The 121,896-nt window shown below is 39.7% G+C and overlaps 3 protein-coding genes and 1 long non-coding RNA gene across 20 annotated transcripts in view; 1 reads left to right on the forward strand and 3 right to left on the reverse strand.

Annotated features, from left to right (window-relative positions):
* afdna (afadin, adherens junction formation factor a) overlaps positions 1–9,302 on the reverse strand; it is a 113,700-nt gene extending 104,398 nt beyond the window's left edge. For 12 of the 13 annotated variants that reach the window (XM_047387852.1, XM_047387850.1, XM_047387844.1 and 9 more), the window contains exon 1: positions 8,974–9,301. In XM_047387852.1, the coding sequence (XP_047243808.1) occupies positions 8,974–9,075 (102 nt within the window). In that variant the 5' untranslated portion in view covers positions 9,076–9,301. Of the gene's footprint in view, positions 1–8,973 lie in introns of all 13 variants that reach the window. The other variant, XM_047387849.1, reaches the window with a different exon arrangement.
* A 10,914-nt stretch (positions 9,303–20,216) lies between these two features.
* On the reverse strand, positions 20,217–26,309 carry LOC124882227. The gene is made up of 3 exons (XR_007041840.1): positions 26,054–26,309; positions 22,626–22,785; positions 20,217–21,155 (listed from the first exon to the last, which is right to left on the reverse strand). It is a non-coding gene; the product is annotated as an uncharacterized LOC124882227 (long non-coding RNA).
* Positions 26,310–47,077: 20,768 nt separating this feature from the next.
* Positions 47,078–58,142, forward strand: unc93a (unc-93 homolog A). The gene is made up of 8 exons (XM_047388885.1): positions 47,078–47,303; positions 49,712–49,893; positions 51,040–51,269; positions 51,735–51,860; positions 51,987–52,198; positions 54,674–54,809; positions 54,905–55,036; positions 57,275–58,142. Exons 1-8 carry the CDS (start codon positions 47,214–47,216, stop codon positions 57,553–57,555), a joined length of 1,389 nt encoding a protein of 462 aa, XP_047244841.1. The 5' UTR covers positions 47,078–47,213; the 3' UTR covers positions 57,556–58,142.
* A 475-nt stretch (positions 58,143–58,617) lies between these two features.
* On the reverse strand, positions 58,618–121,263 carry ncoa1 (nuclear receptor coactivator 1). 5 transcript variants are annotated; one of them, XM_047388882.1, is made up of 22 exons: positions 120,635–121,260; positions 98,177–98,400; positions 89,349–89,454; positions 86,394–86,560; positions 86,196–86,302; positions 85,944–86,121; positions 82,324–82,503; positions 81,562–81,639; positions 79,725–79,865; positions 78,553–78,700; positions 77,164–78,115; positions 76,864–77,079; positions 74,563–74,890; positions 73,802–73,978; positions 73,477–73,591; positions 71,824–71,992; positions 70,459–70,776; positions 69,914–70,015; positions 68,730–69,129; positions 67,602–67,764; positions 67,325–67,514; positions 58,618–65,645 (listed from the first exon to the last, which is right to left on the reverse strand). In XM_047388882.1, exons 3-22 carry the CDS (start codon positions 89,435–89,437, stop codon positions 65,466–65,468), a joined length of 4,398 nt encoding a protein of 1,465 aa, XP_047244838.1. In that variant the 5' UTR covers positions 89,438–89,454; positions 98,177–98,400; positions 120,635–121,260; the 3' UTR covers positions 58,618–65,465. The 5 variants fall into 5 exon arrangements, with proteins under 5 accessions (XP_047244838.1, XP_047244835.1, XP_047244836.1 ...); XM_047388879.1 differs by having other exon boundaries at positions 68,730–69,132; positions 120,635–121,259; XM_047388883.1 differs by lacking the exon at positions 58,618–65,645 and adding an exon at positions 65,707–67,178 and having other exon boundaries at positions 68,730–69,132; positions 120,635–121,261.
* Between the last annotated feature and the right edge of the window lie 633 nt (positions 121,264–121,896).

Here is a 121,896-nt window from a genome sequence, read left to right on the forward strand (position 1 = left end):
TTCTGCAACAAAGCCTTTTCACTTAGACGACAGGAAACACACTATCTCCACAATCCACACACTTCCTGGTAAGTTTCCTGCTTCCTGAGCAGCAGGGAAACTGAGGGAGCGGCCACTGATGTCATGGGGAGTCTGCTTACACTGTATTTCACATCTAATTGGGAAGAAGGTGGACACGAACTTCCTGCTAGTAAACATGCATTCAACTCAAATTCAACTGGTATGCACCAACAATCAATAACAGCTACAGATTTTTTTAAGGAACATCTTATTTTGTGATATAGGAAATTATTTCATATTAGGGGTCTAAGCTACTATAAGCTATAGATGGCTCCTGTAACTAACCAACTAGAGAAAACAATACTGTCCTCTACAACCACCAATCTTCTCCAGTCTTTCTAGGCCTCTGGACAACGATAAAAATGTGACATTGGCAATATCAGAACATAGTGTGCTAATAACAGTGAGAAATGTTTAATGTTGAACATCTTTATTTCTACAGGGTTTTCCTTAAATGTAAACAAGTCTGCTGGATTCGTTCCTTGTTATGTTAGCTCTATTTTGTAAATGTTGCTGATAAAACCACAACTATGTCAATTTCTAGCTTCCTTGCAACTTAAAAGTTCTCCAACATTTATTTAGGGTGTATTCACACTTGCCACTTTTGGTCCGCTTTAAACAGACCAGAGTTCGTTTCCCCCCTTGGTCCGGACTTTTTGTGCAGGTGTGAATACACTCAAGCGAACCCTGGTCCAGACCAAACAACCGAACAGAGACCACCTCAAAAAGTTGGTGCGGTTCGCTTATAGTCTGAATACAAACCGGCCCCGACCCGAACCAACTACAAAAAGCGTACGTCTCTTTGGACATAAAAACCCACCGTAGCCGGTAGCAAAGGAGTGTGTTGTAAGGTAATCATACCTGATAAGCTGTGTGTTGCTTAGCAACGGTACTGGCTTGTTGTGGGACAAGGCACGTCGGCGTTCAGCACGCATTCTCTGACAGGTTCCAAAATTATAAATGGAACGTCTCAAAGTCTGTGTTGAATGAGCTGCTCTTCACCCTCACAATAATATTGCAGCTGTAATAACGGCATAAATATGCAGAACAGAGGAGCTGCACGCAGAACAGAGGAGCTGCACGCAGCACGTCTACAGTTGTTTTCCTAAATGTCCGGGTCTGTGCTCTGTCCCGCCCCCGTCATTTCTATCCAATGGGAACAATGATCGTCACCCAAGTGGCTTTGTTTACAAGTAATAGTTCACTTGCAAAAAGTACAATGTGAAAGGAAACTGCACCAAACAAAAAAAATAAAGTTCGCTTTTGGTCCGGACCAAACAAGCGGACCAAAGGACTTTCCTGGTGTGAAAACACCCCTAGACTTTGCTGAAATCAGCACTCAGGTCCAACGGCTGGGCATTAAAAATGTCCCATATCTTCATCACATGAATAAAACAGCCATTTTCATACAGATGCAACACAGTACAGAGGATTCAGAGGATTTTTATCTGTAAAAAAATACCCCAGGAGTTATTAAACCAACATTTACATCATGTAAATTTCAAGCTTCTTACTCTTCAGCTGATTTTAAAAGAAATGAGGTGTGAGATACTCAGCCTTTATCACCTATACACTCTGCAGGAGATGTGCTTTTGGAGACTGAACGTATGAACTGAGCTCCAAATAGTTGAAGAAAAGCCTTCAGTGTTCAGTCTGACTGATCAGATCAACATCAGCTGCTAATCAAGAGGAAACTGGCTCTCAGCAAGTATCTCCTGAGTGTGCGACTGTACCATTGATAATAATCAATATTTGAGCAGTTATGAATTGACCCAGCTCAGCTTATTAAAGCACCGCTGCAGAAAATATAACTGGAAGGCAGGTCGGGTCATTTCTGTAACAGCAGCTTCATAAACACAAAGAGCTTCACCGTGGTTCTTTTTTGGTTTGGATTGTGTTTCTCATGACTGACTACTTTTATACAGTAACAGTTTAGGCCGCATTTAATCAGGACTTGCATTCCCAAGGAAGAAAATAAAGCATAAAATATTGAATTTAAAAAAAACTGTTAAAATACAGAAATTATTACTATTCAGTCCGATTTAAAAGGAACCAACAGTTTCTGCATAGCTCGGGTTTTCAGGGTGTTTGTTCCAGAGCTGAAGAGCATACTGCCTCAGCTTGTTTAGTTCTGGTCCTGGAAACACTGAGTAAGCGGGTCTCTGCAGACCTGAGGGGTCTACATGGTTCATATTTGAGAAGCAACTCAGAAAGATATTCTGGGCAAAGACCATTTAGTGCTTTTTAGATCAATAGCTGAAATTTTAAATCTATTCTTTGATAAACATGAAGTCACTGCTGTGATTGAAGAGCTGTTATGTGATATGATCTATTTTCCTGGTGTTGGTCAGGACTCTGACAGCAGCATTTTGGATGAGCTGCAGTTGCTTGATTGATTTGTTCAGAGAGCAGTAAAGACGGTTGCAGCATCTAACCTACTGAAAATAACGGCACGTACCAGTTTTTCTGTGTCCTGTTTGGACAGAAAACCCTTTAATCTGGAAATTACTCTAAAATGACAGTAAGCTGGACCCAGGTTCCTTGCATAGTCTGTGGTCTTTAGCCCCATTGAGTCAAGTTGACTCAATGGGGCAACTTTCAGCTAATCATGGAAGCAGATACAAGCAGGGAGGTAAAATTCTTCATCTTTAAGCATAAGAAGCGACATTGCTTAAAATCGCTGCTAAATTTACTGAAAAGGATATTTTCAAACCGAAAACACAGGAGTAGATTGTGTTTTTCTCTAGGTTTATCAGACCATATTGAGGTTCTTAGATGTATTGAGAACCCTCCACTGCATGCTCCCTTGTGATTTTTTTAAAGACACATTTTTATTGCCCCACCAAAAAGTAGGGTATACGTGTCTGCCAACAGTAATTTAAATGAAAAAGGAAAACTATATAACCTCTAACTGCTAACGGTTAGCCGCCACTCTTCATAAGGCTATGCTACACACCTTGACTCTGCTGCCATCACACAGCGAGGCGATCAGCAATTAGACTGCCAACAAACAGCAGTCACAAGCACCAGCATCTCAACTGTCGTTTCTGCTCACTAGCCTAGAGCAATGCTTTTTCAGCACCCCAACTTCTTCTTTAAAGAGCCTCCGCCACAGAATAGTGAACCAAGCTAGCCTCTCGCTGCGTAACCCAATGCTTTCAGCAGCTATGCCCGCCTGTAGCTATGCTGATGTGGCTACTCCGGGCATCAGCTTTTATACACCAACAGTATTCTCAACAGGTGCTGTAACAATATTAATAAAAAATAGCAACAATCTACGTCTAAAGATTTCCAAGAGATACCATGTAAATATTTATAAATATTATATTACACTTCCTGTAAGTCCCTCAGTAATCATATCCATTTATTTTTGAAGTTGAAGTATTTTAAGAGTTTATGGAAATTATTAAAAATGCTTAGATGTCACATATAATTCAATTGTATATTATTTATTAAAGATTTTAAATTACACTACTTCCATGACTGTGGTTCTTACCCCTGCTCAGTCAAGCCATATGATTATAAAAAAATATAATCCCTGATTAAATCAAAATAACTCTGAATAACCTCCATTTAGTAGATACATAAAATATATTGTTGTCATACTGTACATTTCATTACAGTGCAATGGAGTAATTTATATTAATTTAAATTTATTGTGAATTACTGGTTGTCAAAGCAGAAAACATCCCCAAGACAGATATGAAATGCTGCATGGTCAGCAGGACACATCCGGTGACTGATGGTTCCTTCCCAGAACCAAAAAATGGCAGCGCCAAAATGATGTAAACTGTATTAATGCAAAATAGCAAAGGGTCATCATTTCCAGCACAAAGCTGCGTGGTATTTGAAAATCAAATATTAATACTTTTAGCAAATGTTGTGATGAGTGAAGCATAGAGGCGCTGTTGGTAGAACTGCTGGCTTGCTGCAAGAAGGTCATGGGTTTGAATCCTGGCCTGGGGTCCTTCTATAATAAAAGGGTATTTCTATTCTATTCTGCATGGACTCTCCCTGTGCATGCCTGGGATCTCTCTAGATACTCTGGCTTCTCCCCCATAGTCCAAATACATTCATGTTAGGTTAATTGGTCTCACTAAATCGCTTTTAGGAGGGATACGTGCGTGGGTGGTTGTCCTGTGTGTGTGGGTTGTGCTGTGATGGACAGGCGACCTGTCCACGGTGTTCTTTGCCTTTCGTCCATTGACCACTGTAGAAAGGCAGCAGCCACCCCCTGACCGTGCAAGGATAAGCTGGTGTAGACAACGAATGGCTGTTGATGATGATGTCAGTTGTGATGAATCATCTTTCTCATCAGTGCTTCCAACTGTCATGCATGATTTTTTGCATCTCAGACACAGACATCTGTGTCAGGTTTGGGTCTCTGCTGCAGCGAGACTGAACATTACATTGGCAAACAAAGTGTGAGCTCATGACACTTGGATTACAATTACAGCATTCCAAACAGTCCTTTGCTCAGCTATATCGGGCTGATGATATATTTGTGGTATATTGTTGTGCAGCCATAACCAGCACCCACATAAAACATCCAAAAATTGTAATAACTCCTACATTTTTGTTCTCTTTTTCTAAACTGGATGCCAAGATGTTAATGCAAATAAAGGAGGCACAACTAGTGAGTTATTTACCAGTAATCAGACAGTACTGCTCACATGAATTGCTGCACAATTCTACTGGTTCCCAATTTCTGTACAAACTTTGCCTTAAAAGTAGAACTGCACAATCTATGGAATTAAAATCATTAATACAGTTTCAATGGATGCAATATCACAACCCTCCAAGACTGCATGGATTTGGTAGGCAGCTATTGCATGCTCCTGCATGCCAGTTACATGAACATTCAGTGCCCGTTATGTCAACAATTAAAATATATCTTTGTGATCAAGAAGCTAAAGCTCAAGTAAAGTGCTGGGAACATCCTGACAACCAAAAGAAAGAGTGACAAAATGCGTGTTAATATCAACCTATACCATTGCCGCGATTTTCAACAACATTCCAATTACATGCATTCCTACCACCACCCCAGCCTACTAGAAAACCACAAAATTAACTCAATATAATCCATCACAAACCAAACAAACTGTTGCTATGATTGTGTCTGAGTCTTCCATACATTTCAAGCTGAGTCTGCAGAATTAGGCTTTCTATTACTGTAAGTCCACATGTGACAGAGGAACCTGTTGTGTTATAATGAGCCCAGCAGTTCCCAAACAGGATTTATTCAGTTTGGGTTTGCAAGATTAAAAAGTTTGAGAACCTTTGTTCCAGACTAATCAGCCAACCATGGTTAATCTAATCACACGACTGATCTCACCGCTCTCAGCAGCAGGTCACAGGCAAATTCAGGATTTTTTTTGTTTTATTGTTTGACATTTCCTTCTGTAATTAATCAGATCTAAAAGAAGTGCCAAAAATCATACTCGAAACGTTCTTAGCATTGCACGTTTCAGTCACAGCTGCGCTCAGAAGCAGTCGTGATGACTTGAAGGACACATATGAGGCTTAGGGGCTCCACCAGCTGACACATAGGCTAGAGGGTGGGATGTAGCAAGAGCGGCTATGCATCTGCTTTACATTTAGTCACCTTCTGCTGGACAGGACGTTGAGCTTGCTTCAGCAGCAACCCTTGAAGCAATGCTACAAACAGTAACAAACCAAAGAAGTGAAACATGGTTAATCGTTCCTTACAAAACAAGGGGGTAGTTGTGTACAGTACACAACTCTGGCAAACGGCTGGCCTGCTTTGACCCTGATGAATTAATCGGCTCAAGGAGGAGAGGGGACCTTGTGACCCCCCCACACACACACACCCAAGGCGAGGTGGGGGTTGGACACCAGCCTAAAAACTGCTACCAACGCAACTTAAGATTTAATGAAAACTAACAGATCACACGCAACAGTCAGAGGGAAGGTTGATGTAATGGACTAACTTGCACAAAAATGACTAAGCTCTCATTGGTTTGTGCTTCATTGTAGATACGTTACATTCAGCGAGTTTGAGCTCCAAGCTTAACTTGCTAAACTATCCCCTCAAAGCAGCTTTCATTTCCATTCCAGGTTGAAGATTTCCCAAATTCCCATTGATAACATCAAATAAACACCCAGAGTATCATTAGATTTCCATTTTCTTTCTATTCCTCCTAACAACATATCCAGGGCTTACTGTTCAAGTTTTGTTTGGACATAAACCGTGCCCGATTTACCTATAGGAAAGTTAAACATTTTAATCACCTAGGCAACCTGTTAATTCATGTTTATAAGCACAGATTTTCTAGAGAAGCAAAGAACAAATTTTCCTGAGGAATACTGATTATTTTCAGGTCTGACAAGCTAATTCTGACACATTCTGACATCTTTTCCTGAACTATAACACAAAACAAAAAATGTGCAGCAGGTTCTTATATTGAAAGACAAGTGATAAATCTAACAGAAAAATAAAGAACAAGATCATCCCCATTTATGCATGAGAGCCTTTTGATCCTAACCTAAACTAAAATAAATGGTCAATAAAATATTGGTACATCTAGATAATGATAATCACGTTATTTGAGCAAATGCTTAATTTTAGCCATGCAAGGTCATAAAGTCCTTAAAAAATTGGAAATAATGTATCTTCATCTGAGAATTTAAACATAAGCTATTTTAAAAATGGAATGAGAGCATGGTGCCTGTTTGTTTTAAGGCAGAATATTCTGTTGTCATATTTCAAATGGTGAAAATAAATTTTACAGAAGTGAACATGAGGTTTATGCTGAGCAAGAGGACTTTTAAGTTCATTAAGACATGCATTCTAATGACTAAATGTATATTTTATTCATCATTGTTTGTTGAACATTTCCCAGAAATATTTACAACAAATTAGGAATCAAGCCATTTTCTGGGATTTTGGGTCATAACATTAGACAAGTTTTTAATGAAATTGAGGGACAAACTACCATAACATTTTAGCTAAACACTGTAAATGTCTAAATCTTCATCCTACACAGATTGCTCCATTTGCCACTTTGTACATTTGTTTGGTTTTAATTGATTTTTGCACAATTCTATTCCACATATAGTCTAGTTCCTTCGTGGTGTGGCAGGATGAGTCTGCGTCTTTGATACAGGACCCAGGTTGGATTCCCGGTTGCAGGAGGAAGGGCATTCGCCGTAAAAAGCCTCTGTGCAAATTGTGCTGATTTGCTGTGGCGACCCCTGAATAAGAGAGCAGCTGAAAAGACTCCTCCTCCATTCCACTTATAGTCTGCTGTAAGGAAATGTGTTTATGTTACTCCAGTACAAATGATCCATCAACAGAAGATCTGCAGGATATCAGGAAGATATTTAACTGCTAAGGTATTGTTGAAAATTGTGATATCAATTTCAATTACCACCATTTTCCTGCCACTTTACTATAAAACAATGTCCCTTGGTGATAAACAGCTGATGAGGACATTAAAGACAATCAGAGTCCATCCAACTGCCAAAATGTATTATCAATATGAATATTCCTATTGTCTGATACTTGAAATGTAACATCCAATACAATATGTACAGGATGACCTTTGTAATTGCGATATTGTACACTAAACAAAATACTGAATGACAACTGCAGATCAGTATGTTGTGCAGCTGTAATTTAAAGTTATTAGAATATGTTCAGGGGTAATAATCTACAATATTTTATGAAAATCAAGTAACAAAACAGGAGTAAGAACCAAAATCAGAAGGAACAGAGTATGATACGTTACACAAAGGACTAATGGCAATGTGTAGGTATGAAATGGAGTAAAGGGGAATGGGCAAAGGGGAAAACTGTACCAGAGCCAACCTGAAAACATGATCTTCCCATAGTGATGAAGTTTAAATTATTTGTTTTGACCTTTAAATCTTCTGCATGTACATACCTATTTCCAATGCCTCATCCTGTAATTCACTGATATACAAGTCCAGTAACAATTTCATTCCAGCTCTAGTTGTAAGATGTTACAGGATCATATTTTTTGCTGGTCAAACAGGCAGCTAATGTAGTTTATGGATAATGCAGGACATGACCTGGACATATAAAGCACTGACAGCAAGACTCCAGTCTAATCTTCCACAATTTGTCCTTTGAGCCGTCCCTACCCAGGTGTTAGCATTTATACACTAGGCATTTGATAAAACCTTAAGCTTTTATTTATTTACACAACGCGTCCTAAAACCCTCTGTTGGTTTGTCAGCCATTGCGGCCCCATCGCTGCTACACGGTGCTTACACTGACATAGATTAATGTATTACAAATCTGACCTTAAATACAACTACTGTAATGAGTACAAGGACAATTCATACCAACAAAGATTCGTAGTATCCCGGTAAACGCAGTTATGTACCTGCTAACTAGCTAGCTGGTAAAAATCTGATAAATCAGTGGCGATTTTTACTTGACGCGTCTGCAAGCATTTTTAAACAATAAAAACCCAAATGCCAAATAGATCACAAATTTACATACAAATCCGGTATTATTATGTACACAAGTGTCAACTTTGGAGAATATCGCTGTTAGCTAGTACTTCACAGATACAGTTGGAGGCGGTATGTAGCTAGCAGCTAGCTATATGTATTTATTTCAATAAAACACAAGAAGCTGAATGGTAGATAATTAATTGTGTTTGTAAGCCATTTCAGCAGCGCAGACACTGAGTTAATATTCAAGGCCTCATGATGAATAGAGTAAATCCGCCGGTTTTTCAATGCTTCGCTTCACTCACGTACGGAGGACTTTACCACTGAGTTAACCACGCTGCCCACAAACACCACCTGACTTCATCTATCCCCTTCAGTGTCCGCCACTGGCAGCTTTATTTCACCCCCACCTCCCCACCCCACAGCAGAGGCCCCACAGGGCCGCGGCCTCCCCTACAGATCTCCTACCTCTGTGGGCTGGCTGATCTCGAACAGGTCGAGCCGGTTAGCGTTCCAATGGTTGATGATGTCGGCCAGTTTCCTCCTCTCCTCCTCCCTGCTCCCCGACATTGTGGACAGTGTTTCGGAGCGTCAGTCCGCGCCCGTTCAGCTGGATGAAAACTTTCCGAAACGCTAGTCCACGGAAGACGAGACCGCCAGCGAAACCAACCGTTCACGTCGACTTTTTCCAATTTTTAGTTTGTTTTTTCACAGCCGGTACTTTCTGCGGTCCGTATTCCAGCTCATCGACCGACCTGCTGTCTGATCTGTTTCTGCTTCGCGTTCGCGGTGCACCTCTGCGCGCTCACGCGGACTATGAGAACGCGCATAGGCTGTTAACCATATAATGTCCAGTATTAGATACATCTTTTTTTTTTTTTTTTTTTATCAGATCTATCAAACTACAGTAGAAATATAGTTGGTGACCCACAGAACAGTTTTTATTTGTTTTTCTGATATGTTGTAAATCAACAAATTCACTTCAAATTTCAAGCTTCCACACCGATATGCCTCTAGTGACATCACGTAAGGCAAAAAGCACCAGAGAATTATCAAATACATTTATCTAAATGTTTCTTCTTTTTTTTTTCAGCCTTCTTGGATGTTTTTAATTAAATCCCATCACTTAAAAACAGATACATTGTTCAAGTAAGGTAGTACAAGTTCAAACTATGTTGAGTGCCATTGTACAGGCAAACCATGTAACTTCTTAAGTGGATCAAGCATTTACTGAATACAGCATTTACACATTTTAAAAGTGGTTAATATGAACAGTAAGATAAATGAGATGGAAAAATTCTAACAGAATATTTACAAATTTATATTAGTCAAAGTTCTGAACAAAACCATTTAAATTAATCATTGTCTATACAGCAGCAGAAAGGCACGATGAGTGGTTTTTGTCATCATATTACATCCTCTCTATAATTTGTGCTAGCTTGCAGGTGCTAAATGCCACAGACAGCTGCCAAACCCAAAAGCCTTGGAGTAAGAAGTATTCTTACATATTTTAACTGTATGTCAGTCTGAACAGGAAATAAAATTTGATATTTCTTGACATTTGTTTGTGGAAAAAATCCCTGCAGGAATTCTTTCAGTAGTCACTCACCTTATAAAAAAAAAACGCTTGTTTTTTCTGAGTGTATTTGTAAATGGGAGAGTTGCATTATTATGTGTGACAGTGTGTTGCATTCATGCAAACAGCAGCTCTTTATTACCACACCAGTGTCAGTGTCTCTGAAAGGTCACCAAATATCAGGCAGATCCCTATGAAATGTCAGAAACACAGAGCTGATCACATCTATAAGAATAGCTGTGATACAGCTGAGAGGTTAGTCATGTTTGCCACCCACCTTCTTCCCAAATGGGGAGTAGAACAGCAGCAGCTTCCTATAAATACATTAGTCACCGAGCCAGAATTTGAGGATCTGTGGGTGTTGGTGGTATGATGGAGTGCTGCTGTTGACATCATGTATGAGTAATGAATGAGAATGACTTATCAAAACATTTGATAATGGTAAATACCAAAATGAAACCAGGAAAATAATCTATTTTTATCTCTTATCTTAGCACCATGTTGCAGGCTTCTTACAAACAAAACTGAGAATAAAATGGTGGGTGAATTTCAGTAATAAGCATATTTACTTTGCTCAAGTACAACTAATCTGCTTCTTATTGTGTCAATGTGATATTTCCATATTGAGAGCAAATGCGCCATTATCTTTATTATAGGAAATTTGCATTTATTTTGTTTGGTTTGTGAGCTTTTCATTAAACCACATCTGAAAGCAGTTTGCAATACATTATTGCTTTGATGATATGAAGCGCAGTATTTGAGAAACTCATGGTCTCACCTTTTCTTCTTGCAATTGGTGTTCTGTTGGCGTCTTCAACCTATGTTGTTCAGCTGTGAATCGAGAGGTTCTCAGCCAAGAGAGTTCGCTCCTTTCAGCATGAAACTATGGTTCCTGAACTGAAAAAAAGGTTTAATGTTCTTCTGGAGGAATTTCAGTCTCTTGGTGTCTTTTCTCTGACTGACATTAGGATGAAGCAGGAGATGGATAGACGGATCAGGACACTGTATGAAGGAATTGATCCTTGTGAAAAAAGGGATGGGCCAAAAGGCAAATCTCTCGATTTTCTCATCCACTGACAATTGAACCTTTATCTAGGAATGAATGAACTGGTTGATGGATTGATGAACCTCTTAGCATGTGTAGGGTAGGGCCTGATCCTCATTTACAGACTATAATCAGAGGACCAAAGCCAGATATCCCACCCCCCAAAAAAACAGATTATCATTAACATCGGTTTGTGTTTTTCTTGTAATAGAGAATAATTTCATGTTTTATGGGTTATTTTGCTTTCAAAAGTAGGTCATTTCTTAATCTACTGATGCTAAGAAGATGTGCACCGAACTTATGTGACATCAGGAGCAGAAGTGAAAAACCACAACGGGAAACCAACTTTACCAGATTGACTTCACCACTTCCTGTATTTGTGATGTTATCCTCGTCTCTGTTAACACACACACCCAAGCACCAATGTGACATAGAAGTTGCATTGATTGTTTAAAATGCACAAATAAACTAGTTCTTGTTCACTTGAAAGAATCTGGTGGGATGACTTCATCTGTCAAGGTCTGATATATGCTGAGAGATTGCCTGTTCTGATCTCGCTCTGTTTTGAATTTCAGACAGAGATAAGCAACGCACCCTGCTTTGCTTTCATGCTCTAATCCTCCCAAACAGATATCAAATATTGTGTCTCCGACTGTGAACATAACCTTCTGTTATCTGTCGTTAATGTAAATAATGATTTCTCACTTATAATCACCACTCTAAACGTAAAAAGTTCCACCAAAACTTTTATAAAGATTACACCCAAAACAGAGTTAATGATGAAGGCAAACAACTGATAATAATTAAAGAAGAGGTCCAGAATGAATAGTTAATTAACAAGTGGTTTTAGGATATATTGTGTGCAAAAAAAATAAAAACGTACAAAGAGGAAGTCGGGAAATATAAGGAGGAATTTACCTGAGCCAGAGGTTTTTGATTGGATGATAATTTACAATCTAACAGGAAAGAATGTTTAAAGAACAGGTACATTTACACAGCATATTCATTAATGAAAAATGTCAGCACAAAATTAACCACATTTTTTGAAAAGCCTTATATTAGTGAATGTTAACCATACTATTTAGACTACCTCGAGATTTGTCTTTACACAGTTTTAAAGCCTTTTTTAAGTTTAAATCACAAAAAAAAAACACTTCTTATTGTCGTTATTTAAGATTACTTTTCTCCATTTTCTCATCTGAGATTACTGCCTGCAAGAAATCTTGGTATTTCTGAAGATTAAAAACAAAATCAGAATCAGCTTTATTGCCAAGTTCGTGCATACAAACAAGAAATTTGGTGACCGCAGTTTAAATATGATACGTTTAATCATAATGTATGAAGGTGTTTCATTTTAAAAGGAAATATTAAAAAGAGTGTGTTTTTCCTGCTTCATGTGTTTTTTCAACAAAAACAGTATAGGCTACAGAAATTTAGCATTAGAAATGCAGGTCTTCTGGGATAAATGAAGCATTTTTAGTGAATGAAATAAAGTAGGAAGTTAAGATAAAATAAAGAAAAATCAGTGAATTAGAACAGTGTTTTTTTTTTATCAATTCTGGTCTACTTTAACAGTTACAGGATAAATGTCTGCAAAGGGAAAAGGGTGAATGGTTGTAAAGTCTTTAAAGATTCTCAGATATTCTATAATAATTTTCAACAAATAATCACAATTGAATGATTAGTCTGGAAGTCCTGGTACTTCAGGGGGAAAACAAAGGAAGAAAAGAAAACATGTTCCACAGAAAAAAAACAACAACAATATTTTCAGAACAAACAAGAAAATATTACAAAATTCAAAGAAAAGCTGAGAGTTTACAAAAAACTAAAACAAAAACCAGAGAAGAAAAGAAACTACAGAAAATCAGCAAATATCGGCTGAGAGAAAAACAGCAAAAATCAAATAAAATTCACCATTTATAAAAAAAAAAAAGAACAGTAGTTTTTCAAGCTTAAAGGTCTGAGTTTAGGTTTCTTTCAATTTTGGAAATTTTGGAAACTCTTGAAAGAATCCTGTTCTGAGTAACAGTTAGCTTTGCTCTTGGCTTAGCTCTAAGTGGCTGGCATGATGCAGACTAGCTGTTATTTTAGCTCTAAACAGTTGTTAACTTAACTCTGAGTAGCTGTTAAGCATAGCTCTAAGTACATGTTAGCATGACCCAGAATAGCTGTTAGCTGAACTCAAAATGACCATAAGCTTAGCTCTGAGTAGCTGTTAGCTTAGCTCTAATGGTGCGTTCTATTTGTACTCAGAAGTCGGACTTTCCGACTTCAGAGTAGGAAATTTCAGCTGGAATGCCCCTTAAAGTCGGAATTACAAGTCAGAATATTGGGGCAACATGACCATACCTGACCTCCGCATTCAAGATGGCTGCTACTCGCATCAACAGCAGCAAAGCGTTCTTACTTTGACTGTTTTTAGCAGTTTTTTATTATTTATGTAACATTTAATCAGTAGTACACGTACTACTTTTCAGTGTTTATAAGACGAGATGTTTCAGTGCTGTTTATATGCATGAAATAGAGCGTAGAACATAGTTATTGTTCTTGTTGTAACAGTGGCCATGTACGAGTACTTAACGAAGAATACGAGCGTCCATGTTTTGTTCGACTTTCAGACAAGCAGGAAATGGAACTTCTATCACTTCAGAGCTGAACTCTGAGTAGCTATTAGCTTGACTCCTCCATGGAAATTTCTCTCCATTTGTCCAGACTTGGACTGCTCTGAGTGATCCTTTCAAATTCTAATTAGTTCTATTTAAATTATTGACATTCACATTACAACAGTATTTTCCCAAATTAAACACCTCCATGTTGATTGGATTATTATGAGTCTGCTATTATGATCATTTGCTGCCCTGGTTTTAAACCTCTACAGGGGATAAACAACCTTTGTTGTTTAGTATTAGGTGGTTTAGTTTCTGGTTTTTTGCTATAAAGAAACTGTCTAGTGACACGTTATTTATGTCGTGAGCACCTTAGAGAGACACCTGAACTCTTACCTCAGTATTTTATCACAGACACATAAGCAAGAGGGCTTCTCCATACCCTTTTTGTGTGATTTATCACATTTATGTATAACTGTGTACTATTGTCTGTAGTGGGTTGAATTTATTGTCTTCACAGTGAATGGTGACCTTTTCAATCTTTATAGCTATGCCCTGCTGAGGGCCTGATACTGTTTTCTAGGAGCAGAATAATGAATATTTAAGGGGATAAAGTGGAAGTATAACAGGGAGAATATTATATATTATAGCCTAAAAGGTCAGGTGTTAAAAAAAAACAAAAGCCTACACTTTACTGCCAGTTACAGACTGAAATTCGGATTTATAGAACCAGAGGGGGCTCCCCCATACACAGAGGCTATAGTCCTTGACGCAGCTACTTACTTGGTGATTCAAGAGTAACAATATTCAAGTAACATTGGATTATATCAGGGGTTGGTATCAAAATCACAATTTTGGGATAAAACAAAAGTCTAGCTCAAGTCAAAAATATTAATACTCTGTGCAAGTGTAAATGTTAACCTGAAAATCTGAACAGGTCTGAATGTTGATAAATAAAGTTTAGAAAATGTCCAAATAAGAATAGTGAGACAAAAACTGATTAGAAATGAATGTGATGGAATATCATCACAGTACTATATCAATATAAAATTCAATTAAAATAGATATCCATCCATGCACCCATGATTAGCAGTTAGCAGTAGCAATAGATTCAGCAAGACTCTCCAGTTCAATTTGGGGGACCTCAGACCCCAGAATGAACTGACCTCGAGGTGTTCCCAGGACAGAAGGGACACAGTCCCTCCAGCTGGGCTCTCCTCCCAGTAAGATGTTCCTGGAAACCCTCCAAAATGAGGGACAAAGAAAGCATCCTGATTAGAATACCAAACCACGTCAGCTAAGTTTTGATGAAGAGGAGCAGTGGCTCTAATCTCAGCTCTCTTCGGTTGAAAAAGTCTCACCTCATCTCTAAGGCTGCACCCAGCCATCCCAAAGAGCAAGCTCATTTTAGCCACTTGTAGCTAGAATATTATATTACACCCATTTTTAATAACCAGGGTCAAAGACTTAGATGGACCAGTACTTTGAGAGCTTTGCTTTTAAGTTTAGCTCTTTCTTCACCCGTAGAGACTGAAGCAGCATCCACAAGACTTAAGACGAGGCCCCAACCTGTCTTTTTATCTGCTGCTCTATTTTGCCATCACTTATTACCAAGACATCAGAGAAGTTTAAAATCTTGCACTTGAGGTTGAGAAAAATAGGTATTCGTTCTTTGGAAAACAAAAACTGGGAAAATTACAAAAGAAACAGCAAAACATCCATTTTAATACATCCGTGAATTAATTTATCAAGTGTGATGGGGGTGGAAGGATTTGAGAATGCACAAAACTTCAGGAGTGAGTTTTTTGTAATCTGTTACTGTGGTGACAACTTATTGGGTTCCTGAGTTTAGAGCAGTGACAGCAGTTGCAGAGTATCCATAATATGGAGCATTCCAAACCTGAGTAGGTTGGATATTGGATATTTAAAGCTGCTCTGGTCACACTGTGCATTTGGCCTTAGGCTGTAACACATGTAGTGGTAACACATATAGTGGTTTGCAAGTGGTGGGGTCATAGATGTAGAGGGTAGAAGCATCATGAAATGTGCTGCCTATGTATGAATGTGTAAGAGTGTGACATCATCATTACTGCCTTGATAGTAGACAAGATAATACTGCCAACCTAGTGACTTTGTCACTGTACATAACAACAAACAAATCTAGCAATTTCACTGGTATCATAAAAGACTCTTGGAGACTGAAGTGGGTGTTGGCCTAAGCCCCTTCCCCAGTCCCACGCACACACAGGCAGTCCTGTCTTCATGAACAATCCCTCCCAGCTAAAGTTCAACTGATCAAATCGAATGACCAGCTCTTTAACAAAAACTAGAGGAACAGAATTACAGTTGCTAGCTATTCTATTTTTTTAGCCTTGTCTTTTACACACAAAAACCCTTTTGTTACACCAATGGGTGAAACAAGTGGGTTTTCTAGTTCTGATGAATAGATGAGTTAGTATTGTAAGTGTTAAAGAATTTCATAATAGGTTTTTGTAAATATTATTATAATGGAGGATCATTGATAAAAAACAAATGGTCAGCTTTTTTAGAACCTCACTTTAACGTATTTCCTCTGAGGAGCTGTATCCTTTTTAAGTATCAAAGACATGGGATCAGCCAAGCAGCTCAGGAATGCATCTCTCTCAGCACGTCAGTATGATTCAATTTGTTATCTATCAACACACCTTTCTGTTTTTCCTGTCCTGCTCTCGCCATCTGTGGCTCATACTCCAAAAGAAATATAGATTTCTCCCACACAGCTCAACAGGAAACATCTGCTGCACTGTGAAATGTGGCCACACAGGATACGTGCAGAGCTGGAGAGGCGATTGTACGAATTCAGAGGTGTGAACAAATATATTCTTAAGAGCAGTGTGAAAAAATTACCCTCATGTCGATGATTCTGAGTATTTTAGTTTAATTTTCAGATATTTTAAACTTAAAACAGCATCTGATTCAAAGTTACCTGATCTACTAACTTATAAGACCATATTTTGTTATTTGGTTGTCAGAATTTTACCATAATATATAAAGTCCCCTTTCGTTGCGATTTTTTGTAAATGCTTTTGTAAAGTGGCTTTTGTGACAGTCCTATTATCAGACTTGGACAAATTACCTTAACTTTGAATGACACAGAAGCTGAAGGTTTGCCCTACTGAAGTTTTAGATTAAAAAAAAGGTCCAAGGTATATATGAATTAAAGAAATGCAGAGTGCAAGATATAGATTTTTACCCTGTGAGATGCCATGTTATGTTTATGAAATATGTCCATGAAACATACTGAAATATCAATATGACTCTACTTTGCAAACTTGCTTTACAAAGCTCCACCCTTAAGGTTCATCCATAAAGTGCTACCTCCCTGCCAGTGCTTTCTGTCTGGGGTAGATTTTTACCATGTTAATCTGTTGTTACCCTTTTTAGATGCAGTGCAAATGCAACAGGTTAGATGATGACCCCAGAAAACTAGTCTAGTTCCTGAAAAAAGTTCCTGCTTTGGAACATTGGAACCTTTCCTGTCTGTGTTTTTTTTTAGTTAACATCATGAAAATGTCTTTCCTGAGTGAGCACATTTTTTTTTTTTTTTGTGGAAAGCATATCAATTCACACACAATGTGCTTTTGTTAATTATTTTTGTCACTTTAAACACATTGTGCTGATTTTGTTCTATTTTTGATTTTGTTCTATTTTTTCTGCATGAAGAACATGAAGAAAATCCTTCACATTTACATTATTAACAGTTGGTTGTGAAGAAAGGCTGTGCTACAAGCAGCAGGAAAAGGTGTAGAACAATTATATAGTAGAAATTATAACAAAATCTTTGCACTCTATGAATTTTGCTTAACATTATTTAAAAAAACCTTTAAGCCAAACAAAGACCAAAACATATACCATATTTAATATAAAAAAATAAGTTGGATTGTTCTTGTAGCTTCTTTTAGACAGAGAAAAATAAGTCATCAGATGTTGTCTAATATAACAGAATCATATGCTTCAGTAGATATAAAAGTAATGGGCTAAGCATCATCTGCTGATCTGTCCTGTTGACTGCACATGTGTTATTAAATAGAAATCCACCACACCCACATATAGATTCCCTCTCATGTTTTACTGATGCTCATGCAGAAAACTCATCTCTGAACTCCCCCATTCATGTGACTGAAGTTAGCAGATGTTGTTACAACTCATAATCATCTAAGCCCTTCAATTTTGTTTTACTTGCAGATTTAAAGCCCTAATTTCTGCAAAGGCATAAAATGTCGTTTTTACAACCAAACCTGTGATACGGTTAGATTTGAAATTTATTTCACAAAAGGTTATCTGGCATTTGAGTCTGTTGAGTCTACAACCATTCAGAGTTAATAAGACGCTTCAGTTTTGAAGAATAAAGAATAGAAATAGACACGTTAATGTAGCATTAAACATTTTTAACAAAGAAAAAGAAAGTTCTGTAAACAGGAAGGTCAAAGTACACCGTCAAATAAAGCTGACTCCAGCTGTTTATAATATGAAGCTAAGAAATTTCCATTTGGTTCTTATTTTTAAAAGAAAACTATATTTAAGACATAATGCAAAAGACAAAGCAGTGAGGTTTGGTTATAAAATGGCAGTTAAACTGGGAATATGTTGTTTTTACGAGTGGAAAAGGGGATTTTAAAGGATTATGGTGGGACATACCCTTCAGAGCACTGCCAGGAAAAATGTTAAGAGGGCACACGCCTTAGGCTGTCCACTAAATTGTACCTCGACACATCCATGTGTCCTTAGAGGACAAAACACAAACCTGGCCGCTGATGCTTTTTGAGTTTTTTCTCTTGTCTTGATCAATAGTTCATGAGGATTATTAAATATATTTTATAGTTTATCTTGTGTGGCTGCTTTTTACACTCATTTTCATCCGAGTGATTGTTTTTACTATCAGGGGCCATTTCACTGTGGACCCACCACACTATCTATGATCTATTAGAACATGGATGGACGGATGAATTCCTCCTACTGTGTGAAGATAATCATGACACTAAAACACTTTTAGCACCTGCCAAATAAGATACCTGCATACCTGAGAGACTCTTCTGCACCCTCACCATGTTTTATACATGAACGGCACATTTCTACAATGATCCAGACATGTTTGCTAATGGCCTGGCATTACTCTTTAAGACTCCATCAAGATCCAGCTATGTGCTACACACTAAGCTATTATGACACTACAGCCATGTGGGCTGTACAACCTGGTACCAATCAGAAGAATTTCCTTAAAAATATAGGAGGTTTCTGTGCCTTTATCATCAGTTTCATTCAGGCTTTCAGGGAGGAATCACCATCCCATATTTTCACATGTTTTTAGCAGCCTGAGAGGATGCAGGTAAAGGGGTTTTCTGTACAAAGCACAGTGCACCTCCGAGCAAACTATCCTTCACACAATGCAAGAATACTTCAGTACATCCAGCCAGAGGGAATCATGGCAACAACATTTAAAACCTGTATTTTTATGCATGGATCTGTTCTGATGCATGATATTGGTTTATACTGTTAGGTTGTCAAATTAAACTCCACACACTTTGGAAGAAATATGAAAGTGGCTTTTATTCAGGCGACTCAGGTGAATGAGACCTCCAGTGATACTATACAGACCAATAGGCTGCTGCTCGTACCTTCTCGTGCTTCCTCTCAACAGTGAATCTGAATTCAGGGCTTCTTCTTGACACCTTGATGCATGCTACATTTGAACTGGAGTCTGATACAACACTTCTTTGGGTCTCTGATCCACAAGCGTTACCAAGCTGGAGAAGAATTTTAAGGTGTGCGCCCTCCTCAGCCGAGTGGTCTTTTCCAGCCCATATTGGTTCTTTGTGCAATGAGCCTAAGCTTGGTGGAGCATTTGTTGATAGCATCATCCTTTCGGCTGCAGGCAGAGCAATGGCAAGTGTATTGCAATTACCAAACTCGAAGACCTGCCAGCGTGGTGCGACCTTATCAGGTCATAGCCTAAGAATGAGGCCACTGTACACACAGGTAGCACCATCATCGATACAGTGCAGCTGCCAGGACCCCACAAAGTCCACATTCTGGCTGATTTTTGACATTGGCACCATCTTATGGTGTGTCTGCCTTGCCCTTAAGAAAAATATCTAATATTACGTCACACCAGAGTGTAGCTAAATGTAGCTGCAAATTGAAAAAAATAATTGATTTGCTCATTATTGTGGAGCTAATTCATCCATTCATCCATCTATTTTCTATGCCCGCTTCTTCCGTACAGCGTCACGTGGGAGCTGGTGCCTTTCTCTAGCAGTCTACAGGCGAGAGACAGGGTACACCCTGGACACCTCACCAGTCCATCGTAGGGCAACACAGAGACACACAGGACAAACAACCACGCACACACCCATTCACACCTAAGGGCAATTGAAAGAGACCAATTAACCTAACCGTCATGTTTTTGGACTGTAGAAGGAAGCCGGTGTACACTAACAAGCAGATGTGCAAATAAACAGTTTATTCCTGCAACTTTCAAGCGCTGCTCAAGGACCTAGACTTGCAAGTCAGAGGTCTGACATCAGTAAAAATTCTAGATAAATTCAGAAATCCTTGACTAATGGAAATCAAGATTTTAGTGGCAGCACAGTTATTTCCTTTCCTTCAATTAGATAAAACTTGGCCTACTATAAATTGTCAACTGAAGGATGATGCATCTCTTTATTTTTCTTAAGAAGTTGACCTATAGATACTGTTCATTTGCCATAAGTAGCTTTTTCAGGCTGGAGACTTATTTTATTTGAAACTTGTTGATTTCATGTTTTAGGGCATTACGCTCTCATGGTCTGACTGGAAGCTTGGAGGAGTTTTGATCAAGATCACCTAAAAAGATTGCAAACACCACCTTAAAACAAAACAAACCCTGGCTTCCTGGAAGCAGAACAAAGAAGCTGGTTTTAACCTTTTATACAATACTCACAATATTTACCTCTTTTAACTGTCTTGGTTTTTGTTTAATTCTGTCTTTATGTGAAAAACCTTGAGAAAAACATGACCATCCAGATGTCCCAACATTAAAATGGGAGCATCTTAGTTTCACTGACTGATTTTCAATCCACCGAGACTTATTAACTTTCCACTGCTCTCCCCACATCGACTCAGAGCGGCTAGAAAAAAGAAAGAGATGGAGGTTGGACAGAAACATTTAGAAAAGTGAGGGAGGAGTGGAGGGTGACGCCCCACAGGGAAGAGCTGAGTTTTACAGATGTTCTGGGAGCTCATGTTGGGCTCAGGGGTTATTCACACACATCTGGAAAAGGCGTCATTGGCTGCGGTGACAAGTACGGAGAATTCCTGTCTGAGTGTGGTTTCTTAAAACATCTGCAGGGTGTTTGGAGGCGATGCATGTTAAAGCTGAAAAAAACTGGTAGGGGAAATGTGAATCCTGCAAACAGAAAGGAAAAAGGGTAATTTTAGGTTTTTTGCCTCAGAGAAACATGGTTAGAATGAGGGGGAAAATCCCCAAACATCCTAATCAGTTTTATTGCAAATTAATTTCAGATTTTATCACAGTCTAAACAAGGCCTTCACTTTGCCTTTTTATTGCATGGTACCCATAGGAGAAAACGAGAATGACATCTTTCTCAAATGGTACGTGTTTTGGTTTACTGTCAACTGTCAACCATGCACTGACAGCCTGCAGCCCAACATTAGTTGCAGTTCATTTAAGTTTGCAAAGGGAGACTAAAACTAAAACACCCCAGGCATGATGATTAAAATCAACTGGCCCCTAAGAGTCTGCAGGAAAATACTATATCCCTCTCCAACTCCTGTACAGCCAAACATCTATAGGAAACACTAACTTATATGATCCATAAAACTATTTTTTTTATTTAAGGAATAAAATCCTGTTAGAATATTTTACTTACATGTAAATAAACATGCAAAAGAGGAGGATAACATGCAGATGACTCTCCTTATAAACTCTGAAGCTGCTGATATAACTGCTTTAGAAAGATGTTCAGACTGTTTTCTTCATGTAAATCTTTCCATACCCCTTAGAAACTAAATTACTTGCATGGTTGACTGACATGAAGACTTTTTGAATCTTTTCATTTAGAAAAACACTAAAATAACATGGCATATGCAAACTCTTGAATTCTTCTGCCAATAAGTCTTCTCAGCTGGGGTTTTTATCCAGAGGAGCATCTTTCACTGACGGGCAGCAGCGTGGAGAGTCCTTGTTTTAACCATGCATGTGCAGCTGTCTCAACAACCAACAGCACGCTGCAGCTCCTTGTTGGCTCTCACGACAGCGAGAAGTACTTCTTTTATATAAATACTTGTGGTATTCTTTCTTTAATCCTGTAGTTGCAGTAGATTCTCATTAAAACAACACTATTTAGAAAGTGAAACTCATACATATATAAATTCATTATAAATAGAGTGAAATATTTCAAGCTTTGATTTGTTTTTATTTTGATGATCAACATGACTTACAGATAATAAAAATCCCAAATTTGATTGACCAAATATTAATAGTTGAACTAAAACTGCAAGAAAAAAACTTTGTAATCAAGAATAATTTATAATTAATTTACCAAACTGAGATCTATTTCATGATTTACTGAGCACACAAACAAACAAAAGAAATTTTACTCTTCAACTGCAACAGGCAAAGAGCATAAACATTATGCTAGGGAAAATGAATCCTCAAAACAGTAATTAGATTGATTAAAGTCTAACTTTTATCAGCAGTTTATTAGTCTCTCAGGAGTCTGAAGAAAGGGGTTTGGTGGACTAATTTAGCTAATCTCTGTTAATCTGAGAAGGAAAAAAATTAGCAGAAATCTAGGTCTCAGAGACAGTGGGACCTCTTGTCTGTAGTCCAAAATAAGGTTGATGTTTCACTTACAGAACTAGCTGGACTTCTCTGCTCCTGCATTTTCCACATTCATGTCTCTTGGCTTGGCTGATAAGGAAATCTTGGCACAAACAGCAGCTGTTTCAGCTGGAAGGTCGTGCCGACTTGTTGGCTGCTTGCTGTGGCCAAGGTCTTTGGATTTGAAATCAGGCTGGACACAAAAGAAAGGGCCCTTAGAAGAATATTGTGACTAACATCAACCACAAGTCAAATAATCTTGCAGGAACTTCACACAAAAAATGCATGCAAGAACTGAATCCAATCGTTTGACTAGGTCTAGCTCTGACCCTGCTAAACAATGATTCTTGGGGAGGGGTGGAGGTTAGTTGGTTGTTTCTGAATCAGAGATGGAAGCCAACTCACTGGAAGCAATGCGGCTCCTGGTGTGGAGTCGTCAGGATGGCTGATCAGCCAATCAAGGCCAACTTGGGATAATGTGAGAGGTAGACAACGAATGATAGACTGCTTGTAGTTTTTTAAAACACTTTAAGCTAAGGATAAATAAAGAGACTGATTTACAATCATGGTTTAACACAAATCGCTATTTAAAGATAGGACTAATTATGGATTAATTAAAAACGTTTTGTTCTTTGATTGTAATATTTACTTTAAACAAACCAGTGACTGAATTACAAAGAAGTTATGCATCCCTTTTAAAATACCAGGTTTTTGTCACATAAAAAAAATAAGATCATGATAAATCACCTTCAGACTTTTTCAACATTTAATGTGACAAATATGCTATAAAACACACAAATCTGTGAGGGGGCAAATTATAAAAAATTTAAAAGATGTGAAAACTTGGTTGCATAATAGTGAAAACCCTTAAACCAGGTGGTTGATGAAGATAGACACTTTTTAAAAACATGTTTAGAGCACAATTATTTTTCTTCTTTATAACACAATGTATTTTTCTTTTATTAACAATGATTCTTGCTTTCACTTTAATTTAATAGTAAATAGGACTACAAGCAGAGAGGCAGATTGTCTCTGTACCCAAAGCTAAGCTGACCAGTTAATTCTGCACAAACCGGTTTCTAGTTTCTGCTGCTTACTCACACATTAAGGTTTACTCAGCTCAGTTCACACAGAGCAGACCTGAAAGGCAAGGTGGTTTCTACAATGTATGAGCAATCTTTTGGTTTAAATATTTGAAACTGGTCTAACTGGTGGTGCAGCCCTCTATTAGCTCACCTTTAATACATTCAGCTGACCTAGCACTGCCACCACAGCTGTTTCCTTATCACACACATCGCATAAGATGTTTAGAGTCAGTGAATATTAGCTTCGTCAAATAGGGTTAAATTTTCACTGCAGGTCCCAGTGGTTTTGCATGGAGAAAAACATAAATATTATTCTGTGTAAGGTTTTTTGCATTTTGTCAACAATATAGCCTATTTTTTGCTGGAGGTTTCTACATTATCTTCTATTAGGTGTTTTGAAAACAGCAGTTTTTAAGTCTTAAAAATAAATTGGACAGGAGAAAAATAAACCAGGGCAGGAAGATTTATTTTTACTGTCGAGTTTACTGCAAAAAGACAACAAGGTGTTCAATGCCTTGGTCAAACAAGTGACCAGTCATTAAATGTGGGGTAAATTCACCAAATCTGCTCTATTGTAACCCTCAACAGCTGTATAAATATAATAAAATGGAACAATAGCTAGAACATAACACAGAAAGCATATACACTGATGGGACGTTTCCTCATTAGGAAACATGAATGAGTCGGTACAGTCAGATCCTCACTCTAGTGCTATTGTATTCCTTCTGGACACATTGTTTGAAATCACTATTATGGGGAGTTAATTTTTGAGGAAAGAAATCCTGATTATGTACTCAAAAATGTGTTTTGTTTCAGGTTTGGTTTAAAGTTACGGTCAATTCAAGTGAATGAAATAAAGGGACTGGGAAGTAAATATAACATCCTGTAAAACCATGCAGGCCAGACTGGGTTTCAGCTCTGTTTCTATAGGGGTCCTTTGTGTCACAGTCAGTTGTTGCCTTAATAAAGTTGTGCTGGAGACTGGTTGCTGACGCACACATGTTGCACATACACTCTTACATGGACTTATATGTTTATTTCTTGGTGGCATACCCTAGCTGGAAATTGGATAACAATTATTTTGTCTAAGTTACGTTAACAGTCATTAGTTCATTTTTAAATGTCAACATATAGAGGTTTTTTTTCAGCATCTAACAAAGTAGTTAAATGAGTTGTTTTGTCAAATGATGTAACTATGCTAAAAACAAATCGGCAAACATTTTGTAATTTATCTATTCTCTCGTGCCTGCTAAGTTCTGCATTTGCATCCATCTTCATATCAAACATGACGTTCCCTCTGACCCTATCCAGCGTTTCTTTCCCCCCTACAGTTCTCTCAACACTTAGACGAATCTCCACACTGATAATCTCTCCAAGTCTTTTTCTTTCTTGTCTGCCTTTAGAAACCCCAAAAACACTCCTGGTCCCCTGCCACAGTGGCAATAAAGGAAGCACTTAAGCTGCCTACGTTTCCCACAGTCCTCAGCTGCATGGAGCCTGAAAGGACTGTAATTTGCCTGTCTAATTAGCAGGGTATTTAAAGCGGCATCCGTGTGTGTGGGGGTGGACACAAGCACACAGTACATGCTCATCACAAAACGCCTTTAGTTTCACACACACCGAGTGTCTCCCAGTAGCTACAATAAACTGTCAGAGTGTAGCGGCTCTGCGACGAGAGAAGAAAAAGAAAGGATTGAGAGATAAATGGAGAGCAGACAAAGAGAGAGTTGAATTATTCATGCAAGGATTTGTTTTTCTTTTGAGGCTTTCTCTGTCATCTTGCTGGATATCTCAACCCCACAGCAAGGAGAGGATTTTCTTGAACTTTTTTTACACACCAAACTTTGATAACAGAGTGTCTATTGACTCAAATGAGGCTGTTCGTACTGTATGTTCTGTGAGCAAGAATGATATGCATCTCCTGTATCTTTTATAATTTGAAGTAGCATCTGAAGAAGATTTTTCTTTCACTTCCTAAAAACTAAGCTGAGAGGCAGTGAATATTTAGAGGATTTAATTGCGTCCCATTAAGCTAGTGGTGTGGGAGGCAGAGCTTTGAGTTATCGGGCTCCTCTCCTATAGAGCCAGGTTTTTGTCTACTGGGCTTACAAGCAGACTTTCCTTTTAGATTCACTTACAGTGACAGTCATTTAATGTTGCTCTGTTCTAGGGTGAAGGAAAGATTTACGTTGTTTTTTTAGTAGCAATCTTTAGAAATTTTATAGAGAAAAAGCTACATTTCTGCCACATATGTTTTTTTAACCTTATTTCAGACAAATTAAAATAAATTAATGAGAAATAGTTCAAGTTGGAGCTTTGAACTTAGATCCAAATATTTAGGTGGTGAACTATGAACATGAATCAATTCATTTTAACCTGGCTAAACAGAGTGCAGAACATGCTCCAGTCTTCATGGGGTGGTGTCCGGTGCCAGATGTCTCTGCTCCAATGTCCTTCTCAGCATGTCACACAGTTCTGCAGAGGCCTGCTAATGAACCATCATTTGATTCAGGTGTGCTGAACCAGGGAAAGAACTAACAGATGCAGGATACCAGCCCTCGAGGACTGACTTTAGTCAGCACTGGTTTAGAACTAGTTCATATAAAGCAGTGTTTACCCTCCCTGGTCCTCAAGGCACAATGCCCTGCAGGTTTTGATGTTTCCCTGCTTTAACACACCTGATCCAGATGATTGCAGTTCAGCAAACGTCTGTTAGTTAGCCATTAATTTAAATCAGGTGTGCTGAAGCATGAAAACATCTAAAACATGCAGGGCAGTGTGCCTTGAGTAGCAGGGTTGAAAAACACTGATCTAAAGGATGAACTGCCACAACACTGGCTTTATGTAAATAAATTCAACTGAATTCAATTGAAATAACAACTAGAAATGTTTTGTCCAAATCTCCGTTTTGTGATGCTTAGATTATAATATTTCAGCCATTTCACAGTAAGACTTTGTACTAGGCTGTCGAGGCAACACTTGATAAGGCTGGGTGCCTAATCCTACGGAGATACTATCCTTCAGCTTTTAGATGCATCCCTTTTCCAACACACCTGAATCTAATGGATGATTTCCCTCCTCAGCATTCAGCCATTCAGGTCTCCAGAGACCTGGTAATGAGCCATTAATTGGATTCAGGTGTGTTGGAGCAGGGATGCATCTAAAAAGTTGCAGGATAGTAGCTCTCCAGGAATGGACTTGTGTGCCCCTGAGTCAAGGGCCAAAGTGAGGAAATAGGATTCATCCATAGGGGTAATCGGTTGTTCCTCTCCAAACGCCTGGCTCCAGCTCCTGACAAAAGCAGCCCATCCACTTAGGACCTACAAAGAGTTAGAACCTAGATTGAACCTGTATTTTGTTCCACAGTTCAAGCTGGAGCTGGTAAGAAACATATCTCCAGCAGTTTTCATCAAAGAAGATAGGATTTCTGCTGCTGGAAAAACTTTTAAATCTGTATTTTTTCCATCACTTTTGAGATGTCAACACAAACACATCTCCGTTTTCAGTCACCCCGCTGTGAGTGAGTGAGTGTGTGTCATTCATTTGAATAAAGTCGAGCAGTGTTGGCCTCGGCATCTCTGCGCTGCCTGCCTCTTTGTGCTGCTGGGAAAGCAACAGTAGAACCCCTACAGATGATGCACCGTGTCAGCAAACACAGAACAATAGATTGTCTGGTGTCTCTCTCCAGGCTGTTACTTGTGTAACACATTAAGCCTGTTTGCAATTTGTAGTTGGCTTTGAATAAAATGACTGCATACGCATGGTATTGATGTTGCCTGGATTTAAGTGAGCCAATGACATGACACTCCACAAAAAACCTATTTTTAAAGAAGATATAGATAATAAATGGAGAAATAATAACCAGCATTCCTGACATTTGAAAAATTTCAGGACCTATTCAAGTATTTTTTTTCAAATATTTGTTTTGTCGCACTAGTGGCCTTTATTTTGTCGTTTGTTCTTCGCAAGCAAGCATACAGGAAACAGGATGAAGAGTGGAGAAGACATGCAGCACAGATCGCAGTGGCCGGCTACTTGAACATGGGGACAGCCGCGTCGAGGGCTATAGGCCGCGCGCTCTACCGCTGCGCCACGAGCATATTCGGGGATTTTGTTTTTAGAAATTTGCCTGACATTTTCCCTCTTATCAAAAATGTCATTCTGTGGCCTCCTGTTTACTGATGACATCATGTTCAATTTACATCTCCTAGTTTGCATAAGTTATTTAAGGCTTCATCATCATCTTTGCTTTCATTTTCACCTTTTGTGGTTTCTGATCCAGTTTACTTCCTTTCAGATTTTGTTTAACGTGTTCTACTTGTTTAATTAAAAGACACATATAATTATGCTCATAACTTTTTCTTTCCAGTAGTGTTCAGGCTTGTAACTCACTCTAGTTCGATTCATTTCCATGATCTAAACTGAATATGTAAAACTCAAAAGCAAGCAAGGCAGCCGAGAACACAGCCGAAAAGTTGACGAAGAGCGATGATGCCACGTCTGAACCGTTTAACTCTGGAATGAATTTATAACGCTGTGTCTAATCAGACGCAAGTACTGAGAACAAAATGTGCAGCTTGAATTTGAGTTCATAAAGTGAAGATTTTTATGTTGATTTTCCAGTGAAGAAGAGGTAGTCAGGGCGTGTTGATTGAGGACCATAGCTCGGACACCTAACAAACAGGCACCCAACAGCGGGACCTAAAAGAACTTTGTGATGAGCCTAGTTTGACTTTAATTTGACAGAGTGGAGATGACCACAAAAACTGTTATTTGACACACAAAGTTAAGGTGGTATTAGGTTACACTTTGAACTTTCTGTCCCGGTTCTAACCAGCATTGTTTTTCAAGGCGCATCTTGACTATGAGACCTGGAATGTTTCTTCTCCAGTACTTGCATTTGCCTGGGATGTTTTTTTGTGAGCGTTTTCACCATGAAACAGTGCTATTATTTCAGCAGACTGTGAGAAGTAATTCCTCCCATCGCAACAGTGTCTCAGCCACAGAGTAGGGGAGAAATGCTTACATCAGGAACTTAAAACCTGTAATTTTCAGCAACAAACCTGATGGATTTGTCACAGCAACTGCACTTTCTAACTTGCATTGGTTCACTTAGAAACCCATGGGAAGGTGTAACTGTAGCACTGAAAGTGGATCATTATTGGGTCATTCAGCAGGATAATGATACAAACCCTAATCAATGCATAAATGGTTTACCTTTACAGTCCCCAGATGTAAATCCCATAGAAAACCATTGGGTTGAATTGAAGCGTTGAGAACATCAAACAAGACCCAGGACTTTGGAGAACCCAGAGAGATTATGGAAAGCTGAATGATCAACAACTCTTCTCTCGGTGTGCTCCAACTTTAAGAAATGTTTTAGCAGAAGACTGGGCTGTCCTGTTGAGAGAAAGGGGATTGTTAAAAGTACAAACAGCTGGCTGCCAATAAGTCAGGTGATTTTGTAATTTTCCCCACTTAAATGTACTCACCATATACTGAAAGGTCAAACAATAATGCAAAGCTCTTTACATTAAAGTATGATTCGAATTACATGGGTTCTTTACAACTTATAGCTTTTATCATTAAAAATGTCTGCAGAATATGGCAATTACGTCTAAAATCACAGATTTGATTATTATTACCATCGGTATAGCTTTTGCTGATACAAACCTGCTGTGTTGTTAGTATAGGAAGGAAATAAGCGACGTCCAGTCTGTCTGTTGCTCTCTGCATTTCCCCTTCCTGCGGCCCTCTAAAAGATAACCTTTGACCTTTAGCTCTCACCTCTTACCTCTCTTTGCTCCTTCCGATGTCTGGAATGCACTTTCAAACACGATAAGCCCTGAGAATCTGTAAACTAGCTCTTTCATGCTGGCAGCTTTCACCAGACCTTCTGAGGTGATTTTTCTCAGATTAGATGTGAAGCTGTAAACTGTTGCACTCTTTATGATTTAACAAGGTTTTTTTCATAATATAGCAAAACTCTCCGCTTTTCTGTTTTAAAACATCAGATGTTTGTGTTTTCAAAATGATCTGTCAATTTTAAAATGCATAATTCCTCACTTATTTTACAAAAATACTTAATTATACTTGTTGGAAAAACTTGATGGTAATGGAATTGGTTGGAGAAGTAAAGTTGATAGCTCCCTTTGTTAAATTACCAGTTACTTCCAGACCAGTACAATGAAGAAATCACTTAAACAGCACCTGTCTGGCAACATGGAGTAGGCAAAAAGACAACACATCAGGCAGCAATCAAACGAAATTCAAGAACAGATAATAGACAAAGTCATTAACATCTATCAGTCTAAATGATCACTTGCCTCAGTTAAGGTTAGCGTTTATAATTCAACAATAAAAGAGAGAGAGAGACTGGGCAAAAATGGCCTCCATGTAGAGATCCAGGGCCAGAGTTCAAAACCACTGCTGACCCAAAAGAACCCGAAGGCCCGTCTCATATTTTACAAATAACATCTTGACGGTATTCAAGTATTTAAAATAATATTCTGTGGACTGAGGAGACAATCATTACATTTTCTAAAAGGTTTGAGTCCAATTACGTGGGATGTAAAACTAAGACAATGTGTCAGAAAATGAAATATGTACCTACAGTCTAGCATAGTGGTGGTAGTGTGATGGTCTGGGACTGCTTTGCTTATTCAGGACCAGGATGACTTGCTGTATCTGGTAGAACCTTAAAAAAACATGAAGATGAAGAATATTTGACACTTATTTGCTACTTCTCAGTCAGATTTTTTAAATGATATCTTACCAATATAATTGGTTGATTTTAGGGGTGGGATTAATTAAGTAAACAATGAAGAAGGGTTTAATGTTGCAAATTTTATTTTTATTCCTGTTTTTATTATATGAATGTGTTTGTATATGTGTGTGTGTTTATATATTTATATTCTTTTCATAACTGTAGTTTGTATTTACTCAGATTATCTTTGTCCAATGCTAAAACCTCTGATTGGAGTGGAGGAAAACAAAAAAAGCACAAAGAAATCTATAAGCGTGAAAATCCTTTCACAGCTCTGTATATGCTGATGTTTTCAAAAACATGTTCAGCAGGTGTTAAGGTGAGTAAATGAAGGACATACTGTGAAACATCAACTTTAGCCTTTAAAGTGTGTATGTTTGTAGTATGCGTTTTGCTTCTTATGTGCTCCCACTCTAAAAAGTGCATGTATAATAGGATCAAGGGTGTGGATTAAACAGTGTTTTGCTGCATTTGGATTAGCTTTGTTGCTTTTGTAATTAAATCATTCTGATTTTACTTAATTTGTTTCCATATTAAAAGGGATCCCTTTATTTAAATACTCTATGAGTGCTCCCAGAGGTCAGATAATTATAAGCCTAATTTTTCCGAAAATATATTAGTAAATTGCTTCTTGATATTGTAAATTTAATATATATATTTACAAAAACTTGTAAATGTATATAAATGATGTACATACAAATAATATCCACTTGAGTACATTTTTATACCATAATTTTAATTGGGTTGATGTCTCTGCCTGAGCAGACAAGCACATTTTGGTCTAAACCAAGTAGTTTGAAGTACAGTGTCCTCATTGTATGTGCAATCTGTCTATATGTAAACATGAGAATAAAAGTGATATATTACAAAGAAAATCTGCTGGCGTGTACTCTGATTGATCACCTTTTTAGTATTAGCATAAATACATAGTTGAGTGCTAAGGAAACCTTTTCATGAAATTTGTGCAGTTTGCTGTCACTTCCTTTCATCCAGAAAGACCAGTATCGATCTGAGTCTTTGGAAACTTATAGGAGCCAAACATCAGGCTGGTTCACACGCAGGTCTGAGATTCCAGCAGGGATTTGCTTAAGAGAGCCGAAAGATTGGGTGAGAGAAAAAAGAAAAGTGTGTTAATATGTGTGTATGTGTGTGAGAGAAAGAGGTTTTCTTTCCCATGACTCTACAGCAGTCAGGTACAGGTTTGGGATTATAAAGCGTGACCCAGCTCAGTCACGTGTAAGCACAGCTCACACTGATCTATATCAAGCATTAATGCAACTTTAGCAGAAAAGACACACAATTCCTAATTATCTTCTCATCTTTTAAATAACATGACATTCTAGAGTTATAGTCAAGCTACACCAGATGCCATTTTTCAACATCAAGAGGCCAGTTCAAAATAATTTAGAGAGTAATGCTGTAACAGACACAGCTGAATGAGCATGAAGTCAGGAAATGTAAACAGAGACGGCTATCTGTTGCACAATGAAACTGCTGATTTTAATAACAACACAAGTTAGATCATTTAATAGCATCAACTGTTTTTAAAAGATGAATTGAAGAACAAAACATCCACTAATCGTCAGTAGAACCAACATTGTGAAACTGGGTACGTTTTGGTCTAATCGCTGCAACTTTGGGCTGAGTAATAAGACGTTTGGTTTCATCTAAGAAAGATTTTTACTTCTACAGATGCCTGACATTTTCACCAGGTACCATGTTGATGCACTGCCACATAGTGGACAAACTAACCAATGTCTTTCTAGTAGGCCTATCTAGTTTTTTATTCTTAAAACTCCATAACTGCAGCAATGCATTAGTCATATCTCGTCAGCCCAAATCCTATTTTCTGTCTGCTAAACTGTCATCTTTGGCCATATTTTCTATAGATTCAACTGAAGAAGTTTTAAGTAAAAACTTTCATGTCTACAACAACCATAGATTATGTTTAGGAGACTTTGGTATGCCTGCATTATTTACAAGTTCTTAAACATCTTAAAAAAGAATAGTCATCTGAAAATAATCAAATATTAGAATAAAAGTGACAAGTAAAAACCTTTGTGGTGTATATTAGCAACATATTAAATCATATTTTTATATTTCAATAGGAAAAGTCTCAGTCATCATTTAAACTAATTATCTAATGTGAATTCTTCATTCCAATGGAACAATTAATAATTACAGATTAAAGAAAAGCCCAGAAGTTAATATATTTCTTAGCTCTAACTCATTTCTATAAGAGATAAGAACACAAATAGCTTTTTCAGACTTTATCTAAACCCTGTGTGGAAAAGTCTTCCTTCCTTTTCTGCTGTCTGTCCATCACTGTAGGTCTCAGTTGCCTCAGCTAAGATCAGTGTTTACGATTCATTAATAAGAGAGAGAGAGACTGCTCTCTAGCAGAAAATCCTGAAGGTGAATGTCCAGCCATCAGTTGGTTACCTTAACCTTAAACACACTTGGATTATGCTGCTGGACAATAATCTAAAGCACACCAGCAAGATCGAATTTAACTGACTGACTGACTGACTAAAAAGAATGAGGTTTGGGAGTGGCCGAGTCAAAGTGTGAACTTGATTTTGGTGATTTAGATGATGTGACACTACTTTAAACCAGGCGATTCATGCTTAAAAACCATCTAAACTGGCTGACTTAAAACAATTCAGTAAATAAGACAAGGGTGGGACAACCAGGAATTGGGTTTAGGAGTAAATACTTTTTGACATAGTGCCAGGTTTAAAAAATGAAAACTGAATTTTTCATTTATTTAGGGTATCTTTGTCTGCTTTGAAAAAAATGTTTGATCTGAAACCTTTAAGAGTGACTAAAAAACAAAAACAGGAGAAATTTGTAAGCAGGAAATTCTTTTCCACAGTATTACATAAAAACCAGGACTATCTGTATGTAGCAGCCTCCTCTTGTTATTCACACACAGTCCATCTTTGTCCTTTACACACACACACTATTTGAAGCAGCGTGTTATTAAATTGCCTCTGTTCTCAGAGCTTTCGGCTCATGTTTGAGGTAGCACAGACATACCTGCCTGTCTGCCAATCTAATACCTGTAATCCTCCTCCTCCAGGGCCAGCAGTGAGTCTGAACTTGTGTTTGTCATGTTATGGGGACATTAAATTGTTTACAGAGTTGTGTCGCAGGCTCTGGGAGGTGCAACCATTAAACTCTGGGTTGCAGATTGGGTTGACGTCAGTGGTTGTGGTTCAGGAAATGAACATAAACCAAAATATCGTCCTCTGAAGTGATGAAAACATGAACTGACCCAACTGATCTGTTCTTCACTGTAAGGTTTAGTCATTTTTAAGGAACATGAAACACAAAAAAATCAGTTGTTTTTTTTTACAGTAAGATCAGATTATTTGTGTCTTTTGTCTTGCTGTAAGGAAATAATGCAATATTCTCATTACAGGACAACAAAAACATACCAGAGGTTAGTTGCCTGTTCTACTCTGTACCAACTCAGCTCTGATGCTTGGCTGATTAAAAACTTGACACACAATTTGGAGCACAGTCCTAAAATATTTCTGTGACACGTCGTGCTCAGCTCGTGAAAACTTGGGTGGAGTCTTCTCATGTCTGGAAAATGTGAATCCTGGCTTTGGTTCCAGCGGAGACTGTTTATCAAGCAGAGAGAGTCTAATACTGTCATCCTGTCATATGCTGGCAAGGATTTCCATCTTTGTCAGATGATTCAAAATGCTATGCACTAAATACACATTATTATATCCCTTAAATCAGCTTAATAACCTTGAATGATGTACTTTAAGGTACAAGAGAGACCACCAGTGGCGGTTCTTGCAGGAATAATGCCGCCCTGGGTGAGCACCTCCATAGGTACCCACCCCCACAGTAAACACTTTACCACATGTACAAATCCAACATTTAAAACTTACACCACAGGTTCATAATATTACAAACTACACAACAAACAAATGTCACCTTACCTTTAATACTATTTTACTTTTTGGGGGGAGGTGTTGCCTCCTTTAATTTTAATCTCATGAAGCTCTGCTTGAACTCACTGGGATGCTGAAAAATAAAAAACTTAATCTTAATCTTCTGCTTTATAGCTGCGACCTAAAGGTTTCGGACCAAAACAGAGTGGTATTTGGAACAGATTTCATCCATCTTGACAAAAACCTCAGTTCCATCTGAAGAAAAGTAACCCCAGACCATGATGCTACCACCCCCTCCATGTTTCACTGTGGATCTGGTGTTTTATTGTTGATGTTCTAAACATTTCATTTAGGGTTTTGGTCCAAAACTTCCAGTTTGGTTTCATTAGAACATGGCACATTCTCTTTGGGAGAGAATTGGAGATTTTAGCCAGGTGTGGATGTTGTCTTTAGAAGAAAAGGCTTTTGTCTTCCAATTGCTCTCCTCAGCCTAAATCTAAACATATGGAGCATAAAGGAGATCGTTCCTGGACCAGTTTCTGTCTCGTGTTTTTATCCGTTGTGGAGAAGCCTCTGGTTTCTGTAGTGTCCCTGCTGTCCTGTCTCAGGGACAAATGTCAGGAAAATCCCATTCTGACAGCTGAGCTTTAAGTGACCCTGAATCAAAAGACATCACACTTACTAGTGCTAAGGGTGTGCACAGTTATGCAAACACATAATTGCAGCTTTTTAATTTTAGATGTTGGCTTTGATTTGTTTTACGTCACAATAACCGACCATTTTAGCATTTTTTAAGAGCTACAGTACTATCCTGATGTTAATCTTTTTTTTTGAGACATCTGGTTCCTATTACTGGTCAATTTGTCTAAAAAAGCTTCAGTCAATATTAGTATTATCTGTGTATTTTAGGAGCAACATTAGCATGCTCCTAGCTCTTCACTTTCATTTTTATTTAAAGAGTAATTAGTTGCTGTAGCCAAGTTGTATGAGCCCATGATGGATGACCCAAATACACACACCGAAGAAGACAAACTACAAGCTGTAAACAAGCAGGAAAACACAGGAACAGATAATAGGATCAGGGGAGGGAAACGCAAATCTACAAATCAACAGTGACTATATGACAGCCAGCAGGTGGAAGCGGCTGATTCTGCGACTGGAGCACGAAGATCAGGTGAGGAGGTGGATGTAGGTGGATGCACTGAAAGTCTGCAGATATTCATGTAGTAAGCTGGGGTGTATGGGAGACTGGAAGGAGGAAGTAAGAGAACTGTAGAGTTCTGATAAAATAGAGGAGAAGAGAGAAAATAAACAGGACTAGGTTTGGTTTCCTTTAAGTTGTATAAACTTAAACAATGGGTCGTCCATCCATCTGCTACCCTGTTGTCCATCACAGGACAACCATCCACACACTCATACCCATGGGAGCTTTTAGGGTCTCAAAACATTGGGGGCTTTAACCCAAACCCAAAATATTTAAATCTCCATGAGACAGTTTCTAAGTAATTTAAAATGTGAAGTTCAGTACCAATTTATGGCTGCATCTTTTTAATACTCCTACATTTCTTCTATCAAGAAATCCGGGCTGGGCTTCAGCCCCGGAAGCCCAGGTCTAACAACGCGCCTCCTCATACCCTGAGGACAATTTAGAGAGACCATTTATCTTAGTCATGTTTTTTGACTGTAGAAGTACCCGGAAACAATCCGCATGTACGAGAAAAACATGCAAACTCCATGCAGAAAGACCCCAGGCCGGGGTTCAACTCCAGGAGCTTGTTGCTGCACGGCAACAGTGCTACCAACTGCGCCGACATGCAGCCCATGGTAGATCATAATTCATTGGTATTTATTGCTCTTTTTGTCATATTCTTTGTAGCAAACAACTTTCCCATACAAGATATGATTATTTTTACTGACATAGTTTTCTTTAAATCTATATGTCGCCCTCTGGTGTCAGGAGAAGTCATGACATCTGGGTCCATGGTACTGAAAAGGAATTTGGGTCCCCTTCAAGCAGGACAAACTACACTCCTCAAAAAAATAAAGGGAACACTTAAACAACACAATATAACTCCAAGTAAATCAAACTTCTGTGAAATCAAACTGTCCACTTAGGAAGCAACACTGATTGACAATCAATTTCACATCTTGTTGTTCAAATAGAATAGACAACAGGGGGAAATCTTTGGTGATTAGCAAGAAACACTCAATAAAGGAGTGGTTCTGCAGGTGGGGACCACAGACCTCTTCTCAGTACCGATGCTTTCTGGCTGATGTTTTGGTCACTTTTGAATGTTGGTGGTGCTTTCACACTCGTGGTAGCATGAGACGGACTCTACAACCCACACAAGTGGCTCAGGTAGTGCAGCTCATCCAGGATGGCACATCAAGCGAGCTGTGGCAAGAAGGTTTGCTGTGTCTGTCAGCGTAGTGTCCAGAGCCTGGAGGCGCTACCAGGAGACAGGCCAGTACACCAGGAGACGTGGAAGAGGCCGTAGGAGGGCAACAACCCAGCAGCAGGACCGCTACCTCCGCCTTTGTGTAAGGAGGAACAGGAGGAGCACTGCCAGAGCCCTGCAAAATGACCTCCAGCAGGCCACAAATGTGCATGTGTCCGCACAAACGGTTAGAAACCGACTCCATGAGGATGGTATGAGGGCTCAACGTCCACAAATGGGGGTTGTGCTCACAGCCCAACATCGTGCAGGACGCTTGACATTTAGCAGAGAACACCAGGATTGGCAAATTCACCACTGGTGCCCTGTGCTCTTCACAGATGGAAGCAGGTTCACACTGAGCACATGTGACAGACGTGACAGAGTCTGGAGACACCATGGAGAGAGATCTACTGTCTGCAACATCCTTCAGCATGACTGGTTTGGCAGTGGGTCAGTAATGGTGTAGGATGGCATTTCTTTGGAGGGCCGCCCGTTCCCAGACCTGAATCCGATTGACCACATCTGGAACATCATGTCTCGCTGCATCCACCAACGTCACGTTGCACCACAGACTGTCCAGGAGTTGGCGGATGCTTTAGTCCAGGTCTGGGAGGAGATCCCTCAGGAGACCATCCGCATCTCATCAGGAGCATGTCCAGGCGTTGTAGGGAGGTCATACAGACACATGGAGGTCACACACAATACTGAGCCTCATTTTGACTTGTTTTAAGGACATTACATCAAAGTTGGATCAGCCTCTAGTGTGTTTTTCCAGTTTCATTTTGTGTGTGACTCCAAATCCAGGCCTCCATTGGTTAATACATTTTATTTCCATTGATGATTTTTGTGTGATTTTGTTGTCAGAACATTCAACTTTGTACAGAACAAAGTATTCAATGAGAATATTTCATTCATTCAGATCTAGGATGTGTTATTTGAGTGTTCCCTTTATTTTTTTGAGCAGTGCACATCTCGTTACATCTGCGTTTCTGAAAAAGAACATCATACCTACAGCAAAACATGATGATGGAAGTGTGATGGTCCTGGTTCTGGTTAGTTGCTTCAGGACATGCTGTGGTCTGACCTTAAACAGGCCGTTCACACTTGTAAAGCCTCCAATGTGAATGAATTAAAAACAATTCTGCAAAGAAGAACGGTCCAAATTATCACCACAGTAAGGTAAAACTCTCATTGCCTGTTATTGCAAACACCGTCTTGCAGTTGTTACCACCTAGTGTGGCACAAGAAATTAATAGATTTAGAGAAACTTACATTTTCTCTGTAGGGCCAGATGGAAAATATTTAAAAACAGAATTTGTATCTTTATTTTCGTCTAATATTAAACATTTTATGATCTGAACCATTTAAGTGGGGAAAAGGGAAAAGACTGAATACATTTTTACTTCCAGTAACAAGGATGCAATGGGGGAGTAAAAAGAGCAGCAGCACTCTGGCTCCCTCTGGTGCTCAAGTAAATGTACTACAAGGAAGCTGAGTTCATTCAGGTGAACCCATACGGATCAAATCATTTAGTCAATGAAAATTATGCGAAGACGGTAAGTTCACTTCACTTCACTTTAAAGATTTCACCACCTTCATGTCTTAAATTCAGTTTCAGTAATTCTCTTGGCAGATTGCAGAGTTAAACAAGCAAATACATGTTTTAAATTTATTCAGAGAAATCTATTAACCTTTGTGTTGAGGTGGTTTCCTAAACTTTAATCCTTAAGATAGATTCAGCATAACTGATTTATTGTTACTTTAAAATCTTCTGTTTTTATATCCTGATAAAGGAATAAACCTGCAAAGGTATTGCATGAAAATGTTAATTATTTTTACGAGGTTTTATGATTCGCCGTAAACCAAATCGAAAAATCACTGGAACAGTAGATACTGTGGGATCATCTTTAGTTAACTGTGATATCTTAAAGGAAACTTTGAGGTGTCTTTTTCAGATAATCTATAAAACCACACCTAATTGTTTTCTAACAGCAGGGTGGAGCAGTCCTTCAAAGGTTCATAAACTTAGAATGTGATAGCACTCATCCTGTACTGGCTATACAGCTTTTCTCTTCTAGTTCCTGAAATACATACATATGTATAAGTTTAGGCCAGAGGGTGAAAAGAAAAAACATATTTACAGTTATAGAAAACATTGTTAGGACTAAGAATCTATTCAGAAGGTTACGTTGTCATTTGTAATGAGGTTTGAAAGTACGGATGTTGTCACAATAACCCATATAGTTAACATCTTTTTATAACTCTGAGTAGGATAGTCATCGATAAGTCATGTGTTATTAAAACAAAGAATGTCACCACGTCTGAGCAACTATGAAATCCTACTTTTTCACCCTTTCTAGTCACAAATAATATGCCTTTCTTCCATTAACTTCTTGTTATACAGGTCCTTCTCAAAATATTAGCATATTGTGATAAAGTTCATTATTTTCCATAATGTCATGATGAAAATTTAACATTAATATATTTTAGATTCATTGCACACTAACTGAAATATTTCAGGTCTTTTATTGTCTTAATACGGATGATTATGGCATACAGCTCATGAAAACCCAAAATTCCTATCTCACAAAATTAGCATATTTCATCCGACCAATAAAAGAAAAGTGTTTTTAATACAAAAAACGTCAACCTTCAAATAATCATGTACAGTTATGCACTCAATACTTGGTCGGGAATCCTTTTGCAGAAATGACTGCTTCAATGCGGCGTGGCATGGAGGCAATCAGCCTGTGGCACTGCTGAGGTCTTATGGAGGCCCAGGATGCTTCGATAGCGGCCTTTAGCTCATCCAGAGTGTTGGGTCTTGAGTCTCTCAACGTTCTCTTCACAATATCCCACAGATTCTCTATGGGGTTCAGGTCAGGAGAGTTGGCAGGCCAATTGAGCACAGTGATACCATGGTCAGTAAACCATTTACCAGTGGTTTTGGCACTGTGAGCAGGTGCCAGGTCGTGCTGAAAAATGAAATCTTCATCTCCATAAAGCTTTTCAGCAGATGGAAGCATGAAGTGCTCCAAAATCTCCTGATAGCTAGCTGCATTGACCCTGCCCTTGATAAAACACAGTGGACCAACACCAGCAGCTGACACGGCACCCCAGACCATCACTGACTGTGGGTACTTGACACTGGACTTCTGGCATTTTGGCATTTCCTTCTCCCCAGTCTTCCTCCAGACTCTGGCACCTTGATTTCTGAATGACATGCAGAATTTGCTTTCATCCAAAAAAAGTACTTTGGACCACTGAGCAACAGTCCAGTGCTGCTTCTCTGTAGCCCAGGTCAGGCGCTTCTGCCGCTGTTTCTGGTTCAAAAGTGTCTTGACCTGGGGAATGCGGCACCTGTAGCTCATTTCCTGCACACGCCTGTGCACGGTGGCTCTGGATGTTTCTACTCCAGACTCAGTCCACTGCTTCTGCAGGTCCCCCAAGGTCTGGAATCGGCCCTTCTCCACAATCAGGGTCCGGTCACCTCTTCTCGTTGTGCAGCGTTTTCTGCCACACTTTTTCCTTCCCACAGACTTCCCACTGAGGTGCCTTGATATAGCACTCTGGGAACAGCCTATTTGTTCAGAAATTTCTTTCTGTGTCTTACCCTCTTGCTTGAGGGTGTCAATAGTGGCCTTCTGGACAGCAGTCAGGTCGGCAGTCTTACCCATGATTGGGGTTTTGAGTGATGAACCAGGCTGGGAGTTTTAAAGGCCTCAGGAATCTTTTGCAGGTGTTTAGAGTTAACTCGTTGATTCAGATGATTAGGTTCATAGCTCGTTTAGAGACCCTTTTAATGATATGCTAATTTTGTGAGATAGGAATTTTGGGTTTTCATGAGCTGTATGACAAAATCATCCGTATTAAGACAATAAAAGACCTGAAATATTTCAGTTAGTGTGCAATGAATCTAAAATATATGAATGTTAAATTTTCATCATGACATTATGGAAAATAATGAACTTCATCACAATATGCTAATATTTTGAGAAGGACCTGTATGCATGCAGTGCTTAACTACTGCTGAAGTAGGATTCATTGTCTTGGCCTAATCAACCTGGTAGAGGGGATAAATTGGTGGACAATAGAGAGGTGACACGGGAGTGGATTTTCTCTCCTGTCCCATCCCGCTCCCACAGAAAAATGTCATGTCCCATCCCACTCCTGGTAAATTGACTCCCACTCCCATTCAGAACGACTCCCACTCCTGTACCACTCCCATTTTTGTTTTCTTCATTTAGTCTTTTGGCCATTTCTTTCTTTGAAGGACCAGTTAGGTCCCCGTTTTAGCTGTAGTAAAGGCCAGTTAAAGTAAAAAGAATAATAATGAAGAAATAATAAAATATCAAACAAGGAAACAGACCATGCCTATCTTAGTTGAATAAACAAAATGTGCCTAGTTGTATTTTACTAATTTATTAAGTGACTGTTTCCTTTGAACAATGTCATTACTTTTATGTTTCAAGTTGCTGAAACGAAAGAAAAATGCACCTAGTAAGAGAACTGTACTTGTTGAACAAAAGGGCAAAAAGGCATTACCTTCATAATTTAGAAACTGTACCTCAATGGTTCACAGCCCTGGTCCTCAGGGATCCCTTCCCTGCAGGTTTTAGATGTTTGTCTGCTCCAGAACACCTGATTCATATTCTGACATGACCTCCTATACAGGCATCAAGAATGGAGGGTCAAACTGGACAAAATTAATACAATAAAATCATCATTAAATAAATAAATGTTGTGAATGTCCCATAAGTGAAGTAAATATAACATGAAAGAAATGTAACATTAAATGTGCCATTAAATTAAAGGTACCATTTATTTATTTAATACATCATTAGAAACAATAAATGTACCATTATGTCATGAAATTGACTATTATGCAATTAAATATGCCACTGAATAATTAAGTATAATTTTAAAGACGACATGACGTAATTAGTGGTACACTTAATATTTAATGATGTATTAAATAAATTGTACATTTAATGGTACATTCAATTTTTTTTTTTTCACAACATATTTATTTAATATCTTCCCTTGATGAAGCCTTTCTACGGAGTCCACGATGGGACATGGGGGAATTTCTTTCTTTTTTGTGTCCCCACACAATAGTCTTTGCGTTATTTCACAATACTTTGTGGGATAGTTTCCAAACCAGATAACTGCAAAATTGAAACAAATACTACACCCGTTTTGAGATTTATTGAGTTTTATTTTAAAATCAACCTTAAATAAAATTATCTTCAATCAGACTAAAAGACAGTTTTTATCCACAAGCTGTCAAACAAACTACTGGACAATAATACTGCATGAAACCACATCTGTGACACTTTATTTCCTTATTACTGCTGCATGATGTGTACTTTTTTTTTGTACGCCATTAGTGTTTTTGTTTTTATCGTGATTTGAACGGTTCTTCTTATCCTAAGCATTTTATCGCATTGTTTACTGCGTGTTAACCTGCATATGACAAATAAACCATATCAATGACATATCAGTGTTTGTTTTATGAGCAGTTTATCATCTGTGCTGTTGTTCCAAAATGCTGAACGCAAAAGTATTGCGTGGAGACGCAAAAGAAATAAATTTCCCCATGTCCCCTCACGGGCTTCCGCACCTTACCTTTTAAATCTTTAGTGCACATGCAGCAATTTTGTTGGTCAGATGAGACTTGACACATGATGGTACTTTTGGTTTGATGAATGAAGAGATGCAGGGTTGATTTAATCCAGAATCTGTTTTACAAGTGTCCTTTAATCACTGGTGAACTTGATTACAACTAAACACGTTTTACAAGCAGCAGACTGCGTGTTAAAACCGCTACATTCAACTCTCCTGAAGTTCGGTAATATTTGCGACTTTCCTGTCAGCTCTATGAGTTTAATAGACAAGTCTTTACTTCTGACTTTACGTTACAAATCCAATTTTACCACGTCCAGTTCTCCACCTGCGTTTGTTCCCTCCATTCTGAACACAGGTGGAAAACATCGAGCAGAAGCACTGTTGGCTTGTGGGTCGTGTAGTTCGTTTGACTCACATTATAGTATAGGCTTCTTGGAAAAAAACTACACAATGGCGGCGTTGATTCAAGTTTTTTTTTTCTTAAAGTTTATAACAAAGTCTCAGTTGTACATTTCCAAGGACAATTGATCCAAGTTTATTTTCCCTCCTATTGCTTAGCTCCTGCTCCCGTCTGCTCCAGTTCATGTTTTATCCTGTACCGTCCCAATCACGTGATCTTTACTGATGCTGTCTCCCGTCCCGCGGGTTTCCCGTGGGAATCCCGTGACCCGTGGGACTCCCGAAAAAATGTCAGCCTCTAGTGGACAACCAGTCTTTCAACTTAAGGGGTTGTTTCGCTAACAGCAAATGACCAAATCCACAGTAATGTACCTGCGATGAAAATGTAAGGGGAAATGTTTAGAAAGCTCTACCCGAGTGCATCATTAAGTACACTTTGTTATGTACAAGGATGTAAAATGTCAACACTCCTGTCCTGTTAAAATGTAAGGTTTTTGTGATTTCAAAAAATTAGACTATTATTAGAAATTTAAAAAAATGTTTCCACATTTGTGGCATATATCCTGTGTTGGTTATCTAAACACACCTACTGGATTAAAACCACTTTGCATCATACGGTCATTATAAATCTGAGCACACAGAAATGACATGCGGGGTTCCTCAAGGCTCCATTCACGGGCCACTTTCATTCAATATCTACAGACCATTCCCTAGGTCAGACAACAGAGCATTACTGTTGGTAAAATTCTAATATTCACCTTTTTGTTACTAAAAGAGAATCTACACACACACTAGACTATTTGGGAATACTCACAGGCCTGTTTACTTGTGCAAGGAGGTCAACAGACAGCACATAGTATGTACAGTCTCACCAATAACACCCCAGTTAAACTAAGGTGTACACAATATAAATTTTTCCAGAGTCTACAGTCAAAGAGTTCTTTCTCAGAGCTTGGGTGAAATAACATTAAGCGGATAACACTTTGCAGAGCGTCAGCTCCTTTGGATACAATCACTTGAAGGCCACACGCTTCTGCAAGCAAACTCCTGCATAAAAGGTTATATTAGGTTCAACTAGTATACAAAGTAATGCAACCTTAATGCTGAGTAATTACAAAGTATAAAAGAATAAAGGATCTTAACATCATAATAGACACCGTTTTCCAACAATAACAATATATCCAAATCCTTGCTGAAGTCACAGCTTGATATCTGTGAACTAATGTCACTATGAGGGTCTGTCCATAATATGAATTAATGGATGGGTCAGAATTTCCTCTACCTACTGTATTTGGTCCCAAAAGCACAGGGTTAGAGATCAACACTCATCCCCACCATCAGGCTAAAAACAATAGAGCACGCAGGAAACATGGCTGTTTCAATCGACTCGGATCTGCATTTTAACTCCCGCATAAAGCCTATTTCCAAATCAGTAAACAACCATCCTCAAAATATCCCAGAGTTAAGGATTCCTTTCAAATCAGGACACAAAAAAACCTGTGCATGCTTTATGTTCTGTAGGTTAGGTTACTGCAAAAAATAAAACAAAACAGAAAGGTAGCTCTAGCTTATCCAAAATGCTGCTGCCTAAGTCCTGACCAACACAAATAGAATAGATCATTATATCAGTCCTTAAATCACCACACCGGCTCCTTGCTGTAAAATTACAGAATTTAAAATCTTGGCGGTGGTCTTTTTGCTGCAGTGACCTCCTTAGTATGTGTTTCCTGGACCAGAACTAAACGAAAGAAGTTGGATTTCTGTACTCCTCAGCATTGGAACCAGCATCCTGAAAACCTGAGCTGCATAGAGACCTTTAGCTCCATTAAATCAGGACTAAATACATTGTTTGCTGCAGTTTTTGCTTAAAGGTCAACTGTTATTCCTATTCCTTTGTGATGAAATGCTTACATTTCCCTGTTCCTCTTAATGTATTGATGTTTTTAATGTGGTTTTCTTTATCTTTGTTCTTATATTATTCTGTAAATCACTTTGAATTCCCCAATGTGTGAATATTGCTATGTACGGAAACTTGTCTAGCAAAGCAAACTAATTTGGTTGTAGGAAAAATGTCCAAAAAATGAAATAGGCTGCAATAATCTGATTACTTGAGTGTGGACAACCTTAAATGCTTTCTTGCAGCAACCTTTTATTCATTTCCATCATTCAGTCTTCATGACTTCACACCTGCCATCAATGATTAACCTCAAGTTCAGCTGTCCAGGTGGGATTTTCCTGACATTTTCTTTACTGCAACTTTTTGCTCAAGACATTTTTCAGAGAGGTAACAAAGAATCCAAAAAAATCTCATTTTTCAAAGGTATCAGTCAGCGGAAGGGTACAAAATTGGTCAGAGAAGCTGCCCAGAAATCAAAAGATGCTGAAGGGGCTCCAGGATTTTCCAAAAAGTACTGGTTGTTTTACAAGAACATCTCTTGTAGTCCCCATATTTCTGGACTAAGGAGTAGAAGCAAACTATTTAAGAAGAAAACATCCAAAACCTTCAGAAAACATTTTAGGATCTGATTAAACCAAACTTAAACTTTTGGGCCAGAGCTGCAAAAGTTCTAAAAAATCAGAACACCAGCACTGTGCATCACAAAAAAAAACCACCATAACAATAAATAAACATGGTGGTGGCAGCATCATGCTGAGGGATTACTTTTCTATGGATGAAACTGGACATTTTGTTAAAGCGGATTAATTAATCGGCTCTAAATGCCAGTCAGTTTGGAACCAACCCTTCAGGTGTCTGCGGTAAATCTGAAGATGGATTTTATTTCTCAGGATCGCTGCGAGTCCAAGAAAACCTCAAAAACAAAACAAAAAACTGAATCCATGAGAGGAATATTAAAGTTTCAGATTGCCAGAGCCACAGTCCACAACTAAATGAAACAGCAGACAGGTGTGATCAACCAAAGAGGGCTGTGGACAAGAGATGTCCTCACAATCTGATAGATTGAGAGAACATTTTCACGGCAGAACGGACAGACATTACCACGTCAAGATGTAGTGTACTGGGACCTCTGTTAAAGACGACTAAATGCTGAAGTTGAATCAAAAGTTGGTTCAACAAAGTATTAGTTTAAGGGTATGCAAACTTTCCAAATAATGTTTGTTTTTCAGTTGAGTTGCACAAGATTAATGTCAAAGGTCAAATTGATGAAGCACGTTTAAAAAATAAAACAACAGTTGATCAAAGTGCTTCACAATTACACCAACAATCATAAAATAGCAAATATAAATAAACCTGTAGCATCTCACACTCGTCCTGAGGCCAAAGAAAAGAGAAGTCATTTAAATGGTTATATGCTCTGAGCGGTGCAGACATGTAGAGGTAAGGTATCCACAAAGAATGCCCGATCACCTCTCCGTTTTAACTTTGATCCTAATGTCGGATCAAGGCTGGGAAAAGTTTTGAAAGGATTGATTTTTTTCATGGTCAAAACCTGGAATTTTAACAGGGGGTGTGTGGAGTTTGGAGATCCGCTGTCCAGCAGACAGGATCTTCTCCATGGCTTTTCTCTAAATGTTAGTGGATTTGGATGCGGTTTTTCAAGGGAAACTAAAGTTTTAGTCTTTTTTTAGGTGTCTAAAAATACTAAAATATTCAACAATACTAAGACCTATATTATGACACTATCATCTTTGCTAATATGAACAGTTCGTGGTAAGATTAGTCTCATCTGTCATTACCATGGTGAAAACTTGGTAATTTGTTTTATATAAATGACGTCAAAAATAATCTTTTACAGCATTTCGTCTGTTGTTTGCTCATATTGCCCAGTCCAGCTTTTATCAAAAAGGTCCGTTCATGTGGGGAGTGACCACCTGGAGTCTGTTTGACTCCAGGTGAAAAAAACAGCACCCTGACCCTCAGTGACATCTTGTTTGTGTTATTCCCATGAAGCGACAACAAGCTGCTGCGTTGTAAACTCTGAGTTGGCATTCCAGTAAATAGGAAAGATGTGCAATAAACCTTTGCTCATTGCCAATTGTTTCACATTTATTGGCTTTAACTCCAATGTTTATATGATCAGAAAGTTTAAAAACTGAGAGCGATGAAATAAAACATCTTAAATGATAACAGAGGCACGAAAGTAACAAAAAGGAGCAATAAAAGCTACTTATAAATAGTGTTTTGAGTTTGTGTGTTTGTGCGTGTGTGTGTGTGTGTGTGTGTGGGGGGGGGGGTGAACTTTGTCCTCAGCGGTTCAACTTTGTGAGTTTATTAGAGACACAGTCATTGCAACATAAACAGCTTTCTCTGACTTTGCTCTTGAGCAGTGCAGCTGTGTGAGGTTCATGTTAGAATAAATCTAACTCAAGTATTTTCTCTATTTTTTTTCAAGCTTTAGGATCTGTGGAGGTTTTCTTTAATAAAAAGGGCAATCATGATCAGCCGCAACTTTAAAAACGTGTTGGTAGTCTCCATTGGGTTTCTGTCTCTATTCACGGCTTACGGAGGGCTGCAGAGTTTACAGGTACGTAGAAAAAAATCAACTAACGATGCTAATGTACATTTATTAAAGGAAAGATTTACAGACAGAATAATCATAAAAACCATGTTTGTTGAAACATTTTAGTGAGTTCAAGTGTAAATATGATACTAAAGTGTTTTTCAAATTCTTCAAATTAAGATGAGCATCATTTTAATCTAAAAAGTAATCATATTGCCTAACTTTTTACTTTAATCCCGAATTAAATTATTGGGTGGTAATGTTTCTCTTCATGTGTCTGAGTTTGATTATGACTATAAAAGTAAGTAAAACCGGTCAGGAAAAAGACTTGTTTAACTTCCATCATTAAGAAATCACTAATTATCCAACGTTATTTTTAACAAGTAGTCTATCAGTGCAGCTCATAAATTCTAATTTGCCTCTAGATAATGGTAAATTGGTGATAACAAAATGAATGGGTGGTCTTATGTAGGGAATACAGGTCCTTCTCAAAATATTAGCATATTGTGATAAAGTTCATTATTTTCCATAATGTAATGATGAAAATTTAACATTCATATATTTTAGATTCATTGCACACTAACTGAAATATTTCAGGTCTTTTATTGTCTTAATACGGATGATTTTGGCATACAGCTCATGAAAACCCAAAATTCCTATCTCACAAAATTAACATATTTCATCCGACCAATAAAAGAAAAGTGTTTTTAATACAAAAAACGTCAACCTTCAAATAATCATGTACAGTTATGCACTCAATACTTGGTCGGGAATCCTTTTGCAGAAATGACTGCTTCAATGCGGCGTGGCATGGAGGCAATCAGCCTGTGGCACTGCTGAGGTCTTATGGAGGCCCAGGATGCTTCGATAGCGGCCTTTAGCTCATCCAGAGTGTTGGGTCTTGAGTCTCTCAACGTTCTCTTCACAATATCCCACAGATTCTCTATGGGGTTCAGGTCAGGAGAGTTGGCAGGCCAATTGAGCACAGTGATACCATGGTCAGTAAACCATTTACCAGTGGTTTTGGCACTGTGAGCAGGTGCCAGGTCGTGCTGAAAAATGAAACCATCATCTCCATAAAGCTTTTCAGCAGATGGAAGCATGAAGTGCTCCAAAATCTCCTGATATCTAGCTGCATTGACCCTGCCCTTGATAAAACACAGTGGACCAACACCAGCAGCTGACACGGCACCCCAGACCATCACTGACTGTGGGTACTTGACACTGGACTTCTGGCATTTTGGCATTTCCTTCTCCCCAGTCTTCCTCCAGACTCTGGCACCTTGATTTCCGAATGACATGCAGAATTTGCTTTCATCCGAAAAAAGTACTTTGGACCACTGAGCAACAGTCCAGTGCTGCTTCTCTGTAGCCCAGGTCAGGCGCTTCTGCCGCTGTTTCTGGTTCAAAAGTGGCTTGACCTGGGGAATGCGGCACCTGTAGCCCATTTCCTGCACACGCCTGTGCACGGTGGCTCTGGATGTTTCTACTCCAGACTCAGTCCACTGCTTCCGCAGGTCCCCCAAGGTCTGGAATCGGCCCTTCTCCACAATCTTCCTCAGGGTCCGGTCACCTCTTCTCATTGTGCAGCGTTTTCTGCCACACTTTTTCCTTCCCACAGACTTCCCACTGAGGTGCCTTGATACAGCACTCTGGGAACAGCCTATTCGTTCAGAAATGTCTTTCTGTGTCTTACCCTCTTGCTTGAGGGTGTCAATAGTGGCCTTCTGGACAGCAGTCAGGTCGGCAGTCTTACCCATGATTGGGGTTTTGAGTGATGAACCAGGCTGGGAGTTTTAAAGGCCTCAGGAATCTTTTGCAGGTGTTTAGAGTTAACTTGTTGATTCAGATGATTAGGTTCATAGCTCGTTTAGAGACCCTTTTAATGATATGCTAATTTTGTGAGATAGGAATTTTGGGTTTTCATGAGCTGTATGCCAAAATCATCCGTATTAAGACAATAAAAGACCTGAAATATTTCAGTTAGTGTGCAATGAATCTAAAATATATGAATGTTAAATTTCCATCATGACATTATGGAAAATAATGAACTTTATCACAATATGCTAATATTTTGAGAAGGACCTGTATGAGTCATTGTCTAACAAATATTAAACATTTTTTAAGGCAAAAGTGCTGATGGGCTAGCACTTTTGACACATTTATATGGAATAGTATTTATACTCTGAACACTAAAAACTGTATTTTATTGGGATTTTATGCGTTATACCAACTCATAGTGTAAAATTAAAGTTCAAATGTTTTACAAATAAAAATCTGAGGAGAGTGGTGTGCTTCTGTACTCAACCCCTTTTACGTTAATGCCCGTCGATAAAACCCAGGTGCCATCAAAAGTCTGTACCTGTACATATTTGACCCCTTTGTTAAAGCTAATTGATTTCTGATTATTATTAACATTTTGTCTTGTGCAGAGCAGTCTAAATGCAGAGCAGGGGATGGGTGTTGCATCCCTAAGCGTCATCTACGCCTCCATCATCCTCTCCTCCATGTTCCTGCCCCCCATCATGATCAAAAATCTGGGCTGTAAATGGACCATTGTCGCTGGCATGGCCTGTTATGTGTCATACTCCTTCGGAAACCTCTACCCTGGATGGTAATCAATAAGGGAGTCTTATTAAAAAGTCAGACTTAAAATTCTAATTTTTATTTTAAAGAGGTTGAGTAAACCTCTAAAATCATATAGTTCAACAAAAAACAGCAACTAAACAACGTTGTCAGCAGATTTAGATAGAAAAACACACCAATATATAAACATGGCTTTAATTGTTCTTATGACTCTATGGCCTCAGACACAAAACTTAAAATATAACGACAAATAAGTGACAGTTCACTAAGGGCAAATTTACAAGATAAGAAACGATGCACTGGTTTTAAAAAATAGTGTACTCGGATTCTAAGAAATGTGCAACTGAGTGGGATCATTTAACTGTGCTTGTAAAACGTTGTACATTTCGTACAGTAGGAGGATCATGTGGTAAATGACAGCTGCAATAGGGTTAAATACATAACAAATTCAGCTTTATGTTTGTCATTCAGAGTTCAGATTCATGGGTGCTGTTAATGTTTTCTGTGAACTTTAAACTTAACCAGGCTGTTGGTTTGTTTTATTGGTAAATTCAAATTCAATTACAGCTCAGGGTGGCTCCATTAAACAGCAGTTTGTTTAAACTAAAACAGAGAGTTTTAGAGACAGAGCCCTTCCTTCTGCAGAACCTCCCCCTACCTGAACTACACCCTCTAACCTAATCAATCATTTTATTTATATAACTTACCAGAATAATTAAGAAATGTATTGTGTGTAATGATGACCAAATCTAGTCCAGATGCACAAAGAATGACTGAAATATCCCCTTAATTAAGGCTGCAAATCAGATTCCAAGTTCAGCATCATTAGCCGATATTTCCCCACATTGCTGACACTGTGGACAACACAGAGGGGGGGTGCATCCCCTTTCAACTGGACCTGTGCTCGTGTGCTTTGCTGAATTTCATTTGTCTTGGAAGTCGGATCTGAGAATAACTTCATAGCAAACCTAAATCCAACTTCCAACTCCAGGAGATCAAAATTAGGAAGGTCAAAACTCCTGAGTACAAATGCAAAGCATTGTTAGAAATTTTTCAGAACATAAAATGTAAAAAAAAATGGAAATGTGTGCATAAATTGAGATTCTGAACTAAAACGTCTGAGAAAAGCCAGTTTATTTGATTTCTACATGAAAACTGATCTGCTCTGCCACAGGTACACTCTCATCCCGACCTCCGTCATCCTGGGTTTGGGTGGTTCTCCTCTGTGGTCGGCTAAATGCACCTACCTGACCATCTCAGGGAATATGCAAGCTTCTAAGGACAATAAGAAGGGTTCTGATGTGATCAACCACTACTTTGGGATCTTCTTCTTCATCTTCCAGTCATCTGCAGTTTGGGGAAACCTGATGTCATCTCTCATCTTTGGGCAGGACACCAGCATCTGTAAACATAATAATGTTTAAATGCTTAGGTTTAGAAGAAACTTAGAAAGGCCGTACACGACACATTATGGTTTTAACGCTGTCTTATCAGTTTATAAGTGACTAACTGGTGGGTTCTTACTGGAAGGACATGCTTGTTTTATTTTCTTCCTGTTCTCATTTAGATTAGATTCAAACTCACTAGATTTAAAAACTATTTCCTTTCATCAGAATCATCTCTATTGGCCAAGTGTTTGTGTAAAAACAAAGAATTTGACTTTAGTGTCCAGCGCTCATATCGTAGAAATATAATACAAAAAAATAAAAAACATTCTGTATATTTTAATTTATAAGAAAACCTCTCAGTTCAGCACAACATAACCTGAAAAGCAATGGAAACCAATGTGTCTGCAGATTTCTGTTTTTTCTGTTCATTTTCTTAGTGATGAAGTGTATTTCAACCTCTGCATGCGTTTGTTTTTTCTAGCCGACATCCCAGAAGAAGTCCTAGAAACCTGTGGAGCATCTGACTGTGGACTCACTATCGAAGTCAACAGCACCAGCAGCAAACCTGCACAGAAACTTGTGTGGACGCTTGTTGGGTGCTACATTGGTAATTTCAGAGTGTATATAATGGTTTTAGATTAACTTCTAACCTCTGGCTGCAATTTGGCTGGAAATGACAGCATCCTTTATCCCTTCAGTGAAATATCTGCAATCCGTGATCTTTATCTTGTAGGTGTTGGTGTTCTGGCTATGCTCATCGTGGCAATATTTCTAGACAACATTGATCATCAGCAGACCAGCCAGTTTCGCGACAACCGGGAACCATTCTGCCACACGTTCCTGGCCACCTTCAGGCTGCTGAAGGACTGGAGGCTCCTGACGCTCATACCACTCACCATGTACAGCGGCTTTGAGCAGAGCTTCCTCTCTGGAGAGTACACCAAAGTAAGGAGATGTCAAAAAGTTTAATGAGGTGAAGTTGGTAAAAGTGATGTGCGTGCATGCTTTTGAAATTGGTTCTATACTGAGCAAGCAGGTAAAAAACAAGAGAAAACCCTTAAGGTATTTGTAGAAAGCTGGGGGATCTATGAAAGACCACTTCCGAAGATGACTAGAACATCTGGTTGCTTGGATGCAGAGTATAAAGAAATTTCAGGGTGGTTTAAAACATGCTAAATACCCAAATGTCCAGTGTATTGCATTTCTTTCTTCCCCTAATCAACTGCAAACTAAAAACACCCAAACCAAATTGTAAGGGAGTTATTATCTCCACAGTTATAACACAAAGAATCAGAACATGGAACACCTATTGATGGCTAAACCTTGATTCTAGAAAAACACCCAGTTTTGTAACTTAATGACATCACGTTGCAACACGTGACTCCTGGCAGGTTTGCTCATGTCGAATAAGACGAGGCTTCAATCTTCATCTTGTTTAACTAAACTCACCAATCAGAGGTTTGAGCAGGGGAGCCTTAAAGAGACAGTCTCTAGAACCAACAGCTCAGTTCTGATCAGACTCACGTGAGTGAAGGTTAGAAATGATGCAGCTAGAACGTTTATGGTGCACATTTTCATTTAAGTGAATGACCTCGAAAAAGGCCACAACAGGAACGCGTTTGTCTGCTAATAAAGTTGCCTCCTAGTATAAGTGTTGACGGAGTCTTCACCACCAGATCTTTGTCCCTCTCCATGTACCGTAGGAGTTGGTGAAGTTATGCCAGAAACTATTGGATATCTACACATTTTTCAGTTAGAAATTGAAGATTTTAAATGTGTTTTTAGTAAAAGTCTCACATGCTTTGCTTGTTTCCAGATTCAGTCTAATATTTTCCTCTATCTGCACATTTAAACTTGCTAAAAGATCACAAACCTTAATGTCTTATTGGGACTGTACATGACACAAGGTAGTGCCTCATTGTGAAGTTGATTCATGTTTTATTTTTTACACTAAACACCTGAAAAGCAAGGCGTAAATTTGTATGTAGCCCCAGTCAATTGGAAACCCCTTAATAAGATCCAGTGCGATCAATTGCCATCGGGTCACCTAATTAGCAAGCAGATTTCACCTGAGTGTACTTTAATCTAAATATAAATCCAGATGTTTTGTGTTGACCTCAGAGGTGTGATAGAGAACATCCGAGCGCAAACAGCATCATGAAGACCAAGAAACACAGCAGACAGCTCAGGGAGGAGGTTATGGAGATGTTTAAAGAAGGATTAGGTTATAAAACAATATCCCAAGCTTCTAACACCTCACAGAGCTCTGCAATCTATGGACCAACTGCAGACCTACCAAGACATGGATGTCCACCTATACTGACAGGCCGGACAAGGAGATCACTAATCAGAGGGGAAACCATGAAGCCCCTGATAACTAGCAGAGTTTTACAGCTCAGGTGGTAAAAATCTGTCGACATGACAAACAGTCATCAGTCTAACTACATGACACAAAAGCTCTGTTTTAATTTTTTTTAAAAGGCCTAGTCAAAGTCCAGATCTAAATCCAGTAAAGACTCAGTGGCAGGACTTTATTGGTTTGCTCCCCACCCAATCTGACTGAAGCTTGAGCTACTTCGCGAAGAGAGCGGGTTAAAATTTCGGCCTGTAGACGGGCAAAGCTGGTGGAGACATACCCCAAAAAGACCTGCAGCTGCAACTGCGGTGAAAGACGCTTCTACTGATAAGAGCTTGTGAAAACGGACTAGATTAGATATCAACTCATACAATGAAATTAGCTTCTTGTGTGGGAATAAATGAATAGACTATAAGACAATAGTTACTGGGACAGGTTGTTAGCACGCCTGGTCTTCCAACAGCTTCTCGTCTGGTTGTCCAACAGCTCCTTTCCAGTGCACCACTGGGCAAAAAGCCCAGTTCAGTTTTATTAAAAGGGTGGGTATTCCTCGAAATAATCCTGAAGTGCTTTTCTTTCAAACACAAAACCCTGGGTATCTTCTCCATGGTCTCCTGAAAGGTCTGAATAAAATCCACGGCACACTTTTTGAAAGCATGTATCATTTTAATCAACTTCAGTATAATATCACATAAAATCCCAATAAACCACAATAGTGACTAAAAGTGAAACAACTAAAGAGGTATAAAAACTTTTGGAAGGAACAGTAAGTTTACTCAGCTGTAATCGTGTTCACATGAGTTCCTTAATGGAAGAGAAAGAATATCTTACCAGACGTTGACTGGATCGGACATTTGACTGAACACAGACAGGAATATGTGCAAACCCGCTGCAGTATAATCCATCTTATAAAGTGGTTGCAGCCAATCACATATTTTCACCAGCTTTCATTAAAGTCATGAAGAATCCATCTGACCTCTCATATTTATTTTTTTTACCAGTTTGAGTTTGTTAAAGTGTCATTAAATAATTATGTGATATGAAACCATTCTGTCTCTTTGTAGAACTATGTGACTTGTGCTTTGGGGATCCATTTTGTTGGTTTTGTGATGATGTGTTTCGGAGCGGCCAACTCCCTCTCCTCCTTCCTGTTTGGGAGAATTGCTCGGTACACCGGGAGAGCTACTCTCTTCTTCTTTGGTAAAACTTCTTTTCGCAGATCTAAGCAGTTGATGTATTTTTATTGTGTAACATTTTGGTGCCTGTAAGCTCATGAATCATTTGGTTTTTTTTAGCTGCTGCGATCAACTTCGCCTGCATCATTGCTCTGCTGTTCTGGAGGCCTCACCCTGAGCAGCTGCCTGTGTTTTTTGTGTTTCCTGCTCTGTGGGGAGTGGCAGACGCCATCTGGCAAACTCAGACTAACGGTAAGAAAAACCTAAAAGCCATCCGATGGAAAAGCATCTAGAATTGGGCCTAGTTAAATATTTTAATTTCTTGTAAATAGTCTGTTGCTTTTTTGTTGCACAAATAAACACATTTTGTTTAAATGACCCTATTCAGTTGCATATTTCTATTAATCTGAGTGTGCTATTTTTAATAACCGTACAGTTTCTTATTTTTTTTGTTTATATATTTTCACCTTTGTTGCTTCCATTCACTTTTCACTTCACTGCTGCTGCACCTGAATTTCCACACAGAGGGACAATAAATTACATTTCTATTTCTATTCTGTTTTAAATCGGTTGATATTAGACGTTTTCTGCGTTTTTTTATTCAGACCTAATCTGGTTTTCCTTTGACATGATTATACTTTTTAATTCAAAAGCTGAAACAAGTCCAGCTTGGTACCTAAATGACATTCAGTCTGTAAGATTATTTATTATTATTATTTTATTTAACCAGGAAAGACAATTGATATTTAAAATCTCATTTACAAGGGTCACCTGGACAAAAGTGTTTTGCAGAAACCAATTTTATGGCCAGACTCAATTTTTCACCTTTTTTACTTCCTAGAAAAACATGTTATCCTATACAATGATGAGCCATTTTAAAAATTCATAAATTATATTAAACCCCAAATTATCATATAAGGCTCCAAAAGCACTTTTCGTATTTTTCTACATATATACAATTTTGAGCAAGCCAACTGTACACAATTATGTTCATACTGAGAAAAGGTATAACATAATCACCACTGCCAGCAACAGCAACTATTCTGTAAACATCTTCCTCAAGGTTTAGGAGTGTGTTCATAGTTAGATGAGAAAACCAGAACTGCAGCCTCTGCTCTAATTCATCACAAAGGTGTTGAAGAAGGTTGAGGTCAGGACTCTGTGCAGGTGAGTCAGATTTCTCCACGCCTGCAGCCATGGAAGTGATTGAAACACCAGAATTCATTGATTTGGTGGTGGGACCCGATACTTTTGGCTATTTAGTATGTGTTCTAGTCAGCTTGCAGTCTGCTGTGTAACAGACCTGCTACTCATAGTTTTGCCAACAGTGGTTTTAAAACAGCAAGATTAGTTCTCCAGCCACGACTGTCCATGCTTTTTGCGACTGTAAATACTTCCAAACACCCAAATTTGCCTGTTTTTTTTACTGGGGCAAAAGTGTAGGAAGCCTCTTTAAGCCAGCTGACTGGCAGTGGATGGGGTCGACCGGAGACAACTCTGGTCACTCTGGTACTTTCTTTCAAATTTAAAGGACTTTGAAAGTTTAGGAATAAGAAAATGTAACTTCCTTGGAAATCCTTGGCATGTTCTTGATACCATTTCCTGCTCTTGCGCAACATTATTTTTCCTCATTCTCACACAACACAAATTACAAATTAGGGGTTCAGAGGCTCTGCACAGAATATTATTAAACATTACCAGAGTTTTGCCGATGTCTGCAGATTCTGTTTAGGAGCAACCCTGACCGTAAACCAGAAGTAACATCCTTAACTAGCTCACACATTAAAATAAGAAATAACGTAAGCCAATGTTGTCTACCATGTCCTAAGACCATAATTAATTAGTTTTTTCCATTTATACAAGAAAATATTTGGCATTTAGCCGGTATAAAGACGATGTAATCCTCATAACAAGCCAGTATGCAGCTTTAAATGAAGAGGCAGATCAAAATACAATACAATCAAAATTTCAATGTTGGTGTGGAAAAGGGCAATTTTGCTTTTAAGGTCATGACCATAATAGTAGTCCATACTTTTCACGTTTCATGAGTATATGGGCACATGATAGAAACTAGCAATGGCTAGTTATATTAAATAGAAAGTAAGAATAAGAGACTGTACTGTACAGGCAAATTTACTGCATATGAAAAAATACTATGCAGTTATTTAAAATAGTACAGACAGAATAAAATAAATATGCAACTGAGAAATGTGATTTAAAAATTTAGAAAATGTGCATGTAGATTTGTGCATAAAAACATCAATTTACAAGAAATTGAAAAACTGCAAATAACAGCAGGGAAGTAAACACTGAGATTGTTGGGTGCAGGGATGATGATAAGGTCTAACAGCTGCTGGAAGGAAGGATCTGTGATCATGCTCCTTTGTGCATCTAGAATGCAGCAGTCTGTCACTGCAGGAGCTCTCCAGTTCTGCAACAGCTTCAAGCATACATGCATGTAATTCATCTGTCACGCCCTCTCTGTTGCAGCTCTGTATGGCATCCTCTTCCCGAGGGATAAGGAGGCAGCCTTCGCCAACTACCGCATGTGGGAGTCGCTGGGTTTTGTCATTGCCTTTGCCTACAGCACATTTATGTGCCTAGAGTACAAACTTTACATCGTGCTGGCTGTTCTGGTGCTTAGTATGATAACCTACCCCATAGTGGAGTACTACGAGCACAAGAATCCCACCAAGCCCATTGAACAGGCCACCTACGAGAATCACAAAAAGACAGAAGAATCAGACATTGTTAGTCAGACTTGGATGTAGACAAGTTGTCATTTGCTTGTTTCCTTCTCTGACCACCGATACTGGACCTGCATGTTCAGATTCATAAATCCTGAACGAAAAACTGAAACATGACGAAAATGCTACAATAACTCCAAAAAGGCAGAAACTTTAAGATACTTCTTTTACTTTTCAAACCTAAAACACTTCTTGTAGCTTTTTGACCAAATGTCTTTTTTTGGGAGCTCTATCCAGTAAATAATGCACAGCTAAAATGGTCATAATATAAAAGAACTGCAGATTCTGACAATATAACCTGATTTTGAATGTCTTGTAACATTTAAAACATTTTAAATTAAAATGTGTTTGTAGATAAATTAACTGATTTTCTTGACATTTTAATGTTATTTCTGTACATTTATATGTTGGCAAGGTGAAACCTTCCCTAAACCTTTACTGACTGTTGGAATATTGTCCTATTTTTATAGTTTAACTATGTGCTCATTTAGCCTAACAGCCTCCTTACAATAAAAATATATTTTTTCTCTACTCTAAATTCAATTGAAATCATACTGTATATGGTAATAATCCCTTCATAGCTTTAAGAAATAAATGTATTAACATTTCAAGCATTATGTGACTCATATTTACTGTATATTACTTTCTGCAAACTTGTGTTTATTTGGATAGCACCATTCATATAAAATGTAATTCAAAGGGCTTTAAAGCTAAATAAAGGAAACGGGGAAAGAACACAAGTAAGGAAGTAAGGAAAGACAGCAGGATCTGAGGAAGGTAGAGGAGGAGGACAGGAAGGAAAGGAGGAGGGATACAAGGTATGGAACAGAGGAAAAGAAGGAAAATTAGGACTACTGTAAGAAACTGATGTAGAAGAAAGAAACAGCAGAAGGAAGGGAGGTAGGATCCTATGAAGGAAGGGAGGACAGAAAGAAGAGCTCAATATATAGATGAAAAAACATGCAAATATGTTACCATGCTTATCAGACCTGGAAAACACTTTTCCACTTTATAGGAACCTGGTTATGGAGCTGCAAATGAACATCATATTCATGGATAATTAAGGAATAAAAGGAGCCCACGTTGTGCATTTCAGATGGTGCTTTTATTGCAATGTGTTGCATTCCCACATTCATAGATGTTATAGATTTGTTAGTCAAAGCATCATTTCCATAAGGTCGGCATCTGCACCTTGGAAATAAAAAGCAGAGGGACCAAATGCACGAGGTGTTTGTGTTTTGAGTGTAGTAGAGAAATGTGTGTGTGTGTAAACTTGAGAGCAGCCACGGACATATGAATGAACAAACCTCCGAGTTTGGACTTCCAGTAGACGAAAAACAAGCAAAAAGAAAAACAAGAGAGAGTTTAGTTTGTCTTATAGCCTCCAGGGCTCTCACTCCCCGCTGGGACTGGACCCGGCCTGAGACTGATTGTCTACGACATTCCCAAAGAAAAGGTAGATCTCTTTATATTTACGTTATACACCTGAACGAGAGAGAGAGGGAGGGTCTGAGGAGGTTTTAAAAGAGTCAGAGAAAAAGAAAACATAACATGCATAAAATTCTCCCAGGTGAACACTGTCACTCATATTGTCTTGTAATAGCTGCTCTGATGCCTCTTTAAAAACAAACTTTACATGAGTGTTATATACAAAACTGGACAAAAATGAGTAAAATGTATATTATATATTTGTCTATATATCTATATATCTATTTATATTAATTTTTACAAGGGAGAAAGTGGAACCTTGGTCTCTTCTCTTAAAATCTCCATAAAACACATCAAAACCCAGAGAAACCAAAGTGACGAGTGAAAACAAAACCTTCGCTTAAAGTCTGTCGCCCAGTCCCAATAAGGCAGCACTTATAATACTCAACTACTGACGCTATCGTGAGAGTAGCTTTGAAGACCTGCATTAGGAATGAGCTGGAGGTGAGGAGTCCCGGTGGTGCAACAACTTCAGAAACCAGACACTAGGACTCCCAACAAAACACAAGACGAGCAAAACCAGAGACAAGCGACACGAGTGGTGCGTTGTCATCTACATCACTGCACAATTGTTTGGACAGATAGAGGTAAGGTCTCAACACTTTCCACTGATACAAAGAGAGAGAGAGAGAGAGGAAAGTGAACGCTGCTGCAGAAAACGGCCGGGAGCAGGAATGTTCAGAGAGTTCAAGCCAGAAAGGAGGATTTTAAGAGTTCACCTGGAAAACAGACAACAGCGCAGGAAGAAGGGAGAGGATGTCACCTGAAGAAGAACACCACAGTTATTACAATAAACTGACAGAGAACGTAGCTGTTGTGTACAATGTTTAACTTGGTTTTTATCACGATGGCTCCAGTTCTCCACAAAGAACCTGAATTTTTAGGGAACATACACCGGCTCTCAGAAGTCTATGAAACCCTGTGAAAATGCTGGTTTTAAGACCACGATAAATAATTTTAACACTTCACTTCAACTGAAAAATCAAAAACAGATCTATTTGGGAAACGTGAAAAATAAAAAAGGTTCAGGAACCCGGTTGAAGCCCTTTAACTGATACTTTGATGAAGAACCTCGTGATTCAATTTCAGCATTCAGTCTTCTTGTGTAGACGCCACCGATTACAATAAATACGATTAACTGGAAAGAAACTTTAGCTGGAGCTAAAGCTGCAATCTGCAAGAACATTTGATGGGTATTTTACGCGTACATGCCAGGGGACAGTAAACACAGAAATCAAATATTTGATGAAAACGTGGAGCAGTTTTCAAGGCTGCGAAGCGGCCGACAGCAACAGTGAAGGATCTGCAGGAATTTGTGAGTATGGCTGTAAAACAGATGCCTTTTTCTTCAAGGAAAACACCCAGGTGTGGTTGAAACCTTGAGCTGTTGTCTGATGAAACCAACTCCGAAAGGTAAACAACACTAAACATCACCAAAAAGAACACCCTGCCCACCATGAAACATGGTGGGGGAAGTATTATGATCTGTGGTCATGGTTCGTCAAAAGTAAAAAGAGGCTGTTGTCAAGGTGAATAAAAATATTAAGTTAAATTTGACCCAAAACATTTAGGTGCGCCATTTTCTCAGCCTCACAGTGAGTTTAAGCAAACATCCAAATCAAGAAGAAAATTAAAGTGGTGAAATGGGTCCAGAGAACACTGAATGCTGAATTAAATCAAAAGGTGATTTTGAAATCTAGTAGCTTCAGGCTGTGCAAACAGAATAAAACAACTTATTTTTGATTTTTTTGCATTTCTTCTAACAGATTTGTTTGTTTCCGAGGTATAGAAACAGGATTTAGTGGGACAAGCTTTGAAATGATTTAGTGACTCGTTCTGCATCACACACACCTGGCATTTTGACAGAGCTTTGTACACTTTTAAGAGCCAACGCATCTCCGCTGATCTGATTTAATGGCCTTTTTCACCCCGAGCGGATCTGGATATATAAAGTGCAGAATTAGATTGTATTTGCAAATTCCTGGGATAATCTGATTAATCTTCTACGTGTGTAAAAAAAGTCATTTATACAGTAAAAATGTGTTTTTTCTTATTTAAAAAAAACCCCTGGTTAACAAGGTTATTGTTAAACAGCAAATATATACAGGAGGCACCTCAAGTTTGGTATAAAGTATTCATCTAAAGAATGAGACTGAAAGCTGAAAGGTCGTCAAGCATTTGTTTTCTATCTTTCAATGAATGGCTTAGTGTTGCTCCAGTGTTACTTCTACTCCACAAATGAGGAAATGCTTGTTTAAGGTGCATAGCTAATGATTGCAATGTTTTTTTTTTTTCTGTAAACACGTGAAAGCACTTCAGGCTCAAAAAGACGACATTGGCAGTCTAAACTGAGCAAACTTTGGGACATCACAGGGTTTCAATGCTGATAGGCCACTCAGAAAAGACGGTTTTAAGACAGAAACATGGGAGGAACGAGCGAGCGGAAGGATCAGAGACAAAGGGACAAAGAAGAGCCGCTACATTATGTGTTTGTCCAGTGACGATGAGATTTGCATATGAAACGCGCTGAAGCTTTGGTCATTTTTACTACTGACGGGTGCAGAAAATGATAAAAACAAGAATAAAAACCCCAGACAGATCAGTCATAAACTCAACAAGCCAGCAATGCTTCTCCTGAAAACCAAGGCTCCACTCTCCCAGGTCTGCTTAAACTTTCTGCCAACAGAGAAAATTAAATAATATGGCCTTTTTTTTCTTTTAAATAACCCGTACAAAAAGCCAGTCCACACCACTTCTCTCTCTCTCTTTCTCTCAGTAAAATCACATTCAGCAGTCGCTTTAAGAAATAAAAACAAACCGTTCTCTGGCATAGTTTATCGGAATAAAACACCCACAGGAAACTGTGCAGGGTCTGAAAGAGTCAAAAGAGGAACCGAATGGGACATCTTCGTCTGTTTCCATCTCAGAGAACACCAGATATACAGTATTAATCGCTTACACACACACTTCATATACAAACATACATCTTTAAACCAAAAACAAAAAGGTAGAAAAATAAAAACATGACGGAGGCGAGTAGTTATTTACCACAAACTCGGAGCTACTTTTTTTTCCATTGATTCTGAATATGCATTCACATTTCTGTTATATACATTAACATCATCAGACAAATGTTATAAAACCTGGTACCTGTGAACTGTAGTGAGGAAGGAGGGACTGCTTTTTGCACTGAAAGGCTGTTGCATAAACAAACATTTTTCCTTTTTGTTTTGGCCTGTTTTTGTCGACGTCTTTGTAGCTGGGCAGGCTGCTGAGTTTCTCCGTTTTTAATCAGGGTTGTAACTGAAACTGCTTCCATTTGAGAATGCCAGGAAAGACGAAAGAGGAAGAGGAGCAATGCTCTGTGTGTGGAAATAGATTGATAAAATCCACACTCAGAAACTTTAGCAGATTTCTGTGTTTCGGTGCGTTCAACGGTTTTAGCTGCAACTTGCTTGGATTTGATTTCTCCTCCTCTGCAAATAAAAACTGCAATCTTCATTGTTTCAGCAGCGACAACTTTCATTTATGTTTGCAAATGAGAAAAAATAAAGTATAATTTCTGTTCTATGAGTTTCAGATGGGGGCTGGATTCTCTCCCACGGCTTTAGCCATGCTCAGGATATTAGGGATTTTGATAATGTCAAGGTTAAACAGCACCTACTGGTGCAGAATTGCTATTGCAGCGATTCTGATTGGAAATACCAGAGCCAATGTAGATATTTATCAAAAATAAGGTCCCTTTGGTACCTTATGTCCAGATGATGTTACGCAAATATGCAAAAGTCGATTGTTGCAACATTTTAGAAAACGTTACTTTGTGTGAATCTTTTTAAACAATGATGACGTTCGTAGTGTAATACTTTAAAGTGCCCCATACGTTACTAAAGTGTTTTAGGTCACTTTACAGTTTTTTTTCTTCTTTTGCAGATGAAAGCTTTTATTAAAAGTGCATCATGTTCATGAGCATAATTTTAGAAAACCAAATGGTTTGTTTATTGGAACGAAACAGAAGGCCATGACGAAAGGGTAACGATTGGGTATGAACAGGAGAGCTGCAACAGCTGAGCACAAAGTGGTTGCCACATCACACAGCATCGCTGGAGGAGTGAGCCGGCGGAATGTCAAATTTACATGCATAGTATCTCAGGGATTAAAAGCCCTAATTCACCAAATCAACATCAGAAATGTTAGGGTTGGACTAAAGGTTTACTTTTTATTCAGTGGGCGAGGAAAACAAAAGTCCTTCCAACTAACTTTCTGCACCTCTCTCCTGCAATCTACTTATTTTCCACGGATCTCTGAATGCCTGCTGGTTAAATTCAGCCTGATAGAAACTGCATATTTCCCCCCCCCTCAACTAATTCAGAAATATATGCTGGATAGACTTCTGCAACAATTTAGTCATGTGAAGCATATTTAGAGGCAATGTCTCAGCAGAGATTTTATAAATTTGTGCATAACAAAGGAGGATTTTTCTTATTCCTAATCCATATTAGATGTCTGTTATGACTTCGAGAGACAGTGTATGACCGATCAACAGTAGTCAACAGAAAATTGTACATGTGAGCAGCCAGGAGGAATTCCCGATGGGATAAACACGGTTTAAACAGGAGGAAATTCATTGTCTTTTTTTTTTTTTTCCAAAACTTCAAATTAATCACCAATCCTGTCGTTGTTATGAACTCCTAACGCTAAAGCCTCTATTTAAATTTCAGTATATATGGGAACAATAATGGAAAGCGCATCATTCGCTGCAGATACGAGCAGCAAACATTGCGACTTGAGCTTTTATAATTTTTATACAACAGTTACAGACAAATGTGCTGTTTTTTTGTACAAAAAATAGGAGAAAGCAAAAAGAAAAACAGATGACGGCTAACTAGCTCCCTGGAAAACAAAACAATGATGAAACTATTTATATTTGGAAAAAAAAGAGCCGCTTCTAACTAATTTTCTCAAAGTCAAATTGCTTACAATTTCACATTTTTAGAAGCTGGAATAACGTCCTCCTCCACTGCAACATGTAGCTGTGTCACAATATGCCAAAGAATAATCTCATAAATGAGCAGACATTATTAGAACTGGTTTAAAACTAATAAAAACAAGCAAAAATAAATGGATCGAATCACATTATACATAGTTTTGCCTTTTCTGAGTATTCAATTAATTACACTTTTGTTTTTAAAGGAAAGCAGTTACAAGAGATCAGGGTAGCTCACCCCCAAAGTCGTTGTCCTTCTGTAATGTACAAATACTACCCGCCTGCATGGTGCACGTGGCAAACAACACTGATAGGCTGAGATAAAACCGTGAAGACACAAAGAAAGAGAGGAGCAGAGGAAGAACCCTGTCGGGCTTCCGTATTCACATCTGCTGAGGTGAGGCTAACATGTGACGGACAAGACAGTTAAATAATCATAACAGTCTGTTTTTATACTCTGACAGAATAAAAATAAAGAAAGACATCTAAGTTCAAAACTGAGCAGCATCCCCTCTGACTCCCATCCATCCATCCATCCATCCATCCATCCATCCGTCCGGGTTGGTGTCAAATCTTGTTCTAGAGGTCATAAAGATGATGATGACGGAGAGAGCAGAAGATTATTTTTTTAAACAATCTAACCCAAAACATAAAAATAAAAGCAGAATAGAAAAATATGCAGAAGAAAAAGAAGCAGAGCTTGGGACAAACTCGCACTTCCACCAGGCACTGCAGCAGATAGAGAGGACCAGTCCCAGAACCAGCTGATACTGAGCTTCTATCCCACAATGCCGCTGAGGTCTGAAACCTTAACATTCCCACATCGCTGAGAGAGAGAGAGAGAGAGAGACAGGAAGAAAGAGAGACAGGTAGAAAACGACGAACAGAAACAAACACAAACAAAACAAATAAAGGAAAATAAAAAGCCAGATGTGCTGCCGTAGATGCTGCTGATGTTCGGGACGCTCCCACGCTGCAAACCCGCCATCGAAGCAGGAACAAGGCAGTAAAAAAATGACAAAAAGAGAGAGGAGGTCGGCCCTGATTCAACAGTGACGAAAACTTGGCAAATCCACAATGACGTCCCAGTTGTTTTTTCTTGTGTCAGGAAGCAGGAAGTAGGTCACCGAGAAATGAGCAGCAAGACAACACTGCCTTAAATAGGCTGAGGCAGACAGACAGGTTGTCAGACAGATTAGACAGGCAGGTTTAAATAACACCGCTGCTCCTTTTGACGTTCTTAAGGTACTTTGAGTAACCCCCCCCAAACACCGAAGAAGTGGTCAGGCTGCACTCCTCCACCGACAGCCGTACTTCTCCACCTACTGTGGCCGTCGGAGTATCCGTCCGTCCGTCTGAATGGTGCGACAGAGACAGCAATGGGTCCAGTGCGCCGACCTCCGAGGAGGAGGAGGCAATAGAAAAGTGAACGGGAGCAGGAGAGCTGTCGGGATGGGGGGTGTCACTCAGTGAGGAGCTGCTGGAGGAGGCTCTTCTGCTGGGCCTGGCTGTTCTGCGAGCCCTGCGGCCCAGGGCCCTTCTGGGGGGCCGCCGCCCCGATTGAGCCCTGGTTCAGGTAGGAGTCGCTGCCGACAAGGTTCACGGTGCACTGGACGTCAGCGAACACCTGAACCTGCTGCACCTGCACAGACAGATGCATAGACCTTACAGTTTTAAACAACAAAAGGACTTCAGGTTTCCTCAAAGTCTTCCACAGTTTCTGTTTGGACGTTGTACTGAAAACATGACCTCTTCTGGGTTTTATGGACAAAACCAAAAGAATTTATTAAACTTTTCCACATTTAGTAGAGCGTAATTGTGAAGTAAAATGGAAATCATACAAGGTTTCATAAAAATCTGAAAGGTACGGCGTTCAGCTACATTCAGTCCCCCTGAGTCAACACTTACTAGAAACATGTTTCTCTGTAATTCCAGCTGCAGCAGCTTAAAGTGTGTTTCTGAAGCAGGAACCTTTTCAGGAACCAGTCCAAGGCTATCTGACCAAAACCTATTCCTACCGCTATGGAATAATCTGAGATGAATGCCATTTTAGTCCGATTTCACCGTTTTTATTTGCATTGTGTAGATCTGTATTCCAAGACTGCAGCATCACTTCTATAGCAGGATGACCGACAGCAGGACGTAACGTATATAAACGACCTGGCTTTCAGACCCCACAGTGGAAATACACACAAAAAGCAGTTTATGTAGACAAAAGGTCCCGGAAACGTGCCTTTAGTTTGCTTATCAACTGACGGAGGTTTTGACCCATTATTTTTCCCAAAATAGATCAAGCCAACTTAGATTAAGCGTGCTTGTACATCAAATTTTAAGTCTTGCTGCAGGTTCTTAATCTTTGTCTTTGTAAAGAAATGAAGTAAAAGTCAGTAAAGTATGTCTAGAAAGCGCCTTTCACAAACACAAAGTCACAAAGCACTGTACGAGAAAATTCTCTGTTAAAGCTGATGATTATCAAACATGACAGAGAATCTCTCAGCGGAAATCACAGTTTTTACTACTTTGACTAGGCCATTCTAACACATCTAATTCTCAGAAGCTCTGGCTGTACGTTTATGGCTGTTGTTACATGAAGGTGAACCTCCTCCCCAGTTCTTCCAACACTGCACTGTATGCAGCTCCATCATCTTTCCATCAACTCTGAGCAGCTTTCTTGTTCCTGCTGAATAAAACCACCCCCCACATTAGATGGTGCATCCAACAGGCTTCAACATGGGGCTGGGCGTACAAGGTTACTTTTCCTCCACATACAGGGCTTTGCATATCGGTCAAAAAAAGCACTTTTGTCTCCCATTCTTACAATGACCCCTGCATAACTTGTGAGAAGCTAAAAATGGCTTCCTTCTTGTAACTGTTGTATAAAGGTCAGATTTGTGGAATGCATGATTTATAGTTATTCTGTCAACAGATCCTCCCACCTGAACTGGGGATCTCTGAAGCTACTCTTGGCTGCTGCGCAGACAAATGATCTCCTTGCAGGCCATGTCTTGTTAGCTTCAAGCTGTACAATAATCTTTTCAGTTTAAGATGGTGGATCAAACAGTGTTTGGGATGCTGTTGTATTACCTTAACCCTGCTTTTAACTTCTCCACTACTTTCCTCCTGACCTGTCTTGGCCTTTGTGATGTTGTTTGTCCACTAATATTTTGGATCTACACTGAGAATGAATTACACACAATCAAAAAGGTGATTTCTGAAGACAAATGCTGGATCTTATTTAGGGGTATCAGATTAATGCACTACTTTGTGATGGTTTATCATGTTGCTGTTTGTGGTTCAACCTTCAAGTTCAGGTGGTCTCACCTGCTGGTCGCTGCACACTGAACCGACGCTGCTGAGGTTACTGTTGCTCATTCCAACCACTTGTCCCATTGAAGGTAAAGAGCTGACGCCGCCCGTGCCTCCAGCCATGGAGACGGTGATGCTCATGTTGTTATACACCCCCTGCTGGCCAAACGCCTGCCCTGCACTCTGTCCTGACTGACTGAACAGGCTGTAGGACAGAGAAGGAATTCAGACACATTATGTACAACATGCCATAAATTTAGCAGAAAGCCACCAATAATCAGAGAGTCCTTACCCGCCCAGGCCCGTCTGCTGCCAGCTCTTCATGTCTGGTGACTGATAGCCAGGAGGTGGTGTCTGCTGAAGCAGGGGACTCTGGGAGGTGGAGTTCTGAGGTGATAACAATGGGCTTGTGGGGCTCATCTCTGGAGGAAATGGTGAGTCTTGTTGAACCACAGCTGTGGAAAAGAAACAATTTTATTACAAAATGGTGGCGCAGTTGGTAGCACTGTTGCCTTGCAGCAAGAAGGTCCTGGGTTCGATTCCTGGCCCGGGGTCTTTCTGCATGGAGTTTGCATGTTCTCCCCGTGCATGCGTGGGTTCTCACCAGGTACTCTGGCTTCCTCCCACAGTCCAAAGAAATGCCTGTTAGGTTAATTGGTAACTCTAAATTGCCCTTAGGTGTATGAATGAGTGTGTGCTTGGTTGTTTGTGTGTTGCCCTGCGATGGACTGGTGACCTGTCCAGGGTGTACCCTGCCTCTTGCCCATAGACAGCTGGAGATAGGCACCAGCTTCCCCGCGACCCACTATGGAATAAGCGGTAGAAAATGACTGACTGAAACCTAGAAACTTTTAATGGCTTTCTAAAGTTCTTTTTTTTTAATAGTTATCTAAAAAGTTTTTTTTTTTTTTTTGTCACAATAAGGAATTAATATTTCTACAGGTTTTATCTTAAACTACCATGCTTTTTCAGACTCACGTCTCAGTGTGAGTCATTTTTTGGAGGATTCTTTAAAGTATAAATACAATCATTCACTGTAAATTTAAGACACATATTGTAAAAGTAGACAGGCTGTAAATATGAGACCTGCAGAAACATGAAGATAGTAGGGAGAGAAGGAAAGTGGAAACAAATTAATGGATAGAGGGACGAACTGATGGACAAAGACAAATGTATGGATGGATAAAGTAAGGGTGTAGTAAAGATGAACGGATAAAAAGCTTGACAGATTCACAGATGGATGCATGGCTGGTTGAAATAGGGCATAAATCTGGAAATTCAAATTTTTCCAAACTCTATTTTCTGTCTCCAGACTTCTGCAGACATGGAAAATACTTCATACCAACACCAGACTTTCTACACTGCGGAGGAACTCTAAACTCCATAATTTGTTCTACAAATCCAGTTTCCTTGAACTCACCAGAACCTCCAAATTGCTGAAAGAGTCCCTGCTGCTTCGAGGGGTTCACGGTGCCGTCAAACTGGCCCTGTAAGCCACCCAACAGTGTCTGGTTGTTAAGGGGGACTCTGACAGACAGCTTGGTGTCCAATGGAGCCCCCGACACGGGGCTGAACTGACTCGGTGAGGTAGGGGTGTTCCCTGCCATCGGGTTGTACCCCGGCGGGAAGCTGAACTGCTGCTGAGACGTCGTTGGGGGGCCTTTGGGTAGCCTGGCGGTCCCCACGCCACCGGTCGGAGCTCCTGCCATGTTCTGTCTCATGAGCCTGACCTTGTGCTGGAGGAGCTGCTGCTGCTGACGATGGTGGATGCTGTAGAGTTCCCTCTGACGCTGCGCCAGCATCTGAGCGTTCAGCGGAGGCTGCTGGGAGGCAGGAGAAAATATTCACCAGAAAATATTAACCACACACACGAGACAGGTGTAGGCAGTTTGAGATCTGACTGTTAGGTGAACTGTCGATCTCGTGAGACAAATTTGATCAGTTTAATGTAAACACGTGTAAATCTAAAGCTTTTTAAAGCAATTTGTGGACAGTTTGTCACAAATTCAGCAATTACAAAGCTAATTAAAGGTAATTTGGAGTGTTGCTTTTATGTTCTAGTAATAACAGATGTGAACCATCATTTTCCTTAAGCTGGTAACCGTATTACCCTGCTGGTTGGAGAGTTGCATCTGTCTGACTGAATAAAAATAACTTGCTGCAAGGCTGAGACTGTGGAGACTTCAGTTTCACCAAACTAGAACGTGACTTTCTTAACGTGCCCATAAACACAACCACTGCTCTGGAAACCTGTTTAGCTGTGAAATTAAAGTAGAGGTACCCCCAATGTCTTTTTACACTTGTCTCTATAGCTCAGCCCACAGGTTGTGCTTTAAGAAATTGCAAGAGTTGTGTGAACTGTGCGGCACTGGTGATATCAATAAAAATAATAGTTTTCAACCAAAATGACTTTTTTTTACTGACTCAATAAATGTACTCAAATTAAAAGGTTGAATTTTTCTAAAATGAGTGAGATTAAGCTACTACAACAGACAAAGGAATTTTAAGGCTTTTTACACTCTTTATGGGGTGCTAATGCACATGTGCAGCACTGTACATAAGCTCAAAGTCTGTACAAATGTGAGAGCGGACGTTCTGGCTGACCTGTGAGGGCATTTGGGGTTGTTGGACCCCCTGTCGGACCCCCATGTTCACTTGCTGGGGTCCTCCTGGGAATGGATTCATGGCTGCCAGCCGGTTTTGGATCTGAACAAAGAGAAAGTTAAAAAAAAGTGCTGAGGGAATAAAATGAAAGCAGATAAATAAGAATTGTTTCAATTAAAATAAATAAATTAGAGTCCAGACAGGAAGGGCGATGGGATGAATATTAGTGAAGAGCGAAGTGGAGCATTTTGCTAAGAGCTTCTTAATCAATATCAGGAGAAGAAAGGAGACTCGTCATGATGAAGTGTGATTCAGACGGAGGCAAAGAGCAGGAAATCAATATACCCTAAAGAAGTACGAGTGTTTCTGTCTGTCACTCGTTATGGATAACACTTTCTCCTGTTGTTAACAGCCATACCGTGGTTTAAATAAATTACATCCATAACTGTTCTATGCATTAGGCAAATAAGTGACTCTGGACATTAAAACCACTGAATCAATAGAAGCTGTTGAAGGATCATAAGCAGCAGCAACAATAATCTCACCTGCAGCGGGCCCTGCAGTCTCTGCTGCAGCTGCAGCCGCAGTTGGTTGGGTGGCAGCCTGAGCTGGGGGCCCATCCCCTGGGGTCTGGTCAGTCCTGGCCTCAGCCCCACGCCTGCTGACCCGCCTGGGAAAGCCCCGCGGGGCGTTCTGAAAGTCACACCCTGCTGCCCCACTGGAGCCAGCTCTGGAGAAAATTGAGCTTGTGAGGCTGGTGGGAACTGGAAAGTATAGGTGGGGGGTTTAGGGTCCATGGAAACTGGCGTGGCAGTGGGTTGCTGGGATGGGAGGTTTTGAGGAAAAGGGTCAAAGCAGCCGCCCTACAGAGAAGAAAAAAGGCATTAATTATTTAATTAGTAAAAACAGTGCACAGGTGCACCACTAAAACATGGATTTTATTGCTACATTAAACGAACTCCTTCAGGAGCAAACTGTAAAAAGATTATTTGTAAAACAGTCCTGAAGGAAAAAATCCTTGAACTGAAATGGTTCACTCATAAGAAAATGTCTAAATCAAAGCACCTTGAGACACTTTTAAATTGTCTTCATAGTAAAGTGCCTTCAACTGGGCACTGAACAGATCAAAAGAATGGAGTGTACTGTCCAATTTGTCATGACTGAGACTCACTCTGGGAATTTGTGATTTTTTTAATGAAATGGTTCGTTTACAGTTCCACTCAGAGGTTTAAGAACATTACACCAACTATAAACCTCGGCGGTGGTAGCATCAGGCTGTGGGCTGCTTTCCCCACAAAGAAGTTTGAGGACAACCTGGAGCTACTTCACCATAGATCAACAGACAGACTGTTGCTGGACAACAACCCCAAAGGAGCACGGATGCCATGAAACCAACAGATTTAAATGACATTTATCAATAAGTGGATGTATGTAGAATTTGACCCTCTGTGGATTAAAGAAATGTATCTGTAAATTTATATTTCTGCATTTTACTATTGTTTGTTTTTATTCTTTGTGCTTGTAGGTGACAACGTCATTCCATCCTGGTAAACGAAGTGTTCAAATAAACCATTAAAAGCCACTAAACTATGACATGATGTATCCTTCTCACTGGAACTGATCAAAGTAAAGGTTTTGGGCCTCTAACAAGTAAAAACTCCCTCAAATTACATATTTCTGTGCTTGCTCTCTAGTGCTTGTCTTTTAAGACTGGACTCTTTTACCACTTCTGGTCTCAAGTCTCTAGATTCCAGCAGAAACGGATCTGGATGATTGATTCCTTTATAAAACTAGTTCCCAGAAGCTTGTAATTTCTACATTTGCTGCATCAATTTCACCAAATCAAAGGCGAACGTGATGGTTCACTATAAAGTGGCTGCACTGCTGTACTACAGCGTTTAATGGCGTACCTGTACCAGTTTGTCGATACCCAGGGCCTTGTCAAGTTCGGCCAGCTCGCTCTCGTCGGTTCCGCTCAAGAAGGAGACGAGCTGCTCGATCAGAGCCTTCTCATCGTTTCGGGCTTCAGGCGTGGTCGGGGGGCCCAGCTCTTCATCCAGCGTACAGGGCACACACTGTCTGCTCAGGCAAAGACAATCAGACTCTCTCACAACGTCGGACAACAGAAACCATAAGCATCTATAAGGACTGAATCATTATGAAAGTAAGTAAACTTTATTTATGTACCACCTTTCACAGGTCAAACACCACTGAGCTAGCTTTCATCACTAGCTTATCCGGTCGCTTGCTGTTTTTTGTCCCTTGAACTGCCTCCCCTACACACTGCAGCTCAGAAAAGGCCACTGGACATGACAGTGTGATAAAACGTGCAGCATTTAATTGCACACTTTAAAAGATTTCAGCCCCCAGAAGAAGTAAAGGCAGCTCTGCCCTTTCCTGTATAGGGCATCAATATTCTGGGACCAGCGATGTTTTTCACCAATCAGGACCTCCAGATATTTGCAGGTCTGCACTACTTTCATGTCGTGGCCCAGTATGGAGACAGGAAGATGGGGAACCTTCAATCATCTAAAGTACACCAGTACTTCTTTTGTTTTGGCAATGTTTGACTGCTTCCTAAAAGACTACAACTCTTAAGAATTTATCTCTGGCTTTAAGAGGGGTTTGTGGAACCATTAACAGACTTTGACTAGAAAATCTCACACTGCAGGAAGAGGGCTCTAGAAGGTCAGAGATATAGGCTGGGGCTTGACCACACAGGGCTGTAAAACTAAAGTGAATCCTAAAATATACAGGCAGCCATTGTAAAGAGTTTAAAATGTGCCGTCTCTTTCATGTGCTTGTTAAAAGTCTTGCAGCAATATGTCTGAACTCACTGGAGACGGTCAAGATCTTTCTTGTTCAAACACATAAAAAGGCTGTTTAAATAATCAAGACTAGGTGAAATAAAAGCACGAATAATCATAATAATACAATAATCTCTAATTCAGTTTTTGACTCCAGAGTTTGAGGCCTAGAAATATTTCTTGGAAAAAAGCAGTTTGATTAATGACACGAGAATGACATTCTAAGGACTGAAAGAACAAAGATAACACCAAGATGTCTGTGGTTTGGTTGGACAGAAGAGTCCAATCCACCAAGTTATTGCTTGATTTCAGGTATTTGTCTCTCAGGGACAATAATTAGGGTCTTATCAGAGTTTACCTGCACGTATTTGTGACAGAGCCACTGTTTGATACTAGGAAAACAGGATATTAAAGAGGACAAGTTTAAATATTCAGTTGGTTTGAAAGAAAAGCAGAGCTGAATTTCATCAGCATAGGAATGATAATAAATGATAAAGACATCTCAGATAACTGCCTGATTATTTGGCCTAGAGGAGAAATATAGGAAATAAAGAGAATAAGTCTTAGGAGTGAGCCCTGTGGTACCCCACATGGCAGTCTTTGGAGTCCGACATGATCTAGCTTGCAAAAACTTTTAAATGTTCTGCCAGAAAGATAGGAGTGAAACCGTTCTAGATCGACACCTGATAAACTGACTACATCCCAGAGCCTGTTAATCAAAATACTGTGATCAGCAATGTCAATACCCATACTTACTCCTGTGGTGACGCTAAGGATGCCTGTAAAGGAGTTCCAAGTCCATCAAAAGACAACGTGTCAGACATAGCCAAGGGTTGGAACTGGGAATCTCCCACATCCATCTTGGTTAGCCCTGGAGAAGAATTTAATAACTTTCATCTGATGGTGAAATCTGGCTGTAACAATATATAGAATATGCTATGAAAGTGCAAACGTTTCATCTTTGGATATCAATTAAACAATGTTTTCCTGCTTGAGATATTTCAGTGAAATTGTTTTAATTATTTTAGCTAATAAAGTTTGAACTGGTATATCAAAATTCACATGGGTCTATCTTGTGTACCAGTGCTTGGAGCAAAAGGGTTGATGACTTCCGTCTCTGGAAAAGTGCTGCTGTCTTTGGGGGTCTGGAAGAGGTCTCCCTGGCCCTGTTGTTGGCTTGGAGTGGCAGGGTTGCAGAAATCAAACGATGGCTGCGTCTGGAGGCTGCAGCCTGAGGTCGGGCCACCGTCGCCAAGTCCTGCAGCCACAGCGCAAAAGTCAAGCAGCCAAAAGAGACCACACAAAACAAAAAAGGCCTGGACATAGGAGTACACATAGTCAATGATGTACAACATCATGGGAACAGACTGGGTGGCAAAAAAAGCAACCCATGCTACTAGTTTGACATTTGCAGCTGAATGTAAAAACAGGGTGTTAACGTAACTATAATTGTATGCTCATAACTTATAATATTTCTGTAATATTACACTACATCTGGGGTGGTGCAATACTCTGAATGTTGGTTTATACGATCTTTAATTTATTACTCAATATTTTAAACACTGTTGTTTCCTTTTGTGCTGTTTATACATCGTTTTGCACCAAGAACTGCATTGTAGTTTCTTGTATTTATCATTATATACAAATATATTCAGATGAAATAAAACCTCTCTGTTGTAAGACATAAACGGGGAAAATGAACTAAACTAACTAACTAAACTAACAACCACACAATTCCAAACCCACAACTCAGCAATGTTAAAGCTACCACTCAAAATTATGTTAAAATTCCTATGATTTAAAAAAGCCATACAATTCTCTCACTAAACAGCGGAGCTGTACCTCTGTTTGGAGTCCCTGGAGGCTCTCTCTTCACATTTACATTGCAGGGAGTGCAGGCCTCACCGGGCTGGAGATGAGTGGGTGACTGAAGTTTAAGCTGGTGAGAAGGGGAATGGAGCTGAGGTGACAGGGACTGCATCTGAGGAACAGACTGAGGCTGGGACAGGGGGGACTGGAGTGAAGCTGGGAGCTGCGTGGATGGAGAATGTAGTTGGGGGCCTCCTCCAGGATTTACTGAATCCTCACTGCCCTGTTTGGCCCCCAGCGGACCTCTGAAGCCAGGCAGAAGCTGATTAAGAGGGTCCTTATCAGCAGGTCCAATAGATATCTAAGGGCAGCAGGCAGAGAGAAGAGAGCAAAGTGGTAAAAAAGCAACGAGGCAGGAAAATAAAAGACAGAAAGAGAAAACATCGTTTGACACCGAAGATCAAGAAAATACCAATTTAACTTCATTTACATCTGCTGTCGGAAAGCTCTCCACAAGAAGGAAAGGTCCCTGTTAGAGGCAGTGTTTTGTAAACCTATTAGAAAACACTGAAACTCATCACAATGCTGACGGATGTTGTCGTTTACTGGATCCAGTCAGATACAGCTTAGTTTAATTTCATTTACTAGCTGCAGATATTCCTCTTTCAAATGTTGATTAAACTGCTCCTCCATACTGACAGTGTACTCACTACAGCAAATATAAACAGTTTTTACAGGTACAGCCTGTAAAAAAAATCTTAAAAAAGGTCAATATATTTTCACTCATTTCAGAAGGTGAAATATTTCAAGTCTTTATTTCCTGTAATTTTGATGATTGTGACATAGATAATGAAAACCCAAAATTCAGTGACTCACAAAAATTTTATATTTGGAAGAAATTATAGCATATTCATAGAAAGTTGAGTGGAAGGAAAAATGGGACAGCAAAAGATGCACCAGCAACAGGGATAACCACAGCCTTAAGAGGATTGTCAAGCTAAATCATTTCAAGAAGCTTCAAAAGGAGTGGACTGAGGCTGGAGCACATGAAGATGGCTCCAAGCACAGACAAATCTTACACATGGGCTATAAATGTCACATTCCTGGTGTCAAGCCACTCATGAACTAGAGGAGACGTCAGAAGAGTCTTACCTGGGCTCAGAAGAAAAAGAACTGGACTGTGGCTTCGTGGTCCAAGATCCTCTTTTCAGATTAAAGTAAATTCTGCATTTATTTGGAAATCAATGTCCCAGAGTCTGGAGAAAGAGTGTAGAATCTACATTGCCTCAAGTCCAGAGTGAAGTTTCCACAGTCAGTGATGATTTGTTGCGCCCATACTGCCAAAGGTACCAAAGGTTGGTCCAATGACCATGGTGGTACTGTGCTTAACTGACCAACACACTGGTCTCACCTCAACCTCATAGGGAAACTAGGGGGTATCGTGAAGAAGAGGAAGATGCAGATGACCTGAAGGCCACTTTTAAAGCAACCTTGGTCTTCATTACTCCTCAGCAGAACCACAGGCTGCCTGCCTCCATGTCACACCACATGGATGCAGTAATTGATGCAAAAGGAGCCCCAACCAACTATTGGGTGCATAGAAATGGATAGATGAAGACAATGGAATAAGGAATAAATTCTGAAAACACCGTATTTTCCCCGACTATAAGCCGCTACTTTTTTCCCGTGCTTTGAACCATGCGGCTTATAACAAGGTGCGGCTTTTCTGTGGATTTTTCTTCAACCGCCAGGGGACGCTTTAGCAGAAAGTGAAAAAAACGAGACAGGCGGGAAGTCAAAATTGGAAATCAAAGAAGAAAGCGCTAATTTTTACGGAGAGCAACACTGACATCGACACAGAAAAGGTATGTGACGAAGCTCTTCTGGGGCTGTTCAACTCTGACACTGAAGAAGATTACTTCAGTGGTTTCAGTGCGGAGGAGGACGATGAATAAACCAATCAATAACTTTTCTGATTTGTTTGATCAGCACTTTCCTTTTTATGCTACAGGCACCATTCAGAAACTAAACAGTTCAGTTATGTTCAGTTAAACTATGTAATCAGTTCAGCCGATATCAGCGGCTTTTAGCCCAGTGCGGCTTATATTGAGGTGCGCTCTATAGTCGGAAAAATACGGTGAATCCAGAACATTTAAATCACATTCCAGATTTTTCTGGCCTGTGGTTGAAGCCTTAACTTTTTTTAAAAATCAAAAATATGTGGAAATAAATAACATTGAAATCTGAATCTATAAATGTGAACAAAGAGATAAATGTGTTCAGCAAAATAAAGAGTGTAAATTTTGGGACGAGCTTCAGGAGGTTGACATGTACCGTGGAATCTCTGCTGTCTCTGCGGTTCTCCCCCAGAGGAACTGATTTGGGGCTGATGCAAGCCGAGCTGCCAGGGACTCCTGTTGGTTTAGATGTCCCACCAGCTGTGATGGATGAGCCTGAACAGGCCAGTCCATCGCCGCTGACTCTCTTCTCCACCTTTACTCGAACCGTCTGAAGGCTCAGGGCTGATGGAGGTGGAAGGTCATCCAAGTCCTTCAAAAAAACATTTGGCTAGAATTAGCATTTTCTGAGATCCTGTTAGTGACAGAGGTTCAAAAATGAATGAATTAAAATCACCTTTTCATCAGTATCCAGAAGAAATCGCAGTAACTGGTGGTCCTGTGGCTCTCTGGAGTTGGACTTGTGGGGCGCTGTACTCGGCGCTGGACTGGAAGGCGGCTCCTTCTTAATCTCAACTTCATTTTTATTCCCTCCATCCTCGGTGGTGGTGGTGTTGGAGGCGGAGGTGTCATTTGGACTGCTGTCCTGGAGCAGTCTGTGCAGGATCTTGTGCCGCTCCGTCAGACTGCTGTGGGAAGCGGGGCACTGAAGACCCAGGGAGGGGTGAGGAGGATGAGGTGATGAGTTGCTGGATTCAACTCCTGTAACACTGCTGTCCAGGAGCTGGTTGAGTCTGGGGCTCCCCAGCTGTGAGGCAGATGGAAGGGGGGTGTTAGCAGAGTCCTCTCCCCCTCCCTTCTGGGGCTTTGCTGACGGTGGCCGAGTGGAGGAGCCGGGAGGCATACTGGCTTGTCTCTGAAGTCCAGGAGAGGACGTGGGGAACGATCCTGCCGATCCACCGTTCACACCACTGTTACTATCGCCGCCAGAATGCTGCCTGTTGAGGCTGCCACCGCTGCTCAGTGACCCTGAAGGGGACTGAAGGCCCGGTGTGGAGGGAGAGAAGGGGTTCCCTGCTACCCGAGGGCTTCCCCCTAACCCAGGACTGGCACGCAGCATCCTGGATGACATAAAAGAGGTAGAGGTGGCTGTGTGTGGGCTGCTGAGGGCAGAGGGACCGTTGACCTCCTTTGGGCAGTTCGTCCGATTGGGCGTCAGGTAGCCTGTTGGTGTGGAGGGGTTTTGTCCGAGGGAGGAGGAGTTGTTGTTAGTATGAAGGACAGAGCCTTGGTTTGAGTTACTGCCAGGGGGAAGTGAAGGAGACCGGGAGGGGGTGTGAGCAATACTGCTGGGGGTTGGTGGAAGGGTGGGGTTAGTGTTTTCCTGAGAGCTAGCAGTGATGTGTTCCCTGAGAGAGGAAAACAAGAATAACTTAAAACAGCTCACCGCCAGTCAGAGAGCTCATAAATGTACGAATCTGAAACGGATCTCCAAAAAATTATGTTTTATATACAGATTTTAAGATGAGATGCCTCACAAAAGTATTTATACATCTTAAACTTAATGGCAGGGATCCAATAACAAAGACTTTTGTGTATTTATTGGGATTTTATACGACAGACCAAAATGTTACCAGAGTATAGCAGCTGATTACAAATGCACACCAGATTTTTCAGATGTTTTAAAATAAAAAAAAAATAAAAATCCAAGTATCATTCAGTTCACAGGTATGTACTATGTTGTATTGGAAAATTACCTGAAATGTTTAGAAAATATAGCGAGGTTTGTGGTTTTTAACCCAACAAAATGTGGATATCTCAGACAGTAATGCGTCAGTCACAGTACCTGTCAATAGTGTGAATGCCCATGATGAAGGGCTGTACGTCGGGTTTTGGTGGGCAGCAGAACTTGCAGCGTGTCTGAGCGCTGAGAGGCGTGCCGTCACTTAGCGTGAAATGGTACAGGGGGCTGACAGCGGTGCCGTGCGCCATCACTGATGAAGATGACACAAACGGAGAGCGGAAGAAAGAAACAAAGCTATTAAACTACACTCATCTCCTATTTGTTTACCGACATTTTTTGTCCCAGATGTCTCAAGGGTAACAGACCTTTAGCCAGTAATGAAATTAGTAGCTTCCTTTCCTTTAGGGGACAAACTTTGTATACAGGGGCATGATAAAAATACTAAGTCAGAGTTCTGGACTTTGATTAGGCCATTATCAGCCATTCTGTTGTAGATTTGATGCTGTCCTTGAGTTTATTGTCCTGTTAATGACCCAGTTTGGGCCAAGCTTCAGCTGTCGAACGAATGGTTTTACATTTGACTCTTGATTACTTTCAAACACAAGATGTAGTAAGCTTCATAATGGTTATTACTGACTGTTTAAATCCTGATTTTCAAGCCGAACCTTGTTAAATATACACTTTTTAATGGCAAAGTATCTACCTAATGAGCAATGAAATGTGATTTATTTAATGCTTTTCCTTTCTTTAAACAATAAGGCACTAATGTCCCTTTTTCATGGGCACTAGTTAGACAGCTCCGCTCCGCCCGGCACGGTTCCGATTGTGTTTCCACTGACAGCTGAAGTTACGGCTTGAAGCAACGTCTCCAGCTGTGAAAGTAGTGCTCTGTGCCACTATTAACGTTGTGTGACACAGTCATATTAAAGTAATCTGTGTGAAACGATAAAAATATAGATGTAAAGAAAATAAAAACATAAACTAAATAACGTTTCTATTACTGCACAGGCACGAATGTCTCATATATATTTTTTTTCCATGTATAAAATAATCCAGTAGGATAATTATCTGGACCACAGACCAGCTAGAACTTATAACATAAGGCTCAGTACTAATCTACAGATCAAACACAGTATTTCTTAATGTGTTAACAACTGTAAGTGAGTTTAAAATGTTTCCTTCAGTTAGGTGTCTTGTGAAGGTATAAGCAAACCAGGACAGAGCTTTTCTAAGATCGTGTTAGTGATTCTGCAGGGTCGGTTGTGGCTGCTCACCCTCATGCAGCAGCTTCTTGGCATGGGAGGGCTCTTTGCCCTGCGGCTGAAAAAACGCGTAGATGCACCTCCTGACCACGTCCTCCCAGCCAGGCCGGCCTGTCGTTCGCAAAGCACTCGTTTCTATGGAGATGATCTTCCCTGGATCAGAGCGTCACACAGAGATACACACAAAAGATCAGTTTTAGGCTGATTTCAAAAGCTGCAGTAGCCTCCACAGACGCTGGCTTCACACTGAGGCTCTCATGAAAAATTCAGTAAAGGTCTGTAGCTCCTTTTTGTTTGCTGTATCTTTCAGGAGTATTTGGTTTTTCACCCTACTTGGATGTAAAAATATTTATTTAATAAAACATGATGACATTTTTTGGGCCATCTGGAAACTTTGGAGGTGTATGTGAACTAACTGAAAGGCCACATTCAGATGCAGTGGGGTACAATCTTAATGTGATCACAACTTTTCACAAAAGTTGTTATTAAAAACATGGCAAATTAAACTGTGCATAAAGTCTGCCATACCTGCTTCTCTGTATTTAGCTATAATAACATGTTTTATGGGTAACTATGTTTGCTAAGTGGCAGAAAATCTACTTAGAAACAGAAATTGACAAGGAACAGATCAGGAACTAATCACTTTCATAATGTATCGGTAAAATGAGTTTAAATAAGTGTTTTTTGTCCAAGTTTTGTTCTCTCTCACTCTTTCACAGCCTAAATAAACTAAACACGTGTCTCCACAAGTTGTAGAAAATAGTTCCCTTTTAAATAGCTTCTTACTCTTTTGTGTTGAAAATAATTTAGCTGATCAGATTTTTTGCAGTCAACCCTTACCGGTGTGCTAAATATTTGTTTAAGTTCAAGTTCAGGAAAACAATTTAAACATCCAATCAGATTTTGATTTGCAGCAGGTGGGTGTTTTCCTCATTGGATCATCTTATTTTCACTGACCTGGTGACAGAGACAACAAGCACTGGTGGGTAAATAACGACGGGTTATTGTTTTTCCCCTTTTAAAGACACTTTAGAGTAAAAAGATGGAAAGCAAAGGAAAAACACATTCAGCAAATATTCGAGGCTCCCTCAACCCTGGACACATCAGCTGTTTATCAACAGGTTAGCAACTGAAACACATTAGGTTTACTTCAGACCAAGAGGGTCAGCTGCAAGGAAAAACTCTGTTTGGACAGAAAAGGGTCAGAGGAGCTGGAAAGAGTTGGAGACTTTGCTGCACAAACGAAGCACCACAAAACCACTCAAACACAAGAGGCCATCTTATGACAAAAGGTTATAACGAAACCCATGAGGGGCGTGAGGACAGATTATTGCCGAATTCACCGAAGTTGAGAGAAGGATGTGTCTCACTTTTGACTAATTGGTAAGAGGAACACATGTTTTTTGAATGGCTGTGTTGTGCTTTCAGTTTACCACAGTTAAAATGGAAACCAAACGGTTAAACTGGTAAAGTTGAGATTGTTGCTTAACATCAAGCCTAAAAAAGACTGCTAATTGCTAATAAACAATTCCTTCATTATTTAACAACTTAACAACATATGAAGAGGGTCAGCAAATAGTGCTTCAACTATTTCTTTTTATGTCCCCTTAAACTAAACAATGTGTTTCTGCTAATACGAAAAGACTAACCATGATATATAAATCATACATAATTTCTTTTAGGCTTTATAATTTTTCTTAAGTTAATAGTACAAATTAGATTCCTTCCATATTTTTAGTACATTCTGCTTTTTAGTGGTTGGACAACATAAACTACACTTCCCAGGAAAGTAAAATGTTAGTCTTTGAGATCCTGCGTTCGCTGTCAGAGCAGATTGTTTGTGTTTTACCTGCCGGGTCCTGCTTCGTAATAAAAGACTCTGTTCGTGGTATCCGACAGGCGATGCAGATCAGGCAGCCTTGCAGGTCTGAAAAACAGAGGGCACAAGTGAGTGTTCTGGTATGTTTGCTGCTGCAGAATAATGAAACCCCCCCCCCCCAAAAAACATAAATTTAATTAAAAACAAACTTTTTTTCAAAGAAGCAGAAACCAAGTGAGGGGGATATGACCCTGAATCCATGGACAGGAAGAGAGCCTGACAATCTCCAAGGCCAGTTCTTATCAAAACAACTAAAGACTCACAAAGCTGAACAGCCAAAAATCTGCAATGCAGAAACTGCATAACACTATTTATCAAGGCCACTGCACCAATGGAGTCTACAGTATTTGACAGTCTACTAAAACTTCAACAGGTAATACAATAAACAGCTGCATCTTTAATACAGGTTTAAACTTTCAACCAGGAAACTACAAGCCAAGAATTTATCCATCAACAATTTATCCATTTTTGTTCCAAACCAATTATTTTCTTAAATTGGATTCATTCTTTACATAGTCAACATTATCAGAACAGAGAAAAATACATATAAGTTATATGACATGACTCCTGGATGTTTTAAAAGCAATCTGACTGAATCTTCTTGGGTCTTAAATGTGTTAAAATCCTTATTGAAAATACTTCAGCGAGTTTATGGCAGGTTTTAAGACAACTAATGTTTAGCTTTACACAAACTAAAAACCAAAAAAATGATCATTTCACAACAGGAAGTACCTTCTCCTTCCTCCTGCACGGGCCGCGGATGTGAAATGGTCAAACACTGCATGATCTCGTACTGCTGCCAGGCCTCCAGGTTCTCGGAGTCCGCCTCGTCCGGCGGTCTCTTCAACATGCGACAGTTAAAGGTTTGTGTGTTCCTGCGACCAGATTCCTGCGGCCACAGGATGCCGTTTACTGAACACACAGGGAAAGAAGAAGTGATGACCACCATCCATCCATCTATGCATCCATCCATCCATCCATCTATGCATCCATCTATGCATCCATCCATCCATCCATCTATGCATCCATCCATCCATCCATCTATGCATCCATCTATGCATCCATCCATCCATCTATGCATCCATCCATCCATCCATCCATCCATCCATCCATCCATCTATGCATCAGTCCATCCATCCATCCATCCATCCATCCATCCATCCATCCATCCATCCATCCATCCATCCATCTATGCATCAATCCATCCATCCATCCATCCATCCATCCATCCATCCATCCATCCATCCATCCATCTATGCATCAGTCCATCCATCCATCCATCCATCCATCCATCCATCCATCCATCCATCCATCTATGCATCAGTCCATCCATCCATCCATCTATGCATCCATCCATCCATCCATCTATGCATCCATCCATCCATCCATCTATGCATCCATCCATCCATCCATCCATCTATGCATCCATCTATGCATCCATCTATGCATCCATCCATCCATCCATCCATCTATGCATCCATCTATGCATCCATCTATGCATCCATCCATCCATCCATCCATCCATCCATCCATCCATCTATGCATCAGTCCATCCATCCATCCATCTATGCATCAGTCCATCCATCCATCCATCCATCCATCTATGCATCCATCCATCCATCCATCTATGCATCCATCCATCCATCCATCTATGCATCCATCCATCCATCCATCTATGCATCCATCTATGCATCCATCTATGCATCCATCCATCCATCCATCCATCTATGCATCCATCCATCCATCCATCCATCTATGCATCCATCTATGCATCCATCTATGCATCCATCCATCCATCCATCCATCTATGCATCCATCTATGCATCCATCTATGCATCCATCCATCCATCCATCCACCCATCCATCAGTCCATCCATCCATCCATCTATGCATCAGTCCATCCATCCATCCATCCATCCATCTATGCATCAGTCCATCCATCCATCCATCTATGCATCCATCCATCCATCCATCTATGCATCCATCCATCCATCCATCTATGCATCCATCCATCCATCCATCCATCCATCTATGCATCCATCTATGCATCCATCCATCCATCCATCCATCTATGCATCCATCCATCCATCCATCCATCTATGCATCCATCTATGCATCCATCTATGCATCCATCCATCCATCTATGCATCCATCCATCCATCCATCCATCCATCCATCCATCTATGCATCAGTCCATCCATCCATCCATCCATCCATCCATCTATGCATCAATCCATCCATCCATCCATCCATCCATCCATCCATCTATGCATCAGTCCATCCATCCATCCATCCATCCATCTATGCATCAGTCCATCCATCCATCCATCTATGCATCCATCCATCCATCCATCTATGCATCCATCCATCCATCCATCTATGCATCCATCCATCCATCCATCCATCTATGCATCCATCTATGCATCCATCTATGCATCAGTCCATCCATCCATCCATCCATCCATCCATCCATCTATGCATCAGTCCATCCATCCATCCATCTATGCATCCATCCATCCATCCATCTATGCATCCATCCATCCATCCATCTATGCATCCATCCATCCATCCATCCATCCATCCATCTATGCATCAGTCCATCCATCCATCCATCCATCCATCTATGCATCAGTCCATCCATCCATCCATCCATCCATCCATCCATCCATCCATCTATGCATCCATCCATCCATCCATCCATCCATCCATCCATCCATCCATCTATGCATCAGTCCATCCATCCATCCATCCATCCATCTATGCATCAGTCCATCCATCCATCCATCCATCCATCCATCCATCTATGCATCAGTCCATCCATCCATCTATGCATCCATCCATCCATCCATCTATGCATCCATCCATCCATCCATCTATGCATCCATCCATTTATGCATCCATCCATCCATCCATCCATCCATCCATCCATCCATCCATCTATGCATCAGTCCATCCATCCATCCATCCATCCATCCATCTATGCATCAGTCCATCCATCCATCCATCTATGCATCCATCCATCCATCTATGCATCCATCCATCCATCCATCTATGCATCCATCCATCCATCTATGCATCAGTCCCTCCATCCATCTATGCATCCATCTATGCATCCATCTATGCATCCATCTATGCATCCATCTATGCATCCATCATCTATGCATCCATCCATCCATCCATCTATGCATCCATCTATGCATCCATCTATGCATCCATCTATGCATCCATCTATGCATCCATCTATGCATCCATCATCTATGCATCCATCTATGCATCCATCTATGCATCCATCTATGCATCCATCTATGCATCCATCTATGCATCCATCTATGCATCCATCTATGCATCCATCCATCCATCTATGCATCCATCCATCCATCCATCTATGCATCCATCCATCCATCTATGCATCAGTCCCTCCATCCATCTATGCATCCATCTATGCATCCATCTATGCATCCATCTATGCATCCATCTATGCATCCATCTATGCATCCATCCATCCATCCATCCATCTATGCATCAGTCCCTCCATCCATCTATGCATCAGTCCCTCCATCCATCTATGCATCCATCTATGCATCCATCTATGCATCCATCTATGCATCCATCTATGCATCCATCCATCCATCCATCCATCTATGCATCAGTCCCTCCATCCATCTATGCATCAGTCCCTCCATCCATCTATGCATCCATCTATGCATCCATCTATGCATCCATCTATGCATCCATCTATGCATCCATCCATCCATCCATCCATGCACCCCAGCCAGCCAGCAAAGACAAACTGGTACATCCATTCAGTTAAAAGGATAAGCTCTAACAATTATTAAGGCTGTAGAAACCATTTTAAAGACATGAAAACAATTTAGCATCTCAAGTTTTTGAGAGACAATATGTTTCCTAAAGATAAAAGAAGTGCTTTAACAGTTACTGTTGTATTAGAATGAAAACGCAGTTGTTAGACCTTGCTATTTGCTGCACCCACTTATCTCCATTTTCATTATAATCTCTTCTCAAGGTTGTTCTGTAAAACTAAACAGTTAAATCATTTTATTGCACTGGATGAAGGTGCAGTTTCTCATTACATTGGCCCATCCATGCTGTTTCTCTGCAGTTTACTCCACATATATATTTTGCAGAGGACTACATGAGTAAATAAAACTTCAATTTTGCTCAGCGTGTCTGCCTTCCTATCTTCAAAGTTCAAAAAAACTACATGATTTTCCATTATTTAACCCTATGAAGAATATAATTATCCCTAACACAACAGCTGCAGCCAAAATTATCAATACCTCCTCCGTGTGTGAAAGCCTACAACCTCCAAATCCTCTGTGGAGATCACTCACCGAGGCTTTTAGGCAGCAGATTACGGACAAATTCGTTGTGGTCTCCGACGTGGAGGATGGTGTAGACACTTGAGTTTATTAGCTCTTCCTGGGTGTATCCAAGGTAACCCATCACGTTCTCAGAAACGAAGACGATGCGGCCCTCGCGGTTGACCACAAAGAAGAATCCATCGAGGGCCTGAGAAAGCAGAGTATGTGTAATAAAACTGGGCATATCAACCCAGCTGAGGGAAATCTGTGTATATAACTTACCTCTAGCAGCATGGGCCCCAGCATCTCTTTTTCCACCAGCCCCTGACTACTGGAGGAGATGTCGCTCTTCTGCACGTCGTCATCTGGAGGCAGAAGAGCTGCTTTCTCTGCAAGGAGAAGAAATATACAGATAATAGCAAAAACCTCTTCAACTGTTGTTAATGGTTACATGTGGTATAAGAGTGGGCCTCTCCTCACCCCGCTCACGCCGTTTGATCTGCTGGATTTGGTCCACGGTGCTCTTGAGGATATGGCACTTGTCGGGCTTGGCGCTTAGACTGGCGATGTCGCCCATGTTGGATGACAGCAGCTCAGCCAGCTCCTCGATGTAGCGACACTCCAGCTCTCGCCTCCGCTTCTCCACACTGTAGCAAACATACAAAAGGTAATTCACATTCTTGAGAAATGAGTAGTGATCCAAAATCTTTATTCACAATATGATGGTGTGATTTTCCCATTGCCGGGTGTGTCAAACACTGGATTAGATGAAGAAGAAAAATAGGATTTCCAGTTCATTTGATGCAAGTATAAGCTGCAAACAAGCCAAACTGTTCAGTCTTTTCTTGTCATTAACTTAACATTTAAGATGCTAACCGGGGGCCAATAAAACCTGAGATGAATCTCTTGGGTTTTTTTTAGCATTTTGTTTGATCATTGAATGCTATAACTTTAGGGTGAAGGTCACAACCCAATTAGCATTTGTCCATTTGTGAATAATCTTTCTTAGTGTTGAATGATGGACTTTAAATTGCTTGGAAATTGCCTTAAAAACCTTTCGAACATATATGTGGAGCAACAACTGCTTCTCTAAGGTCATTGCTGATACCTTTCCACCCTGGAGTTGTGTTACCAAGATGCTACAGATTAGCAAACTGCCCAAATTCCTGCCTGATGATTAATTAATTGAGTGCAGTTTATTAGGAGCACTTAACTGCTACTTTCTTTCTTAAATCCTATTGAAGCAACAAGGATGTACTCGGTCTTTAACCCAAACGGCTTTTCCACTTTGGCTTCATTTCTGTTTAACTAAATTTAAAACCTGCTAAAGATTAGATCATTTTTAGGTCCTGGAGAGTCAAGAATTGAATGATAGTGTGCTTTATTTTCGCTGTAAATGTAATTAGATCTGGATTATTTATGCAATCTGTAAGTCTCTTATGCCTGATTTAGTTCATAATAGCTTTTCTAAAGCAGAAACAAGTTAAATTATATAAAATATTTAGCATAGTGCATTTATTTTTAATTATTTGTATCTTTTTCTAAATATATGCTTGAATATCGGTTCAAACACCAGAAGCTGGTAAAAGGTGGCAGCTTCAGACATTATCTGTTCCTGCAGGCAAAATGCACCCTAATTACTCAATAATGAAGTTTTCAATGCACTGGGAATGTCAGGAACAGGGAGCAAGAAGCAGTGAAAAATGGGAAGCTGACGAAAGAGCAGGAGGATGTGTTCAGACAAGAATATCCTGAATAATTCACCATCCTGCTGAGAGAAACACAGAGGGAACTGACGGCAAACCGCTGGGGGGAAACAAAATTGGACAGCAGAAGATGGATGTTTGGCAGAACCGACACGATGAGTCAATTAATCAATTAGCAGTTTGAAAAAACAAAACACTGAAAGGGAGTTTCTAAGAAGAAATGCCAAACATCATTGATTCCACCTGCTTGACAGGATCAGTTACATATACTGTTTTAAGGATATACGAGCAGAGTTTTGATTTACTTTTATTTATCTGTTGAGCTGAAATGTGAAAAATGTGATTTGTGACTCTGGGAAATGTGACTTCTGTATTTGTTTTGTCTGTAATTAATCTAATAATGTATTAACCATCTTTACAAAACTATGTACAGATCATAAATTTAGCCCTGATGTTTGACTTTAAGGCTTAATGCATCTTTTTTTTAAGTGTAAAGGGACTTTTTTTCTTTACTGTCTCGCAGGTGGTTTGAATCATCGGTGTTAAAGACTACATAATACACGGTGTTGCAACTACTGCAGTTCTTCATCTAGTTATGCTAACTGTGTTTGCCTATTTTCATAATATGAACGCTTAAATCCTCCCTATGCTGATATGTTTTGACTGAAACCTTTAACTCCATTCTTGGACTTGAGTTCCAACAACATACATTCAGGCTGATGGGTAACAGAAAGGTATGTGAGAAACATGTGAAGAGTGTGTTTACGTGAAAACGACGACAATAAAAGTAAATAACTGCAGAGGCCTGCGTTAACAAACAGACGAGGCGACAGATGGAGGAGGAGGAGGACGCTGTTGTGAGAAAGGCCAGGTCAGTGGCTGGAGAACGTCAGTGTAGACAAACTTTTAGGCCTTTAAAATTCACACACGGTGCACTTTAAATACTTTAGTGCACCTACTTGAGGAGATGTCACCGCCCAATGCATGCATGCTTTGGACATTTTTCTAAATCAGATGCAGTTTTTGAGTTCTGATGAGACACATTTCATTTTAGGTTCTATAACTGACAAACCAAATGACGGTAGTAAATAAAGCAAGGTGATTTTCTCTCACGTTTCTCCTGAAAGTTAAAGATATGTGTGGCAAGCAGCTTTTTCAGAAAACTCTCACTAAAATTAAATGGACTTAAAAGAAGTCAGCAGATCATGTATGGACGTTCACCTTCCTTGTTTCAGGTGAACTACAGAACAACAGATGTGGAGACCACCGATCAATCCCATGGAGAAGATGTACTTCTTGCTTTGGGGTAAAGACCAAGGTCAGAATACTAAAAAACTGCATTAAAAAAACCCTGATGACAACTAGAAGAGGATGAGCAAATAAAATGTGCATCATGTTTATCATCTGAGCTTTTTAGAAAGGTTTTAGATATTATTGTGCAGTAGATATGATCATCTGCCTTTAATAGTCGAACCAAAAGCAATCAGGATGTTTCAGCAACCTTTTTGTTGATATCTTGGCCTGTTTTCTTGAAGACCAAGTAGAAATCAGTGAGTAACTAATGTTTTCTTAGGTTATTCAGCAAAGTTAGCCGATTGACTACACATTAAAGTGCAAATATCTGTTGTTTTATGTCATAAGGTTCATGTTTTCAAGCATCACTGTAAGGTTTACCGTCTACATGATCTTCAGCTCTACTGATGTAATGTTTGTCAGAGCTGGTGTTTACCTTTGCCCCGATGTATCACATGGTGAGCCCTTCCTCTTGCGTGACTCCGGTGTGGCAGGGTCCAGGGGGCCTTCCCCTACTGCACTCATTTTCAGCTTAGACTGACCTGAAGAGATGAGAAATAGCAGAAACAGATTAAGGACAATCATTTTGATAACTACTATATTTGACCCTTTTTCAACCCCTGTGAAAACCTGCAGAAAGTCAAGTTATTACACCACAAGAATGATGTTAAGTTGCTTTCTTATGTAAAAACTACCACCCTAATTCTAGAAAGTTCAATAATAAATACATTTCATTACATTTCAAAAATGAATAAATTCAGTTTGCTTCCAGTACATACACTGGTGTGTAATTTGCATTCACAATTGAGAAAAATGTTTGCGCACTTTGAAGAGCTATTTCACAAAAAACTCCCCAGACATCCAAGAGAAGCAATAATAAAAGATCCTAATGACAGGATAAGATAAACATGTCCCTTAACAAATACCATTAACAGCTGCAATTACAAGCAATAAAGTTATATGACTCAACCTCACATAAAGCAAAGCCTCCGATTTATCACACGTGGTCTGAGGATGTATTGGAGATTTACAAGATGGAGCTAATTACACAACCTCTAAGATTACGAAATGCATACATCAGAAGATGGAGTCCATCCATGACTGCTAGAACAACGAAGCAGTCCTGATATAAGGCTGATGGTATGTTTAACCTTATTTATCTGAGTCATACTGTTCATTTTACCACAGATATAAGGTCATTCACTCTAATACTGTAATAATGCAGATGTCAAAGGAGCAGCAGTGCAATTTGGAACGATTTGCTCGAGATGTTAGAAAGTAATAAAGCTAGGATTCAAATGAATTTCTGTAACCTTATCCAATTGAATGATCCAACACATTAGGTCAGCTACAATGAAACACCAAAAAAGGAACAATGTGAAACCAGCTGAGGGTTTATTTTTGCACAATAAAGTTACCACTCTGGTCTGGGAAAAGTTGAATTAAAGTGTTTTTTTTCCACTTAACTACTCACTGAACGTTTAACCTCTAGATCATTCCCAAGAACTCTGTCATACAAGATCTGCTAATGCTGTAAAGCCTGTTACTGTAACTTCCAGTTGTCGAGTAGAAAACCGTAATCATATATCAATATAGCAGGAGGGACCAAGTCCAGTCCTGGAGAGCTACTATCCTGCAATTTTTTAATGCATCCTGGCTCCAAAACACCTGAATCAAATGAATGGCTCCTTACCAGGCCTATGCAGACCTGAATGACTGAATGCTGATGAGGGAAATCAGTCATTTGATTCAGGTGTGTCTGACCAGCGATGCATCTAAAAGTTGCAGGGTGGTAATTCTTCAGGACTAAAGTTGGGCACCGCTGGTTTATAAAAACCTGAAAGATGCAAATATTAAAACAGACCAAGTGTGTAAAGAATAATTGGAGAGATTCGTAAACAGAAGCGTGCCTTCTGACAGGCTGGTGGAGGAAAATGTAAAAACCTCCTTTTATAACCTGTCACCACTGACCCCTCTGACCTTTTGTTTTCTGTTGGACCAAGTCACTGATGTCAGAGGACTCAAACGAAGAGAGAGAAATTATTTAGATTTGTTATTCTACATGACAGATTAGTGCAATGGGGACAGACAGGAATGAAACACCAAGTTTCTTTTCATTTGTCATTTTCATCTATGCAGAAGAAGCTACATTTAACAATGGCATGGACACACAGAGCATGGAAACTGAAAACTGTAAATGCACAAGGATTAACTAACTCTGCATTTTACTTAGTTAATGTTTCTACACAACTTCCATGTCAAAATGTTTCCAGATTCACAATTTCCTGAGTTCTCTGAGCGTTTTAGCCCATTTGTAAAGTATAAATACAGCATTAATCTGTGCATCTATGGCAGATACCTCTACAGTCTCTACAGTCCTTAAAATTTTCCAGACTGCATAGGAACCCTGTTCAGAGCTACAACATATCCAATCCCCAAAACGGACGCTTGTCGGGTTTCTCAAGTTCCTCATCTGTGTGCACCCTGAGTGGGAAATATCTGAGCAGCAACATCTCCAAAGCGCATCTCTGTGGCTTCATCAGAAGGGTTGACATGGCAACAAAAACTCTGCAGCACTTGCCGAAATACAGCAGTTAACAAGGTTTCAAAAGGATCCATTAAAGCAAAAGAGTTAAAGTAATACATTTTAAATCTTTTTGTTGCCATCACAAATTTTGTTGTCTAATAAACATATAACTGCTATTCATCTGAACCCAACAAAAGTAAGCCGGAACTACTAAAACCCAGTATTTAAAAGGAAAATACACCCACATTTATTTGTAAACAATAAACAAACAACTATTGTTTACCCACTGTCATCTAAGCTGGAATTTGTTTAAAGAAAAGTTTGAATATAAAATTAAAAAAAGTGGAGCGCAATATTTTATAGGGGCATCAAATTTGAAACATTAAACATTTGTGAAATCACTTATTATCTGAATATAAATCTGTAAAGTTTGATCATAAGAATCCTCTGCAAATCAACGAGGAGGGGATAAGACACGCCACCATTGTTACACCAGTATTAAGCACAGCTGTGAGGCTGAGCCGCTCTTAGCACAATAATTGTTCATGACGAGTCTCCTTTACATTTTTACCTCAAATCGCCCCCTTTCCTCTTCAGTTCTCCTGCTGAACAGACAAAGCACTTAAAAACATGCATCCACCACAGAGGGGAAATGAGAGCAGCACTACGACTCAGCACACTACAAATATTAGCTTGGTGTCTGTCTGGGAGGCTGTATGCTGGGAATCCTGCTGCTTTTTAATTTCAATTAGAAAAAGAAACTTAAGCTGACTTTAGAAATGTTTGTAGGAGAGATTTCTGCAGCGTCAATGATGTAGTTAGCTGGGCCAGCGTGGGCCGGGCACCGTTCACCAAATGGTATTATAGAATCAACAAACTGGATCTGAAGGTGCCTATAAATGGATTGTATGGGAATAAATCTGATTGATTTAAACTGAATTTGCACTGAACTGGATTTATGATGAATTAGAGACGTTTGTCAAGTGCTCTATAGACATTTGGTGTAATGGTACATAAACATCACAGCTGGGATGTCGGTTCCTTCAATCAACAGAAACTAATAAAAATTAGCCACCAAATAACTGACTAGAGCTTTGGTTTTTTTAAATTAATATTAAAGGATCAGAGGATATAGTTGACCAGATGTACTTGAAATTCCAGTGTACCAGATGTACTTGAATGCACCATAGAAACACAGTCCTCTCTGGTCAGAGGGTCTCCTCACCACGGCACCAGAGTGTTGTCGCATCTCATGCTGTGCAGCGATTCGGACCGGTTGAATGCTGCAAGCAGCTGGATTTGGACTTCAGATTTTTCTCCAGTACCAGTGATGTTTACGTTCAGCTTGACGTTGTTTCAGGTGAGTAATTCAGACAGGTGCAGAGCGAGCTTAATGTTCTCCACAGTAGAGTTTAGTGATAGCTGGGAGTCCTCTCTGGTTTGTTTTGGTGTCACTTTTAAAGTTGCCCTACAGATCATTGCATTGCGACTTAGTTCTGCACATAAATATTCTGCATGTGTTCAGGTATAAAACATGGCTGTATTTATTTGGCACATGTGTGTACTGTTACACCTCTAACAGAAATATATTGATTTGAATTAAAAGTTGAAATCAGCAGCTTTAGATTTTTCAGTTTCTTTTGCTGGTTAGGTATGACAGCAATGAAACAGCTGCAGGCTGAACCCTATAATACACAATCTGTTAATTATTTATTAGTAGTAACTAGATCTGAAACAGATGTGCCGTATCTCCTTAACCTCAAGCTAAATTAAGGAGCTATATTTTTAGCCTCTGCATTGTTATGTAGGACTTTCCTTTCAGAGCCCACATTTAATCCTTTCATCGAAGCATTGTTTCTCTTGTCACTTCTGCCCTTACATCAGTCTTCATCATCTGGAATATTATAGCCAAACGCATCACAGTCCAAACCCTTATATGCATTTTCGCACACACTGCTATTGTGATGATTATAAATGCGTAATTTATTGTGCATATCTAGTTTAAAGCTGCACCCAGAAGGTTTTTGTGCACAAAAACTGGGCAAAACACACGTGCAGTCATTTGCAGGTTTACAGCATTACACTTAAATAAGCTCAATAGCTCTGTCTTCACATTAGTTTGTGGTTAATTAAATTAAACCAGATTCTTGCATTTGCCATTAATAATGGGCTGGCTCAGTTTAGTACACTCAGTCAGGTTGTCATGATGATAAACATGCAACGATATGGTGAAGATTTAAACTTTTCCACAATGTCTGACACATATATTAAAGAAAAGATCAATATTCATTTAATGCATGATGATCCAGCCGAGTGTGAACACAGCAGCCAGCAGGTACAGTGTACACAAGCATAAATAGATCGATAAACTAAGGTGGTGTCCCACCGGGCGAACACTGCTAGAATATTGGTGGTTGGAGTGTGATGATTCCTACTATAACAGTTGTTTCCATTCGCAACTGCTGCAGGCAAAATAGACCACCGTATTATACCTGAGTGGACCTGACCACTACAGGCTGCCAGCTCACAAAGCTTCATCCATCATCCCAGGTTGGATTGTACATGCTTGGGTTGAAGTTGTGTTACTTTACCCGGAAACAAAAACAGGTCTATGCTGACAGTGTTCTTGCAATTATTCAAAAACACAGTAAATCCTGCAGTTTGTAACAGAATCAATCAGGTTCCCCCTATCTATACAGTTTCTATTCTTGCTTGTTTCTGTTCAGGCTCAGTGGGATTGGTGTCCATCACCAGCAATCAACAGACAAGAGACGGGACACAACCTGGACCGGTCGCTAGCAGATCACAGGACATGCAACCTCTCACGCTCACCGTTAAATCGAAGATGTGGTCGCCGCATCTCTAATTTTAACACAGGATTAAACCCAAACACATTATCCGTTACTGCACTAAAACCCATATTATAAGGAACAGCAACAACCTTAGAGATTAAATGAGCTTCATTCCAACTCAGAATGGCTAAAAACAACCAAAAAGCTCAAAATGGGGCAGGATAAAACAGAAACATCGGCCACTACAAAAACATGTATTCCACCCAGTAACAGGCCCCACTGAAGAGCTGATATGTGTAATTTACTTCACTCCATCAGTGGTCACAATGTAATGCCTGGTTTAGCTCTCTTGTTATGCTCAATTATTTTTCCTCCTTTACATCGTAGAAGACAACAGAGAACAGGATTCCCAATGTAAATACAAGCGTTAAACCAACGCCACCTCTCTGTTTAAACTGTCCTTCCATAAACTTCATTTTTATCTTTTATAAAATGGAATAAGAAATAAAGTCTTAACTTTTTCTGCCTCCAAAGTTTATTTTTCCATTTATGTTCATAATGAGTAATATTTAAATAAATCACTTCCAGGCGTTTCTGAAAGACTGTGTAGGAACCCTTTTGGAGAGGTTTTTAACACTGCAGATCATTGCACTGTTTTGGTGTGGTGGACTTTAGATACCATCTTCACCTACTCATTTTCTGGTGGAGATTCTAAGAAAAAGCAAAAAAATATTTTAACCACAAAGTTAAATCATCACAAATTGGTAATAGAAGCAGTGACGTGGCCCCTTTCGATTGGTCCCCAGTACCCCGAGCATGTCAGTAAAACATTAAAATTATAAAACAATACACTCCTGATTTCCAAAATGAAAATGATTAGAAATCATTTTTCCTTCTTTCATCAATAGGATTAACATATAAAATGCCCTAAACGCAGCACAGCTTTCCCAGTTTGAACTTTTAAACCAAGTAACTGGGACTGGAGTGACTGTCATTAGTGACAGTTGAAGGGTGAGCACATCCCACTGATCAGCCCTGCAGGAAACCCACCGATGCAAAACATTTACCGCTCTTACCACACACACCTGTAGGAGAGGTCAGTCTCCTGCAGCTTTTGACCTCTCCCGTCCTCCTCCCTGTAAGTGACGTATGGAGGAGGATTGAGCCTTCAGTCAGCAAAGAGGAAGAAGAACAAACAGCAGCAGCAGCAGAGTGAGCCTTCTGAGAAATAAAATCCACAGCGTCCCCATTACAAACACCAGCGTGTCTCTCTATAGTGTTTTCTCTTTCAAAGCTTTTCCCTCCGTCGTACTCCCATCCTGCAAGCTGCCATCACACAGAAAGGCACTCAGAAGAATGCAAATCTATGGATTGCAAGGCGAGTGAGGGAGAGACCACCAGGTGGAGAGTGGGCAGTGAGAGATGGAGGATTACCAGAAAAAACGTGCGAAGAGAAGGAGGTAAAAGAAGGATGAGATGCCACTGAAAACTAATCGGTGTTAAAAATCGTCCCAATTTGGAGGATCGCGTGAGGAAAAGATCGATCTGGTGATGTTGGGGCATGCACCCTGATGCCCTGAACAACCTGGCAGACTACAAATAGTTCCTTCACTTCCTCATTTATGTATTTATTGACTTCCTAAGCTTTAAACATAAAGACATCCAATAAATCTTCATAAATAGATGGAAGCAGTGGATGTGGGGAATCTGGTTTAATTTTTAGACTTTTAAATTAATATTCAATAAATGCTATAATTTCAACTGCATCTATTTATATTTTCAATGATTTAAAAGAGATCAGCACCTCGTCCTTGTGTAAAAAGTGAGCACCCCTCTCTGCTGGACTGAGATGGTACGGCCTCTGAGAAGCTGCTCAGTCACTGTTGCTAAGGCCCACCCTCTTGAATGTCAGGACATAAAGCAGAGCGTAAACAGCCTCAGTCAGACCGCCGACTCCTTCTTTCATCACGCTCTGAGGAGCTGGTCACCATGTGGACAGGTGGAATCAGCAGCAGCTTGTTTTAGGTGGTAATGTGCAGGTTTGCTGCAGCAACTGTTGGCTGGCAGGTTGAACTGGGAAGATGTCCGCACGTGGCCTGAACATGAGGGGGAGCAGGAGCCTTCCCTCACGGTTCAAGTGGATTTTATACCTTAAATGTGTAGTGTAATAATTGATTATCAATTCTCAGTGCATCAACGGACATGCAAAACACACCAATACCTTATTAATATTTAATCTAACTCTACATTTTACCAAACAAATGCATACAGCTTTTTTCCTCAAATCTGCTGGTCAGATTCTGGTCTTATTTCCAACAAAACAATCTGGAAGGCATTGAATGCCTATACACCTTTAAATAAAGCATGTTATGACGAGCAGCCCAAATGAGCGAGGTGCGTAGGGTGGCCGGGCTCAGCTTTACAGATGGGGTGAGGAGCTCCGTTATCAGGGAGGAGCTTAAAGTAGTGCCGCCGATGGAAGATATACCTGCAAGCTGACATGCTAATTTATCTGGATAGATTGTTATTTATTACAGTACATCTCAGAAACTGGTTAAAATGTTGCTTTTCCATGTGTGCTTCCAGGGAGGGCCTGTTGTGTTAATGTGTAAGTAATTGTGTGCAAACTGATGGTCATAATGAGCTGTGATTTAAAGCAATTTGTTCTAGTAAAAGTTCAAAAAAATATGAGTTACTATGTAGCGTTGATCCCTTTCTACGATCATTTCCCAGTGATTTCTTTGGGTCTTTAAGATAACTGATACAGTGCCAACCAGATCCCTTTTCACTCCATTGATGCATCAGAAAACTAAAGCTGGTGAAAGCTGAGGTCACGTTTAAGATCTGCACAAATAGCGTGACCATATTTAAAAAAACGCTGCTGTGTTCCTTTCACAGCTCCTGTTTCTCAACTGAATACCCTGTTCAGTTCCAGTCCATTGTTTCCCACCATCTGTGTACACCCAGAACCAGGATGTTTACCGGCAGTAAGAAATAATCTTGGACCGCACACAGCTCCACGGACACCACAACACACAGCCAAAGTCCTCAGTGTATAGAAAACCTGGCGTGAACAGTCTGAAGTTGGTGAGACCCACAGAGGCTCCTTTATTTGTGAAACAACTACTCAGTACATACAGGTACCACCACAACCTGCAAGTAAACACAGAAAGGTCCCTTACAGCACCTCCAACTCCCAGCTTTACACCAGGTGCACCCTGGTAGCGTTATGGTGCTTTTCTGCTGCATTTTGCATGGAAATCTGAGCAGGTAAGACCGAGAAGCAAATATTTTTCCATCGACGCAACAACTGTGAAATGCCGTCACTCTTACAGACGCACAAGCAAAGCAGTAGCCGGTACATCTAGAAAAATGATGAGATATTAAGGCCATAACGTTTACCCAAATCCAGTTTACTTTTAACCAAACACCACCACAAAAATCTGTTTCCAAAATATTCATTTTCTGCAGACATTTTAACACAATAAATTGTGTGTATGGTGTTTCAATGAGAACTTTAATATTACCCTAACAAATCTGCTGCGAAAACAAAATATTTTGTGCACACTGTAGCTGTTCCTGTCACCTTCCTGTGCATGTTTAAATAATGCATGAATACTGACAGAGAATAGGTTGCATGATGTCTTTAAAACATACAGTTCTGTGCAAAAAAACCTTTCTAACCAGCATGTGATCTTTCAAAGGGGGTCCTGATCAATGCAGTAGATGATCAACTGCAGCCAAAGTCTAAAGATAAGTTTTGAAAGACCTTCAAAATAAAAACCTGGGGAACTGTTGATCAGGACCATTTGGAGAGATTACGAGAAAAGCTTAAACCTCGGATGGAACAGAAAGAGGGTGAGGATGGTTGGAAACATCTGCACACCACTGCATTTCAGGACTCAACAGAGAATAGAGAAAACTGAGCAGAGGTAATGCACTTACTTGGTCTAGGGCTCCAGTGAATGAGTCATGTGGTGGCTTTGGGGGCCTTTTTCTGGGCTCTGTCCACAGTTAAAAGGGATGGAGGGGACTCTGCCGGTGAGGTCACTGGTAGGAGAGCAGCTTAAAGTCGGGATGATGGGGCATCGGAGGTGAGGTCACGGCTCCATAGCCGTACTGTCACACGGCACCATCCCAGGTGCAGGGAGAAGCCAGCTGGCCTCTGACTAGAAAAGGAGAACAGAGAGAACACCATCGGTGTGAGAACAGTAAGGTTAGAGAAGTCACTCCTATACTTAAACATCTTCAAAATAGCTTGCCGCTTGGATTACTTCAAGGCTCATGTTAAATAAGAGCACAACAGCCTTTAAAAGATTTCCGTGTGTCTGATGCCTCAGACATGCAGGTAAAAACAGACAGAACAATCCAAGTTTTTATTTTCACTTCTACAGACTAAACTGATTTGTGCTACTAACGACAACCAACTGGTCAAACAAAGCCACAAAGTGCAGGTAAAAACAACTGCAATAATTCAAGTCAATATTTAATACGTCTAATACAGCCAGATATAACTCACATTAGTGCATTTCTTACTGCTTTAATAGTGATGCAATAATCAGTTGGCTATTGATCAAATTTTTCCTTGATCAGTTCAGATGAGCAAATACTGGAAGATCAAATTGTTTTTTTTTCCTTGGCTCATTGAACGCATCAAAACTTAACAGCCTTATTTTTACTCAATTTGTTTGAGTTTTGTAAAAACATTAAAAGTTAGGGATGTTTTACTGCAGGGGTTCCCAAAGTGGGGGTCAGGACCCCTCGGAGAGTCGTGAGATAATTTGCAGAAGCACCGTGATGCAACCGCTGAGGTGTAAGAAGGGCCAAAAGGAAAATGTAATAATTAAATGTAATCAAAAAACATAAATTCATTTAAAAATACATACCATTTTTTCACTCTATATTTTTTTTATTTAATAAAATACAGAGTGAAATTATTATATGTATTTTTAGGGGGTGACCAGTCTCTGGCATTCTTATTTTGGGGGTCACAGGTTGAAACGTTTGGGAATCCCTGCCTTATTGCATGCATGGGGATAATACTTCTGTTAGATCCAAAACTACTAACTCTTTAAAGGGATCTAATTTCAGTTTTTCATGGTCGGTGTTTGTTGCACTGAACCATTTATACAGAAGAGTTTTAGTCCTTAGAGAGAAAAGCGAAATCAGTCAAAATCAGAACCAGCAGGTTTGTATCGGAAGGTTAAAGCCTAATGGCCTCCGGCTTATGAACACTATAAAAAGTAAATCCAGTTTGTTGTACTAAAATTCCCCAGCGATAAATGCTGTTTCCAAGCGTTCGCTGATATAAACTACACAGAGAGATGACATGAGACATTTTGGAGAAGGAAGAGAGCCCCTTTTGAATGAAGAATAAAACTCAACTTTTCACCGACGCTGACGTGATTTGTTCACATTTCAGATGAAGCTCTGTCTGTCCTTTACCAGGTTTGTTGAACCTACACTAAGTTGCCCCAGACTGGAGCTCCAGCTGGTTTGTTTTGGAACAAAGTGACAGTTTCTATGCCTCGTCTGCCAGTGCTTGTAGTGTCAGGTCTATGTGACATTTAATGCTGACATAAAAAGGTCAAATGGTTTGTATAGTGTGATTATTTTGCAGCTACATTCAGTACAAAATAGTCCCACCTTTCATAGTATAATCGTAAGATCTAGTCATGCACATTCTATTGAATAAATAGATCGATGACGACAATAAATCAGCCGATGTTTGTCATTTTTTAATCATATCGGTATATATGTTTTTACCTGTAAGGATAAAACGTCATTCAGAGTAACTGCTAAAACTCATAAATGGTGGGTTATTAACAGTTTATCACTGAGATTTCTGCAATGTTGAACTGAAACAGAAAGCATGTCCATTCAATAATTTATTCTGTTTTCCTCTTCAAATGACTGTCTAGACCTGACTAAATTAATGGGTGTCTGGTCAGTCTGGTTGTTGTTTTCAGAACCTTAAACACTGCCTTCATTTGCCCAGAGATCTCTGAAGAGCAGATAACAGACAATGGTTCATTCTGCTTACAATCAGTCCCATCTCCTCAATACTCTCACCTTACAACAGAAATCTTTAGATTGGAGACGACGCTTATCTTAGAAATTCACCCTTTTGTGGCAAAGCAGGGATTTAACTACTCATCCAACATTTTTAAGGTTCTAACACATCTTTTATGTAAAAATCCCAGACTTTTCTAGAGGTCTGAGTCCTTTACAATCATTTTATGGAAGGAAGGTAGGACACAAGGACACTTTGAAGGATGGAAGGAGATAGAGGTAAGGACACACGGAAGGAAACAAATGAATATGGATAAGGGATGAAGGAAGGAAGAAAACAAGAAACAAAGGAAGAACACAAGAGGGGAAGGATTGAATGACAAAAAGAAGGAATGAAGAAATGAAGAGGGAGGAAAACAGGGAAGGACACAAGGAAGAAAGAAAAGAAAAAACAAAGGAAGAGAGGAAACAACAAAGGAAAGAGAGAAAGGACACAAGAATAAAGAACAGAGGGGAGGATGGTAGGAAAGGAAGCAAGACACAAAGGGCAAAATAAAGAAGGATGCAATAAAGGATGAAAAAAAGAAGACAAAAAACAAGAAAGGTGATGAGGGAGGGAAGGGTGGAAGTACACAAAGGAGGAACGAAGAAAGAAAGCATGCAAGGGAAGGAAGCAGGAAGGGAGAAAAGGAAGCAAAGCAGGACACAAGGCAGGAAAGCAAAGGACAGAAGTTGTCAAAATAAGGTGAGATCTTTCCATGTAATCCATGCAATATTTAGTAACTGAATGTATCTCCCCATCATCAGTTACATCTGTAGAGATCCTAAAGATGGATTCTGGTTGCCCACCCTCCATCTACTCGATGGGAGGGTTGTTGCTATTGGCGCCCATGTCTCCCCTGATTCGCCACCTTGGGGCACCGAGGTCCAGGGATGCCAGGTGTCAACCACTACTGCAGAGAGCAGCACTCAAACCTCTGTCACCACCAAGAGCGTCACCTGTCAAACTTCTGCAGGTGATGATGAAGAGCAACACCAGCCAGTCTTGCTGGAGGAGCTAGTCTCCCAGAATTCTCCAAAAGGTGACTCCATGCGTGAGGAGACGGGTCCTCCACAGCGAGGTAATGTCGATGATCCCTCCTCAACCCTTATCCCCCCTTCACCCTTACCCCCACTACTCTCGCCTATCCATAGCCCTGTTGACACCGCCTCAAATGATAGGCAAAGGGAATCCGTCGCTGATGGGTCTCCCTCACCACCTGTCCTCCAGAAGGAGCCTGTGTCATCTCCCCTTTTGATGCATCCCGACTTCATCGACGAGTTTGAGGTTCTCGACGTCTGGTCCCCGACACCAGTGCCCGATCACCACATTACTCAGACTACTTGGAAGATGAGGTCCTCTCCTTGTGTGTTTATAATACAGACCTTGATTTTCTCTGACTTTTTGGACTTTAGGCATGGATACAGTCTGATCTCAAGAAGTGTTGTCAAAATAAGGTGAGATCTTTCCATGTAATCCATGCAACATTTAATAACTGCTCACAGTTAACTCCATAAAAGTTACAATAAATATCCTTATATCCTTATATGTAATCCATACAATAATTATTAAAACACAGTTGAAGCAGTGAGGAGTGAAACAAGCATGTTCTCATATTCTGGAGCTGAGAGACTGGAGAGGCCTGTGTGGGGCCACATATTATCTGTCTTATCTTTTGCAAAAATATAAACAAGTATATCCAAAGAAATGATGTTTGATAATTTTATATTCTTTCACATGTATTGAATAAAATTAGTAGTCTTTGATTAACAAGTTAAAAGATGTATGATTGAAATGTGGTTAAGAACTGAGAATTAAAGGAAAATCATTAAGGTTTGACATTCTCAATCAGCTATATATGAAAGAAATATAACAATTATTTGTAAAGCATGAATAAAAAGAATGAAGTGATGGTTTTGCAACGGTGTTTTAAAGTGAATGCTGAAAGCTGAAGAATGAAATGTGTAATACTGTGTAAAGTTTAAAACTGAGCAGATTAGGGAAAAATTGGAGGATGACAAGGAGGGACAAGAGCCAGCTGCATGCTGGGAGGAAGGGAAGATGCGACTACAGACCAGCGTGGCTATTATTGGCATCTCCAAGGCTGAGAAACAGAATCAGTAGGTCACGATGACCATGACTAAAGTATTGAGCAATAATCAAGAAGCTGAGCTGAATAGGTTGCGCAATAACTAAGAAGCCTAATAAGGGCCTGACCGGTGAAGGCATCAAGCACTATAGAAACAATGCTGGGAGCAGAAACAGGGTTGTTTCCTCGCAGAAGACCAGTGAACAAGTTTGGACGGAGAAAATAAGCTTGGATGGAAAAGGAACAAAAACACAGCCTCACTGATCGACTGCATTAAAGAAGAGGATCAACCCGTGAGCCCAGAAAGGACTGTGCCTCAAAATTAAGAATTGGATTTCATCTAAAGCCTTTTTATCCAGACAACAGAAGTTAACTTGATCGGTGAACAGCTGATTGCTCTAAGTTTCAGGCTTCTGCAAGTCCTGAATCAACCTCATTTATGTCTCCGGGTTTCCTTCAACTCTTCAGCCTCTGGAAACTACTGTCTTCAGAGACAAATGACAACAAAGATCCTGTTTAACCATCAAAGTCTGGAGCATCAGTGCCTGCCACTTAAAGGAAGAAAACTGAAGATTAAGTTGTATTCCCTTCAAGAAACCTCGTTGTTACCAGAAGAATCTCCTCCATCCGGTGCATGGATGAGCCTCCATCTTCAAAGCCTCTCCAAACTCACTAGTTTCAGCATCAGGGAAAGACAGGTTGAGTTGATTGATTCATTTCTATTACTGAAATTATTTTGTGTTGCCGAATTTAAGCTGTTACTGACCCCTGCAAAAGCGTTACTAATTAAAGAAAGCTTATAAAATTCTAGTTAAATCGTGGACATTCAACTATTTGAGTCACCTTATTTTTGGTTTTTCATTGGTGGTAAAAAGTCTTGTAGCCTGGTTCTAAGATATTTTAGGAGGTTTTATTGGTTACCTTAACCAAGTTTGTTAAAACAGCGCCCTTGGAGCTCGTGCTGAGCTACTAAAATTAACCTAGCCCATATACCAAGAGCCAGTTGTAAAATTAGGGAATGAGGAGCCATGAACAAAAGTGACTGTTGAAGGTGTGGATGACTGCGATAGGCTACTTGGTCGTCCAGACCTCCAGTTGAAGAACGGCAAGACTTTTGGATGAAGGCTGTCAGAGGCTAGGCGAGTCATTTCCCGACACCAGCTTAAACAGAACTTTCATTAAACCTGCTTAGTAAGACCTTTCAGGTTTAGGGAAGTCCGGACCCGTTGGATGGAGAGCTGGATTGAGCAATCCATTTAGACATGGGGAAGTAGGAGGGAGGAGTTAGCTCATCGGACAACGAAAAGTGGTGTAGATGGAAGGTGATGACTGAGGGGGGAAGGAAGGAAACAACAGAAAATAGGAAGAAGACAGCACACAAGGGAGGAAGGAAGCAATGAAGGAATGGAGGTAGGACACAAGGATGTAAGGACAGAAGGAAGACAGGGAGGGAAAAAATAAGGACACGAAAGAGGAGGGACAACATTTGACAGTCGACTAAAAAAATTTTCTTAGATCTGGAAAATACTGAAAAAGCTGAATAAGGGCTGTGATTTGACAGCTTAAATACACATGTATGTAATGAGAAAAAATAGTTACTTTATGTAATTAATGTTTATTAATTTATTTCACTAATACAAAGTAAAGGTTGGATTTTATGTTAAATTATGTGACCACAATAAAAGATTTTTAGATTTAGTCTTTTTTCCACATTTTTACCTGGAGTGACATAAAAACAACAGTAAAAGGCGGACAGTATAACAGCTGGTAACATATAGAGTCTGTGTGGAAGAGAGAGAAGGCAAACTTAGGTCATGCATGTTGACATTCTAGGGAAAGATCATCATCTGAAACATGCAAAAAAATAAATAAATCATCAGATTATAAGTTTTATTGTACAACAAAACCCTCTCCTACTGTTGAACTACTAATCGTTTCCTGCATTCGTGATCTGCTCCTCATTCTGTGCCTAACTTTATTCTCCTCTCCATTTCCACCAAAATCTTGTAATTTTCACACTCAGCTGCACACGGTTTTCTTCTTCCTCTTTGAAGCCAAGAAAGTAGGCCACTGTTCAGAAGGCATCGTCCCCCATCTCGTCTTCAGAACGGCAGACAGTAAAGCGAGTATTTTTGTACGCGTGCCTCGCCGCCTGATGCAGACCCCGAGCCTCACAGTCGAGGAACAAACCACGGCACACATCAGCGAGACGTAAGGAAGAAACACAGAAGCCTGTTGGTTGCAGCGCTGCAGAAACCATAGCACATTCCTGCAGCTAATTAGAGAATATAATCCAGGTTTATTACTGGAAAAGAAACACTGGCAGATATGAAGGCACTGAAAGGAAAAGAGTCAACAAACCAGAAAGCTCAAGCTGTGGGTTGATGAAACTTAAACCTTATAAAATCCATTTTGCTGTCATGGTTATTAAATTTTAATGCTGTATTATTTGGTATTTGAATAATTAAGATAAACAATCTAAAAGTATTAAAAAAACAATCCTACTTATGAATGCTTCACAATTTAACGTCAACTACACTTGATCTTTATTTCAAATCGCGGCCAATTAAGCCATGAATGCAGAACTGTCAGCTGGAAATAGGATTTTAAGCATTTTATTCAGGTGCCATGTGCACCACGGAGAGCAGACTGACAGAAAAACACTGAGAAGTGTCACATTTCTGTTTGATTTATCAGGCTGCTTATGCACAAATGTAGGAGGACAATAATGACTGCTAAGCAGCTACTACCCACTTCCTGTGAAACAACTAGGATGAATGTGTTTTAAATGAAACAGGATAAAGTACTAAATTGCAATGTTTAGCACAAGAATATGAAGAGCAAAGGCCAAGCTGCTGTTTATGTTCTGTATACGGGAAGCTTGTGTACGGCAACCCCAATAGGGACAAAGTTTAAGGTCAGCCAATAACGTCAGAAACAGATCAAAGGAAGCAAAACATCATATCAGAAGTTATTCACTTGCAGGAAATACACGGTTATATTTCTAGACTTTGAATGCAGCAAAAATAAAAACATACACCTTTAATGTCTGTAAAAACATCAGCAGACAGCTTGTTCTCTTTGGCACTTTTTAGGGGTGATAAATGATGCATATACAGGTTTATCTCATTATGAAAAAGTTCAATATTTCTTGTCACCCGTTTCAGAAAGTAAAACGAATATATTATTTAGATTCATCACACAGAGTAAAAGATTTCAAGCTTGATTATGGTCTTACAAATACTGAAAACCTCAAATTCATTACATAACATCGATTTAAAAGAAGAATTCTAAATGAATAAATGTTATGTAATGGCCATATTATGTCAACCACAATGATGAGGAAGACTGAGGATGATTGCTGCAGTCACTGACACCCTCCACAAGGAGGTAATGCCACAAAAGGTAATTGCTGAAGAAGCTGGTTGTCAACGGAATGCTGTATCAGGCATATTCAGAGAAAGTTGAGTGGAAGGAAAACGTGCGGTAGAAAATAGATATCAAGATCCCAGAGTCTGGATGAAGGGTGCAGAAGCCCTGCTAAATTATCAATGATAACACTGAAAGCATGTCAGGAAATAAAAAAACAGAATTATTTCAAACGAGATGAAGCAAAAAATTACTGAAATTTTAGCAGATTTAAAAATCACAAATTTGTGAAAAACTTAATAAATATGTTGAATTGTTTTGTAATAGTGTGGATGCAAGACAAAACATAAACAATAAAAATTTGACTCTAGATCAACATTTTCTTTTAAACATAACAATCAGCTTCGGTTCACAGCAAAACAGCAAAACGTCTACACAGTTTCAATTATAACAAATAACGTACCTAAACTAATTAAGGAAACGGATTAATTGTGTTTAAGTGTGACTCGACCTGCAGGACACTTCACCTTTTTACCTTCAACACATTGTTATGCTGCAATAAACAAGCGTCCACCAAACTAATTCTGACAGAGAGAATCTTAAATTCATGGTCCCAAGCAGTTCTTTATTTTATGTTTATTGGGGATATAGTCCGATGGCAAACTGGACAGAAATATTGTCTGTTAAGACGTTTTTTTGATACTAAAACTCTTTCAGATATTTTTCAATATGTTGCTGGAGGAAGAACAAATGAACATTGTTGCGACTATGAATCTGAATATATTATTTAATATTAATACTTTATAATTACTTTAATACTTTAATAATTTATCAAATAATATTTCGGTCTGTTAAGGGTTGTCCTGTGAATACCAGCCCAGTAAGGCGATGGTATTAGTACAAAATAGAAAGGGGTGAGACGAGCTCTGACATTATTGAACAGCATAAACTCTGCACATAGATGGAATGAATTCACACAATTTCTTAAAATACAATAATTTATTTTAAAAAATAAGTCAACTCAAAGTCAAACATATTTCAATCAACAAACTCTTTACTATGTTAAAACAATCCAACTAAACTACCAAGCAGAATTAAAGAATAATGAAGACTAATGGACTATGTACAATATAAACAAGTTGATTAAAGATGATTGAAAACGATGACCAAAAGAGTGATGCAACATTACCATGCAATGTTTATGTTTGAGAACCAAGGATTATCTTGAAGAATCTGGAAGTGAAGTTAAGTTAGTCTTGGAACCAACTTAGGCAATAATCAGTAAACGTTTAGACAACCATTCACAATGTAAGATCAGATAAAATATCATTTTAATAAAATAATGTTTTAAAGAATGATTTGCTGAATAAAACCAACCTTCTGGATGACTAATTCTCAACGGTGTCTCATTAGCTGCCTTTATTTATTAACATAATATTTAAAGAAATATTATTAAGGGGATGGTAAAATATTTAAGGAAGTATTTTGAAAAAGACCCAAATCTTTCTGGAGAAATGGGGCTTAATGGTGTTTACTTGGTTATTAAGTTTAGTAAAATAATGTTTAGGGACTATTATTTACTGGATTGAAAACTAACAACCTTTCTGGGTAGATGATATTTAGTAGCAAGCACGTGTTCTTAGCTGTTAGCAGTTAAAGCTAACAAAAGAAGCTGATAGCTTAGCACCAGAATCAAACACACACCTTTAAAATACCAGGCTTAATAAAATGTTAAAATGCATAAGCGCGGACGGTGCGTTATGATCAATCTTCTGTGTTTAAAATCACCCTTTAAATAAAGTTTTTCTTAACTTTCAAAACACACAAACACAGAACACAAAACTGAGCAAGTGTGCTGCAGATAGCCTGCTAGCTTCAAGATAGCTAAATTTCACACAAACAAAACCAAACTTCATAAAATGAAAAACGTTTAGATTATTTCATTCTAAATACTTCAATCTCTCTGCCCAAACCCCTAACCTCGTTTGAACCGTACTGAGGAGGAGTTGTCCGGGCGACGATGAAGTTTGAAGAAACGTCCACTTGAACGAGGGTTAGCTTCAGCTAACCTCCGGAGCTGTGGCAGGGCGGCTTGCTCTGTACGCTGACCACACTGCACGTTAACTGCCGTAACCACGGTGATGTGTTCCATTGTCCTTGCTTTGGGAAACTGCCCAACTCGGCATTGTGCTGGGAACTCTCTAGAAACAGTTAATTTCTGTAAATCTCAGAGAGAAGTCAAGCCACGCTTGTACCTTAATTATCCCATTCATGAATGAATACCGGATACACGAACAGTGATTCATTCGTACTTAACTTAATGCATATGATCGATGATCGTATGACACTCTCGGATCCAGTTGAAGAGTTTTGTCTGTTTGCCAGCAAAGAGACATTAGCGCGCTTTCTTTCCTGCCAGCCTCGCAGCGGAGTCCGGATGGAAGAGATCGGACCATTGGAAAGGTGGGGGTTTTATACGGCCAGTGGCATCATTGGAAAGTCCGCTGTTACCCCCCTTTTCCAAATATGCTGGAAGTAGGTTAAATACAATTTATTTTGAAGGTTCCGGAAAAGTCTGTACCGCATCTTGATGTTTTAATCCATGGCTGTGGGTCCCAACAACATTGATGAAATTGTTGCAAAAAATCTGTTTATTTTCATTGTTTTTCAGCTTTATCCAAGAATAAAAAAAGAATAAATGATGTTACTCTGTCACAGTTTGCTCTTTTTACATTACATTTATAGATTAATGTGGGTCTGGATTGCACAGATTCATAAATGTGCTGAGACAACAAAGGGTTAAAGGAATAAACTTCCTTTATAAATGCTTGTGGACATACAGATGGGACTAAAATGAGTGAAAAGGAGGGAATTACTCATTTATTACTATAAATTATAAAAAGAAATGAAAGATGACTCAAAACGTGTGCACAATGAAGTTGCCACCTAGCATGCCGGGTCTTCTTATTCTGAGAATCTAAATGAAAGTGAAGAGCGTCTGCTGACAGCCTGGAGATTTAAAACACACAATCACCTAAAGCAGCTCCTGGAGAAGAAAGCAGCGCTAGTGGCTGCAGCGTGCTAAAATGGCTGCTCAGTCTCCACACAGACGCAGAGCTCAGACAGGAGGAAGAGGAGGAGGAGGAAGGCTCCCACTACCAATTGGTTGTCTCCAGTGTGCTTCACACCTTGCATCTACATTTAATAAATAATAAATATGTTCCTCTGATATTAAGTTCAACCTGCCCAGAAATGTAGAGATATCTGTAAATACAGAAATATTCCAGATTTATTAAAGAACTGATATTTTCCTTCATCTAGACACCATTTTTAAACATGTGAAGTTAATAGTAAACTGCTTAATTCCCAATAACATGCACACTATTTGATTTTCCTGCATGCTGGATGCCAGAGAAGCACCTCCCACCCCCCCTCAGATGATCCTTTTACGACTTTGTTCAGTTGTTTGCAAACAGCTTGCGCTCGGCAGCTCACAGTTCAACCTTGAACCAAATAAGCGAACTCCATAACCTGCCCCTTATCTGGGCTTCATCTCAGCTTAGTGAGGCCCAGCTGCGATGCTAACCACCCAGGACGGGACAGCGTTTGGGCCACAGATACGAGCATCTCATTACTTTGATGGCAAATTACTCAAATGTTTATGCTTTGAAGAGAAGTGGAAATTGTGCATTAAACTGGCACCTTATTCACCTCTTTCATGTGGCTAATGTCTAAAAGATTAAATTAAGTATGTAAATAATAATGATAATCAAAGAGTAAATATAGAGAGGAAGCCAGCATGCTGTACATAAAAACACTGCTGGCAGGAGCAACATGTGGCTTTACTGATATTCCTTCAGTTTGTTTGTTTTTAACTTTGACGTGTAAAACTTGTTAGTTGTACTATTTTACAAAACATATTTTAAATGAGCGAAAGGTAGATTTTTAAGCTCCTAAATTTACAAAAACATTAATTGTTTGGTCAAAGTAAAACATTTAAAAATGTATTAATATGTTAAATTAAAATATTTGCCTGCTTTACTTTCGACACATGATGGGTCCCTTTTTAGGTGAAAACAACAAGGTAAGACTGTAAAATCAAATGGACAACATGCAAATATGACATTATTGGTAAATATTGCAATGAAAATGTTTGTTTGAATTAACCCAAACAGTTCATTACGATGTCTCCACCACCACCAATATTTTTTAATTGTTGGTGTAAGGATTAAAAATACATGTTTGGGTTTCAGGAAATGCTTCCTTTCTGCTGAAACAATAACTTTTACGATGGCAACATTTAGCCTCAGTGTTAACAGAGTGAAACAAGCAAAAATATCTCCAGATCACGATCTTGAAAATGAATTTTTAGGAATAAAGGCATTTAAAGTCTAGTTAACCATCACCACCTTCACAGAGCTAAACATGCAAGTGGCAGCTCCTGAAATTAAAGTTGGGACTGATTTCTTAAGACAGAAAATCATTCAGCTGATAAACTTTAGTGACCACCACTCAAACACAGTTTAAACTACTGGTCTTGGATTAAACATTTCCAAAATGCCCCCAACGATGCCATACGCTACATATCTGAACACAGCGAGGTCAGAAGAAAGTGCACCAGAAACATGCGGTTTTATTGATGTATTTACAGAACAAAAACTAAGCGGCAGTCTTGAATTTTAATGCACTAATCAAGAGGACAGTGGAAAATTTTGATTACCGGTTAGTTGACTGTTGAGTTTCTACTCGACAACCTCTCCAACAGTTTAGATTGAAACCGGTTATGTTACAATCAGAGAGTCTGTGTCTGTTGTTTGTTTGCGCCAATTATTTAATTGTTGATTCCACTACTGGCTGCTCCGTCACCCCAAAAACTGCTTTTTATTCACTATTGCAGGTTGTAGTTTTGAGAATTTCAGATACCTAAACCTACTTAAAATGTAACTTGCTATCCATTTTTCTCATTCTCTTAAGATAGGCAAGCTATACTGCTATAAAATTGCTCGAGTTCCTGCAAAAACATGTTGATTTTTGTAAAACCAACCAAATACAGTCATATTCACTAGATAGGAATCTGTGATCTGATTGAGGCTCGTTTGTCAGATTAAAAGTATCTTTTGAACATAGCCTTTTAACATACTTTAATTATGCCCATATGTTTGTGTTAAAGAAGTTTTTATTGGTCAGATGTAATATTCTGATCTTAAATGTCACGTTTTTCATTTGCTGTAGGCTGAAAATTATAATTAACAGAAATAAAGACTTCAAAACATCAGTCTGTGTGTAATTAATCTACATAATGTGTTTCACTTAGTGAAATGAGTTACTGAATATGAACTTTTGATTAAGATTTGATTTATTAAATGGGTATGTAGTTGGCTAAATATCGTTAAACACCAACAACAGCCCGCAGTCACATGTCCCTTTTCCATTAGTACCTATTCAGCTCTACTCGAGTCAATGCGGTTCGGGTTGTCATCGCAAGTCTGAAAAGTACCCTGACATGATTTATATGCAACACAACAGTGGAAGACATGCAAGCAATGGTAAACCTGCTGCTCAGTTCACTCAAAGTAAAAGAAAAGAGCCAGAAAAGGCTGCAGGCGGCAAGACGAAAATATTGACCATAGAACGGTATCAGACTGATGGGTACCAGCTAGACGACGTGTGAGGGTAAGCCAACGCTAAGGCTAGATTGATATAGAGGTCATACACACAATAAGCCTTTAATGGTTGAAGATATTAGCTATTGTAATATGTATTCTGTGTGTGTTTCAGATGGCCCTCCTGTTGCAAATGTACTTGTTGCAGATGGTCAGTCTGGGTGTTTAACCAAGCTTCCCAGTTTTGGGATGTTACTGCTCCCATTTTCACCAACGCACAGCAGTTGCAGAACTTCAGGATGTCTGAAAAAAGTTTAGGATAATGTGCAACAAACTGCCTCCAGCTCTAGAGCGACAAGATACACCTTTCAGTGAATGTGTGCCCTTGAGGAACAGAGAGGGCATTGCACTGCGGAAGCCGACTCCAGGACTTTGGACCTCTATTTGGAATCATCATAACAACTGTGAGCAGGTGTGTTGTGCTGCTGCAGATATATATTCTTGTTGCCTTCTCAGCCTTGAACCCAAACATGTTTAATTGTACCTCATTATGAATTTTGACAATAAACCTTAGCGTCTTTGAAACATGTCTCCACTTTTGTTTTGTACACATTACACTTTATGACAAATTGAATGCTAAAAGAAAACAAACTAAGAGCTAGAAAAAATTGCATTTCCTGCGAAAATGCAGTGTGAATGCTGTAAGCTGAATTTTTTAGCTGAAAGCTGGCAGAAGCAAGCTGAAATTGACAGCAGAAAATCTGCTGAAATCTGATAAATTGGTAGAAATTGCAGAAACATAAGCAAAGAAAAACTGTCATCTGATCTGTTTAGGCAGGAAGACTATTAGCTATAAAACAGCTTAACAATGTAAAGCTACCTCAAAACTACTTGTTGAAACAGTTGTTGAAATGCAAGAACTGACAAAAACTTTAAAAAAGCAGGAAAGAGCTGCCCTTAGATGAGCTGAAATAGCATAGACTGAAGCAATAATATAGCCTAAGAAGTTGAAGTCAGTGCTAAAATACATAAAAATAGCAGAAAAGAAATTGCCTAAAAAAGACAAAAGTGTTCTTCGGTCAAGAGAGAAGAGAGGAGAAAGAGAAGCTAAAATGATAACATTAGCATATTGGCTATCACTAGCATGAAGGCTGATATTAATTTAACCCATCTACCATGCAAAAAGCAATATATAAGCTAAAATTAGCTAAAATGCTATTGCTGACTACAGCCTATATTCAAAACTCTATGAAATTGCCGTTTAAAATTATTCACTCTTCAGCATTCACACAATAATAATAATAATAAACTAGAAAATGTCTTGGTGCGTGCTTCTTGAACCAGAGCCAACGGTTGTGGGGCTGAGGTACAGAACCAAAGCAACATCATGTGCATCATGATTGAGGGTAGAAGGTTAAGATGTCTATCTAGACATGTTCTTGTTTCACCAGTAATCATGCGTCCTTGCATTGCTTTGGCAGTTGCCAATAAATAAAGAGTCCAGTTTAGAGATGTGTAGTAATAGGTGCCACAAGGCAATGGCATGGGAGTCAGGCCACTCACTGTTCTCCCTTCATTGCTATGGCAGGCCCCAACTAAGGAATGTTGAGGCTTTTATTTTGTAAATATCAGTGAGTTTATTTTGAAAGGATAAAGTAGATCCATATCCATCACAGAGTCCCAGCAGTAGTGTTAAGACCAATGCTGCAATTATTGCTGTGTGAAATATGAAGGTGTTTATTTTGTAGGGTATGTCTAGGTGTTGTTTTGAAAGTCCAGCATGGTTGTCCTTTCAGGTCTGGCATACTTCCACTAGATATAAAGAACTTGTTTGCTATTCTAAAATCATTATGTATGCCATTATCAGCTTAAAAAATTACTAGTAACTCTGGAAGACTGAGGCTTTAATTTTGAATGTTTCAGTAAGCTTTATTTTAAAAGGCCATGGTCCTATTTCCAACACTGGGTGAGCTCCAACATTAGTGTAAAGCCCAGTGCTGCAATTTTCTGTAGTTTAAAATGTAAAGGCTTTTATTTTGTAGAGCATGTTTTGTCTTATTTTGAAAATCTAGCAGGGTTGTCCTTTCAAGTCTGTGTTATTTCCATTAGTCATATAGGACCTGCTTGCTTGTCTAAAATCATTGTTCATGCTATTATCAGCTTTTAAAAAATGTTTGTAAATATGGAAGGTTGATGTTCAGTGTGAAAGAAAGGCTTTTATTTTGTAGAGTATGTGTAGGTCTTATTTTGAAAGTCTAGTGTGGTTGTCAGCTATGACTGACTTATTGTGATCACTCATGGAAGCTTCTGGCCTGAGCTCAGCCTCAGAGCAACTCTCTGTCAGAGGTTACTGAAGTTCACCGGCAGCTGTGTCCTGTTGCTATGGTAACTAGAAAAATAGCTGTTTCTGTGAAACAGCACGTGAGAAAGCATTCTGCAGAATGAATGAAGCAGAAGATGCTGAAAACTTTTGGAAAAGTAATAAGCGATAATTAACTGAAGAACACATGAAATAGAAGGAGGCAGAAACAAGAAAAAGAGGATTAAAAAGAAGCAGAAAATGTGAATGCTGAATGAAGGAAGCAGAACATGCCAAAGACATTTGAAAAAGTTAAAATTAGCAAAAATGACCAACAATTAGCTGAAGAACACATGAAACAGAGAGAGGCAGAGAGGTGAAAAAGAAGCAGAAAATATAAATGCTGAATGAACGAAGCAGAAGGCGCAGAAAAAATATGACATAGTAAAAATGATCAACACTTCGTTAAAGAACACAATAAAGAGAACAAGCCAGAAAGAGGGGAAAAGCAGAAAAGAGAGAAAAGAAAGAAACAGAAAGGATAAAAAGAGAAAAAGGAAAAAGGGGGGGAGGGGGGGAAGAAGCAAAAAGAATAGAAAGAGAGAAGCTAAAATGCTAACATTAACATATCGGCTATCACTACATTGAAGGCTGACATTGATTTACTCCTTCTAGTATGGAAAAAGCGGTGTAAAAGCTAAAATTAGGTAAAATGCTAAGGCTAGCTAAATGTTAATATAGTAAGACTAGCATGTTGGTTAATATTAACTCAGTCCATCTATAATGCTTAGTACAGATAATATGTAAAAGTCTATGAAATTGCCCTTTAAAATGATTCATCCTTGTTCAGGTATTTGAACAGCAGTAGAAGCTGTTTAAACACCTGACATCAAGTGGCTGCTGTTTTGTTGCTCCCCCGGAACATATAAAGATGGTTTCACCATCATAAGTCACAGAGTAGTGCTTTCTTACTGGTTCTGATAAATTTGGACCTGGTTCTGATGGAGTGTTCCTATGTGGTTCTGATGGGGTGTTCCTCTTGGTTCTGATGGAGTTTGGACTTGGTTCTGATAGAAAGTTCCTCTTGGTTCTGAAGGAGATTTGGACCTGGTTCTGGTAGAGTTTTCTTCCTGGTTCTGATAGTTTTCACGGAGTTATGATAGACTTTGGAGCTAGTTCGGGTGGTTTGTACATGGTTCTGATGAAGATTGTAACCAGGTTCTGATGGAGATTTGTATCTGGTTCTGATGGAGTTTTGGTCTGATTCTAATGGAGATTTGTTCCAAGGTTCTTATGGATTTTGGATGTGGTTCTGATAGTTTTCTTCCTGGTTCTGATGGAGTTTGGAAAAAGGTTCTGATGGAGGGTTTTGCAGAGCAGCTCTGTGGGATTCTGCAGCACCTCTTCAACCTTAGCCTGGCCCAGAAGAAGGTTCCGGTGTTGTGGAAGACCTCCTGTCTTGTTCCGGTACCAAAGAAAACTCACCCATCAGTCCTCAATGACTATAGACCTGTTGCCCTGACATCTCATATCATGAAGGTCCAAGAGAGACTCCTTTTGGCCCACCTGAGTAAGCAAACAGCAAACCATCAGGACCCCCTTCAGTTTGCTTATCGCTGTGGAGTTGGAGTTGAAGATGCCATCATACACCTGCTTCAACAAACCCACTGTCATCTGGACAAAGCCAGTAGCACTGTGAGGATCATGTTCTTTGATTTCTCCAGTGCATTTAACACAATCCAACCTGATTTGCTTTGTCAGAAACTCCAGAAGACTCAGGTGGAGGCCTCAACAATCTCCTGGATCAAAGACTACCTGACAAACAGACCACAGTTTGTGAGACTGAAGGGTTGTGAGTTTAACCAGGTAGTCAGCAGCACAGGAGCACCACAGGGTACTGTACTCTCACCATTCCTTTTCACTCTGTACACCTCAGACTTCCAGTACAAGACAGACTCCTGTCATCTGCAGAAATACTCAGATGATTCTGCAGTCGTGGGGTGGATCAGAGATGGACAAGAAGCTGAGTACAGGAAGGTGGTGGACCGCTTTGTGGCATGGTGTGGAAACAATCATCTCATTTTGAACGTGACTAAAACAAAGGAGATGATTGTAGATTTTAAGAGAAACAGGAATAAGTCAAAAACTATTTCTATCATGGGAGAAGAAGTGGAGGTGGTGGAGGAGTATAAATACCTCGGTGTTCACCTGGACAACAGACTAGAGTGGAGATGCAACTGTGAAGCTGTCTATAAGAAGGGACAGAGCAGACTGTACTTCTTGAGGAAGCTTAGGTCCTTTGGTGTTTGCAGCAAGATGCTGCATATCTTCTATAAGTCTGTTGTGGAGAGTCTGATCTCTTCTACCATCATCTGCTGGGAAAGCAGCATCAGAGCCAGGGACTATATGCAAAAATCTATGAAAGTGCCTTTTAAATTTAATCCCCGTTGTCAAGGTGTTGAAACAGCAGTACATGCACAAAATGGCCACCATGTAGTTGCCTCCTATGAAGATGGTTAAAGGGTTAGGGGTCGGGTCAGGTTTAGGCCATAGAAATGAAGAAAATGAATGGAAGTCATTGCAAATTCCTCAAAAGATAGTTATTCATGGATGTGTGTGTGTATGTGTGTGTCAGGGCTCTTGTGTGTGTCTGAGTAGGAGACACGGAGAGAAGAAAGGCAGAGTCACATACAGACATATACAGTGCCTTGCGAAAGTATTCGGCTCCCTTGAACTTTTCAACCTCTTGCCACATTTCAGGTTTCAAACATAAAGATATAAAATTCTAATTTTCTGTGAAGAATCAACAACAAGTGGGACACAATCGTGAAGTGGAATGAAATTTATTGGACGTGTCAAACTTTTTTAACAAATAAAAAACTGAAAAGTGGGGCATGCAATATTATTCAGCCCCCTAGCGTTAATACTTTGTAGCTCCACCCTTTGCTCCAATTACAGCTGCAAGTCACTTGGGGTTTGTCTCTATCAGTTTTGAACATCGAGAGACTGAAGTTCTTGCCCATTCTTCCTTGCAAAACAGCTCAAGCTCAGTGAGGTTGGATGGAGAGCGTTAGTGAGCAGCAGTCTTCAGCTCTTTCCACAGATTCTCGATTGGATTCAGGTCTGGACTTTGACTTGGCCATTCCAACACCTGGATACGTTTATTTGTGAACCATTCCACTGTAGATTTGGCTTTATGTTTTGGATCATTGTCTTGTTGGAAGATAAATCTCCGTCCCAGTCTCAGGTCTCTTGCAGACTCCAACAGGTTTTCTTCCAGAATGGTCCTGTATTTGACTGCATCTCTGATCAGTCTTCTCCTTGTTCGAGATGAAAGTTTAGAGGGACGGCCGGGTCTTGGTAGATTTGCAGTGGTCTGATACTCCTTCCATTTCAATATGATTGCTTGCACAGTGCTCCTTGGGATGTTTAAAGCTTAGGAAATCTTTTTGTATCCAAATCCGGCTTTAAACGTCTCCACAACAGTATCTCGGACCTGCCTGCTGTGTTCCTTGGTCTTCATGATGCTCTCTGCGCTTTGAACAGAACCCTGAGACTATCACAGAGCAGGTGCATTTATACGGAGACTTGATTACACACAGGTGGATTTTATTTATCATCATCAGTCATTTGGGACAACATTGGATCATTCAGAGATCCTCACTGAACTTCTGGAGTGAGTTTGCTGCACTGAAGGTAAAGGAGCTGAATAATATTGCACGCCCCACTTTTCAGTTTTTTATTTGTTAAACAAGTTTGACACATCCAACAAATTTCATTCCACTTCACGATTGTGTCCCACTTGTTGTTGATTCTTCACAACACATTTGAATTTTATATCTTTATGTTTGAAGCCTGAAATGTGACAAGAGGTCGATAAGTTCAAGGAGGCCGAATACTTTCGCAAGGCACTGTACAGTAGGAGATACACAGAGCTATAAATAGAACAGTGAGGAGTGAATCAGCCAATCAGCAAAGAGCGTCAGTGTAACTTGACACCTGCAGCTTTTCTAATGCAGAACCTCACTATCGTCTCCCCGTGGCCCGGGCTTTTAACATGGAGGCGCATGCTCCCGAACTACCACCCATAACTCGGAAACCGTAAGGGCTATCGACGTCATTCTCGGACCGTTTTTCTCAGAACAGACAGCGGAATGGGAATGTTAACACATTTTTGTTGAAAATATAATAATAAAGGCACAACACTAGGTGAAAAGAAAGGAGAAAATGGAGAAAAACACAAAAATGCCTGAACATGCTCTCAAACAACATCTAATTACTCGGAAACTATAAGGGCTATCGATTTGATTCATGCACCATATTAATCAGCAGGCCTTGCTGGAAAATCATGGAGCTTTTCAATTTTCTACAAACATCTGTTTGGGAGGTGTGACCCTGTGAAAAAGTGGATAATTTTGATCATTTTTAACCTGAGTGAAGGTGAATTTTTCACTGTCAAACAAACCTACTTCACGAGGAAACGATAAAAGGTATCCAAAAAATTTTTGGACCGTAGGTATCAGTAGGGATCGCTGAACAATCCAGGAGATTTTCGTGTGTCTACATAAATCCGTATAGGAGATGTGACAGTGTAGAAAAGTGGATAATTTTGAAAATTTTCAATTTCAAGCGATTTTGGGAAGGACAGATTTGGTACTCCTAAACAAACCTTTTATGACAAAATGATAAAAGGTATCAAAATAATTCCTTCACTGTGAGCGCCAGCAAGGTCTGAAGATAATCTACACAAGGCTCATGTCTCTACGAATGATTTACGAGAGGTGGCAATTCGAAAACATGTGAGTTTAATGATTTTTTTGCTCTGATTTTTTCTGAAATTCCTATAGGTTTCCCATTCAGGGTGTGTTGACTTTGCGTTGCTTTGGGGCGTGTTGCTGGAAAACTGTTAGTCCCACATCAATGAGGGTGACATTTTCTGAATCGTGAAAGAGCATCCTACGTTTTGATGTATAATTTCTATAGGTAGAGTGAAAATTGAGCAAGTGAGGAGGGTTTGTTCGTTCTATCTCAGGTTATTCAAAAACCTAGAGTGTACACTCTACCAACTGACGAATTCCACCATAGGATTACATTATAAAATCAAAAACTTCAAAAATCTTGTGTAAAATTTGAATCGCGATTGTAGAATAACCGTAACAGATATGAAAAAGCTGAATTATTTGAAGATAGCTTAATGGCTTGTGAACATTTTAAAAGTTGAATGGGATTTCTAGCTGAAAGTATGTAGAAGTAGTAAGCTGTGAAACAGCACAAAGTTTTAGCTGAATTTTGCGGAATTGTTCCGATTTTCCATTCATTTCAATAGGCCAAAAATCGACACAAAAAGCTGAATATTTTAAAAAGTATAAAAAGTATTAATACCAAAAGTCATAACCGTAATGTCCTAAATGAGCTGAACATTTTAAAAGTTGAATGGCTGAAATAGCACAAAGTATGCAGGAGGAGATAGGTGCCAAAAAAAGTGTTAGATATACATAATAAAGAGAAACAGGATCTCTATCAGTTTTGGTTTTTTATGACTTGGTTGACAGAATTATGAACCATGAGGTGGTCGGTAAAAACTAATTGGAGAAAATCAACGTATTTAACTTATTTAGCTCATATTTTCTTCAAAATGAACAATCAATGCATAAAAATGTCAATTAGAAATGCCTGGGTTGTACTATCGACTCAAGATAAACCAGAAAATCATGAAGCAAGCACATAAGTCACAACTTTTTATTTATTAAAATACAAACTATTTACACAAAGCAAAATAGAACAGCCTCTCCTATAACAGATGCAGAAACAGAAGAGCTTGAAGGGTCCAAATTAAGAGAGGTGGAAGAACACCTCGCATGTAGAACGACATTCTGGAACAAAACGAAAAAACACAACTTAAGTATCAACCACTCTGGTCCTTCATCGTCTGGTAATCGTTTTAAGCTTCTCACAACGTTGCTTTGTTGCTCCCTGGTATCTGTGACCTGCCATCAAGCCGTTCTAGTGATGCAACTGGTGACTTCATCCCCTAGCGAATCAGTGACCGACGGGTTTTCTGCTAAACTCGGGTCGCTCGGAACCTAAAGGAAGAAGGTACCAAAGAAGGGGCGGGTTCCAAGTCACCGTGTGAGTTATCGTGAAAACCTAGTAGAGCAGAACCATGCTGAGTAGGCACTAGTGGAAAGGGTCAACAGTGATGCAGTGCAGAACTGTGGGGTGTTTCAAAGAAGCAAGTAGGAAAGGTTTTTCATGTTGTAAAAGGTTAGGAAATATATATATATATATATATATCTAATACTGGTAAATATCGGCTATAACAATATATTATTGGATCATGTACCAAATTTTCATATCGGTGCAGCCCTACTTTTTAATATTATCTGAATGTTCCTTCAGATGCAATTGTTTCAAAATAAAACTCAGATTTTGCAAAAACAATAACCTATTTTCATGTAGATATAGTCAAACAAGGGAGTTTTAATAAAGCAACTCCAAAGACCACCACAAACTTCAACTATTAGCACAGAATAAAACCAAAAAAGGTGAATTTATCCCAGTTCTTAGTAGTTAAACACGTCCTCCAATCATTTTCAGCTGCATGCTCTGTGTTTATAAGCACCTTTCCAGTGAACATGAGCTACTTGTGTGGTTTATTTTAAAAAACCTCAGATGCCATGTGTCAAGAGGTCAAGGTGTTCTCTGTTTTCGCGTTCAGGTTACAGAAACCCCCAAAGAGCTGCGACACCCTTCAGGCCGTCTCCCCACCACCATGTTACATAATAACCGCCTGCTCGGAAGCAAAAAAAAAAAAAAAAAAAAAATGCCCCTCCAGGAGCTACTTTCAGCAGGAGACGGCGGTGTGTGCAGCTATGATGGGGGGAAAAAGGTCAACAATGAGCCGAGGCCTGCAGCACGCAGCCTGCTCTGCAGCGGCCGCTGAAAGCATGAGCCATCCTGGGATCTATCTCATGGTTGCAGCCTCTCCTACCTGTTCGGTCTCCCGTTCAGCTTGAATCTGCAGATCCTTCCAGTCAGGACTTCCTTTCAGCTGATTAGTTCCCAGTCCAAAGGCAGCTGAGACCAAAACCACTCGGCAAACCAGCTTAACTTACTGCTTGGTCGCAACAAGGAGACTCAGCTGTCTCACTTTTTCTATCCACTCCTACTTTATGTTGATAATACTGCGGTCAAGCGTCGCGACCATGATATAAACACGCGTGGGTCATCCTGGAAACTTTCCAGAAGTTGTATGTTAGCTGGCTCGCTGTCAGTTTAACGTCAGCTTTTGTTGACAAACAAGCCTGCGTGGAGGAAATCACACACGACGTGAAGTTAGCCAGGCTGCTAGCTCGGTTAGCCGAGGCAGCTAACCAGCTTCCTAAATCTTCCCAATCCACGTCGCTCTAAATGTCCGTTTTTCACGCCTCCAGTGTGGGCCACCCGAGTCCGGTCGGCATCAGTGAATAGCGAGGAAGTCCGTGGATCACGCTCGTGGGTTTCTGCGTGACGGTGGCGATGCAGACGCGTTTGCTAAGCCGAGTTATCGCTCTGCTCCCTGGTCTCCGCCATTTCCAATCTCTCAACACAAACAAACAGGGCTGCTCGTGCACGGGGGCGCGCTCACGACGCGGCCAGAAGGTTCACCAGACCTGACAGCTCAGTGCGAAAGTGTCAGCTACGCTTTCTGGTCACGTCTTCACCACAACATTCAGCGTGTTTTATATGAAAAATATATATATATTTTTTTTTTATTCAGTTCAGTTTTTTTCCAATATTCGCTCCAAATATCATCTCAAGGAAATTTACTAGAAAAAGTTAATTCAGTCCAAACATACAGAGATGTTCAGACAGTTGCATATATTCCAAATAAATCCTAGTTATCAAACAATGCATTTGAGTTCAGTTTATCATCAAAATTGGTTAAAAAGTTTACTATGATTGGAAACCCAGCATTGACTTGCAGCTTTCACTCGTCCTGGACAGCGGACAATCACTTGCATTGTCAGTCAGTCATTTTCTACCGCTTCTTCCATAGTGGGTCGCGGGGAAGCTGGTGCCTATCTCCAGCAGTCTACGGTCGAGAGGCGGGGTTCACCCTGGACAGGTCGCCAGTCCATCACAGTCACTTGCATTTTGTCAGCAGTAAATCTACAGCAAAACCATTGGAACCCCCTTTGTAGGTCTAAGCTGGAGTTAACATGGGTGTTAAGAAAACCAGTCGAAGTTGTTACCACATGGGTCCCACGTTAT

Source organism: Girardinichthys multiradiatus, chromosome 15, assembly GCF_021462225.1.
Source record: "Girardinichthys multiradiatus isolate DD_20200921_A chromosome 15, DD_fGirMul_XY1, whole genome shotgun sequence".
In the NCBI taxonomy this organism is placed as follows: Eukaryota; Metazoa; Chordata; class Actinopteri; order Cyprinodontiformes; family Goodeidae; genus Girardinichthys; species Girardinichthys multiradiatus.

Coding starts and splice junctions, on each gene's coding strand:
- unc93a (XM_047388885.1), top strand. CDS start 47,214: ATGATCAGCCGCAACTTTAAAAACGTGTTGGTAGTCTCCATTGGGTTT. Junction 49,894..51,039: donor GGAAACCTCTACCCTGGATG/GTAATCAATAAG, acceptor GCTCTGCCACAG/GTACACTCTCATCCCGACCT. Junction 54,810..54,904: donor AGCTACTCTCTTCTTCTTTG/GTAAAACTTCTT, acceptor GGTTTTTTTTAG/CTGCTGCGATCAACTTCGCC.
- ncoa1 (XM_047388879.1), bottom strand. CDS start 89,437: ATGAGTGCAGTAGGGGAAGGCCCCCTGGACCCTGCCACACCGGAGTCA. Junction 77,080..77,163: donor TTCTGGATACTGATGAAAAG/GTGATTTTAATT, acceptor GTTTTTTTGAAG/GACTTGGATGACCTTCCACC. Junction 73,979..74,562: donor TCCAGGGACTCCAAACAGAG/GTACAGCTCCGC, acceptor CTGTGGCTGCAG/GACTTGGCGACGGTGGCCCG.